This window comes from Nicotiana tabacum, chromosome 23 (assembly GCF_000715075.1).
Source record: "Nicotiana tabacum cultivar K326 chromosome 23, ASM71507v2, whole genome shotgun sequence".
NCBI lineage: Eukaryota > Viridiplantae > Streptophyta > Magnoliopsida > Solanales > Solanaceae > Nicotiana > Nicotiana tabacum.
This window is the reverse complement of record NC_134102.1, coordinates 88,833,261-88,977,439: the sequence shown is the minus strand read 5'-3', so window position 1 is coordinate 88,977,439 and position 144,179 is coordinate 88,833,261. Positions and strand designations below refer to the sequence as shown.

Sequence of the window (144,179 nt, the reverse complement as noted above, 5' to 3'; positions counted from 1 at the left end):
GAGAAAAATGGTTGCTAAAATTGCATCTACTGGAGATCTACCACTGGACTTAGTTATGGAGGGAGCACCTTCAGACCCAGCAACATAGGCAACACCAGCAGTACCAGAGGCATCACATATAGAAGTTGGTCAGTCTGAGGAGCCGGTTGCGACTGCCCACACCGTTGAGGAGATGATCCAGATGCTTAGCAACCCTATTGTCCCTCAGCCAGGTGATGATGATATACAACTAGAAGAGACAGAGGGTGCTGCGGATCCCATGCAGACTGATACCACATAGGGAGTTCTCTTAACTTTCTACCCTTCCCTGTTCTTATTTTTGTTAAGCATGGGGACAATGCTTATTTTTATTCGGGGGGTGGTCTATTTTGATTGATTAACATTGATATGTGGCCTGTAATAACTCTTATACTATTTTTTTCCTTTATCTTTGTTTTCTATTTGGAATATATATATATATATTCTCCCCCTTCGTTTGATGAATATATTCAGTCTCCCTTATGTATATATTCATTTTACTTCGGTTTGTATATTCATTTATCTTGCTTTCCGTAGTTTATTTCGTAGCTTCTTAACTTTGTCTTTCTTAGTAGTATAACTTCTTATTTACTTTAGTAGTTTCTTTTTGATTTGTTAGCTTCTTTTTACGTTTGAGTGATCAATAAGCCTTTGGTTTTCTTAATGCCATGGTTCTTTCCAAAGGTAGATTTTGTGTGAACCGGGTGGCTCTTCCCAACGATGGATGGCGTGACAACCTTCTCAAGAGATTGAGTCCGTTTTCTTTTATGTTTAGGCAAATATAGTTGGAATGAATAAAAGGGTCTCAAGCATGCTTCACTTGGTACCAACATATTTACCTCTGCCCGTATGGTTAAAAACAAAGTTGTTGGCATAAAATAGCTCTAGTTGTGACCTTTTGACTCTTGTGTTGACTAAAACAGTCATCGAGTGGTTCAATCGAGCCATTTGTGATTCTCAATCTTAACTAGGGTTGTTGTGGGCCCTCGACTTCATTCTCTTTAGCAATCCAGCAGCGTGAAAGGAGAAGTATTGAATTGCAAGTCCAAGTTCCCGTACTAATAGTCTAGAACTTGCCCCGAATATTTTTCTAGCAAAACTCTAAGTGTAGCTTGGCTTGAGAAATAATTGTAGGATCTCCTTGATCCGAATTGAAGTTTGAAATCTTCCACAGCCTACCAATGTGATATCCCTTGTCAACCCATTTGAGCCTAAGCCTTTTTTTTTGTTCTTTCAGTAACCACGTTACAAGCCTTTATTCGTTTTGTAATGACCCTCTCTTGGCACCCAATCTTTCCTTAGCATTCTTGAGAAATAATTTGCAAAAATATAAGATTGGGGGAGAAACGAGGAGTTTGAAAGTGATAAAAGGTACAAATAAGAGAAAGAAATGAAGAAAAGGGAAGGCAAAGAAAAGAAAGAAAGAACAAAAAGAAAAATGCCAAAAATAAAGTGAATAAGGTAGAAACTTGAAGGGATTCAAAGAAAACAATGATGAAAGGCATGGAGTAAATAGAAAAGGAGAAAAATGAATGTCATGACCAAAAAGGAGTGACGTTACGTCTCTCTAGTTCCCCCGAGGAAAAAGGAATTGAGTCAAAGAGTCTACACACTATGAGCCAAAAAAAAAAAAAAAAGAGAAAATGGATTGCTTAAGAAAAGATGAAACCATTCTATTCCAACAAGTCCTACCTTAGTCCAAAAGCCTTCATTACATCCGGCAAAGCCTTACATGATTTCAAGTTGAGTGAGCTTACATTAGTGGTGATTTACATAAGGGGTAAGCTTATGGTACTTAAACCGGACCTGTGACATTCTTTTGAGAGTTGAGCGAACTTTTCACAATCCTTGCATCAAGTGTTACATTCTAAAGTGAGATATGCTAATGGAGAGTAGAGGAGGAGGAGTTTGGGATCCACAATGACCTACATGAAAGAGCGAGCTTCCTTGATGAATAAAGTCAACTCTTAATGCTCTAGTGTCATATTAGAACTATTGAACTCAAAAAGTCAAATCATTGCATTGTTGATAATTCATACGTATTGTGGGTAATTGTTGGCCCCAATTGATGTGTGATTGATTCACCTTAGGCTAGCTGAAATATCCATTTTTCTAGTGGAGGTGGGAATTGCCTTAATTGTTTAAGGACAAGCAAAAACTTAAGTTTGGGGGAGTTGATAAGTAAGGATTTTGACCTCTTATTTGCTCTCTTTTACTTGCGTTTTAGCTCAAAAATACTTAAAAGTATTCCCGGGAACTAATTAAATGTGCTTTCGTGTAGGAATATTGGTAGACAAGCCAAAGAAGTCAAAATCAACTCATATAGGAGTCAAAAATGGACAAGGATCAAAATAAGGCAAAAAGGCCCACAATGCGGACCGCACAATACTGTGTGCGACCGCAGAACAATGAAACATCACTGTCACATGTCCTTCAGAGTATGCAGACCGCACATTTATTGTGCGACCGCAGAAGAGGAGATTCAGAGAGTTAGTTTTTGGGCAGGCTGAAGATATGCGGACCACACCATAATTGTGCGGCCGCAAGATGACAAGTGCGTCCGTACTCATAATTGTGCGGCCCGCAGAAGAGAAGAATCAGAGAGCCATGTTCCAGTCCAAGTTCAAGTATGCGGCCGCACTCAAAATTGTGCGGTCCGCACAATCAAATGAAGTGCGGCCGCATCCCACTTTTATGTGACCGCAAAAGGCCCCGTTGACCAATCAAGCTCAGAGTGCGGATCGCACAACCTTCGTAGGGGCATTTTTGTCAGATATTTTCAGCTTAATATAAATAGAACTTTTTGTTAATTTTAGGGTAAGTTAAGTTTTGGAGAGCAACTGAGCCGTTTTTCTTTACTGTTTTGAGTAATATTGTACTAGATTAGCTTCTAAACATCAGATTTTCTTTCCCTAATCAATTATTATGCATTCTATCTTAATTTCTTCTTGTATTTCTTTATTTTTTATGAGTAGCTAAATTTCTAGTTAGGGCTGTGGCCCAACCCTAGTGTGGGTACTTAATGGGTGTTTGATTTAGGGCATGTTTATGATTGGGTTAGTGATATTTAGCCTAGTTCTTGCTTGAATTCAAGGATTAATGGTTGCAAATATTGATTCATGCCTAATTGACTTGGTCTCTACTCGAGAAAGAGAGACTAAGTCTAGGAAAACTTGGATAATAAGAAATTGGGGTGAACTCAAGAAATTGATAGCCCCGATTTAAAGGGTTGAATCTAGAGATAGTAAGACCCGACTTGAGCATTTATCACTTGTTTTGTGCAATACCCATTTGGAATTGAGAAAGCTAAATTGGGCAAAATCACTTAAACTACCGAGAGGTATAGAGTGGGTAATTACGTGTGATTGCTATATTACAACCCCGACCAATCAAACTTTCCCTAGAGTTTACAACCCATTAAGTAACCACCTTGGTGGAAGTCACGACCCTAGATCTTTTATCATTTAGAAAATAACCAAAACCAAATATTGTCTTATAGTTTTATAATTGCAATCAATAGTTTAGAGTATAAGTAGAAACAACAAACAAGAATGTGAAAGTGTAATCTAAGGCATATCGTACAATTACACTGAATATATACCTAATCCCCATTCTAACTCCCTGAGGATTCGACCCCGACTTGCGTTGAGTTTTATTATTTCTTCGACCGGCTCACTACGTATATTTGTGGTGTGAGTTTGGGCGATATCAGAGGTCTAGAGTAGAACACCAACACTCTAACCTGCTAGAATTTGATGATGTCAACGTTGAAGAAATGATACTAGAGTTAGGCAAGGACATTAAGGATACAAATTTAGTTGACTCTAGAATAATTTGTGTCGAGGGGGCTGAAAATCTTGTAGTTAAGGTATTTGAGCATGTCGGACCTCATTCCAAACACTTCTCTACATTATGTTCGGATGGTGAAATGAGAATTGATCCTTATGAGCATAAAAATAAGTCAAAGTAAGAGGTAGATGAGCCTTATATTTTGAAATATTCAAGGCCGTCTAGGAAAGGTGACACTTCTCGGTCGAAAGCCAAAAGATGCATGAGAATTTATTTAATTTTTGTCTCACAAGAATTTGTACCGCCCCAGGAGCATAATCATAAGCATGAATCAAAACTTGGGGTTCAATTCATAAGCTCGAGGTGGAGGCAGAAAATGGTTCACGTCGTGCCGCGGCGTTAAATCAGGTGCTTGTTGGGAGGCAACCCAACTTTACTGCTTTCTTTTATTTTTATTTTTATTTTTATTTTTTTTATTGTGTTGTTTTTGTTGATAATTTTTATTTTTATTTATGTTTTAGGAGCATGGGAAGCAAAGTCATTAGAAGGATGCAACGACAAGCCAGATGGTTAGAACTAAGAACGGGGTGCCTGCACAAAGTAAAATACCCGGGGAAAAGTCTGAGTACCCATAAGCTACTGACATTGGGCCTAACAGGGAGTTTCTTTTACCCTCTTATTATTTATGTTGTGCATTGGGGGCAATGTAAAATTTTAAGTGTGGGGTAAGGAGATTATCTGGTTGACTTTCTATACTATTTTAGTTGTGTTGGTTTAATTTAGACTTTTCCCAATGATGGATCTCCTAAATAGTTTTCTTGAAGGATTTGAGTCTAAACAAAAAAATACAAAATAAATAAATAAATAAATAAATAGAAAATAGAAAAATACAAAAACATGTCTTTTTTTTTATTTTCCTTAGGTAGAAATAATCCCCCGTGATTTTTCTTCATGCCTCGGTTCTTTTCCATGGGATATAACTTGAACCGAGTAGTAGATTTTTTTAGAGTAGTATGTAGAAAATAAAGGAGAAGAAATGATGTGATTCACACCTTTTAACTTGTTTGATTGTTGCATATTTAGGTTCTGGCATGTGCTTCAGCTTCCCTTGATTTTAAATATATGATGATGCCTTGATAAAAATTGAATAGGATGTGGTATGACTCATATGTCTCGGTTGTTTGACTTGTGTTTACTTTGTGGTTCATGCTTAATACATCTCTTGGCTGTGTGAATCCTTTTTTGATTGAGAGTCCGAATGAAATCGTACTTACTGAGTCATGTGCCATGTGTGAAGTGAGTTCTTTGCATAGTCCATGTTATTGCAATTGAGTCTAGAACTTGCCCGGAATATAACTTGAATCAAAATCCTAGGCGTTGCTCGGTTTGAAAAGTGATGTTAGGCTTTCTTTGATCTTTTTGAGTTTTGTTGCCTATCACAGATAAAATCATCCTTAGTTACCCTTTTGAGCCTATAAGCCTTTGGCACCCGCATTACAAGCCTATCCCCTTTTGTTCTTAATTGAATAATTTTGATCCTTATACCTCTTAAAGCACTTGAATTGTAAAGAGAGCGCTAGAAAAAAGTAATGAGGAAACTTGGGGTAGATTTTGAGTGGAACCAATAGAAGGAAGAAACGTGCACTTGTATTTTAATAAAACTCCACTAGCGGCAAGGCAAAAATATAATAACAAAAGGAAAAAAAAGAGGAAAAAAAATTTAAAGGTTTCTTATTTTTGCTAGTGGACGTGATCTGAAGTAGTGCATAAAGAAAAAGAAAAAATATTCTGGGGTGATCTATCTTGTGATGATTGAAGTGGATTGAAGGAATTTTGCGCTTAAAGTTGAATACGTGATGTGTTAAAGTGCTTAGGAGGGTTAGCCACTATATCCTAAATATATCCTACCCGTTCCTTAGCCCACATTACAACCACAATAAAGTCCTAGTTGATTTCGGACTGAGCAGGCCTACATTAGTAGAGGTTTACATAAGGGGCAAGCCTATGGTACCTTTTGCGTGCATATGACTTCTTTGAGAGAGTGAGTGATTTTTCTTCATGTGTGTGAGTCCTTAAAATATATTCGATCATATGATTTGGATGTGTGGACTGCTTACTCTTTGTTTTATTGTGAGGGCACATGGTTTCACAAAGGATAGGTAACATTATTAGACCTCTATGTTAGATTAAGTATTCAAGCCTCGGGTGCATTGTGACATTGAGTTAGTTTTCGAGGGTAGGATTGTTATAATCATGTTATTCCTGGGTTGGATGTTTTGAAATTGGGCATGAGTATGAGAAATGTATTTTGACCGCATATACTAGAGCTTAATTGTTACTATCAATCATGGTCATAGGTATAGTGTGCTCTGAATGTGTGGTTGTTGAGTCATTAAAGAGTAAGTGTTTGGTTGGTTGACTCGAGGGCGAGCAACATTTAAGTGTGGGGTGTTGATATCGTGCTATAATTCCATATATTTTGATATTATTTACCCTACTTGCTTGTTGTTTGGATGCTAATTTGCGCGACAATTGAGCTTATTTCGCATGTAGTAATGCTTGGACATGAATTGAAAAACAGTTGCACGAAATGGTACTTCAGAGCTATAAAATGGATCAATAAAAGAAGACGTGCAAGGTAATGAAAAGTCATGGCCATAGACAGTACAAGGCCTTGTCCAGGGCACTGTCATTGGCGCCCCTGATAGTGCCTCGCGCAAAAATGTTGATGCCTCTGACAGTGCCTCGCGCCAACGATGCTATTCGAGGTAATTTTGTTTCCTTCTTAATTTTGGACATGTAGACTTTAACCCTGCCTTATAAATACCTCCTAAACTTAGTCTTTAGCGGGGAGGACACTATTGGAGAGGCTAAAGGCTACATAACACTCTAGAGCGCAGATCACAAGAGTTTTTCTCTCCGTTCTTCTTTAATCTAGAGTTTTATGCTTTTGAATATTTCTATGATTGTTTATACAATTATGAGTAGCTAAACTCTCTCATCTAGGGTTTGATGGAACCTATTGAACGATGAACTCTTGTTACGTTTTAATATAATTTTGCCTTTGAATATCCTTACTTGTTCAACTACGTATTTATTACTGTTGATTGGATGGTCGTCGATTGATTGTGCCTATTTATTATGTGTTGCTTGAGAAAGGATATATTTAGGTGGTTGTTGAGCAACGTTACTCCTAAGGTATATGAGAGATAAATACGGCAGGTTTAAAAGCAGGATTAGAGATAACGAAGCTTTGACGTGATCATAGCGAGCGGTGAAAAAGTGCGATCTAGCATAATTCGAGAGAATATGACTAGTATATTATTGTAGTTGCTCGAGAGAGAACTGTGATAAGTCGAGTGCTCACAATTAGTAATGTAATGACCCGATCAATCATTTTTAGATCTAGCGCGACGTTCAACAGTTTGAGGTCTTGAGTAGCTTCACTTCAGGTATTATGACTTGTACGTGTGGTCGAATTGAATTTCGGGAAGTTCGACGCTTATTTGGAAAGAAAATTCTTATTTAGAAGCTTTAAATTGGAAGAGTTGGCCAAGGCTTGACTTTTGAGTAAATGGCCTCGAAATCGGTATTTGAAGGTTCCAATAGGTTCGTATGATGATTTTGAACTTGGGCGTATGTTCGAGTTGAGTATTGGGTGGTCCGGGAGCATTTCGGCACTTATTGTAGAAAGTTGGCATTTTTAAAGTTTTAGAATTTCATAAGTTTGATTTGAAGTAGATTTTGATGTTATTGATGTCCGTTTGGGATTTCAAGCCTTGAAATAGTTTCGTATCGTGATTTGTGACTTGCACGCAAAGTTTGGCATCATTCCGGAATGTTTTGATATGGTTCGAACGCGTTCGTTGAAGTTTGGAAGTTTGAAGGTTTAAAAAAGGATTTCGATCGTCGATTCGCAGTTTCGATGTTGTTTGGCGTGATTTGAGGCCTCGGCTAAGGTCGTAATGTACTTTGGGATGCGTTGGTATGTATTTGGGCCGCAAAAGCGGAGGCTGCTGGCTTGAGATGGGTCCGCCCTGCGATAGTTTTTCTGCAGGTGCGGAGCCGCAAAAGCGGCTATTTTACCGCAGATACGAAAGTCGCTAGGCAGTGGGGGTGTTTTAAACCGAGACTTAGCCCATTTCTCTCACATTTTCATTTGGTTGGCCGATTTTTTGAAGTTCTTAGAGGGACGATTTTCATCATCTATGTCAAGGTAAGTGATTCTTGCATACTATGAGTTAAATACAAGATTTATATATGGATTTAAACATGGAAGTTAGTAGAAATTTGAGATTTTGGTAGAAAACCTAAAATTTAGTATTTTTGGATTTTGACCACGAAATTGGACATGAAATTGGGAACACATTATATATTTGAGTTCGTAATGCTACATGTAATGTTTATCTTCGAAAAATTTCGGAATCCGGGCATGTGGGCCTGAGAGTTGACTTTATTGACTTTTCGAGCGGAGTTGGGAATTGTCATAAAATATTTAATTGTAAGCATTGGAATATATTTTGATTATTTTGCACATTATTTGACTAGTTTCGGATCGATGGGCTTTGGTTTGAGGTGTTAGAGAGGCACGGGAGCCAGCTATGGAACTTCGGAGCGAGGTAAGTCTCATGTCTAACCTTGTGAGGGGGAAAACGGTCCCCTAGGTGATATTTATTGTTATGTGCAACTAGTTGTGGGTGCTACGTACGCACGAGGTGACGAGAGTCCGTACATAGCTAAAGCATATTTATGTCCGGGTAGACTTAGGACTTTATCATGTAAGATTTGAATTGTTTGGACTCATTTTACTAGCTTAATTAATTGAAATTTTAACTGAAATTGATTTAGAAACATATAAATATAATAGATCGAGCTTTATCACCTTGAGTTATTGCCAAGATATTTGATAAATATAAAGGAGTATATTTATTATAGTGCCAACGTACTATATTGTAAGCACGTGCCTCGTAATTCGATAACTTCCTTCCTTTCTTGTGGAGCGGATCGAACGCCTCAATAGTATAGTAGATGCATTTATGGTTCGTGCCGCTTGACCCTCGTCAGTGCACACATTATTCTGGATCGGGCCGGACGACCTCGATATAGAAGTGTGTTATATCGCTAGTAGACCTAATATTTACGAGATTGCCCCTCCACTAATGCCCGACAATGTATATGGAATTCCCTTATCCGTTCGATACTGGAACTTGATACATCTAAGCTATTGAGATAGAATACAAGACCGAGAAATCTATGTATTTAAAGGAAACTTTTTGGAAGACTATGTAACTTACAGGTTTACCCCATTATGATTGTATACTTCACATTTGCTTATTGTTAAATTATATTGCTTTGTTGGACCTCAACTAGTAAGTGTCAATATCGACCCCTCATCACTACTTCTCCGGGGTTAGGCTGGATACGTATTGGGTATGCGTTGATTTACGTACTTATGTTGCACTTCTGCACTAAATGTGCAGGATCTGGCAGGTTCATTTGGTGATCATCTTGGCGCGTAGACATACCTGTTGAGGAGACTTTATGTGAGCTGTATTCCAGGCTATGAATCGCAGTCCACCGAGTCTCCATCGTATTATTTATTTTATCCTGTCTTATTTACATTCTGGATAGATGTTGTATTATTATTGTACTCCTTAGAATATACTCATGCGCTTGCGACACCGGATTTTGGGATTATACTAGTTCATACTTACGGTTTCGTATATTATTATTGCCTTTCATTTCTTTTATAAATTACAAATGTTGTATGTTCCCGTGGATTTAGAAGTGCAAATCTCCTTCCTTATTAAAATCTATGATTTTGAATGTAATAAAAAGAGTAATTAAATTGATAAATCACCCTTGACGTGCCTGACGGCAGCGTTAGGCGCCATCACTACTTTAATATTTTTACCGAGGAAGCAAGATACAATAGAATTTAATTAGGGGGTAGCTTAAGGGGGTAAGTAGTGATTATATGTCGCAACTAAACAATGATTCACTTGATTGACAAAAAAATAATAATTTACATGCTTTAACTAGGAGTCTAACCTATTAAACATTAACTTAAAAAAACTATTAAACTCTTATGATGTCGAAAACATACCTTGGCGACATGACAGATTATGTGTTTACTACTCGAACTTGAGCATGCATTGGCCAAAAATGAAATTTTCACTGAAAAATTAATTTTCAACCTACCTTTCTCAAACTCCAACCACTATCATTGTGCAACATTTTTCAGTCAGCTTTCTTTCTTCTTCTCTTCTTCTTCCTAGTCTTCTCCTCTTCCTCCTCCTCCTCTCTACTTTTTTTTGCCAGAATTATTGGTTTGGGTGCCTTAACTAAGAATTCAAGCTATTAAACTCTTTTTTATATATAGAAAATATACATGTATAGGGTAAAATATGATATGACGTGTGGCTGACTAAAAGGAGGACACGTGAAATCCAAGATGGAATGGTTGAAGACCGAACGCAGCCACTGCGCTTGTCACCGGAAGGAATATCGTTCATAAAAGTATATTAAATACTCTGCGCTGGGTAGGATTTACTAAGGAATATTCTACAGCATAAAGAGCGATAATCCGTTACAGAGAATTTGACATTTATATTCACCATTACATCTTCATCAATGACCCTCATAATTGGCATTAAATGAGGGCACGATCCTAGGACCTCTTTCCCTAGGCATAGCTATAAATAGTGAACTGAATTACCATTGTAAAGGACACAAATTTTCTCGCGGGAACATATACTATATTTTATACAAAGCTTTATACAACTTCACTTTCTTGCTTTTTGATCTCATCATTGCTGTGTTCGGAAACCATGTTCGCGCAATCACCATCTTTCCTATTTCATCTACATTCTAAGGCTAAGTATTGCGTATTTCTTGGATTATTATATTATTTCAAGATCAAATTAGTTCACTTGTCTAGAAACCACGTATAAATTCAACTGTACTATTTTACGGGTAAACAATTTGGCGCTCACTGTGGGGCCTAGACAGTCGTGCAATTAAATTGATCCTTGCCATTTTTCCTTGCCTTTTAAAAAAATGTGTTTTGACTATTTTGCCTTAGAAAAAATTGCAAAAAATGACAGATAACACTGTTAACGAGGCACACAACCCTGAAATTCGAGAGGATCAGTCTCATTTCGAGGACTCAATCAGTGACATCCATATTGTGGGAAATAACACCACGTTAGTGCATGACAGACGGTACCCTCGACAGGTTTGGGAGATAACTCCTGATGATACTGATGAGGAGAAAGTAACGGATGCTGTGAGGATTCTACAATAGCAACAAGCAATCATTCTAGGCCATCTCACGCAGCAGGATCAGGTTATGATGGAACTGAAGCAGGCGCTATCAGGTGCTTCGAATAATGCAAACAGGCGCGATTTGGTTCCTCTAGTTTTTCCTGCAGACCAAACAACGCAGAGAGTCGACAACAGCACTCCCAGGGGTGAAGTTGGCTCTGATAGGGCTAGAGGGAGCATATCAGGTCTTAATAACGAGAACGATTTATTCAAAGATGAGCTTTTACGGTTCATGAGGGAAGTAAATGCCTGCATGGATCAAATTTCGGGCGCACTACAAGTATTGAAAGGCCCGAACTCGAAGAAGTGTGTTCAATTACCATACAAGCCAACTACGACACCAAAACTGATCCCGAAACATTTCAAAATGCCTGAAGTTCCAAAGTATAATGGAACTTCAGACCCATAGGAACATATTACCACCTACACAATGGCGGTGAAAGGAAATGATCTAGATCCTCACGAAATTGAATATGTGTTGCTAAAAAACTTTGGCGGAACTCTCACTAGGGGAGCCCTAACGTGGTATTCATTGCTTCTCGAGCATTCCATATATTCCTTTAAGATGCTCGTGGATTCTTTCATTAAAGCTAACACCGGGACAAGAAAGGTGCAAGCCCGAAAGGCCGACATATTCAGAATCGCACAAGGAGAATCGAAATTATTACGAGAGTTTGTTACCTGATTCCAGAAAGAAAGAATGTTGCTCCCGGCCGTCCCTGATGAATAGGCAGCTGAAGCATTCACCAAAGGATTGAATCCGAGAAGTTCAGACACTTCCCAGAAGCTGAAAGAGAGCCTGCTTGAATTTCAAGCAATAACATGGGCAGATGATCACAATCAGTACGAGTCAAAGATAAGGATCGAAGATGACCAGCTTGGTTCTACATCATCGGCCAAAGGACGGGAGAAGAACAGATAAAAATCAAAAGATGACTACGACGTGGATAAGCGAATTTAGAGGGGTCGGTTTTTACAATACGAGCATACCGAAGGCCATGGCAGAAATTTCCTAGCAGCAAACAAGTTCACCATTGCTGGAGGTACTAATCGTGGTCGAAACAATAGACCACTTCAAGATAAACAAACGTCGGGGCCTCGATATATTTCTTACCCCAGGTTGTCAGAATATAACTTCAATGTCAGTATAGTGGAACTGGTGTCACCCATGAGAAAAATTAAAGAAGCACGATTCCCAAGACCTATGAGGTCCGATTCCATCCAGAGGGATCCCAATTTATGGTGCGAATACCACGGGACGAACGGTCACCGGACATGGGACTTCCAACATCTTCAGGAGGAGGTGACAATGCTATTAAAGAATGTTCATCTCCGAGAATTCTTAAGTGATCGAGCTAAGAACAATTATGGTCGCAACAAAGACAACACGAAATCCTCGAAAGCATGAGAAGAAACCGCACGCCAAATGATCAACATGATCTTTGGGGGGAACGAGATTAACATGGTCACTTTTCGGCGACAAAGAAGACTAAAGTATCGATAGCTCACAACAAAAGATTCCGGGAGGACGATATCACTTTCACGGAGGAAGACGCAGATGGATTGCTGTTACCACACAATGACGCACTGGTAATCTCTTTAAATATGTTAGATTTTAAAATTAAGCGCGTTCTAGTGGATCCAGAAAGTTCGGCTAATATCATACAATGGAGAGTATTGCAACAAGCTAAACTTACCGGAAGCATTATCCCGGCAACAAAACTCCTTGTTGGATCCAACCTTGCGAGCATGACGACCCGGGGAGAGATCCTGTTGCTTGCGAACGCTGAAGGAGTAATGAAAACAACTCTCTTCGAAGTTGTAGATGGTGATATGGGATACAACATCATCTTGGGAAGGCCATGGCTACACGAGATGAAAGTTGTACCTTCGACGTATCACCAATTGCTGAAGTTTCCAACGCCCGAAGGATATGCAGATAAGAGGTGACCAACCGACATCAAGGGAGATGAATGCAATCTCAGTTTCCAGTAGCAAAGGGAAGGAGCGCACGACATAGCAATTACAGGAACCGACGCCTACTCCCGAGTTAGAAGAGGTTATTCCAGGGGCAGAGTCGTCAGAACAGTATCAGGTGCCGAGATATTTCCATGTTCCAGAAGAGACATACACAACATAATCCACAACGTAGGATCTAGAGCAAGTGGCATTGTTCGAAGAATTCTTAGAAAGAAAATTTCACTTGGGGATAGGACTGCACCTCGAGCTCAGGTCTGGTTTTATTTAATTTCTTAAAATTAACGTTGATTGTTTTGCATGGTCGCATGAGGATATGACATGTATCTCGACAAAAATAGCCATGCACAAGCTGGGTTTGGATCCCAACGTGCCACCGGTACGACAGAAGAAGCGCCCTATTGCCGAGGCTAGGAATAAATTCTTCAAAGAAGAGGTAACCCGCTTGCTTAAAATCGGTTCGGTCAGGGAGGTAAGATATCCATAATGGCTATCCAATATAGTAATAGTTCCTAATAAGAACAATAAATTTCGTATGTGTATAGACTATAAAGATCTTAATAAGGCGTGCCCGAAAGATTCATTTCCACTGCCAAATATCGATCAAATGATCGATACCACGACTGGGTACGAGTTAATGAGTTTCCTTGATGCTTATTCCGGGTACAACCAAATTAAGATCAACCCGGAAGATGAGGAAAAAACTTTGTTTATAACAAATTTCGGTACATATTGTTACAATGTAATGCCCTTCGGGTTGAAAAACGCCGGAACCACTTATCAATGGCTCGTAAATAAGATGTTTGAAAAGAAAATAGGAAAGATCATGGAGGTTTATATAGACGATATGCTCGTTAAGTCATTGAATGCAGGTGACCACCTTAAGCATTTGCAAGAAACATTCGATATCATGAGGAAGCATAACATGAAACTTAACCCCGAAAAGTGCACGTTCAGGGTCAGGTCCAAAACGTTCTCGGGGTTTCTAGTATCACAAAGGAGAATTGAGGTAAAACTCGACAAAATCAAGTCCATAAACGAGATCCCGAACCAATTATCAAACGTAAAGGAAGTCCAAAGACTCACAGGAAGGTTAGCAGCTTTGAGCAGGTTTATTTCCCGATCGTCGAAAAAGTGTCATCGCTTCTTTACATTTCTCAAAAAGAAGAACAATTTTGAATGGACGCTAGAGTACCAGTAGGCTTTGAGGGACCTGAATAAGTACTTATGAAGCCCTTCATTGCTCTCGAAACCAAAAGAAGGCGAAATACTGCTAGTATACCTTGCGGTTTCAGAAGTTGTGGGAAGTGCGATTTTAGTCTGGGAGGACGAAGGTACGCAGTTTCCCAATTATTACGTTAGCAAAATTTTAATGCGAGCAGAAACTCACTACCCACATTTGAAAAAACTAGCCTTAGCTCTCGTAGTCGTTGCTCGGAAGCTGAGGCCCTATTTTCAATGGCACCAAATAGTTGTGGTGAGTACTTTCCCTTTGAGGAACATCCTTCATAAACCCGAGCTCTCGGGAGATTGGCCAAATGGGCCGTCGAAATGAGTGAATTCAACATAGAATATAAACAGAGGACTGCAATTAAGTTGCAAGTCTTGGCTAACTTCGTGGCCAATTTTAGTCTGGGATTGCTGCCTCTGGCAACCAAGGAGGCAGTAATGGTGTCGGAATCGACATCAGGAGTTTGGACCTTATTTACGGACGGAGCCTCGAACGTAAAAGGGTCTGGGATTGGAATAGTCTTAACCACGCCTTCGGGGGAAACCTTAATGCAAGCCATCAATACGATCCCTTTAACTAATAATGAAGCAGAGCATGAAGCTTTGATTGCAGGGCTCGAATTGGCCCGGGGACTTGATTCTGAGGTTATCAAAATCAAATGTGACTCACAACTGGTGGTAAATCAGGTTTACGGGATCTTTGATACCAAAGAAGAACGTATGTAACAATACATGGTAAAGGTCCAGGCTCTTTTGGCACGGTTCTGTGAGTGGTCAATAACTCATATCCCGAGAGAGGATAATGAAAAAGCGGATGTATAGAAAACTTAGGTTCATCGGCGTAAATAAAGGGATCGGAGTTCGGAACGTTGGTACAACTGATGAGTTCAGTCCTTGATACGGATGGTTACTATGAGGTGAATTCGACTAGTCTGGTCTGGGACTGGAGGAACGAAATAATCAACTACCTCGAGCACGGAAAGTTGCCCGACGATCCCAAAGCATCACAGGCGTTATGCACAAAAGCTGCACGTTATAGCTTCCGAAAAGGTTAATTGTATAGAAAGTCTTTCCAAGGTCCGCTGGCTCGGTTTTTAGGAGAGTCAGAAGCTGACTATGTCATAAGAGAAATCCACGAAGGGATATGCGGCGATCACTCAGCCGCATAGTCTTTGGTGCTGAAATTGGTACGGGCAGGATATTATTGGCCTCACATGGAACTAGACGCCAAAGATTTTGTACGAAAATATGATAAGTGTCAACACTACGTATCATTAGTACATCAACCAGCAGAATCCTTACATTCGGTTCTGTCCCCATCGCCGTTCATGAAATAGGGATGGACATCGTCGGACCGCTGCCACCGGCACCCGAAAAGGTAAGATTTCTTTTAATTTTGACTGATTTTTTTTTCTAAATAGGTGGAAGCAGGTTCTTATCAGAAGATCAGAGAACGCGAAGTGGTCGATTTCTTGTGGGAAAATATAATTTGCAGGTTCGGAATACCCAAAGAGATAGCATGCGACAATGGGCCAGAGTTTATCGGTGTAAAAGTTATAAAGTTCCTTGAAGACTTGAAAATAAAGAGAATCGCATCCTCGCCTTATCATCCGAGCGCAAACGGTCAAGCGGAGTCAATAAATAAAGTGATCATTTAAAACCTCAAGAAAAGGTTGGAAGCAGCAAAAGGCAAATGGCCCGAAGAGTTTCCCGGAGTTCTATGGGTCTACCGAACAACAGCCAAATCAAGTAAAGGAGAAAATATTTTTTCTCTCGTGTACGGTGCTGAAGCCCTAATTCCGGTTGAAGTGGGCGAACCCACTTTGAGATATTCTCATACAAATGAAGAATCGAATGACGAAGCAATGCTAATCAACTTGGAACTGTTCGAGGGATGCAGGGACTTGGCGCATGTAAGAATGGAAGCTCAAAAGCAGAGGTTGGAGCAATATTACAATCGAAGAGCCAATTTCCATTTTTTCAAAGTAGGAGACTTGGTTCTAAGTAACACAAAATACCAGGAGCTCAACGCGGGAAAGCTAGGTCCAATGTGGGAAGGTCCCTACCGGATTTCAACTATTACTGGGAAAGGTTCATACGAGTTGGAGAACCAGAATGGGGAAAAATTGCCCAGCAACTGGAACGTGGCACACCTCAAAAGATATTGTTGTTGATGAACGACTCTTAAACAGAAAGTATGTGTTGCACTCTTTTTCCCTTCGTTCAGTTTTTGTCCCAATTGGGTTTTTCTGTCAAGGTTTTTAATGAGGCAGCGACAGAAAGCATATTACGGAGACAACAATAATAATACCTTTGATAGCAAGGCAGACGAACAAGCTTCCACTCGGGGACGATTAGGTAATCTTTGGTCCGATAGCAAATTCCCACTGGGAAGTTAAGTTTGCTACCGAATAGAGGTTACCTGACCGTTCACGGGCACAAACTGCCAGAGGGTTGTTAGGTATTCTTTCGCTCGATAGCATGGATTCCTAAGAGGAAACAAAGATATGTTACAGAGTGAAGGATTACCTAGCAATTCATTGGTGGGACCTTCGAAGATACAAGACTTCTAGTGTTTCAATTCGCATTCTTCGCATTCTAACACTAGGGGGGATGATATGAGGATGCAACAACAATGACTGCCACGTAAACCGAGAACAAAAATCCGCAAACAAAATACATCATCGGGACCGGGAACTATGCAGCCAGCCCCGTAGAAACAAGTTGTGCAAGACAGCCACAAGTAATGGCAATTCCTTTTCTGCATAGCAACATGCTTATGTAATTTCTGAAAATAGAAGGAATAAAATGAAATCTTTTTGCTTTTATCTTGTTTCTTGTCTGAACGATAAGCTGATTTTGTCATTTGAAAGTTAAATAAGTACTTTAAATGTTAGTGCCGTAATGAACATGAGACGTCCTCTTCAAGAGCACCGTAAACATAAGAGGACTCTCTCTTATAAAACCCTCAAATTAAAGGGTTGGTTCCAGAAGAATCAATGTCCGGAATCCAAAATTCCATCGGGGAAAAATACACCCGAAGCCACATATGAAAAGGACGCAAAAAGCAAACTTGGGCAAATATTCATAGAAACCCTCATGTAAAAGGGAAACTTGTGCAAATATTCATATAAACCCTCATGTAAAAGGGAAACTCGTGCAAATATTCATAAAAACACTCAAGTAAAAGGGATAATACTCGGAACCAAAATGCTTCGAAGAAAAGGCATCTGAGACTACACATAGTAAAGCGCGAATTGAACAACATGTGCAGAATGCTCAAGCAAATGCAAAAGCTAAAGGTTTGCATGGATATTCAAACGAAAGTAAGACTCAAACAACACTTGAACAAAAAATTATGTCTTTATTTACAAGAACGGGCCAAAACGTTACAAGCACAAAATGGGAAAAGAAAGAAAAGGCTAAATTGCAGCGCCTCCGGAATCAGGAGGAAGAGAAGTATCTGCATTGACGGGAAGAGTAGGTGGTTCCACCGATGGATCAATGCTTTCCCAAAACTGGTCTTCGGCCTCATCGTCTTCCGATATTTTTTCAGTTTCTGAAAACTCGAAACCGGAATCAGAAGAACATGGAGCATCAGACTGCGTTGGGAGCCCATTTTTTGCAGCCAACTCAAGCTCTCGGGCCTTAGTAATTTCGGCATCAACATCAATGATACCAACTTTGGACTCTTCCAAGGTTTTTCTCCTCATGCAATACATGGAATAAGTTTTTACAACAATGAGGGAAGCCACACGACGCTTATATTCTTCATTGAACTGGGTAACCTTAGCGGAAAGGTTTTTTCGGGTGGATCTAACAGATTGGAGGCTAACGTTGAGCTCGCGGACAGTTGAACTAAAGAGTCTATTATGCTCGATAGTTTTCCTGTACTTCTCTTCTAGCTCGGCATGTTTCGCCTCCACAGCAACAAGCTCTTCACTTTTGAAATTCAAGGTTGCTTCTAAGTTAATCACCCTTTTGGCGGAGGCAGCCTCGCGGTCGGTTGCAGCAAGAACGAAGTTCTGGATTTCTGCCAATTTGGCCTTGGCCTCATCAAATTTAACCCTCAGCGACCCAATTTCTTGGCTAAGGGTTACCAATTCTTGATCGCTTTGCTGCAAACGAGCCTCCAAACAACGACCTCGGTAGCTCTGGTTTCTAGTTCCGATAGGCAAAGAACAGTCTAGTCCCGTTCCGCCAAAAGTTGATCTCGTTCAGAAATAAGTTCCTCTTTCTCATGAATCAACCTTTGAAGACCCTCAGAAGCGAGAAAGTTGGCCTATAAAATAAGAAGAGGTAAAATTTAGAATACATTCTTGCGAAAGTATACGAAATAACAGAGGAAGGAAGGAACGTACTATCGCGGCATTATGCATAGCATTGTTCAACAAACACTCTCCCGAGAGTGTCTAAATCATTTCCCAATCTTTATCTAAAGCCAACGACTTCAGGTAATTAGCAAGTTTCATCGGCCGTGATAGCAGGTTGCAACCGGTAGAGACCGAAAGAGTGATGTTCCTCCTCCTTTGTGGATCTTCAGAAGGAGCAGCATAATTTTCCCCCAAATTCCCATAAACTGGGGACTGTGAAAGAGGAATACCTTCTTTATGGTCAGGTGCGGCCAATGGAGATAGTGTGGCAACCGCTGGTGGACGAGTAGATAAATATGAAAATGATGTAGCAGTTGTTGGTGTTGGTGAAGGTGGAGATAAAGTTGATGGAGTTGAAGAATGATAAGCAACTGCATCAAATGTAGTGTCAATTGTTGAATGCTCGCCAACCAAAGACGGTAAGGACCTGATACTCAACCCCGTGACACCAGTTACAACAATTGGGCCTGAAAACGGGAGTTGACATATTCTACTAAATTAGATTCTCCCCAAAGTGCTGTGACGTCGCCTTCAGTTGGTGCAATTATCTCAACAAGTCGAGCATCATGTTGAGATAATGAGGACCGTCACCTTATATGTAAAGAAGCTCCCTCATCACCAGCTTCATCATCATCATCGATCATCACAATGTCTATGACCGGCCCGGAAGGAAGAACAGTCATCATCGCCACCGGAGATGACTCGGGGGAAGCAATCTTTGCCCTTTTATTCTTTTCCCCGGCCGCGAAGGAATGTCTTCTCTTTGTTTGTTTATCCTCCGGCCGGGGACTCCGTAAAGAAATATTTGCACCCGAAACAGGCCCGGAGATACCCGTTTGAGTAAGTGCTTCCTGAAGCAGCCTCGCTACATCAGCAGAATAAACCAGAACGTCCTCCTCGGGGACAGCAACAGAGCCCACAGGTAGACCTAATTCCATGAACAAAATCAGAAGGGTTCAACCAAGTTCTTCATATACAAAAATGGAAGCAAGGTAAATTAGAGTTACCATGATTTTTGGCCTTCCACCCGTACTTAAGGGCCATTTCTTTCCACGAACGAGTTTCGGACGTTGTGATTTTTAAAATCTTCTAAACCAACTGGTTCAAACCTTCCACTACCGGTGGGAGCCATTGAGTTTCTAAAACATGCGGAGGGTGAAGAGATGATACGGCCATAGAAGAATATCTAGTAAGAGGAATATTATACAAAGAACTTACGAGTGCGGTTCCAAGCAACGAAAGGATGAAGCCGTTGTCGGAATGATGTCATTGGTGGCAACTGCAACGAACCGTTCCATCCACCCACAGTCATTGTCATCATCCATGCTAAATAACAAAGCATGGTGGCCATACTTGCAAAGGCTTATCACTCACCCGCGGAAGATTTTGGGGGAAATAGAGATTCATCACAAGAGCTAAGGTTAGCTCCTCTCCAGTTTCTTGGCACAAGCGTCGGAGGCAGGCGATCGTCCTCCACACTGAAGGACTAACCTGTGCCAAACATACCTGGTAGCGAAGGCAAAACTCCGCAATAACAGAATCAAGCTTTCCGTTCAAAGAAAACGCACCCAAAGTAAAGGATACGTGAAAAAGTATGTAAAACCTTCCTTGGGAAGGGTCACTCGTTGCGATAGATCAGGAGCGATAATTTCCAACTCATTGCAGCGACAGTCTTCCTTCACAACATGAATACTAGAAGGACGAATGGAAGAAGGGTACCTACTAACAACCCATATGCGAGGGTTAGCAGTAGAAAATTTCTCTTCAAAATCCTTCGAAGTACTAAGCCTTCTTGGGATGATGGAATCCACTGTTGGAGAAACGAAATCCTCGGGTTTGTTCTTATTCTTTGTAGAACCACCACGTTTGGAGGAAGAAGCAATTGGAAAAGAAGAAGGTAAAGAGTTTGTGTTTGAAGAAAATTAGAAAAAGGATGGAAAACAAGAATGCAAATCAGAAGCTCAAACAATTGTGAAACGTAAAGGAAAAGAAAGTTGCGAATAAGTAAAATTTTGGCGGCTAAATTCAGGGCCATGATTTCTTCGATAATCGGCAAAAGCTGTGCTGAATCATGGGATGACGCATGGTGTTCGGGGCATTAAATGTGGAGAGACGTGCGTCTAATCAACTGTCAGAGACCTTGAGAGAGAATTATAGTAATTCCCGCCAAAAATGTGTTTCTACCAACTTCCCGATAACACAAAGTTATGTCACCAGAAAGCATGAGGGCTATATGAATATGGTAAAATATGATATGACACGTGTCTGACTAAAAGGAGGACACGTGGAATCCAAGATGGAATGGCTGAAGACCGAACGCAGCCACTACGCTTGTCACCGGAACGAATAACGTTCATAAAAGTGTATTAAATGCTCTGCGCCCGGTAGCATTTACTAAGGAATATTCTACAACATTAAGAGCGACGGTCTGTTATAGAGAATTTGGCATTTATATTCACCGTTACATCTTCATCAATGACCCTCATAATTGACATTAAAGGAGGGCACGATCCTAGGACCTCTTTCCCTAGGCATAACTATAAATAGTAAGCTCAGTTACTGTGGTAAAGGACACGAATTTTCTGGCAAGAACATATACTATATTCTATACAAAGCTTTATACAACTTCACTTTCTTTCTTATTGATCTCATCGTTGCTGTGTTCGGAAATCGTTTTTGCGGAATCACCATCTTTGCTATTTCATCTACATTCTAAGGCTAAGTATTGCGTATTTTTTCGATTATTATATTATTATTTCAAGATCAAATTAGTTCACTTGTCTAGAAATTATGTATAAATTCAACTGTACCGTTTTACGGGTAAACAGTACATATTAAACATGCCTTGATGATGTGGCAGATTGCATGTCTACCACTCGATCTTGAGACTTGAGCGCGTACGCAAAAATTAAAAAATGAAGTTCTCGCCAAGAAAATTAATTCCAGGCTAATCTTTTCTCATATTCCTGCCATCATTTATTTTTTCTATTTTCTAGTTATCTCTTTTAACAACTCGTCTCAATTGCGGGCAAGCAATTCAATCTTGATTCATTCAACATCTCTAACATCTCACTCACATATGCATGAGTTTCTAGCTGCAGACACACCAAAAGTAGCTAGCGGAGCATTTCAACCGGGGACTTGTATACTTCATGTGTCCTATATATTTTTCTGTATGCATAAAATTCGCTACTTTTGGATCAAAGTCTAAATAATTTCTCAAGTCAAAAGGGTTCAGTTTAATTAAGTTTGGTCGGATAATTTATTCGTAACATTTTCTTATGCAAACCTTACTCGTCTACCTTCTAAATTATATACCTCATGTCCACAATAAGTGATCTTTTGGCTTTTGGCACACCCCTTAAGAAATATTAACTCCTTAAAAAAAGTATTTTGACTAAATTACCCTTAATTAAAATTTGTATATTGTTAACTTGACACATTGTGATATGTAAATAAGGACAAATTTGAAAAACTAAAGTTAATTCATTCTTGATTATTAAAAAGAATATTTATTTTAAATCAAAATAAAAAGGCTAAAAGGTTCCTTATTACATAATTGTGTGAGCATTACTGTCAAAACTGTCTTTTTTCTCCTATTTCTTTCAAGGTTGACTTGTAGTTACAAATCGCGATGTAAAATTAATTTTGGACCAGTTATTGTGTAGAAGTTGAATAATAATAAGGGGCAATATATAAAAATCAACGTTAGCTTGTAATTTGCCTCCTTAAACAAAATTTTACCTGATTATTAAATGTTATATATGTACTTTAAATGTGATTATATTATAAAATATGATTGATTATTTGAAAATAAAAAAGAATCAATAATTGAAGGAAAATGTCAACTAATTAAGGCAAATTAAATATATCTCATTCAATTTGTTTTTCTTCGTTCTAATCTCTTCACTCTTCAAAACGAACAAATTCGTTAAACCAACGTGACAACATCATGACTTAAAAATCGTAATTGAAAAGTAAATCGAAAACTTTTGCAACTCGACATGCAATGATCAATAATTTATTTCAAGCTGATCGGACGGTTTGACATGCCTCTATATACTTCTTTCTTCTCTTCCTTCTTGCTTCATAAGAGGATAATCAAACATGTATTAAATGGAAAAGAGCAAAACGTACTTGCTGAAATTCTGAGTAATGTCACCTAAGTAGAAGGTCTAACTAGGTTATTCAATGATTAAAACTCATTCTAGGAAATCAAATTTAAATTTGCACTTCCAACTTGCATTGAGATATATGTATCATTTAGCTTACACGTCATAATCACAACAACAAAAAGGCCATATTGCATCAAAGAAAAAGCGCAATCTAACCTAACTTTGATCGCTCTCCTTTTCATCCCACACCCAAAAAAAAGGGGAACAAAAACAAAAAAACTATTCTACTTACCCCTTTATTTATGTGTTTATTTTGTAATTAATTGCTTATATTTTTATGTGTTTAATGCTCTTGAATTTAAGTTACATATATTGGAGGTGTAAGTAATTATTTACCATCAGTATAATAAGCACGTTAACATTTAATTAGTACTTGATATAAAATTATGACTATCGTAGATCAACATAATCTAAAAACGTAATTTTACATTGTCAGTCAGAGACCGGCAACTCATTTTCATCATAGGGTATATATAGAGTTGGTTGTTTATCTTACTCTTTGTGCTTCTTTGTTTGATTAAAATTTGAGAGGATTTGCATATATATATATATATAGAGAGAGGCGTAGCCAGGATTTAAAGTTTATGGGTTTTGAATTTACAACCGAACCCATAGCTAGTTAGTTACTGGGTTCGCAATTAAGTATTTATACATATTTAATTTTCTAGTATAAAAATACAGGGTCTAAGCAAAAAGTTACTGGGAACCCGTGGATAACACCCTCCCTCCGCCATATATATATATATATATATATATATATATATATATATATATGCACGCTAGAGAGAAGAGAGAAGCAAGGGTGGCACAGCTCATTTTCGGCGGAGATATGAGGATTTCGTTGCTTTGCACTCTCAAAGTTTTGCTGATCAAACATAATGGACATCAACATATCAGGGGCGGATCTAGGATTTGAAATTTATAGGTTCCTACCGTAATTTCAAATTAATATGTAATAATATCTGGGTTCACAGTTAGATATTTACAAATATTTAGCGAATTTCTTAATATAAATACAGGGTCTACACAAAAGTTACTGGATTCCCGAGAACCCGTAGCCAATGCTCTAGGTCCACCCCTGCAACATATAACCAAAGAATTTTTCGATGGACACATTGGTTTGTTTTAAGATAGGAAAATTCAACAACTTTTATCCTGCTTCTGGTGTTGGAACTCCTCTTACAGTGGCCAAAGCTACAAAATATCAATCTAGACCTATGTAAATGAGAACTTTAATAAAACATTACATTACATTAACGTACATCGAATGTTTCTTAAAACATTATCTAAGTCCTCGTAAATGATAGAGATGTGTGAAGAATGGATCAAAATCGTAGAGATGGATCGGAGGAATTGATTTGCATGTAGCACCCTACATGTTCTTCTAGCTAGCTCTTGATAGTACACATTAATCGAAATTGAGTCGATCATCATGTAAAGACATGAGTGATCCCGCTAACTCATTAACATGCAATTATAATACAAGGGTAATTAATGGTTAATATATGCAAATGATTGTTGAAGACAATTGGAAATTAGTATTTTTGGTATTGTAACAACAAAAAAATCATTTACTGGCACTTAAGAGCAACAGTGATGATGTTGTGATCACCTTGAATGGAAAATAAGGACGATATTTTTTATTTCCCAGAATTAATATTATCAAGAAAATCTTTTATGATCTTTTACGAGCAAGAATAAATGTTGTTAAATGCAAGAAATATACGAAGATACCTTTAGTCGCCACTACAAGACGTCCCTTTTACTAGCTAGCTGGAAGTTAGTGGACTTTAATGACAATAATAAAGCCGCTAAATATATAATTTAAGACATTTATGCGATGACTTTAGTCGCAAATTTAATTGCCGGTAAATGAATATGCTAAAGCTTAATTTTTTACTTGCAATAATTGAGATTCTTATTGTTATTGTGTATTCATTGATAATACCTTTATTGACACTAAGGGTGTGTTTGGTAAGAAGGAAAATATTTTCCTGAAAAATGAATAGTTTTATCACTTATTTTTCTTCGTTTGGTTGGTGAGTGAAAAACTTTTTCTGGAAAATATTTTCTAGTATTTTGTTAGAGAGTATAAAATATTTTTAGAAAATTAATTTTTTATGTTACTCTCCTCAACCCACCTTTTCCAAAATTCATTTTTACATTTTTAGTTTCTAGTTTTAAATTAGTAATTTTCTTTCATTAATTTTAAAGTTAATTAATTGTTCAAATGTTAGAAATAGTCAATTGAGTTTATTTCACAAATTAGATTTTTGATTTAGGAGCTAATCTAGGTTTTTAATTAATTAGGTTAGGATTTAAATTAAAAGAAAAGAAGGAAGAAACAAAGAAAGGGAAATAAGGAAATATTTAGTCTTGTTCAAAATTGGGCAAAAAACTCCAATGGCCCAATTTCCTCAACACCTGCCCTGCCCAGACCCAAAATCCGGTCCATCCCCCACTTAAACCCAAACGACGTCGTTTTTGTCACACCCCAATCTCAGTCGTTGATCTCCACAGATCCAACGGCTCGCAACTGACCACCCTGCCCCTTTTTAACTGTCCTAACCAGCCCCTAACTCCCCTCCCCCCAAGACCCTCTCATTCTCTGTCTCTCTCAACTCACAGAAGCCCTAGCCGCTCAACGTCGCCCACCGCTGCCGAAAATCGCCCACGGCGGTGGTGCCATACCAAACCACCCCAAAATTACACCACACACTCCCCATCTTCCCCTCAACCCTAATCCATCATCATCTTCCCCAAAATCCCCACCAAGTTCGGTCAATTTCAAATCTAAGAAAATCATAAACCTAAATATGATTTTTTTTCTGAAAATTTCAAGCATGTTTTGGCTCAAACTTACATGAGTCGATTGCACTTAACCCGAGCAATTGATTCATGTCAGTTTGGTTCATTTCGAAATTCGCTGGATTCCGGCCAAGTCACCACTGACCGGTCAAGCTTCATCGCCATCATTGTTCGTCGATTCGCCTCAATCGTCGACTCATTTATGGCCCAAAATCAGTATACTCATTTTCTCTTATTTCTTTATTTCTTTTTCTATTTTGAATCATCAGTTAGGTCTTAATTTTGATTATTTTGTTTATTTAAATTCGATTGTTTAGTTAATGACATGTTCACTAGTTTAATCGCATGTTGTTTTAGGCTAATTGAATCAAGTTTATTTAGTTCAGTAATTTAGTTAGGTTTAATTAGTAGTTTGTTTCTGTTTTGTTTGATCTTTGATTTGGTCTTAATTATTTGATTGCTGATGTTTGATTGTTAATTGTAATTAAAGGGGTGAAAGGGTAATGATAGAAACTTTAAGGGAGTAATTAAAAACTAAAATCAGAAAATCTAGGGTAGTGATACAGGAAACTGCTAAATGAGGGATTAAAGTGCAATAACTTGATTAAGTTAAATTAGATTTTGGAAAAAGGTGAATTTTCAGAAGTTTAAAAGACTGAAAATGAAAAGAAACTTCTAGAAAGGGACATCTGTCCCAATAAGATGGTGAATCTAGATACAACTGTCCATTTTCTGGTACAAAGATGTCATTTCCCTGAATTTAAGGAAAAGCTGGCAGATTCATTTATACCCGATCTCATTCCTTCATAAGGCTCTCATATATCCTACATAAGAGAGGCATTCTCTGCAGAATTGGACAGACTGGACACATGAAATACACTCTGAAAATTCACTCATTTTCTTCATTTTGGAGACTGTTTTACACAGAAATTGACTACATTTTCAGGAATTACATTCCATTCGTCTTCATCTCTGAGTAGAAAAACTTCCTGGGGTCTTTGAAGTTGGGTTTTCTTTAGCTTCATCTGCTGCTGTTTCTTTATTCTTGTTGTTTTTTCTGCTGCTGCTTTCTTCCCATTTTTTCAAAGACTTATTTTCTTCTTTTCTTTCTTTGTTGCTGTTAAGGTATATGCTGACAACTTCAAATAATGTAGTAGTTATTTGAATATCATATTGCTTTGAAACTTCTTTTGTTTTGTTAGTTCACATGTATGCTGGATATTTCTCTGTGTTTGACTGTGAATTTGAGTTTAGATTGAAAGAAAAATGGTTTGATAAATCTTCGTACATGTTGGTAATCTGAATGATAAAATAGCTATCGGTTCTGTATTTTGGTTCATGATTGTTGAGATTTGGTTTGCTGTTGTTGGATTCATACATGGGAAGTTCTCGAGATTTCTTATTAGATTTGTGGCCTAAGTGAGGAGTCAAAGTGTGAAGATGAACTTGGAAATCTGGCCAGTGCTTGGCCTTATTTACGTTTTATCGAATTGAAAGTGGTCATCTATTGTAATTATTGAATTCTAGTTTGGTATGGTTATTAATATGTTTTTTGATACAAAAATTGTAATAATTCATGTTCATTATCAGTGAATGTAGTTATGGATTCAGTGGAGTGATAGTTAGTGTTCAAGAAATAGAGATTATGGCTTCACTGTTCGTCAGTATGGATGTAAATGTTAATTTAGTGATGTTATTGTATAAGTAGTCAAAACTGATCCAGTGTTTAAATTTGTTTTAAATACTCTAGTATGTTGTGATTAATTATGGGCATAGCCGATTTTTCCTTAAAGTAAATTTGTTGTTTTCATTAAAAAATAAAATTCTTGCTTATGCTTTAGAATCCACAGTAATAGACGTTTTCATTTGGGTTCAATCCCAGCAGCCTGCAACGTTGGCCCCTTTCAAAAGTTGGGATATTTGGGCTTTTCTATTTAAGAGCCCGTTTGTACCTTTTTATATATGAAATAACTCATCAAAATCATAGTACATAGTTTCTGCCGTTTGTTTATATAAATACCAACCGAGTGAAAGAGAGATTCATTTAAGCGGTTTAAAATAAAGCTAAAGCGACCCTAAGCTACAAACCAACACTGGATTAGGATGGCCATTTCATGGTCACTTGATCTCGCACTACCTAGGAAGCCAAACAATTTGATCTTTTGAACATTCGTAGAAATGCTTTAGGCGCGCACTTAATTTATTATCGTGATTATGTACACGTTCGCGTGACACGATTACGATTTCTAAAATTAATGTACGCTAGAATGCTTTAGGCGCGTTTTAATTCACTATCGTGATTGAGTACACGTTCGCGTGACATCATTACGATTCCCAAAAATAAATCAAAGTATGCGTTCGCGCAACTTTGGCCAAACAATCTTAATATTAATAAAGCGTGATTAATTGCGTACACGTACGCGTGACGTGATTTTAGCGCCCCAAATAAAGCGCATTTACACACATGTAATCTGTTTCAAAGATAAATCCATAAAACGCCATAATTAAAAGCGATAAAAGGTAAAACACAAATAGGTTCTAAAAATACAGAATTAAACAAATTGATTAAGCCAGGTATGATTAAAGAGACCGTGCTAAAATCACGGAATCCGAAAATGCCTAACACCCTCTCCCGGGTTAACAGAATTCCTTACCCGGTCTTCTGGTTTTTGCAGACTTTAAAACAGAGTCAAATTTCCTCGATTTGAGATTTTAAAATAAACCGGTGACTTGGGACACTATAACAATTATTCCAAGTGGAGACTCTAAAATTAAACTAAAATAATCCCATTTCGAATAATGTCACTTAAATTGGAAAAACTCCCCTATCCCCTCGGAAAAAAGGAGGTGTGACAGCTCTGGTGACTCTGCTAGGGATCGAACCCAGAATCTCTGGTTCAGGGTTCAGAATTCGAGCTTGTAATGAAATTCGTACTTGGCTTTATTATTCGTTGATATTACTGTGTTTGTGGGCCTAATGTACTAATTGCCGCTCATTTACAACTTTGATATTATTTGAATTGTGTTAAACTGTTTTCTTACGCCTCCCTTCTGAGTCTTCTAAAAATATGGTGCACACGTACGCGTGACCAACTTTTCTGTTAGAAGTCATACCAAATAGTACGAGTCTAGGTCAACAACTAGGCGGGGTAGACTTTCGTGCTCCCGGTACATTACCCCCACCTTGGCTCGAGTTGTCCGCTTGGGTAAGCCATGTCTAGAACACAACCCCAGGTTTTAAACCAAGAATAACATAGCCGCATCCCGGATTCCTAGTAGGAACGTTTGTTTGCATCACACGTATTTGACTTTGGGGACTCAACACAGGGGTTGGGTCCGTCTAGGACAGGTGTATCCAAAATAAAAGACCATCCTGATGCATCTTACGTGTTATTTGTATATTTATTTGCTTCGTCTTGCATGTTGAACGGATAGGAAAAGAAAATCAAGAGAAAAACCAAGAGTGAGGTAGTAGAGAAATTAAGCCCGGTTCTGAAAACTCCGATATTTGAAAATGTCCCGAAACTCTACCGAAAAGTTTCAAAAAAAAAAAAGAAGAAAAAAAGAATGATGAAAGTTGAAAAACCTCAATGAGTCATTTCAAAATGAGTCAATATCATGTTTTCCTAGTTATGTCAAAATTGACTGAACTACGCAAGTCTAATTCTCACCAGATGTGAGATACGTAGGCAATCTACATAGGGTTCAGCCTCATTTTTGCAAAAAAATAACCAAAAATAAAATAAATATGTCCATTGCTTTGGTCAAAAAAATAAGCTGACCCAGCTTCGTTTGCGTCTTGATCCGTTTTTGCCGGAATAGCCTTAGAACATCTTCACATTGTCAAAAGGCTATTCTCGCAAAGAACGGACGTATCTGTCAATGGAACATCACTTTTTCCATAAAGTCCCGTTCTCTGGCCTCAAACTTTATTTGAAAGTGTGAAGGGGCCATTGTTGCAAAAATAGCCACTTGTTGCTAATATTGCATAAGCAACCACCCTCCTTTGCTTTTTCTTCAGAAAATGGAAAACTTGCTTTGCAAAAAGAGTCCACTAGAGTCAACCCTAACCCTAACCATTCATAGGTATAAAATGAACATTGTCCAGAATTTGCCATTAACGGTCGTAGAACAGGCTCCACTGCAGCTTCAGATGTGGTGGCACGACTTAGACAAAGATGGTCAGGATTGGGTAACAGAGCATTTGGGCGCTCTCACAAATATTATGAATGTTATAACGCGGGATGATCTGATTAAGGCCTTGGTAACTTTTTGGGATCCCGCCCACAACGTCTTCCGCTTCTCAGATTTTGAGCTTACTCCCACATTGGAAGAAATAACTGGATATGCTGGTTTTGGCAAGGACTTAAGAAATTAACAACTTATATTCCCAAGGCCTCCCTCTGTGCACCGATTCTTTGATCTCTTGAAGATCAGTAAGCAAATGAGGAAGACTAATATAAACAAAGGATGTTGTTCCTTTTACTTCCTGTACTCCAGGTTTGGGCACTCAACTGGGTTTGAAACACATGAAAAGGGGTTAAACAACAAGCAAAATAAGAGTACCTAGCAAATTCATCGTAGCTTTGCTTTCATAGTGGCGTTTTTGGGAATTATAGTCTTCCCAAATGCAGAAGGGACAATAGATATCTGCATGGCCAGAATTGCGCAAGTCCTCACTGCCAAAGAAGATCACACGACTGCTCCACTGATATTGGCAGACATCTATCAAGAATTAACATTGTGTAAGGCCGGGGCTAAGCTTTTTGAAGGTTGCAATATTCTTCTGCAAATGTGGTTGATCGAGCATCTCCGCCATCACCCCAAATTCATGAGTTATGACCTGAGCAAGAACAACTTCGTCGGGAGGTATGAGGAGAGGGTTAGAGATTACAATTAGCCAGAAGGGGTTGAAGCCTGGATCTTCCACCTAAGAACTCTTAAGGTAAGCCAGATTGAATGGACTTTGGGATGGCTTCCCGTAAGGGAAATCATACACATGACGGCTTCAAAAAGCTATTTGACGTTTATGGGTTTAAGAAGTGTCCAACCATACGCACCGCAGAGAGTTTTAAGACAGTTAGGAAAATATCAAGTGGTGCTCGAAGATGAAAATTTGAGTACCCAAATCATTCAACTACACCCAGAAGCTCCACTACCCGAGGCTTTAGTCCAACAAGATTTGAATGGTTGCCGATATCTGAAAGATGACACCTAGGTACCAGATCCTGCGAGAGGAGTAGTGGACCCAGGTTATGCCATATGGTTTGAGAGAAGGTCTTGTCCTAATTATGAGCCAAAGCCCAAGCCCGACAGGCCCGCCAAGAGACCTCATATTCAGGCTTTTGATGATAAAATCCGAGAAAGTTAGGCCTGGGGAGAAAAGGAGAAGAAATATCCAGCCACTATTCATGCCTTAGAAGACAAGTTGAGAAATCTCGCATTTGATAATGACTTACAGTCGCAAGAAGCTGAAGGTGAAAGGAGAAGGTTGACCCAGGAGAACGAGGCGCTCCGAGCCCAACTCCGGGACATGAGAGTAGCGGTTGAAACGCCTGTGAGGAGCGAGAAGGATGAGAAATTTATTAGTAGCTTAAGGTTGAAGGTGCATGATTATGCGGCCGACTTGACAAAGGCCGAGAAAGACTTGTTAAGGACTCGAGCACAGTTGGCGAAAAGTGCGAAAGAACGGACAAGGTTAGCTCAGCAATTAAAGCAAAAGTATGACAGAGTAGTCACGATCTTAAAGAAAAAGTTGACTACTCTTGAAAATGAAATGGTCCAGCAAACAAAGAATTTCAAAGCGGAAAAGGAGCATTGCTAAACATTGATTTCCCGATTGGAAGAAGACATGCAGCAATTGCAAGACCAAATCCACATGGCCACGCATGTGTTGGAGGTCCGGTCTCAGAAATTGGACGCCTGCTCCAAGAGAAGGGTGTCATTAGAATGAGCATTAAGGGAATCATTGATTATGTCGCAATGAAGTGCCATGAATGTGAAGATATGACCAGGTCCATGTTCTTCACTTCTGTAATGACGTTTGTCCATCAGGTGATGGCTGATTTAGAGTACCTTTAACAGGAGATTGCACGCATGCCCGCGTCGAGACCAATTGATGTCCCGCTGGACCCCCGGAGTAGCATTGGAGGCTCTTATATATTCCTGACTTCTTTGTTTTGGTTTTGAGTCTGTATTTTACCTTTTTGAGTCTGTTTATCTTTTCCAAGTCTGTTTGTTTTTCTGTTTTGAGTCTGTACGTCAGAATTTCTGAGTCTTTGTAATAGAAAACCCCAAAAAAGATTTTTATTTAATGAGATATTGAAAAACCCCATTTTTTTTATTTTTTTTCACATTTATTCCCTGAACTACGTAATGATCTGATTCATGCGACGTAGTGATACGTAGGCAATCCCTATCGGATTCAATCATAGCCATAGACAATATGAGTGAATGAATAAACGAGAAACAAATAAGAAAGGAGTGAAAAAAAGAGAGCGAAAAACAACAAAAGAGAAAGGAAAAGAAATCAGGATTTGAAATCTGAGAAAAGAGATAGCAAAGCCGGGATGAAACACACAACCGTTGCAAAAACATTTAGAAACGTTTAACTGTTCAGGTACATTGCACTCCCAATATGCGATTCCCTATCTGTTAAATGCCTCAAACTAACCAGGTTGTTGTTGTGTGCAAAAGACAGGTCCTGTTTCATGTGGTTGGTTTTGTGGTAATTTGGCTTCCCATCCTTACTTCACAAGATCTAAAGGCAGTGTACCTATGGCCTCCGAAAGTCATCTACCAATTATTGAGCCTGAGGATAGCCCGGTATCAGTCATCCCGCTGTCAGAATCAGCAGTTGCTGAAGAAAATAGAAGGTTGCATTGCCGGATGTTAGAAATGTGGGACGCTTGGTCTAATGGCAAAGAACCGGCCAGTATAATTCCCGGATTTCCTGGACTGCTTCCCAGGACAAGTGGAACCTCCAACGTTCCCATTCCCGTTACAAACACATTCATCCCGTTTGGGTACCCCACTATATCAGCTAATTTCACCGGTATGCCTTCTGAGGTTCGCCCCCAGGCACCGTTTTCGGGAGTATCTTCTACCGTATTCACCGCACCACCAGTCTCTACTACGGCACAACCAACAGTGCCCAGGCCATGCTTTGAGCCGCCAGCTGTCACTTTTCAAGTCCTACAATTTCAGCTAGACATTGCTCATGTTACCCCAAACTCTTACCCTCAACACCCGCTGTATGAGTCTCCCTTGGAACAGGAAAGAACCGTGAGAAACCCCGAGCAAGAAGAGATGGCTCGGAAGCCTCGAACAAAGTCTTAAGAATATGCAAGGCATGAGTGGCCAAAAGAGTGTTTCGTATTCCGATCTGTGCATGTTTCCTCATGTTCATTTGCCCGTTGGCTTTAAAACGCTAAAATTCGAAAAGTACGACGAGCACGGAGACCCGATCGCTCATTTTAAAAGATATTGCAATCAACTAAGAGGGGTGGGTGGAAAAGAAGAACTTTTGATGGCCTATTTCGGGGAGAGCTTGACCAGAATTGCGTTAGAATGGTACATGGACCATGACATCTCCCATTGGCATATATGGGACGACTTGGCCCGAGATTCCGTCCGGCAATTTCAATAAAATGTTGATATAGCTCCAGATAGGAATTCCCTGACCAATTTTAAGAAGAAAACTGAGGAAAGTTTCTGTGAATACGCTATCAAGTGGCGTGAGCAAGCAGCCGGAGTAAAACCACCAATGGATGAGACAGAAATGGTCAATGTCTTCTTGCAGGCCCAAGAGGCCGATTACTTCTAGAATATGATGTCTTTCATGGGCAAACTATTCGCGGAGGCCATAAAAATCGGAGAAATGGTAGAAAATATCCTGAAAACTGGCCGGATCATAAGTCAATCTGCTTTAAGATCCACTTCCCAAGCCATACAGAACGGCTTGGGAGGTTTAGCAAATCGAAGGAAGAGGGAAGAAGGAGCCATGATGGCTTCAAGTTCGAGAGGCCCCCGTCGATCCCGTGATCATTCTTACCTGCCTTCCAGAACCCTATAACACTACTACCCCATCAATATGCAGCATATGCCATAGCACTGCCTCCATATACGGTGATGAATTCCCAACCCTATACACGGCCACAACAACACTACAACCAAATTCGAGCTCCATCTCCCAAAATAACCATCCTTACCAAGCTCCATATAACCCCCGTCCACCACAAAACAACTACCAACATAATACACGCCCCCGTGAGCCTCCCATGAGAAACGACTTCACCCCTATTGGTGAGTCCTAATCTAGCCTGTTTCCAAAATTAATCCAGATGGGTCTATTGCAACCTGTGCCTCCAAACCGGCAAAATCCAGAATCTCCATCATACCGGCCCGGTACCACGTGTGCCTATCATTTGGGGGCAGAGGGTCATGATATGGAGGATTGTTGGACTCTCAAGAGGGTAGTTGAGAATTTGATAGAACAAAAACGAGTGGTACTGAAGGACGAGGAAGTCCCCAATGTGACTAACAATCCATTACCGGCTCATAACAATGGGCCGGTCATTGGAATGATTTGTGATGATAAAGAGTTTGATCCAGCCTTGAAAGCCATCATCGCCATTTCCGATTCAGAGGCAAGACCTAAAGCGGCGGCGAAACAAGCCAGAAATGAGAAGAAAATCACTTCAATCCCTCAAGTTGCAGAAAATGCTGTGGAAACAAAAACTGGGGCAACACCTTCTAAGGACGCAATTCTCAATGTTCCTAGGGCCCCAAAGAAAGAACAGCTCATGTTGAACACTCCTAAAAGATTTGAGCAAAGGAAAGCCACGCTGAATGTGCCAAAGTTATATGTACCAAAAGGGAATTATATGGCGCGGGGGCCGATAATTCCACCAAGGCTGACTGAGCCCGTGGTTATCAGTCGCGCACCACAGATCCCTATCAGAAACCCAACCGTTGTCCCCTAGAATTATAGCAAAACAATGGTTACTTATAAGGGGAAAGAAATTATGGGAGAGGTGAACGAAATGAACCAATCTGGGAAGTACCACAACCCAGAAGAGCTAAAGAAGTTAAAACTCAACAAGGATAAACGGTTTCCGCCCAAGAAGCATGTGAGCGCTGAAGAAGTAGAAGAGTTTTTCCGAAAAATGAAAACTTCGGAATATGCCATAGTTGACCAATTCCGGAAGTCTCCTTCCCAGGTCTCACTTTTATCTCTGTTGTTGAGCTCGAATGAACATCAGAAGGTACTCCTGAAAACATTGAACGAGGCATATGTCCCGGTTGAAACTTCAGTCGAACAATTGGAGAAAATGGCTGAACGATTCTTCGAAGTCAACAGGATTTCTTTCAGCCACAATGATTTTCCCCCAGAGGGAGCCGCCCACAACAAAGACCTTCACTTTACGGTCAAATGTTAAGGTTATTATGTAAAGAGAGTCATGCTAGATGGTGGGTTCGGGGTCAACATTTGCCCTCTCTCTACGCTCCAGAGGATGGAAATTAGAACAGAAATAATTCGACCAAACAATGTCTGTGTGCGCGCTTTTGATGGTGTCAAGCGAGACACAATAGGGAAAATTGATTTAATTTTGACCATTGGCCCCGTGGATTTCGAAGTGACTTTCCAGGTTCTAGACATGGATACTCCATATAATTTTCTCCTGGGAAAACCATGGATTCACACTGCAGGAGCTGTGCCCTCCACTCTCCATCAAATGGTCAAATTTGAGTATGAAAACTAAGAAATTGTTGTACATGGGGAGGATGAGCAGCCCATTTACATGGACCCTTCAGTCCCGTGTCTCGAAGCTAGAGAAGGAAGTGAGCACATTGTCTATCAAGCCTTCGAAATTGTGGTTGCCGACCAATGCGAAGAAGGCGCCCCGCTCCCTCAACCTTGCTTATCTAATGCATCGGTCATGGTCGCCAGTGAAATGATTAAACACGGGTACAAGCCCTGAAAGGGGCACGGGGTATCTCTACAAGGCATCACAGAGCCCATCACTTCGACCGCCAATGAGAATTTCTTCGGCGTAGATTTCCAAGCTACAAATGCCGATATAAGATGGACTGATGAGCGCAAGAAAAATGAATGGGTCCTGCCCTAGCCCGTTCCGCATCTCGCCAAGTCATTTGTTAAGCCCAAGTATGTAGAAGAAGAAGAAGAAGAAGAGGCCTTCATGGCCGAAGAGATTGAGGATATTTGTGAAGCCATGAAACAAATGTTGAACAAGTCCCACATGGCCCAGCCGGGGGAAGGCACGAGCATTGCTGAGGTGTTGTACATGAGACCAAATGCCAAGCTTCAGAATTGGAAGGCTATCCCATTCCTTGTCAAGCAGGAATCCCGGTAGTCCAGTCTTGCCATCTTTTCTACATTACGAGTTATTTCAGGGTGTAACTCGAATGTTTTTATTTTATTGTCTTTTGATTTCGATGTAAACCCTCTTATCTTCAATTTAATTCAATGAAATCAATATTTCATCATCAATGGATGTCTCCTTTTTCTTTATTCTGATTTTGCTATTTTTTTTATCTTTTTCTTTTCAGTTCTAATAATGCGGACTTAAATAATATGACATGCTTGCGGACTTCATGCCCAGATCCTAAAACGTTGTCTAATAGTGAAATAATGAATCAAGAACTGGAATATGCTGAAGACGAGGCTTTTAGGGAGATAAATCGAGAACTGGAACAATTTGAGAATAATCCTAAGCCAAACTTAAATGAAACTGAGCCAGTTAATTTGGGTAGTCCTGAAGAGGTTCGGGAAACCATGATAAGCATTCACACCGATGAAAGAACTTAGAGGTGCATTGATCCAACTTTTGTTTGAATTCAAAAACGTGTTTGCATGGTCCTATGATGATATGCCAGGGCTAAGTGTCGATTTGGTGGTGCATAAATTGCCAACTTATCCCGGTTATCCACCCGTCCAACAAAAGCAGAGAAAGTTTAAAATAGACAATAGTGATAAGATCAAAGAAGAAGTCTCCAAACAATTGAAAGTTGGTGTGATCCGAGTGGTCCGATACACCATCTGGTTGGCTAATGTGGTCCCAGTGCCAAAGAAAGACGGAAAAACCCATGTGTGTTGATTATTGGTATTTAAACAAAGAAAGCCCCAAGGACAATTTCCCATTGCCAAACATCCATATTCTTGTTGACAATTATGCCAAACATGAGATACAGTCTTTCGTGGATTGTTATGCTGGGTATCACCAGGTTTTGATGGATGAAGAAGACGCAGAAAAGACAACTTTCACCACACCTTGGGGCATTTACTGTTACAAAGTCATGCCATTTGGTTTGAAAAATGTCGGGGCAACCTACATGAGAGCCATGACTGCCATCTTCCACGACGTGATGCACCAGGAAATTGAGGTGTATGTGGATGATGTGATCATTAAATCCAGAACGAAAGAAGGCCATGTGCGAGATCTGAGAAAGTTCTTTGAGTGTCTGCGCAGGTATGATTTGAAATTGAATCCAGCTAAATGTGTATTCGGAGTTCCATCTGGGAAACTTCTGGGATTTATAGTTAGCCGGAGAGGTATCGAGTTAGATCCAACAAAGATAAAGTCTATTCGGGATTTTCCACCTTTGAGAACCAAGAAATAGGTCATGAGTCTGCTAGGAAGATTGAATTACATCAGCAGGTTCATTGCTCAGCTCACTACCACTTATGAGCCCATATTCAAACTATTAAAGAAAGACGCGGCAATCAAATGGACAGATGAGTGTCAAGAGGCTTTTGATAAAATCAAAGAATATATGTCAAATCCGCCAGTGTTGGTTCCACCCGAACCTGGGAGACCTTTGTTCTTGTACCTCACAGTCATGGAAAATTCTTTCGGTTGTGTCCTAGGGCAACATGATGTGACCGGGAAGAGATAGCAAGCCATATACTATCTGAGCAAGAAGTTCACTAGTTATGAAGCCAAGTATACTTTGTTGGAAAGAATTTGATGTACCCTGACTTGGGTCGCCCAGAAGCTCAGACATTATCTGTTAGCCTACACCACATATCTCATAACCAGAATGGATCACCTAAAGTACATATTCCAAAAACCAATGCCCACGGGAAGGTTAGCAAAATGGCAAATCCTGCTAACTGAGTTCGACATTGTCTATGTCACCCGCACGACGATGAAAGCTCAAGCCTTGGCAGATCATCTAGCTGAGAACCCGGTTGATGATGAATACCAACCCCTAAGTACATACTTTTCGGACGAGGAAGTAAACTCAGTTGAAATAATTCCAGAGGACACAAATGCTTGAAAAATATTCTTTGATGGAGCTGTAAATGCAAAAGGTGTTGGGATTGGGGCAATTTATATTTCGCCCACTGGTCAGCACTATCCGGCCACACCCCTACTTCGGTTCTTCTATACGAACAACACTGCCGAGTATGAAGCTTGCATCATGGGCATGAACATGGCAGTTGATCTATATATTGAGGAGTTGTTAATCATGGGAGATTCTGACTTGATTATCCGGCAAGCTCAGGGTGAATGGGAAACTCGAGACATCAAGCTTATCCCATACGGGAAACATGTGGAAGATCTTAGCAAACGGTTCAAGTCCGTCGAATTCAGGTATATTTCTCGATTCCACAATGAGTTAGCTGATGCATTAGTTACTTTGGCCTCAATGTTGTCGTATCCGGGCAACGTCCATATTGACCTGTTGGAAATCCAAATTCGAGAAAGGCATGGTTATTGTAATGCAATCGAAATAGAACCAGATGTCCAGCCATGGTATCATGATATCAAAAGGTTTTTGAAAAAAAAATAGTATCTCGAACAAGCCAGTGGAGATCAAAAGAGAACTATCAGAAGGCTTGCCAGCAATTTCTTCTTGAGCGGAGAAGTCTTGTACAAAAGAACTCCAGATTTAAATCTTTTGAGGTGCGTATATGCCTAGGAAGCTGAAAAGATCATGAACGAAGTGCATTCAGGAGTATGTGGGCCTCACATGAACGGATATGTCCTTGCAAAGAAAATCCTTCGGGCAGGTTATTACTGGATGACCATGGAAAAGGATTGCTTCAGTTTTGTCCGGAAGTGCCATCAGTGTTAGATACACGGTGACTTGATTCATGCACCGCCTTCAGAGTTGCATCCTATGTCAACATCTTGGCCGTTCGTTGCCTGGGGTATGGATATCATTGGGCCAATCGAGCCGAAAGCTTCAAATAGGCACAAATGTATCCTGGTTGCCATTGATTATTTCACAAAGCGGGTTGAAGCGGTCACTTTCAAAGTCGTCATCAAGAAAGTGGTGGTGGACTTCGTGCATTCCAACATTATTTGTCATTTTGGTATTCCTAAAACTATCATTACAGACAATACTGCAAATCTGAACAACCACTTGATGAGGGAGGTATGCGAACAATTTAAGATTACACATCAGAATTCTACCCCTTATCGGCCCAAAGCTAATGGCGTTGTTGAAGCTGCAAACAAGAATATCAAGAAAATCCTCAGGAAAATGATTCAAAGTTCTAGATAGTGGCATGTAAAGCTGCCTATTGCATTATTAGGATATCGCACAACCGTGCGCACATCAGTTGGGGCCACGCCTTACTTATTGGTTTATGGCACTGAAGCCGTAATACCTGCAGAAGTTGAAATCCCCTCTCTTCGAATCATTGTTGAAGCCGATATTGAGGATGATGAATGGGTCAAGACCCGGTTGGAACAATTAACTATGATTGATGAAAAGAGGATGGCCGCAGTTTGCCACAGGCAGTTGTACCAACAAAGAATGGCCCGTGCCTACAACAAGAAAGTGCGGCCTAGGAAATTTGAAGTGGGGCAACTCGTTCTGAGACGTATTCTCCCGCATCATGAAGAAGCAAAAGGAAAAATTGCTCCAAATTGGAAAGGTCCTTATATTGTAAGAAGAGTGTTGCCGAAGGGAGCATTGTATTTGGGGGATATCGAAGGAAATGACCACGAAGCAGTTGTCAATGCAGATGCAGTCAAAAGGTATTATGCTTAACCCCTTTACGCAACTTTAATACTTTCCGGCTGGGATGACAAAGGCTTTCATTCTCACTACCCAAACACTACCAACCCTTGTAAACCCTTTGAGTCGGTTCCCTTTCTTTGATTACCCTCTTTGGAACCTGTAAGTTATCATGAAAAAAAAAAGATGAAAAAAAATGAAAATGAAAAGAAAGAAAACAAAAGACATCAAAAACAAAAGTTCCTTGAACTACGTTCGACTTGATTCCGAAAGGATACGTAGGTAGCCTCTTTTTGAGGTTCAGTCACACCAAAACAAAAATCCAAATTCCTCCAAAACAAAAGTGAAACTGGGGTAGATGTTATAATGATTCGGCGATAGTTTCACCTGAAATGTTCCAAAGTTGTAATTCAATCCAAATTTCTTTAATCCAAAACCAGTTTAAGTCCTTCCGATTGATCGGCAAAGAATGTTAAAAAATTGGAGGATACTGTTACTTGGATCTGATGCAATCAAAATGAGAGAAATAAAATGAGAGAGTCTTATTGGTGAAAACCCTCACGGGCACCGTAAGGCGATGGTAAGTAGAGAAATTCGAAAATGAGAGAGTCTTGTTAGTGAAAACTCGCAAAGAGCACTATAAAGCGATGGTGAGAAGAGAATTGAGAGAGGTCAGCTGGTGAAAACCTGCAAAGGATGCCACGGATCGAAAAGAGGATCCTCACATCCATCAGCAACGATAGAGTCCTGGAAAGGTTTCTCGATTTTGAGGCATAAGTTGTGATGAATTTTTGAGAGTTGGACGGTTTACACAGATCAGACATCCAGTCCAAAAGGCATGTCATGTTTCATTGAAGTTCGCATGCACACAAGATAAGTCCTTCTTTCCTTTCCCCGAAAGGGATACCTCTTGTTCAAATTCATTTGTCCATTCCATTATTTATTTTTCTTTGAATCCCTTCCGGTTTAACTCTGTTCCGAAACTAAGACAAAGAAAGGATGGCAAAACTGATTTACAGGATTATCGCTTGATACAAGCTAACATGCAAAAAGGCACCGAGTCTCGGCAGGGGCAAGTTGACCCCGACTGGCCATGGTGACCAAAGCTTCAAAATCAAAACTCTTGGAAGAAAAAAATCAAATTGAAATGCCTATAAGGGCAAATGAAGTTGAAAAGGTTAAGTCTCGCGTGGCTAACCACCTCGGCAAGGTTTGAAAAGCTAAGGTACTCCAAACGCTCTGAAATTAAAATTGGAAGAAAGAAGCCAAAAGTGAAAGGCTACGAAGGCGAAATAAAGCCGAAAAGGTTGAGTCCCACGCGACCAACCTTTATGGCAAAGTCTGGAAAAGCCAGAAAATCTCCAGGGTCATAAATGCAATCGGTATTCAAAAAACAACCAGTTGCAGTTGAAAGGGCTGACATCAAGTGATTGAAACAATCAAGGCCACAAAACCAACCACCGTTTCAAACTGATAAATTGTTCTTTGTTTGAAAACAGAAAATATGTGCAATCCAAAAGTAACCTTGCAAGAAGCAGGTGCAACCAAAAGAAACTGCGCAAGGGCAAGAAACAGTTTTGTAGCAACCACTCCAAAAGGGAAGTCTCCTCCAAAAAATTCTTTTCCGCATTTACTCATTCTCTAAAATAATTAAAAAAATGATGATTTAAATGATAAAAAAACAAAACAAAAACAAAAAAAAGAAAAATAAAAAGAAGTTCAAAATCATGGTAGTGTAGGGTCTCCAATCCCTAGCTGCGTTTTTCCAACATAGGGTCTCCACTCCCTAGTTGATTTTATTTTTAGACATAGGGTCACCACTCCCTAGTCGCTTTTCCAACATAGGGACTCCACTCCCTAGTTGATGATTTTTAGACATAGGATCTCCACTCCCTAGTCGCTTTTCCAAAATAGGGTCTCCACTCCTTAATTGATTTTATTTTAGACATAGGGTCTCCACTCCCTAGTCTCTTTTCAAATATAGAGTCTCCACTCCCTAGTTGATGATTTTCCAACATAGGGTCTCCACTCCCTAGTCGCTTTTCCAACATAGGGTCTTCACTCCCTAGTTGAAGTTTTTTTTAGACATAGGGTCTCCACTCCCTAGTCTCCTTTTCCAACATAGGGTCCCCACTCCCTAGTTGATGATTTTTAGACATAGGGTCTCCACTCCCTAGTCGTTTTTCCAACATAGTGTCTCCACTCCCTAGTTGATTTTATTTTTAGACATAGGGTCACCACTCCCTAGTCGCTTTTCCAACATAGGGACTCCACTTCCTAGTTGATGATTTTTCAAATATAGAGTCTCCACTCCCTAGTTGATGATTTTCCAACATAGGGTCTCCACTCCCTAGTCGCTTTTCCAACATAGGGTCTTCACTCCCTAGTTGAAGTTTTTTTTAGACATAGGGTCTCCACTCCCTAGTCTCCTTTTCCAACATAGGGTCCCCACTCCCTAGTTGATGATTTTTAGACATAGGGTCTCCACTCCCTAGTCGTTTTTCCAACATAGTGTCTCCACTCCCTAGTTGATTTTATTTTTAGACATAGGGTCACCACTCCCTAGTCGCTTTTCCAACATAGGGACTCCACTTCCTAGTTGATGATTTTTAGACATAGGATCTCTACTCCCTAGTCGCTTTTCCAAAATAGGGTCTCCACTCCCTAATTGCTTTCATTTTAGACATAGGGTCTCCATTCCCCAGTCTCTGTTTTCCTCAAGGGTATACAATCCCGACCTTTTATTTGCTTTCAATAATGAAGTAGTATAGAGTTTTGTTTCAAATAACTCACGAAATTTTCCTAGTGAAAACTGGGGCAGAAAAAATTCGTTCATTCGTCTTATTTTTGTGTCTGAGCAGGTTTTACCTCGGAGCACGAGTTCGAGATGACCAAAAGAAGATGTCTCAATCCAAAATAAAGAAAAGAAAAGAAGTGAATCCAAAGTGCAGAAGCGGAGAAAAAACATAGCTCAAGACATGGCTGAAGTCACAAGTTTTGCATGTCCCACCTTGATCCGAAAAGTTGAAGAAGAATGAACTAGCACCTGTAGCTAACTAGCATCAAGATTCTAATCAGAGTCTGCGTGGGGAACCAACCAAGGCTTATAGATAGGAATCTTGTAACTCATAGCCGATAGGCTTAGTTAGTTTAGTTTTTCATTTTGATTTTGGTGTAATAAGGAGTTCAGCAAGTAGTAAACAACAGCAACAACAACAACAACAGTGAAATCCCAGCTTTTCCGGTAGTCCCAGCTATCAAAACTTTCAGAACTACACTAACCTGATTCCTTTATAGCCAAGGATATGTAGGCAACTTCCGAAGCAAGGTTCAGTCAAACTTTTTCAAAAGGCTTCCTATGGAGTATCCAAACGGGCAAACAATCGCTCGTAATTGCTCACTTTATCTTTGCCCGAAAACTCTTCATGTTTTCGAGCAAAGAGGGGCAGTTGTGAGCACGTGATTTTTGCCCTACGGAAAATACTCCTACAAATTCACAAAAAATAGATTTGTTTTAATTATTTTAATTTTTATAAAAGTTTTAGGAATTTCTTGTTAATTGTTGTTTGCATTTAGTTGCATATTTAATATTTTAAAATTACAAGAAAATACCACAAAAACGTCAAAATATTTCATGCATCGCATTTTAGGTTTTTTTATTTCCATTTTTAGGATTAAGTTGTTAATTAATTGCATTATTAAACAAAAATCATAAAACTATTGTTCATTTTTACATTTTTAGTTTCTAGTTTTAAATTAGTAATTTCCTTTCATTAGTTTTAAAGTTAATTAATTGTTCAAATATTGGAAATAGTCAATTAAGTTTATTTCACAAATTAGATTTTTGATTTAAGACCTAATCTAGGTTTTTAATTAATTAGGCTAGGATTTAAATTAAAAGAAAAGAAGGAAGAAACAAAGAAATGGAAATAAGGAAATATTTGGTCTTGTTCAAAATTGGGCCAAAAACTCCAATGGCCCAATTTCCTCAACGTCTGCCCCAGCTCAGACCCAAAATCCGGTCCTTTCCCCACTTAAACCCAAATGACGTCGTTCTTGTCACACCCCAATCTCAGTCGTTGATCTCCATAGATCCAACGGCTCGCAACTGACCACCCTACCCCCTTTCAACTATCCTAACCAGCCCCTAACCCCCCCCCCCCCCAAGACCCTCTCATTCTCTGTCTCTCTCAACTCACATAAGCCCTAGCCTCCCACCGCCGCCGAAAATCGCCCACGGAGGCGGTGCCACTCCAAACCACCCCAAAATTACACCACACACTCCCCATCTTCCCCTCAACCCTAATCTATCATCATCTTCCCCCAAATCCCCACCAAATTCGGCCAATTTCAATCTAAGAAAATCATAAACCTAAATATGATTTTTTCTGGAAATTTCAAGCATGTTTTGGCTCAAACTTACATGAGTCGATTGCTCTTGACGCGAGATAAAATTTATGTTAGTTTGGTTCATTTCGAAACTTGCCGGATTCCGGCCAAGTCACCACTTACCGGCCAAGTTTCATCACCATCATTGTTCGTCGATTCGCCTCAATCGTCGACTCATTTCTGGCCCAAAATCAGTATACTCCTCTTCTATTATTTCTTTGTTTCTTTCTCTGTTTTGAATCATCAGTTAGGTCTTAATTTTGATTGTTTTGTTTAATTAAATTTGATTGTTTAGTTAATGGCATATTTAGTAGTTTAATCGCATGTTGTTTTAGCCTAATTGAATCAAGTTTATTTAGTTCAGTAATTTAGTTAGGTTTAATTAGTAGTTTATTTCTGTTTTGTTTGATCTTTGATTTGGTCTTAATTGTTTGATTGCTGATGATTGATTGTTAATTGGAATTAAAAGGGTGAAGGGGTAATGATAGAAACTTTAAGGGAATAATTGAAAACTAAAATCAGGAAATCTAGGGTAGTGATACAGGAAACTGCTAAATGAGGGATTAAAGTGCAATAACTTGATTAAGTTAAATCAGATTTTGGAAAAAGGGAAATTTTCAGAAGTTTAAAAGACTGAAAATGAAAAGAAACTTCTAGAAAGGGACAACTGTCCCAATATCTGTTAGAAAAAGATGCTGAATCTAGATACAACTGTCCATTTGGTGGTACAAAGATGCCATTTCCCTGAATTTAAGGAAAAGCTGGCAGATTCATTTATACCCGATCTCATTCCTTCATAAGGCTCTCATATATCCTACATAAGAGAGGCATTCTCTGCAGAATTGGATAGACTGGACACATGAAATACACTCTGAAAATTCACACTCCTTTTCTTCATTTTGGAGAGTGTTTTACACAGAAATTGACTATATTTTCAGGAATTAAATTCCATTCATCTTCATCTCTGAGTAGAAAAACTTCCTGGGGTCCTTGTAGTTGGGTTTTCTTTAGCTTCATCTGCTGTTGTTTCTTTATTCTTGTTGTTTTTTCAGCTACTGCTTTCTTCCTAGTTTTTCAAAGACTTATTTTCTTCTTTTCTTTCTTTGTTGATGTTAAGGTATATGCTGACAACTTTAAATAATGTAGTAGTTATTTGAATATCATATTGCTTTGAAACTTCTTTTGTTTTGTTAGTTCACATGTATGCTGGATATTTCTTTGTGTTTGACTGTGAATTTGAGTTTAGATTGAAAGAAAAATGGTTTGATAAATCTTCGTACATGTTGGTAATCTGAATGATAAAATAGTTATCGGTTCTGTATTTTGGTTCATGATTGTTGAGATTTGGTTTGCTGTTGTTGGATTCATACATGTGAAGTTCTCGAGATTTCTTATTAGATTTGTGGCCTAAGAAGTGAGGAGTCAAAGTGTGAAGATGAACTTGGAAATCTGGCCAGTGCTTGGCCTTATTTTAAGTTTTATCGAATTGAAAGTGGTCATCTATTGTAATTATTGAATTCTAGTTTGGTATGGTTATTAATATGTTTTTTGATACAAAAATTGTAATAATTCATGTTCATTATCAGTGAATGTAGTTATGGATTCAGTGGAGTGATAGTTAGTGTTCAAGAAATATAGATTATGGCTTCACTATTCGTCAGTATGGATGTAAATGTTAATTTAGTGATGTTATTGTATAAGTAGTCAAAACTGATCCAGTGTTTAAATTTGTTTGAAATACTCTAGTATGTTGTGATTAATTATGGGCATAGCCGATTTTTCCTTAAAGTAAATTTGTTGTTTTCATTAAAAAAATAAAATTCTTGCATATGCTTTAGAATCCACAGTAATAGACGTTTTCATTTGGGTTCAATCCCAGCAGCCTACAACGTTGGCCCCTTTCAAAAGTTGGGATATTTGGGCTTTTCTATTTAAGAGCCCGTTTGTACCTCTTTATATATGAAATAACTCATCAAAATCATAGTGCATAGTTTCTGCCGTTTGTTCATATAAATACTAACCAAGTGAAAGAGATTCATTTAAGCAGTTTAAAATAAAGCTAAAGCGACCCTAAGCTATAAACCAACACTGGATTAGGATGGCCATTTCATGGTCACTTGATCTCGCACTACCTAGGAAGCCGAACAATTTGATCTTTTGAACATTCGTAGAAATACTTTAGGCGTGCACTTAATTTATTATCGTGATTATGTACACGTTCGCGTGACACGATTACGATTTCTAAAATTAATGTACGCTAGAATGCTTTAGGCGCGTTTTAATTCACTATCGTGATTGTGTACACGTTCGCGTGACATGATTACGATTCCCAAAAATAAATCAAAGTACGCGTTCGCGCAACTTTGGCCAAACAATCTTAATATTAATAAAGCGTGATTAATTGCGTACACGTACGCGTGACGTGATTTTAGCGCCCCAAATAAAGCGGATTTACACGCATGTAATCTGTTTCAAAGATAAATCCATAAAACGCCATAATTAAAAGCGGTAAAAGGTAAAACGCAAATAGGTTCTAAAAATACGGAATTAAACAAATTGATTAAGCCAGGTATGATTAAAGAGACCGTGCTAAAACCACGAAATCCGGGAATGCCTAACACCCTCTCCCAGGTTAACAGAATTCCTTACCCGGTCTTCTGGTTTTTGCAGACTTTAAAACAGAGTCAAATTTCCTCGATTTGAGATTTTAAAATAACCCGATGACTTGGGACACTATAACAATTATTCCAAGTGGCGACTCTAAAATTAAACTAAAATAATCTCATTTCGAATAATGTCACTTAAATTGGAAAAAACTCCCTTATCCCCTCGGGAAAAAAGAGGTGTGACATTGGAAAGAAAGTATCTTTTCTCCAACATAAAAAGAAATTACTCATATTGTTGAATGAAAAAAATATATTTTTTCTACATCATTAAATAAAAATACTCGGTTTATTAAAATGAAAGAAAATACCTTTTCTACATCATGAAAAGAAAGTACTCAATTTGTTAAGATGAAAGAAAATATTTTTTCTACGTCAGGAAAAGAAAATACTTAGTTTGTTGAAATGAAAGAAAATACTTTTTCTAAATCATGAAAAGAAAATACTTATTTTGTTGAAAAAAAAAATACTTTTTTACATCATGAAAAAAAGTACTCGTTTTGTTGAAATGAAAGAACATACCGTTTCTACATCATGAAAAGAAAGTATTCATTTTGCTGGAAAAAAATACTTTTTCTATTTCAGGAAAAGAAAATACTTTTTCTACATCATGAAAAGAAAGTACTCATTTTGTTGAAATAAAAGAAAATACTTTTTCTATTTCAGGAAAAAAAAATTCTTAGTTTGTTGAAATGAAAGAAAATATTTTTTCTACATCATGAAAAGAAAGTACTCGTTTTGTTAAAATAAAATAATTCTTAGTTTGTTGAAATAAAAAAAAGTATTCTATCTACAATATGAAAAGAAAGTACGCTTAATAATAGTTCTATTTATGATGGATGGTGGGTGAGATTGGGGTGGGGTGGGTGGGGTGTTTGGGGGGAGTAAGGGGTAGGGGTGGGGTGGGTGGGTTGGTGGAGATGTTGAATATGGTGTAGAAGGTTGAAAAAGAGTTTTGGAAAATATTTTCCCTTCATTAGACATGGAAAACTTTGAAGGAAAATGAGTAAATGAGGAAAATATTTAAGCCAACCAAACATGAGAAAATTAGAAAATATTTTTCGAATTTTTTTTTTCTTCGTACCAAACACACCTTAAAAATATAACAAGATGTTAAATAACTAACTACTGGCAAAGAGTATTGCGAAAATTTTGTTTACCCTCAAAATCGGATAATAATTGAATTTGTTGGTGGTTATAAGGACATGTGGATTAACTTGATAAAAACGATAAATTAGATTGCAATTAAAATAAATAGCGATAAAAAATTTGCAAACCACAGGAATTGGATGATTCCAATTCTAAGAATGTCAGCCACCCTTGAGTTGAATACACTTTTATTGACAGAAAAAATTATCAAAGAGTAGGAGCTTGGAAAATATATTGCTTATGAGCGTATGTTACCATCTGTTTAATGGATTGTCAAGTCCCCTTTCTATATTGAGGGAGACCTACCATTTAGGATTTATTTAATTGTACTATAAAAACGTAAGTCCTTGATTTTGGAAGACCGTTGGTTCCATTTTCCGTGATTTCTGCCATACTAACTAGTTAATGGCGAGAATTACGGACCCATGTCGAATGAGTTGGCAAAGCTTTCTTCGAGACTGTTAGAAATAGGACCGGTTACGCCTTCGGCAAACTCAAAGGCAAACCTGATGGTTTCGATGGCTAATTTTGATAGTGCTTTGGGTTCGATCATAATCATCATGTGTCAATCTCGGTTAGTGGTGTTAGTCGTCAGATCGATCTTTGAACACGACTTCACCCGATCACAGATATTTTGACTCTGGCCTATTCAAGGAGTTCGGAAGCTCGATCGAATATCGAGCTCGGTTTTACCTGTATACAGATAGTCCCCTCATTTTTCGGAGAGTAGATGACGAGAAACGATATGAGCCTCAGATTCTCACTTCGATTTATCATGACGCAAGTGACAAAAACATGACGTCAAAATCTCCTTATTTTTCAGAGAACAAATGATGGGAAACGATTCGAGCTTTCACTTCTTAAAAACGTGACGACGAATTCATAACGTAAGTGATAAGAATAGTGGAAACATCTTGTCGGTCATGTCTTCGAGGTATTAAATGTGTGTCAGTCAATGGTCGGCCATCTTGGGATACGAACCGCCGTGATGTGAACCGCCGTTTGGGAACACTATAAATACCCTTCAACCCATTCATTAGAACCTTTTCCATTTCAACTCTTGCTCTTGCGTTTTAAGAGAATTTCATCATCCTCACCTTCTGGTTTTAAGCTTAAGAAATTCCTTCCTTGTGAGTTATTTTGAAATTTCTTCATAAGGTACCTGCTAGTTACAACTCCTCATTTACTAACATCTTCTTCTCTCCTCCATTTAGAAGAAATGGCAAAGACTTCAAAATCTGTTCCTCATAAAGAAAACCTTTCTTCCTCGAAGCCATCGGAAAATATTTCATCTGCTGCTACTGAGGAATCAACACCGGAACCCCTTCTAAAGTCGTTTTTCCCTTCGGAGTGCCCAACCGGGGCCAACTTCAAGATCGACCAAACCCCCTTAGTACCGGGTCAGTGCGAGCCGGTCTCGAGGTATATATGTACTATTACAGTTGATATCCTCGATAAGGTAAAAAAGGACTGCAATTGGGAAGATAAACTCATAGTGGTCCCTACTCCCGAGGAATCGATCACCACCTACGTGGAGGGCTTTTTAAGTGTTTACACTTACCCTTTCACGCTGGGTCCTTTAGACCCAGTTATCGTAGCATTTTGCAAAAGGTATGAGGTGACGCTTGGGCAGATCCATCCTTCATTTTGGATGATTGTTATTCTACTTCATTTCTTTGTGAGCAAGCTCGAGGGGTGTCCATTTACCCTCGACCACCTTATGCGCATGTATAGCCCTCGACTTTATCGTGGAGGATTAATCAAGCTCGCACGTCGAGCCACTAAGACCTTATTCTCAAGCATCGACGAGGATCGGGACCGGGGCTGGTTGGGCCGGTTTGTTCGAGTGAGGACCTCGGACTTAATCCCGGCTGCGAATATGCCAATTCCTGAAAAATGGAATATGAAATGTAAGTGTAATTTCGCCTTCAAGATTTCTTTTATTGCTTTTCTTTTCCCTCCCTTCTTATTGATGTTATGTGATGATGCAGTTGTTGCCCAGATGCCGGATGTCGTTCCTCGACTTAAGGAGTGGGTCGAGGGCATTGTGACACAAAGACCTTATTCCGAGCGCTTATGACGTGAGCTATCTAAGGGCCGATGGGAGGCTCGTAACCATGGTGAGAATTTCTCCTCTAAGTTATATTTGATCTTACTTTCACATCATCGATCTCGTTTTTGCAGGTTTACCAAAAGATGTCGAAATGAGGCCCCCATCAGCCGATGACGATATATACGCCAATCCCCCTGCTCCGAAGCAGGATAAAGAAAAGGAAAGGAAAAAGGCTCTGAGTTCCCCGGGCCCTGAGAAGAAAAGGCCAAATAAAGGATTGGCTCGTAAACCCAAGGGAAGCACCAGTGGTCGAGCATTGTCCCTGGATTCACCCCATCGACCGAAGGATGAATCCGAGGGGGAAGGTGAAGCTTTTGATCTCGTGGAAAGTATGTCGTCTCACCTCGAAGGGCAAGGGGCCTACGAACCAGGGGGAGGCGAGGCTGAATTTCATCACGTCGGGGAGACCGAGGTGGAGGCAGGAGTTGAGGCTTCCCAAGATTCAGGCAAAGCCCCACATGAAGCACTCGGCCCGAGAGAGATTATCGACTCGCCCTCGTTCACAGAGTCGATGTTTAACGAGGCCCAGGTTGCAAAAGAACGCCCCCTCAAGGGGGTCCATAGATCGAACGATCCCTTCAGTGGTTTTTTCGATGGTGTGGATTCGACGGCTACAGAGGACACCGTTGGTTTTGGAGATCTAGGGATACCGAGGAAGAACTCTCCCTCAGAAGCAAGCAGGCCTTCCTTCATCCCGAAATTGGTTGATCGATTCTCTGCTCCGAGTGCATATCCTGATCGGAAGCGCACCATTGTTTTTTCACTTCCGGAGGATGCCCGGGTTCTCTCCGCCCCAGTAGGGGTGGCTAGCTATCTTTGGTGCTTGGTGACCGAGGATGATCAAGAGGTACCGGGATAACCTGAAGCAACTCGAAGAGAGAGATGCCTTTAAACTTCTTAGTGAGCAGCTCAAAGGGGAGACTAAGAACCTCTGTGCCGAGCTGGAAGTGGCCCGGAAGGATCACGCTGACTTGGTCGAGCAGGTAAAAGTTTTCGAAGTAAGTGATGATGAATTTGATTCGGTGACTGATGCCTTTAAACTTCTTAGTGAGCAGCTCAAAGGGGAGACTAAGAACCTCTGTGCCGAGCTGGAAGTGGCCTGGAAGGATCACGCTGACTTGGTCGAGCAGGTAAAAGTTTTCGAAGTGATGATGAATTTGATTCGGTGACTGATGGCTAAAATCCGCAGGTCTAGCAAAAATTCGATCGGATTGCTCAGCTCCGAGCTGAAATGGACATAATCAAAGCAGAGACCGATGAATGGAGAGGACAAGGAAAGGGCCGAGGTTCAAACAAAAAGGGTTGAGGAGCTTCAATCTCTGTGATGACCCGATAGGTCATCATTAAATTTAATAAATTATTTTTGTGTTCTGAGACCTCAAATAGCACTATTCATTATTCCTCAACTTACATGCGCAGTCCATATAATTTTCCGGAAAGTTTTTATGTGAAAAATTGATTAAAATGTGAAATAGAGCTTTAAAACTCAATTAGGTTGACTTTGGTCAACATTTTGAGCAAACGGACCCGGATAAGTGTTTTGACAGTTCCAGTAGGTCTGCATCGTGATTTGGGACTTGGGCATATGTCTGAAATTGAATTCGGAGGTCCCTAGCCTAAATTATCGCCATTTAACAAAAAATTAGAAATATAAAAGCTAAAGATTTCCAAAGTTTGACCGCAGAGTTGAATTTATTGATATTGGACTCGAGTTGAGATTCTGAAAATTGGAATAGCTTTGTTATGTCATTTATGACTTGTGTGCCAAATTTAAAGTCATTCTGGATTCATTTAACAGGTTTCGGCACAAGTTTTGTAAATTGAAAAGATTAAAACTCCTAAGTCTGAATCGAGGTGTGAATTGTAATTTCGATGTTGTTTGACATGATTTGAAACCTCAAGTAAGTCTGTATTATGTTCCGGGACTTGTTGGAATATTCTGACGGGGTCCCGAGGGGCTCAGGTGAGTTACAGGGTAGTTTCGGACCATTTCTAGGCCATTTTTAGCTGGTGATTTTTGGCTACAGCAGTGTGCTATGCAATAGCGAGTAATTGCCCGCGATCGCGATGAGTAAAATGGGAGAAATTGACCGGTGCTTCGCGATCGCGGATGACCTTTTGTGATCGCGTAGAGGAAACTTCTGTTGCACTGACCCGACTTTGGAAGCTTATATCTCGCAATCTATAAGGAATTTGGAGATGATCCAAAAATAAAAATTGTAACTCTGTGTGTCTAATTTTCAGAAAATTAAACTATTTGGCACTTGGAGTTGTGTACAAAAAGTAATGATTGGTACACTACAGCTGTCCGGGAAGATGTTTGGAAATCGTAAAGAAGAAATTTGTGTTGCATAGGGCTGACTTTGGAAGCTTATATCACGAAATCTATAAGGAATTTGGAGATGACCAAAACATTAAAGTTGTATATCTTGGTATCTAGTTTTCAGAAAGTAAAATTATTTGTTATTTGGAGTTTTGTACAAAACGTTATGACTATTATACTAGCAGCTGTCCGGAAGAGTTGGAGAAGGCTGTTGAAAAAATTTTGTTCTTCGCGATCGCGAGAGAATGGTCGCGATCGCATAGAGTAAAAAAATGCTAGAAAAAATTTGTGCTTCGCGATCGCGGGAGTGTGGCCGCGATCGCATAGGGTAAATGACTAAGCAACAAAACTTAAATTCTGGAAATGGAATTTCACCCCATTTTTCACTTCTCTTGATTTTGAGCTCGGGTAAGACGATTTTTGGGCAATTTTCACCAGAAAACATTGGGGCTAAGTGTTCATTATCCTATATTGATTATATTTCATGATTTAATACTCATTTACATCATGAATATGTGAATTTATGGAAGAAAAATTTAGATTTTTATAAAATCTTCCAAAAATGTAAAATTGAGATTTGAAGGTCAATCCGATGTCGGAATTCGATAATTTTTATATGGTTGAACTCGTATCAGCACGGGTGTTCGGATTTTGTGTGTTTTTCTGGGATTCGAGACGTGGTTCCCACAGTCAATTTTTAAAATAAATTTTGGATTTTAATCCGAAAAATTTATAAAATTCATATGGAATTAATTCGTATGATTCATGTTGAGACAATTGAATAGTTTGTGACTAGATTTGAAGCTTTCAGACACTAATTCGCGAGACAAGGGTGTATTGGAATCTTGAGTTGGTTGCAAATCGAGGTAAATGTCGTGGTTAACCTTGACTTGAGGGAATAGAACCCTTGAATGATTTGTTATATGAAATTCATGTGAACGACGTATAGGTGAGGTGACGAGTGACTATATGTCGTCAAATTAATTGTTTGCATAATTATTTAAAATCATAAATTATTTTAAGACATGAATTAATTATTATATTAATTGTTTCTCTCATATTTCTTGCTCAATATTATGCCTTTAATCCATGCTATAATTGTTACATGTTTATTTGACTTATGTGACTTAATTGCTACTTGACATTTAGTATATTAGAAATTAAATTGCTTATTTTCTCTCTGATTTCCACAATTAATTGCTACTTGTCATTACTTGTTCCTAAATAATTTATAAATATTGTGTGCATTGTTGCCTAATAATTTCTTACTGAATGTGGTATTTATTGGAGTATTTTTATTATATTTAAGAGTTGTTCAAATTATATGGTTGGAGCGGGTTGCACGCCGCAACAGAAATGAAAAGCAATATATTGGGGGATCGGGTTGCACGCCACAATGGATTATATTTTAAGTTTATATTGTTGGAGCGGGTTGCACGCCGCAACGGAAATTTATTGAAGAATTATATTGTTGGAGCGGGTTACACGAAGCCACGAAAATTGATTGAAATAATAATTGGTTATGATCGTCGAGTTGGCTTCAACTGTTGAAATGAGTTACTTGTTTTATTTCTATTATTGTTGTTATTACTATTATTGCGTACAAGTTAATGTAAGTGACCGGTCTTAGCCTCGTCACTACTTCGCCGAGGTTAGGCTCGACACTTACAGAGTACATGGGGTCGGTTGTACTCATACTACACTCTGCACTTCTTGTGCAGATTTCGGAGTTGGTCCCAGCGGCGTACTGTAGATTTTCTCGGATTCAGCTACCAGTGGAGACTTGAGGTATAGTTGCACGGCGTTCGCAGCTCTGAAGTTCCCTTCTACTTTATTTTAGCTGTGTACTTTCTTTCAGAAAGCTTTATTTTATTCAGACCCTTATTTGTATTATTCTAGAAGCTCGTGCACTTGTGACACCAATTCTGGGATGGTATTCAGACATCACTAGTATTATGGATTATTCATTTTATTTCAGACTTTATTTCTGCATTTATTCCTTTATTATTAATTAATTTTAAAAATTATTCTAAAATGGCTAATATTATTCTAACGTTGGCTTGCCTAGCAAGTGTTAGACGTCATCACGGTCCCGAAGGTGAGAATTTCGGATCGTGACAATCTCGGCTCGGTTCGGCCGTCTCAGATCGAGATAATTTGGTCAAGGAGCTCAAAACGGCCAAGTCGGAGATCGTCGTGGCCAAGTCTGAAGCCGCTGAAATGGTGGCCCAGTACAAGGCTGATGCCGAAGCTGCTCAAGACCAATCGAAAAATATAGCCGAGCACACGAAGTGGCAATCTCGAAGGCAGGCCCTCGAGAAAATTCACGCTCGAGGTTTTGACTTATCGTCCGAGATCAATGATGCCAAAGTGCTAGAAGCCGAGGCCAAGGAGCTAGCTTATCCCGAGGAGGAGGATTCTGAGGAATCAAGCGGACCCGAGGATGGAGAAGACCCCAGGAATCCAGATGACGAGGCATGCTCCGCCAAGATCAGGCGGCCTCTATTGATTTTGTTTCTTTTTGTACTTAGTATTTTGTGTCGAGATTGCTCGGCCTTTGTAAAGACAACACTTTATAAATATAAATTCTTTATTTTTGATAATTTCTCGAGTTCTTCCTTTGCTTTTCACTTTATGTTTTTGCAAAGATTGAAATGCCTTAGCATTAAATAGTCAAGTTCGAACAGGCTTTGCCTTTGATTTTATTATCTCTAGAGCATCGTAAGATCTGGTATGTCTGTAACTCTTCCCGAATACTCATATTTTTTAGGATGTGACTCGCCGAGAGTGAATTTTGTTCAGGTTTTCGTAAGCTTTTGCAACCTCGGGTTTTGTTAACTCGTAACGACCTTAACCTTTAAATTCGGGCATCGCCAAATAAGCTTCATGCCCTCGAGTGTTTTTAACTCGGAACGACCTTAGCCTTTAAATTCGGGCATTGCCAATTAAGCTATATGCCCTCGAATTTTATTAACTCGGAATGACCTTAGCCTTTAAATTCGGGCATTGCCAAATAAGATTTGTGCCCTCGGGTTTTGCTGGCCCAGAATGGCCGTAGCCTTTTAATTAGGGCATTGCCAAATAAGCTTTGTGCCCTCGAGTTTTATTAACTCGGAATGGCCTTAGCCTTTTAATTCGGGCATTGCCAAAAAGCTTTGTGCCCTCGGGTTTTGCTGGCCCATTCGAGAAATGCCAAATAAGCTCCATGCCCTCGAGTTTTATTAACTCGAAACGGCCTTAGCCTTTTAATTTAGGCAATGCCTACAGTCCCCGAGTGAAGTGAATGTTCGAACTCGAATTAAGGTGGCCCTTGGGCTAGATGTCTTTAGGGGATCAGGTGTAGGAAATTCCTTGAGAAATGCAAGAAACATTTTTGAGGACAAGATGTTTATGTGGAAAGAAGAGTCTTCTTTTTTCTTTTTGTGCATAATAGTTGTATATGTATACATGTTTTATGCCAGGGCTCGAGTGATTTGAGCGGGCATGGCTCATTTGACCGTTTGGACCTTACAATAAATCTTATTGGTCGAGACACTTCAATCACGAAGTTTTTTCCCTTGTTAAATTTGATATCTGAGGATATTGCCCCCCAGTGTTCGGGGATGACCGAAGAAAGGCCTCGAATGCTGTTGTGATCATTTGTTATCGGTTCATAGCCGGCCTTTGATTCTAGATTAGCACGATTTACTTGTTGCCTCGTTAAAAACTTTGCCGGAAAACCCATTTGGGACAAAACCGATTTAAGGGAGAAAAAAGTGCAAAGCGTGCTTTCAGACCTAGGATCTCGTATCATCCCTTGTTGGTCACCTGCAAGTGTTAGTTTGAAATGTAAAATAAAAGAAATAAGCGGTGTTTTACCTTAGCAATAATATCTCTTTAAGTGAGTTATATTCCAGTTGTTCGACAATTGTTTGCCATTCATTGTTTCGAGCTTGTAAGAACCTTTTCCGGTGATCTCGATAATTTGGTACTGTCCTTCCTAGTTTGGCCCCAATTTTCCTTCGTTCGGGTTTCGTGTGTTCAGTGTAACTTTTCTTAATACTAAGTCCCCGGTATTGAAATATCGAAGGTTGGCCCTTCGATTATAATATCTCTTGATCCGCTATTTATGGGCGACCAACCAGACAAGGGTGGCTTCGCGCCTTTCATCTAATAGTTCCAAGCTCGTACTCATAGCCTCGTCATTCGATTCCTTTGTTGAATGTCGGAATCTGATGCTTGGTTCTAAGACCTCGACCGGTATTAAAGCTTTAGTACGATGCCAAGTCCGGACCCTTTTGCGTTTGAGGCGCCGTCCGTGAAGAGGGTCCAGATTCTCAAAGAAGTCCCCGAGTTAATCAATAACTCTCTTTCGACCTCGGGTATTAAGGTCGGCGTAAAGTCGGCCACGAAATCTACCAAAATTTGTGACTTAATGGTGGTCTGGGGCCGGTACTCAATATCGTAAACACTTACTTCCACGGCCCATTTGGCCAATCGGCCTGAGAGTTCGGGCTTATGCATAACGTTCCTTAACGGGTAAGTTGTTACGACACATATAGGGTGACATTGGAAGTATGGTTTTAGTTTCGTGGAGGCGCTTAGCAAGGCGAGAGCCAATTTTTCTAGGTGAGGGTACCTAGTTTTTGCCTCACTTAAGGTCCTACTAACATAATAGATCGGAAATTGCGTACCTCGTTCTTCCCGAACTAGGACTCCACTTACCGCTATCTCTGAGACCGCCAAGTACAAGTATAGTTATTCATTTGTCTTTGGTGTGTGAAGCAACGGTGTGATAGATAAGTATCTTTTGAGATTCTCCAGAGCTCGTTGACATTCAGGAGTCCGTGAGAAGTTATTCTTCTTTTTCAACAGTGCGAAGAATTTGTGGCTCTTGTTGGACGACCTCGAGATAAATCGCCCCAGAGCGACTATGTTCCCGGTTAGCCTTTGCACGACCTTTACGTTGTCTACGACCGTGATATCTTCTATGGTTTCGATCTTGTGGGGGTTGATCTCGATTCCTTGGTTGGATACCATGAACCCGAGGAATTTACCTGATCCAACGACGAACGCACATTTTTCTGGGTTCAGCTTCATATTGTATTTCTTCAATATGCTGAAGGTTTCCTGCAAATGTTTTAAATGGTCATCTGCTCGCAGGGACTTAACCAACATATCGTCAATGTAAACTTCCATCGATTTTCCTATTTGTTCTTCGAACATCCGATTTACTAAACGTTGGTATATGGCACCAGTATTTTTTAATCCAAACGACATTACATTATAACAATATGTGCCATATTTAGTGATGAAGTAGGGTTTTTCCTGATCACCTGGGTCCATCCGTATTTGGTTGTACCCGGAATGGGCATCGAAAAAACTGAGGATCTCGTGGCCGGCCGTGGTATCGATCATACAGTCGATGTTGGGCAAAGGAAAAGAGTCTTTGGGCATGCTTTATTCAAATCTTTGTAATCTACACACATTCTTAGTTTATTCCTTTTTTTAGGGACTACCACTACGTTTGCTAACCAATCCGGGTATTTAACCTCCCAAATAGACCCTATTTTAAGGAGTTTAGATACCTCGTTCTTGATGAAAATATGTATGACCTCGGACTGAGGCCTCCTCTTCTGCTTGACCGGATTGATTTTCGGGTCCAGGCTTAGTTTGTGAGTGGTTATCTCTGGTGGGATCCCTGTCATATCAAGATGGGACCAAGCAAAACAATCTATATTAGTTACAAGGAATTGAATAAGTTTTTTCCTGAGCTCGGGAGTTAACCCCGTGCCTAGGTATACCTTCTGATCGGGCAGATGCTCGACCAATATAACATGTTCCAGCTCTTCGACCGTTGATTTGGTTGCGTCTGAGTTATCGGGGATTATAAAAGATTGGGGGACCTCGTAATCATTGTCTTCATAAGTCCCCTGCTTATCCGATTGGGTCGTGGCCGGTGTCGGTGACTGCTATTTGGCCTCTTGGTTTGCGCCCGAATTTGGTTCCTTCGATGTTGTGAGTACTGATATTAGAATCACTTCTTCGACTGCAAACATCTCTTTTGCGGCCGGTTGTTCCCCGTAGACAGTCTTAATCCCTTCTGGAGTTGGGAATTTTAACACTTGGTGAAGAGTTTAGGGCAATGTCTTCATGTTGTGGATCCACGACCTTCCGAGAAGGGCGTTATACCGCACGTCTCCTTCGATCACATAAAACTTGGCCTCTCATATGGTTCCGGTGATATTGACCGATAACGTTATCTCCCCCTTAATGGTTTTACATGCCATGTTGAACCCGTTAAGAATTCGGACTGCAGGCACGACTTTGTCTCGTAGACCGAGCTGTTCCTCGACCCTCGACTGAATAATGTTGGCCGAGCTACCTGGATCAATCAACACACGTTTAATTCGAGTTTTATTTACGAGTACAGATATTACCAGTGCATCATTGTGAGGTTGTACGATCCCTTCCGCATCCTCATCGCTGAAAGATAAAATTCCTTCTGGTACGTAGTCTCGAGTTCATTTCTCCCTCGTGATGGATATTTTGGTGCGTTTCAACATCGGCCCTTGTGGGATATCGACTCCACCGATGATCATATTTATGATGTGTTGAGGTACGGTATCTTCTTGTCCTGTTTGTTTGTTAGAATCCCTGTTTTTAAAGTGGTTCTTGGCTTAGTCGCTCAAAAATTCTCGAAGGTGCCCATTGTTGAATAAACATGCCACTTCTTCTCTCAGCTGTCGACAATCTTCCGTTCTATGACCGTGAGTGCCATGATATTTGCACATATGGTTAGGGTCCCTTTGAGCCGGATCATATTGCAGAGGTCGAGGCCATTTGGTATCACTGATGCGCCCGATAGCAGATACGATGGCGGCAACATCGACATTAAAGTTGTATTCTGATAACCTCGCCGCTTCTTTAGGCCCGATGGACCTGTCGAAGCTGTTTTTGGTCATGAGCCCCCAGTTGCTTCGACCATGATCATTTCTCCTGTCGTTTCTTACAGGGTTCGGCCCTGACCTGCTGCTCTTTCGATCTCTATTATATGGTAGATATTGATACATGTTTGATCTTGGCTCACGGTCGATGTCTCTCTTGACTCTTTCGAGGGTTCTAACGAGATAAACAGATTCTGAGGGGGGGCCGAGTTGGTCATCTTCAACTCTGATTTTTGATTGATGCCGGTTATGTACATCTGCCCAGGTAACAGCAGGGTATTCTATCAGATTCTGCTTCAATTTGTTTGAAGCCACCGAGCTCCGAATATTGAGTCCCTGAGTGAAAGCTTGAACATACCAATCATCAGCGACTAGCGACAGGTCCATTCGTTCCATTTGCAAACGGGACACGAATTCTCTGAGTATCTCGTTATCCTTCTGTTTAACTTTGAAAAGGTCTGATTTCCCGGTCTCGGCCTTGATGGCACCAGCATGTGCTTTCACAAAGGAGTCTGCAAGTATAGCAAATGAATCAATAGAATTAAGAGGTAAGTTGTGATACCATGTCATAGCTCCTTTTGACAGGGTTTTCCCAAAAAATTTTAGCAGAACAGACTCGATCTCGTCGTCTTCCAAGTTGTTCCCTTTGATGGCGCATATGTAAGAAGTTACATGCTCGTTTGGATCGGTCGTTCCGTTATACTTAGGTATTTCAGGCATACGGAATTTTTTGGGGATTGGCTTTGGAGCCGCGCTTAAAGGAAAAGGTTTTTGCACGAACTTCCTGGAATCCAGTCCTTTCAATATCGAAGGTGCTCCTGGGATTTGATCCACCCTGGAATTGTAGGTTTACACCTTTTTGTTGTTCGCCTCGATTTTCTTTTCTCCCGATTCTACCTGCTTTGTCATCTCCTCGAGCATCTTTATAATCTCGGGATTAGTACCTGATTCTTGTTCATTTGACCTTACTATGACCGGTTCATTTCTGCGGGTGACTTCACGGGGCGGATCGGGTTCAACCCTGCTCGACGTTTGGTTTTGGCTCTGCAACTGAGCTATTGCCACCTGTTGAGCTTGCAGCATTTCGAAGATCATCCGTAGGCAGATCCTGTCTTCTTTATTATTGTGTGTGTTTCGAGTCGCCGATCGGGCCCTACCACGGATGTTATTTCTAGGGTCGGTAGGCAAGTTGGCGCCGATCGCCACATGTGAATTAACATCAATCGGGTCTGCGATCGTAATTCCTACGGGACCAGCGGGTGGCCCTACGTTACCGCGCACTATGTTGTTATTCTCACCATGATGACCGGACTCGTTGTCGATAGGTAGGGGTGCTAGTTGAGAGTTTGTCATTTTTAGCCTGAAATCAAAGACACTTCAAAGAGCAAGTGTAAAGTAGTGTGTGTTATGGATATTTGTATCAAATAACCACTATTATCCTTGGCCCACGTTGGACGTCAAACTGTTTACCCTCAAAATCGGATAACAATTGAATTTGTTAGTGGTTATAAGGACATGTGAATTAACTTGATACAAAGCGCAAAATTAAATTGCAATTAAAATAAATAGCGATAAAATAACTGCAAACCACAGGAATTGGATGATTTCAATTCTAAGAATGTTAGCCACCCTTGAGTTTGAATACACTTTTATTGACAGAAAAAATATCAAAGAGTGGGAGCTTGAAAAATGTATTGCTTATGAGCGTATGTTACCATCTGTTTAATGGATTGTCAAGTCCCCTTTATATATTGAGGGAGACCTACCCCTTAGGGTATTATTTAATTGTACTATAAAAACATAAGTCCTTAATTTTGGAAGATCGTTGGTTCCCTTTTACACGATTTCTGCCATAATGACTGGTTAATGGCGAGAATTACGGACCCTTATCGGATGAGTTGGCAAAGCTTTCTTCGAGACCGTTAGAAACAGGATCGGTTACGCCTTAGGCAAACTCGAAGGCAAACCTAATGGTTTCGATGGCTAATTTTGATAGTGCTTTGGGTTCGATCATAACAATCATGTGCCGATCTCGGTTAGTGGTGTTAATCGTTAGATCGATCTTTGAGCTCGACTTCACCCGATCACAAATATTTTGACCCTGGCCTAATAAAAGAGTTCGGAAACTCGATCAAATATCGAGCTCGATTTTACCCGTATACAAATTTAACTACTGTTAGAGGACATATTTATTATTGCTAAAATTCTTTTTCTGTTTTGGTGCTGTTTTTTCGCGTAGCATGTACATGTACAGTACATACTTGAATGTTACTTAGTACTGCCTTTTACATTGTTACACAGCAAAAAATGCAGTTACAAATAAACTTGTCAATCTAGTAACACAAGATTTTGTTTTCCCGAACTAATGAAAGATGGTTCGAATCTCAAAATTCATACTGTTATAGCGTACATAATTAGAAAATCCAAGGTATATTACACCAACAAAAGTGCTCTTCCCCTAATAATTTTTAGATTTTCTTATGATTCATACTAATGCAAAGAGGAGGGTTCCCAGCTTCTTTTACCTTACTTTTACTCATTAGGATTCCCAGCTCATTAGGATTCCCAGCCTACTTGATAGAGTACATATATTGAAATACATCAGTTGCAGTTGACTAAGGCTATTTACAAATGATAAATCTCTTTAGTTCAGACAAACTAATTTGAATGCATAATACGTAAATAATTTAGTCCATATCTTTCATTGGTATGGTTGTACATGTCCTGTAATAAAGATGACTTTTTCACTTTAAGTAAGAGCTAACACAATTCACTTATTTCAAAGCTGGAAAACTACCCCACAATGGAACCAAAAATATAACATTATCAGATATAGTGGTGGTCGGAAGAAATGACTTTTAAGAGTGAACAATAACTTATGGAATATGTACAAACTTCTAGGGCTTCCATTGTTGTCAACACCCATATGAAATTACTCCAATGTATTAGTCTTCGGTGTATAAAATCACTCACCATCAACCCAAAAGAAAAAACCATCCCAAGAAATTCAATTTCAACTATAACTAAAATGGGGAAAAACATATCATTAGATTAAGGGCATAACCTGGTCCAAATGAGACCAATATCATCAAAAACAATTAAAAAAAGAACCAAAAAGAGACCAACTTATCAACTTTATTTGAGATTGCAATGGAAAGGTATAACAAAATGAAAGGAAAAAGATTTCTAAGACACTCAATGTACCGGTCCTTATGCCTATGCAAGGGCATTCCTCAGGGCACTTGACATCTTCGGTTTTATTTGCTGAATCAAGTTCTAATAATAATGAAATGAGAAACTACATAGCGAAAATGCTAACACAAACTACTAAACCAAGTGATATACATGCTTTTTCATTGCGCAGGCTAGGAAAGAGAGACCCATTAAATCTCAAACTACAAGACCTCATATAAGTGTTGCGCCGTGTTTTAAGTTATAAATGTAATAAAAGTATATACCTTGAGTCCTGAAAATAAGTTTCTTATCACGCAAGCTGGTAAAAGAAACCCTTAAAATTTCAAACTACAAGGCCCAATGTAAGTATGCACCGTCTTTTTAGTTTTAAATGTCACAAAAGTACATACCTGAGCTCCTGAATTTGAGCTGAACGCCAGTAGCCAAACAAAATACAATATAATTTCCTGCAACCATGAGATTAAAGGTACCTGTGTTGAAATCCTTCTAATTTGTTGATTCAGAATGATACTGAGCAAGTACATATCTTCATGGACTTTCCTGTCCAACAGGGATTATTTCACAAGTTAATAAAGGACGCGAGTAACTAAATCAAATGAAATGTAATTTTCATCTATCGTGAAAGCAGCACATAATCATGAGTAGAGAAACCTAACATAAACTGAAGTCCAGATTCACCTCTTGCAAACATATCATCAAACACCTCGGATGCATAGTCCACTTCAAATAAGTTGTTGGTAACAAAATTCATCAAAATGATATAATGCATGTAAAAATCAGGAACAAATACTAACATGCATGTAAAAAATCTAACAATTATTAAAAAAAAAAGAATAGGGAACTAACATTCATATACACACGGTACAAATAAAGAAATTGCAATAACAAAGAAAAGATTACACAAAATAACTCCGAAAACAGAGAACTCACACCAACAAAATAGACAAACTCTGAGAAAGAGAAGACTAAGAAACACATGAACTATACTACAATGACAAGCCAAGCACATATACATCAGCATTTCCGTTCAAAACAAAAAAAATGAGCAAAAGAAAAGAGGGAAAAGAATTAATACAACTGGTAAAAGAGGGAGGAACAGAAAAATTAAAAGAAACCAAACGATTAAAACACTAAAAGTAAACAAAAAGGAAATAGAGAAGAAGAAGAACCCACCATAAAAAGAGAAAAGAGCAAACAGAGAAAAGCTGAAGAAGAAGCACAACAAGAGAGAGAGAGAGAGAGAGAGAGAGAGAGAGAGTGAATAATGAAAATAGAAATAAAATGCTTAAGAAATTCACAAAAGCCAATTTGTGACGTGGGTCTGTCCACATAATAGTGGAACCATCAATTGACACCATAAATTTAACAATATGAAATGAGCAACGACGTGTATAACGTAGTTAGGCTTGTTTTTTACACACGCTGCAATTACCGGAATAACCTTCGTCGTACCAAGGACTTCCTCTTATTATATGTAGAAAAAGATGTTCAATTTATTAATAAAAACTTTACTCACTTGGAGCTCCAAGAATTTCTTTAATAATAATAATAGAAATCAAAAGAAAAGGATTTTTTTTTTCTGAAAAAAAAAAAGAAACTAGAGAAGTTGTATTGAAATTCGTACCTTCATGCACCCCCGAGTCTTAGAGCCTATTTGGCCAACCTTCTAGAAAGTCAGAAGTATTTTTTTAAGTGAAAAAAAGTATTTCTTGAAAATTTTATGGTGTTTGGCCAAAATAAAAAAAATACTTTTGAGTAGCAGCAAAAAACAGTTTTTCTGCTTTTGGAGGAGAAGCTACAGATTCTAGCTTCTTCCAAGAAGCAGAAACAGAAGTTAATTTATTCAAGACAAAAATGACCTTACAATAAATTTATATTTTTTAAATTATCTCTCATTAATTTAATATTTTTCTTTTCTTTTTCCTTTTTCTTTTTTATTTCTACTACATATTTTTTCTCTTTTTTATTTCAATCATATTTTTATTCTCTTTCTCTTATTCCTAAGAGTATATTTTAAATTTATAATTAATAGTGTATTTTGCTATATTTAAATTATCATATAAACAATAAGCAATACCAAACACTCAATGTTATTGTTTTGAATAACTGTATTTTATATTTATTTTCTAAATAATACTAATTGCAAATTGAACTTTTAATGTTCTTTTTCGTAATTTGATACTTAAAAATACCTTTTTAAAATATTGGCCAAACACAATGAGCTTGCAAAAAGCACTACTCAAACGAATTGGCCAAAAACAAAATGATATTTTGCAAAAGTACTTTTTCAAAAAGTATATTTGAACAAAAATACTTTTTAAAATAAGCAGTTTTTGGCAGCTTGGCCAAACGGGCTCTTAACCTAATGGTAAATGAAACGAGTTGAGAACCATGAAATCTCGTATTTAAATCTTATTTTTTTCCATTTAAAATTATGGACAAAGTTACCATATAACTTTGAAATTAATTGAGATACATATAAGTTGGTCCGTACCTACAATTATAAAAAAAAAAAATCATTCCTTCTTGCCATTTTTTGGTTTTTACATTTTCTGCGACACTTGGTACTATTATGGTTCAAAATCTAACTAAATCCCTACTAATACTCTCGTTAACATGTACAAGAAATTGTGTCCAAATTTCTGCACAAAACCATCCTTTCAATTCCAACTACCAATGCAAGATTCCCCACATTTGTCTCCTTCCATAATTAATACTATCCCGGTTCAGTTCTGTTATTTTCCTCCTCACTGAACCGGTCCATGTTACTAGGCTCAACCAAATGTAATTGCATTTTTGGTTCCCATTCCATGTATTTTTTTCTCTGAAAATTCAGAGCTAGTTTTTTCCCCATGAGATCTATTCAGAAAGTGGTTTGAAGGGGGAAATTAGTTAAGAGAAACAACTTATTTATAATAATAACATTAATAATAATAAGAAAAAATGGCAGGAGGAGCCGATCCTGGTGCAAGGGAGTTGGATCAAACACCCACATGGGCTGTGGCTTTGGTCTGTGCAGTTATTGTTCTTATTTCCATTTTATTGGAAAAGGTTCTTCATGCTGTTGGAGAGGTGATTTATATATAAAATCCTTTTTTCCCTTACATGTACAATTTTATATTCCAAATTTATTATGTAATTCTTTCTTGAATTTCCCTTCCATGTTATGGTCATAGAATTCTCAAAAAGATAAGTTTTAAAGAAATACATTGAGAGAAGTATAAAATGTTGTCCTTTAGCAGAAAATAATGAGGTCATACATCGAGCTAATAGTTTTGAATACATTCATATCACATAGAAGTTGATTCTCTAGCAATTGATATATGATATGTTACATTGTTTGTTATTTTGAAATGCAGACATTTGAGAGAAGACGAAAGAGCGCGTTGGTGGAAGCGCTGGAGAAGATTAAGGGTGGTAAGGGTTTTTGTAATAATTAACTTACCAAATTTTTACAATCAAGAAATTAGGAGGGGTTTAACTAATTAATGATTCCCTCATTATTAATGGTTTTTAATCTTGTTGTAGAGCTTATGGTTCTGGGTTTTATATCGTTGCTTCTGACGTTCGGACAAAACTACATTTCCAAAATATGCATACCTGTAAGGGTTGCAAACACTATGTTGCCTTGTCCTGCTCAGCACGGACACGGACATGGACATGGACATGGTCATACCGATACAGGAGAACATCATCGAAGGCTTCTATGGGACCATTTTAGGATATTAGCAGCTGATAGTCCTGCCAGAGCCTGTAAGCCTGTGAGTACCTTTTCTTGGATTAAAACTTATAGTATATAGAGCGATATAGATACTCAAGATTTATATAGTCGAATACAACTTCTTGGCATTCGGGTGCAATTGTTGTGTATTCACTAATAGTGTAAGTAATTATACCATCAATGTAATTTAGTTTGTTGTAACAAGCAGTGGCGAAGCTACATGGTTATAAGGGTGGTCAGTTGATCACCCTTCGTCGAAAACCTGCACTGTGTATATAGGTAAAATATTACGTTTTAGAGGTATATAACACATATTGAACACTCTTTGTTGGGTTTGTTTTTTTACTTCTTTCAAATTTGAATACCATTTGGTAAATTTCTAACTTCGCCACCGGTAACAGGTAAGTTACCTTATTTTCTAGGTTACAAATCCCATACATACGATTACCTGTAATTATTTTTTAGGTAGCCTGATTGTGAAATCTTTTTTACACTTAAGTTAATTCTTCTTTTTGTGCACCTCGATTATCGAGTGATATTTGCCCAAATACCGGGTGATTCTACCCGCAAATGCCTAGGCAAATGAAAAAAAATCACCTACCTTTTTTGGTCTATGTTGGAATTTAAACTCCGACAATTCATTAACCGGCACACCTAGTGACGTACCTTTTGCATGATTTAACTAACTTGACTACTAAATTTCATCTGCTTAGTAGTAACATGCTAACATCCTTCTCATTTTCTTCTACTCCGTTATCTGCTTCTATAAATCATCAGTAAGTTGTTACCAAATTTATTTTGATACTGAAGTATACTGGGTTATCATTGATTAAACCAAGAAGGTTATGGACTTATAATTAACTCATTTTCCTTTTTGCTTAGATTGCTTAAATAAATGTTCCTCAGAAAATATACAGGCTAACAGTAATCACATTGACAGGGTCACGTTCCACTAATATCCCTCAATGGTTTGCATCAGCTACACATCTTCATATTCTTTTTGGCCGTGTTCCACGTTATTTACAGTGCCATTACTATGCTTCTTGGAAGATTAAAGGTGAGAGTTTTCCCGCACTTTCAGTGTAACGAGCACAAAGTTTTACCGTTTTAGGTCTATCAAAAATATCGTTGCTTCCTGTGGTTGAAACTTTGTTTGAGAATCAAGACTGGTTTCCCAACCCTGAGACACCTTCACAATGTTAATTTCACTTCCGCTCATGTACTAAATGCTTGAGCATTATTCAGAGACTAAACTTTATCATTGTGGTATGCAGATTCGAGAGTGGAAAGAATGGGAAAAGGAAGTTGAGCATGATTATGAAGCATCCAATGGTATGGCGTGAAATTATCATGATCTAAATTCTTTTTGTTTCTTCTATGCCCTAGTTTTATGCAGGCACTAGATAGTTGATGAGGTAGCTTATTGTTAGGAAAAACTAATCTTGAAATTCTAGAACTACTAGGTGTCGTGTTCTATGATATTCGTGTAATTTTTAGGATATCTATGTGGGTGCATGATTCTTATGTTATTTAAGTGTGGATTTTGTGTTTTTAATGTGATCAAGTTCATAATTTGTGTATATATGTGAAAATGGTTTGTAAGAAGTAAGCTGAGAAGAGACGCCTATAAACCTATGAATACCCCTTTGTCCTTGTCATTTGGCAATCAAGTGAGTTGCAAAGAGTTCTCTCACTAACAAAGTATTCTCCTCTAGCAGTTCTCTTCCTGTAACAAAGTAGTGTAGAGCCAAAAGTCCTCGGAATAGAAACAAGAGTGCTGAACAAAATAGAGAGATGGACCACTTGGTTTCTAATTCCGCGGAGTCACAAAGAGAATTATGAAAATTTGGTGTCTTTGCATGAAAGCAATACTTGGCTGTGCAGAAAATAGTTGAACTGGGGCTTGAGAAGCCCGATAATGAGGACATTTGGCCTCAATATGAGAAGGATATTTTGGAAAAGACAAGAAAAAAGAATCAACAAGTCTCACTCTCAAGTCTCATCCATCAATATTTGGGTGATACTATGTTTGAGAAGGCGGCCAATACAACCACCTCAGAGGAAACTTGGGAGGTTTTGCAAAATTATCTTTAATGAGTGGACAAGGTGAAGAAGGTAAGGCTTCAATCTTTAAGGGGTATTTTGAAGCTTTAAGAATTCAATTCAATTTTGGATTATTGTTCAAGGATGACGGCCTTTTGAAATAAATTGAAAAGATATGGATCAGATAAAGTAGAAAACATTCATGAACATCCTTCGTTCTTTGACGAGCAACTTTGAAGGATGATCGAGGTGAAAAAGATCAATAGAGGATATGGATAAACGTACTATTGTTGTCGAAGAGGAAGATATAATGGTAACAAATCCAACAATGAGGAGAAAACCTAATAATCATTTAGAGGTCGTGGTCATGAACGGGAAGAGGAAGAGGTCGTGGTTACTAGCAAGAAGCAGAGGGAAACAGAGGTATGACAAATCTCAGATTGAATGCTTTAGTTGTCATAAATTTGGTTATCACTCCTAAGACTGTCGTAGTAATATTGAAGAGACCCAATCTTGTTGATCACAAGAATAAAGAGACAACTTTGTTGCTAGCACCCAAGAAGGACGATAAGGATACTTTTAGTCTGTGGTATTCTGAGAGTAGCATCAAGCAAGAAGTCAGTCATTGGTATGGCACATGCTGCCTAAAGTCACGGGGCATTATCGTTGAATGCGGCCTAGCATCATAAGCCAATGCCTTTCCCCCTCGACATGTCATTAGGCCTTGGCCTTGCATGTGACACCCCGAAAAACATCTAGTTACGACATTGTCGTTGTATGCGGCCTAGCGTCATATGCCAATGTCCTGCCCTCATCATGTCACTAGGCCTTGTCCTCATCCCACGCAACACCTCGAAAAACCTCTAGTTGCGACATTGTTGTTGCATGCGGCCTAGTGTCATAGGCCAATGCCTTGCCCTCGACATGTCACTATACCTTGTCCTTGCATGCGACATCCCAAAAAAAGAAAATACAACTTTGAAGTTGTCGATTTGAAGGTTACTTAGAAAGCTGCAACACAAGAAAAGGAGGATTTGTACTTGGAGTGTCAAGGTAAGATTGATTGTGTAGAGATACAAAGCTCACTTCTAAAGCTCGGGCTTGATTCCATATCCGAGACATGTGAGTGGGATTTGGGCACTCATGCTGCTGAAGTGGCTAACAAGCAACACCCTGAGAGTATATATCAAGATGTTGGCTAAGCTTGAAGTAGAATGCTCTAAGCTCAAGGCATTTATTCTACCAGTTAAAGCACAAGCCGAGTAAATTTTATGGGTGGTCATTTATCTTTGTGTTCATTACCCAAAAGTCACTTTTCTTTCTTTTGTTACTAAAAGTCATTCAACTTTGTGTTCATTACCCAAAAGTCATTTTTCTTTCTTTTGTTACACCAAAATGATTTTACTATGCTCCAGTTATCACAATAATCACTTTGGCCAGATTTTACAAATATTTTACCTGAAAAGTCTATTATGCCCTTGACATTATAAATCCTTCCATTTATGTAGTACCTTCTATATTATATGCCATATAATATACTTTTACCCAGATATTTTACTTATAATTAAAATAACTTAATATTATTTCATTTATTATTTTTATACTATATTTGTAAATTTAATTTTTTTCTTTAATATTAATTTTGAAGATATATAAGTAGCATTATTAAATTTGTCAGTAACATTACCGTGAACAAATCTCAAGTCCACGTTCTTAATCATGCTTAATGAAATATGTTTAATGAAAATTAAAAAAACAAAGCTCATTGATTTATCAGCCAAGTCATACCCATTAATTTAATAAATAAAATACCCACATTTAGCAAAATTACACATCAGATTAATACTTTCAAATAAATAATATTAACAGATAAAGCTTTAAAAAACTTAATATTAAACACAAATATTTTTGAAACTTCTTTTAAAAATTTTATTGACTATAAAAAAACTATCATTTGTTAAACAAATCTGTTTTTATTATTTTAAATAAATATTAAAAAATAAATAGTTTTTTATTATTTTTATATTTAAAACATGTTCATGTTTGAATATGATTAAACAAATTGAGTGCCATGGAAAAATTAAATGTATAGATATATTATAAAAATAATAAATAAATTAAAGTTATTTTAATTATAAATAAAATACCTAGGTAAAAATATATTATGTAGTATATAATATAAAAGGTATTATACATAAATGAGAGAATTTATAGTGTCAAGGACATAATAGACTTTTCAAGTAAAAGTATTATATAAAATATGGCCAAGATGACTTTTATGATAAATAGAGAAAGGTAAAATAATTTTTGTGTAACAAAAGAAAGAAAAGTGACTTTTAGGTAACGAACACAAAGTTGAATGATTTTTACCTAACAAAAAGAAGAAGAAATGACTTGTGTAATGAACACAAAGTTGAATGGCACCCGTGAAATTTACTCACAAGTCTAATGATACTTCCTTGGTTTACGTTGAATCTTTCACTGATAGTTTGTTAGATATTTAAGAACGGTTATTTGCAATAGCGATTAGTAGCCGCGACATGAGTAGTTTGGGGACAAACAATCATGACCGGTACAACTTTTACTGCTTGTCTGGATGAATAAACATAAACGTGAAAAACCTCATATGAGAGACTTAGAAGCATCTATGGAGATAAATCTGATGGATGATTTTCTTGGAATGGAATGCTTGCAGCACTTAGTGATGAACTCACAATAGTGCCCATTTAAAATCTGAACTTGGAGCCAAGATGTGAACTAAAGGAACTATTTATTGGCAAAAATGGAGGCTGAGATGCTAAAGCTAGATCTAGAAGTAACTGAGTGCAAGGGTGAGTTTAAGATATCTAAAGAACAATTAGAAGAAATAAAGGATTACCCTGTCTACTGAAAAAAAAAAAAAAAAACAGTTTCCACACCAAGGAGTACAAATCATTAGAACCTATCCTATTGAAATATATACATATCCCTGTTCTGGTATCTTTAATGTTTCCAAGGGAGGTGAAGTAGACCCAACCAAATTACAGATATTTTGTAAAATCAGTTAAGTTTGAAGATTTTTAAGGGGGTGTTAGGAAATTTTAATCTTGAAATTCTAGAACTACTAGGTGCCTGTTTGGCGTAATCCATGTGACTCTTAGGATATCTATGTTATTAGTTGCATGACTCTTATGTTACGTAGGTGCATGAATCCTGTGTTTCCGATACGGTAAAGTTCAGTGTGTGTGTAATTGTGAAAATCAGTTGCAGAAGTGAGCTTACAACATTCTATTGGCACCTATATGTACCCCCTTATACTTGTCACTTGACAATCTATTGAGTTACAAGGAATTCTCTCTAATAAAGTGTTCTTCTTTCCATCACTCTTCTTCTCTCGTCTAGCATTTCTCTTCCTTATTACATTTATTTCCCCTTGGGCTCAGTGTGGCATGACATAAGATATTCTCCAACAATGCATTTTCTTGGTGAATCATTTACCGATATAAAACTATTGAAAACGTCTTGCTTAAGAATATATATTGCATTAGATGAGGTGAATGACTTATAACCTTTTAAAAGTATAAACAATTTCCGATTCAATCTTGCTATTCCTGTTACATACATTTGCTCCAATCATGCAATGATTAGCTTAAATTTTTGCTGTTCACTATTGTCATTGAATGCCATTCCCCCATGCCCCTTGCTATCCTATACAATTGTTGGATTATGTTAAGTCTAACCATCCAGGCGAAAGTGATCTAAGAACTCTTCCTTTGTAGGATATTTTACATTTCACATTAAAACCAATAGGGATTTAATCGTTAATTCTTCACCTGTATTTCTTTTCTTTCTTATATGTCCTTTCAATGCAGATTCCTCAAGATTCAGGCTTACCAAAGAGACATCATTTGTTAGGGATAATACCAGTTTTGGGACTACCCCTATCCTTTTCTACAGTGTAAGAAAAACTAAACCACCCGCCTTTTTCTTTTTTGCATATTTATCAATATGTTATAAATGGGGGCATTCGATAGGTTTGTCTGTGATAGTAAAAGCCTATTGTTTTTCAGTTTAAAGCTTTAGTGAGTTAGTTCTATAATGAACTTGATATTCCTAGTGTGATTTTCTTAAAAGAATGGTTGTGCATATATCACTTTTAGGCATCTTGTTGTAGGCATGGAAATCATATTTGTGTGTTCCAGTCCACTAGGTTAGTTTATTAAATTAAAGTTTCTGTGCAATTACTTATACGGTGGAATTAGTTGGTGATACAGTAATCTAACATAATGTAACGAGTGAAATGTTGTAATATGACCATTGAACGAACTATTATTTCATCTTCTCTAACTAGTTTCCCAATATTTTCAGGTGTGCTTTTTTCGGCAATTTTTTAGGTCAGTTCGGAAAGCTGACTACTTGACCATGCGCCATGGTTTCATCTCGGTGAGGTTCACAAATACAAGGCTTCTTACAATCAAATTATAGTTCTTTTGCTTATTGATTTCCTCTTGTTGCAGGTCCATTTAGCACCAGGAAGTAAGTTTAATTTTCAAAAGTACATTAAAAGATCTCTAGAAGATGACTTCAAGATTGTTGTGGGTATCAAGTACGTTCCTTTCGACGTGAACTGAAACAACATTCATCTTCTTCTTTTCAGTGTTACTTTTTTTTTTTTCATTGTATACATAACTTAAAGTCTTTCTCTGGTTTTGATGTGCTGCTAATGATTTATCTTTGTTATACTTCCAGTTCATTGCTATGGTTTTCTGCAGTTGTTTATCTTCTGATGAATGTTCATGGTAATTCTAGTGACCTCAATTGTTTCTATTAAGACATATTGTCTCTTGAAAGTAATTCCAATCAGAAGAATTATATTAGTTTTAATTTCCAATACAAATATATTCTGTTTCAGGATGGCAAGCTATGTTTTGGCTGTCCATATTGCCTCTAGTTGTAAGAAACCCTTATCATTATTTGATTACTTGTTGCATTCTACTTTGTTTTAAAATGAAGAGAGAACTAACCACTGGATTGGTTAAAGATAATATTAGCAGTTGGGACAAAGCTTCAAGCAATTATAGCTCAGATGGCTCTTGAAATTCAAGAAAGACATGCTGTAGTCCAAGGCATACCTCTTGTCCAAGTTTCAGACAGACATTTTTGGTTTGGCAAACCAAAGCTTATTCTTCATCTTGTCCATCTCACCCTCTTTCAGGTACTCCGCCCCACCTCCTATATCTAACGTCTGCTGTCTGTGCATCTTTGAAAAATAACATTAATGAGTTGTATATAACTCCAAGTAAAACAAGTGAGAGAGAGAGATTAAGAGGCTAAAAATATGAGAGCATGAATGTAGTCTGGACTGTTGGAGGAAGTTGGGAGACTGCAGAGCAGTTTTAGACTTCAACATTATTGCGAGACCAAGTTGGGTTTTCCAATGAATTTAGGTTCTAAAAGTAGTAGAGATATAGTACAGAGCTTAATCTTTTCTGTTAAAACATTTTCATGATGTTTTTCGTAAATAATATACAGAAAAGAATATAGTTTTCTATATCTGGAAGCTTAATCTTGGTGATCTTCCATGTGGGCAATGCTTTTGTCCGAGATCTTGCTTTCAAAAGATGACCATTGGAAGCAAATAAAAGGGCAGCCAGCTCCAGCTATGCGCGGGGTCCGGGGAAGAGCCGGACCACAAGGGTCTATTGTACGCAGTTTTACCTTGCATTTATGCAAGACGCTGTTTTCACGGCTCGAACCCTTGACCTTCTGCCCACATGGCAGCAACTTTACCAATTACGCTAAGGCTCACCTTCCACCTTTCAAAAGATGACTCTTGGAAGCAAATATCAAGCTAAATTTTTTTTCCTTAATGTTTTGCAGAATGCTTTCGAGATCACTTATTTCCTTTGGATATCGGTAAGGACACTTTCCTCGGGAAAAAAATTCAGTTCCATTTTTTTTTTCTTGTCATTTGTGGTGTAACATGATGATATTCCATTTTCTGCAGTATGAATTCGGGCTTCATTCCTGCTTTCATGATAATTTTTATCTCGCCTTATTGCGAGTTGCTATAGGGTAATGAACAAGTACTTATCTTCATTGTGTTAAGTTCCAAAAGCAACCAATTAGTTGAAGTTCCTTTACCATACACTCTTACTCTAGCTGATAAAAGAGTTGCTTGTCAGGTTAGGTGTTCAAATTTTGTGCAGTTACATTACACTTCCGCTGTATGCGCTAGTTACCCAGGTAACTAAAAGTTACTTATTTCATTACAAAATAAACTCAAAAACATGTTAAATGCTTCATTTTCTTTCTTTTTTTGGAATTTTCAGATGGGATCAACTATGAAAAGATCTATATTTGATGATCAAACTTCCAAGGCACTGATGAATTGGCATAAGAATGCAAAAAAGAAGAAACCTACAAAGCCTGGACCAGTCGAAACGAGAAAATTAGGGAGTCCAGGGGACTCACCTGAAACTTCCCCGAGCACGAAAGGTGGTCACCAATCAAGAATAGAAATGTCTAATGTAGAGCCATCGTCCTCTAGTCAAACAGCCAACATTGTTGCTAGTGTGGACATTCCAGAAGAAATGCCTCACAACGATGGCAGGTCGCGGTCCACGAATCCTGACCTACTTACAGGTCCTTGATTGAGACAATGAGCAGAGATAACTCATGTCACATAGAAAGGAAAGAAAGAAGGGGAACGTATATTAATCTTGAAATGCTGTAACTTGGGCCGGAGATTGGCCGTTACCCTGTTTTTCTGGGCAACGTTGCAGAGAAACTAGCTTTTTTGCCCCAAATTCCAGTTTGATGCTCAATTTTGTAAACTTCATTTGTATTATTATTAAAAGAAAAGTGACGTATACTTGTGAGGGCTTAAATCTCATGTCCTTACTATCTTACCAGCATTAAGGAAGGTCTCCTCATAGTGTACTTACATACTACCTTTACTCCACTGGCGGCAAATGGATCAAATTGATTACAGCTCTCTCCATTGTAAACTTAGATATGATACGTCTCGTGGGATTGAAGGCTGCCTACCCATAATAGGATTTTTTGGATAAATTAATCCGATTGATTCCAATTGGGAGTCTAAATAGACACTTCAAAAAAGAATTAGAGGTGGTAAACGGTGTAGTAGCAGGGCAAACCTACATAAACTCGCAAAGATTTCAACCCGCTAACTTCGTACAACCAGTTAAACTATACTGCAGTCATGCCTTCATTATCATTTTTTTCCAGAAAAGGGGAAATCTAGCAAGTAAGGTCTGAAACGGCGTTCTTTCATCTCAAAAAATATGCGCCATTGTCATTATAAAAGCTCAAGGGTTCTTTCCAACTTTAAGTTTTTCATAACCCTGGTTCATTAAGGCTATAAAAGAAAAACAGAACCTCCACAAGGTGTTAGAATTTCCCAATCTGGAAATTTCTGAGATTGCTTGATTGTCGCACAAAAAAAAAAAAAAAATCCAACACAGAATGACAATGAGAAGATGATGGCCGTTTCAAATTGATTGTAAACGAGCAAAGGGCATTCCAAATGTAGAAGAGAACCATTTAACACTTCTTAAATATTTTACATAATAATAGATTATCCAACCAGGAAAACATATAAGAAAGAAAACAAACAAGGATAGCATTCTAGAAAGCACATGTTGCAACAAAAACCAGGGTAAGGTACAAGTCTACAAAATCTTCCATTTGCGCTCCACAGCATTTGTGATCATGGATATGCAGTATGCAGCACTCAATGGATAATCAGAAACTGCAAGATAAATTAGAGATGAGGTTCAGCTGCAGAAAAAATGCAATAATTTGCGATGATGATCATTTTCCCATAGAAGAAACAGTATGGACCGAGTTTAGCATTTACATAGAATATGCACACATACGTCGCTTCCAGAGGGTAGGTAGAAATGAAGGAGCCTAGACTATAACTCGTCACTTATATGTATAATAACAACAACAACAACAATAACAACATACCCAGTGTAGTCCCACAAATGGGGTCTGGAGAGAGTAGAGTGTACACAAACCTTGCCCCTGCCTTTAAAAGGGCAGAGAGACTATTTCCGGAAGACCCTTGGCTCAAGAAAGGGAGAGGGGAGGGGCAATAACAAGCAAACCGATCCGACAACCAAAGCAAAAATACGAAACTAGCAAAAGGTAATGCAATCAGAAAATCAAAACACAAGACAACAAAAAGTAGTAACATAAGACTAGGGATACGGAAAAAAACACGGAAGGCACCAAGTGGTGTATCAAAGCTACTGTTACAAACAAGGACAACACTCGACCACCTAACCCTTTACCTTAATTCTCAACCTCCACACCTTCCTATCCATGGTCATGTACTTAGTGAGCTGGAGCAACGTCATATCTTGCCCAATCACCTCTCCCCAATACTTCTTCGGCCTGCCTCTACCTCTCTGTTGGCCCTCCCATGCCAGCCTCTCATACCTCCTCACTGGAGCATCAATGCCTCTCCTCTTCACAAGCCCGAACCATCTAAGTCTCGCCTCCTGCATCTTGTCCTCCACAGGGGTCACACCCACCTTGTCCCGAATAACTTCATTTCTAATTTTATCTAACCCGGTATGCCCGTACATCCACCTCAACATCCTCATCTCCGCCACATTCATCTTCTAGACATGGGATGTCTTGACCGGCCAACACTCCGCCTCTCATATTCTGAGGATGGTCAAGTAGGTTAAGATGCAGTTTAGAACCTGTATTGCTTCAGAGTTGACACGTGACACTGAACCAAACAACTCATAGGGAGAGAACAATCTCTCACTTTACAATACATTTTGTATGGAATACACTAGAATAACATCACAAAATCAAAGATTATGTGACATTCCAACCATATCTACATTCTACAGCAGCCGCAGCCAATTTAATTTTCATTTGCCAAAGTAATAAGTGGCTCTCAAGAAGTACTTCTACTCTCAAGGAAGATCAATAGTACCCTAGTGTCAGAACTTGAGCACACAGACACAAGTAACGGATGTTCGCATTCCTACACGTTAAACACTAGCCATGCAAATCAAGACAAAGGCAGAAAAAACACAAAATAGCACTCTAATTGTTATTGGACAAAATATTACAAGAAAAGAGGAAGATTAGCTTACTCGATAGATAATCTTCGACATAATCTTTATCAATTTTCCCGTGGGCCATTGCCCCAACCTGCATATGTCAAATATCCAGAAAACTATAACTTCACACAAAAGGAAGTTGTCTATAGAAAATTACACTAGAACATACCACAAAAACAAGGTTCATGTCCTTGTTGATGCCATTAACATATTCCTGAATATCCACCAGCTTCTCAGAACTATGAGAGAAGCCTGATGCATAAGAGAAGTGGGGTATTAGTCAATTGTCAAGAACATTCCATTAGAAAAGGAAGGAACTAAAATAGATAAATTATTCACCTATCTTCCGACAGTCAATGGGTAGGTACTTTGAAACAGGGTTTTTTATAACACGTAACAGTTTCTCTCGCTTACCAACAGCAGTTATGCTCAGCTTTTGTAGCAGCTGCACTGAATATGAAGCAACATCAGAAAACAGCAAAATTAGACAAATCAGAGATGGTAATAAGCATGAATCGACAAGAGTGGGTTGCTCTAGTAGTGAACACCCTCCACTTCCAACCAAGAGGTTGTGAGTTCGAGTCACCACAAGAGCAAGGTGGGGAGTTCTTGGAGAGCCGAGGGTCTATCGGAAACAGCCTCTACCCCAGAGTAGGGTAAGGTCTGCGTACACACTACCCTCCCCAGACCCCACTAGTGGGATTATACTGGGTGGTTGTTGTTTTTGTTGTTGTAATAAGCATGAAAAGAGATGGGTGAAAAAAATTTGCTCAAGGTAATTTGACTTACACATAATGCCAGCAAATCGTTTAAACGTCCTAGGGATACGAACATGAGGTTTTACTTCAAATAGGACACCTTTCTCGGTCTTCACATACAAAGCTTTTAATCTCCCAGCTTTATTCACTCGGCTATCTAAAATTGAAAGCATTGCCTGTGAAAGGAAAGAAGAACTTATATAAATATTTTCGGAAAAAGACGAACTAGGATTTTTAACTAATTGCATTGCCTCATAAAATAAACATGAACTTTTTGCGATAATTAATTGCAAATGAAGTTTGTGAACACCAATTCCTTTCTTTCATTAGCTTTGGAACTAGAACTTATTTTGCTTACGTACTACAGACTGGAAACAGATGGAAGCAGTAATTACTGTCCCAAATGGAGGGAGGATACGGCAAGAAAGCACTTTCACAAAGGATGCTTGGGCATCAATTAAAATGTTTAGATCCTACAAGTCCCGAGGTGGGATCAAGCAAATATAGCTACATCTGATCTTCTTCCTGCTTTCTCCCTTCCGCTAGAAGGATCTAACAGAAAGTGGATCAGTAGAAGGTTAAAGAGGAAGCAACAGCTCTCCACTGCAATTTCATCTATGCTCCCAGTTACAATAAACAGTCAGAATCTGAACCAGAAAGAAGTAGAATAGAGGCAAGATCAACTGACGAACTCACCCTAAAGAACTAACACCGAGCAAAAATGGAAGGGAAATTCACAGCCAAACCAATCCATAACTGCATCTTTTCATGTAAGGTAACGGAGAGGCTTTAGAAAGAAATAAAGCTTACAGACAAGACAACATCCGACAGTTGATATTTTCAAATGTATAAATCAAACAATCAGTATAAAGAGAAAGAGCCTGAGTTGCACAGAACCGGGGGGTGGTGGGTTGAGAAGGCATCCGAGTTCATATTTTTTCCCCCTCCTTTTTAACACTTAACAGTGGCTGAAATTTAATTGTTAAGTGTTGGTTGGGCACATAAGCGAAAAACACGTTTACCCACTTATCCATAGTCCCAACTCCGTTATGTTCTCTAAACTCTTCAGTAGAATTTTCTTTTTGATCTCTTGGACACAAAATACCAATTGTAGATGGACGGCATATATAAGATGCTGCCCTAATTGCAAAGTAGATTATAGAATTGAATAAGTGGACTCTAGAGTGAATAAGCAAGATCTTGCCTTTTCAGCAAGTTAGACTTCGGAAAGGCATATGCATGACGCTTGGGAATATGGCATTTGTCAGAGGATGGAGAACTGGAAAAGGTTTTGCGTAACTATGTAAAGATTCCATTCTGATAAACAAAAATTGCCAGAGGAAGAAACTGGAGAGTTTTGGAAGGAAAAGAGAGATCCATAGTGCAAATGAAAATGATTTTGTTGTTTATCATTTACTTTTGGAGCACACATGATGTCCCCACTTGTATAAATGACTGGGTGAATAAAAGAACTCATCTTTGTAGAGTTTGAAAGAAATCATCTTTGTAAAATTTGTTTTTCTAATAAGGTAGGAAAATGTCATTAAAAGGCATCAAGAAGATGCAAATATTATAAAAGAGGGAAAAATGTCAGCTACAAACACAAAAACTATCATAAGGGTAACGAGCTGACAAATTACAGGGCAAAGATTCACCCAACTAAAAAGGTTAACCAAACATTTAGCTTTTAGGGAGCTCCTAGAAGTTGAATACCATCATAACATTTGTGGTTTCTTTCAATCCAAATACACCAAAAAATATAAGCAGGCGCCATAAGCTAGATATGCTTGATGTCTTAATCAACTCTCCTGAGACCCCGTGCTTCATAGACCTCTCTGACTCTATTAGGCATAAACAAATTCAGTCCAAATATGAAAAAACAATCTTTGTAGAATTGTTTGTACACATCTCATATCCGGAAATTCTGTAACTACCAGATATCTCTTTCCTTATCATTATTCTTTTTTAGTAACTAGGGCACTGAATAATCACAGGTTACTCAGACTCAACTTGAACTTGGATCAGAAAACATCATTTATATGATTCTTTAATTGAATATTCCTTCCAACTTGTTTGAAACTCTTCCACTTTTGTATGTCCCAAAAATATTGGCAACTTCCCATATTCAGAAACCATCTAATGATACATTTACCAATTTTATGCTAAATGTTTTACATTCTTTTTTCGCAACTGACATGACTGGTACGGAGGTCCCACTAGACACAAACAAATAGTTTTATGATAAGTATACGTTTGGAACCCTCAGGGGTTGGCCTGGTGGCAATTGACTTGAGCCTTGGGGTTTGCTCCCTTTCAAGGTCTCAAGTTCGAAACCCACTGGGTGCAAACAATTTCTGAGGGCCATCGGACTGGGTAAAACCTGAATTAACCGTGGTGCACTTGCGGGAAACTCCTTGCCGAGGGCCTGTGCACCCCCGGGATTAGTCGGGGCTCAAAGAGACTTGGACACCCGGTGCAAATCAAAAAAAAAAAAGTATACGTTTGGCATCTTACACATATTTAGCTTATGTGTCATTTTATTTTTACATCTGCCTAATAAAATACCGTCAAACAAATTGGAACAAAAGGAGCATGTTTTGATGTCAACTAATTGAGCTCCTGAGCAAATTCACACAGAACTGAGTACAAAGTTCATGGTATCTCAGCTTGCTTGTTTTAGCTTTGGCTGGACAAATTGACCAACTTAGTTCACTCATTCTAACATATCAAGTCTCTACTCATGACATACATTCACTTGCAGGACTCAATACCAGCCAAAAGTTGACAAACGTTTTGACACATCAACTTCTTGCACATGCAAATTGTCTCAAATGACACACTTAAATCTGAAGTCTACAGGAACATCATAGTGTTCATACTATAGGGAGTATTGAGCAACAAGATACGCCTGGAGTTCAAAAGTCAACTAACCTGATGAGCAATATCAGGTCGATAATCAGAAGGGTTTCGATTGTTCTTCTTCAGAAAGTTGGAATGCTCATCTGAGTTCAGAAGTTGGTAAGTCTGCATCAACAAGAGGAAGATATCATTACACAATATGGGTAACTTCTACTTCCTTTATACACAGACAAAGACAAAGCAAAGGATGACATATGCGATGCTAAAGATAATTAATAAGATGAACTGTAAGAGCATATAAAGCTGAATAAGCTACAAGCGACATTCAAAGCCTGTGTAATCAAATCCAAAATTGAACAAACAAAAGACAGACCTTTCCAATTTTAGCAATTTCCAGGGAAGCTCTTTCGATGATGAAAATAATACCAGGTTTGGTGCTTCGATCAGTTGAAACAACCGGAATACCAGCCAGTAAATCTACAACTCGTTCAGCTGCCTCAGTGTCTGCTTCGGTGTGTTCTGTTCTCGCTCTTTTTGCTGACTCCTCTTCCAAAGCTTCCTCTATTTCTTCCTTATCATAATTCTCTCCTTTCTTTTTCCTCTTTTCCCCTTTAACTTTGTACGCTCGCACCATTTCTTGTCAAACCTAAAACTTGTGAAGTAACGGCAGAGAGATACTTGGATTTTGGAGGGTTGGGATTTATATGCCTTAATCTTCAATTTTTGGGCCGAGGCGTATCATTATTTGGGCTTGGAACAAAATTGGTAATTAGCATTTTCTGTGCCAGTTTTAATGGAAAGATAGTCAGAGTTTGTAAAGTCATTGAAAAATAGTCATTATTTTGCTGTAACTTGAAAAGTTCCAGCATAATATACTGGATATTGATGCACCTTTGTATGAACTTTCAGTATATTATGCTGGAACTCCAGCACACGAAAAGTTCCAGCATTATATGCTGGAGATTGGAGCACGTGTGTATGAACTTCCAGCATATTATGCTGGAACTCCAGTATATTATACTGGAAGCCCAGTACATTATGCTGGAAGTTCACATGTAAAAAATTCGCAACTCCAGTATATTATGCTGGAATATTTTTTGGATTTTAAACAGTGTTTTCGTTTAGATTTATCTTTACATGAAAAGTGGCTAAATTTCGATTACTTTTGAAACTATAGCTATTTTTCAATTACGAGTTGTAAATTTGTCTATTTTTTAATTTTACCCCTATTTTCTTCCCCTACTATTAGCGTTTAGCCACAATTTAAAAAGCTATTAGACTTTAGGGTTTGTTTGGAAAGCTATATGGTAATTGGAATTCGTGTAATTGCTAGGGTATTAATTACACAACCTAGTAATTATACAATATAGTAATTAAGACGACATATTTGTTTGTCATAACGTAATTACAGTATAATTACAAGCATATTGTTTGGTTGCACAAGTGTAATTACAAAGTTAGATTAAATTTTAAATGAAGTAATTATCAAAACTTAAAAGTTAATCTATCTATATCTATATATATATACTATATTAAAAGCATGAAGGCCCTTAGCGAAATGTCGTTCGCCTTTTTTGCCCTTTAAAAATAAAGTTCTCACTATATAAAATAGTCATTTAATTATTTTTCTAATATTTTGAACTTAGAAATTCCTTAAAATTTGGTTATTAAATCTTTTCTTATTTAAATTAGATATTTATTACTTTAGATCGATTAAAATTCTTTCCTTAAATAAACATTTAAAAATTCAGCCGTTTGGAGACAAAAGTTATAGACATTCTTTTGAAGTAGTTTTGGCAATCAAGTGATATCCTAATGGTACTCCAATTGTTTCACGATGAACAAAATATTTTTTTAACATTAATGGATAATTTCTTCTTCTTTTTTTGAAGTATAATTTTACTTTTCTTAGTATTTGCAATAAACTACATTAATTTATTTTAATTATGTGATAAATAATGTGAGACTAAAATTAAAAAACTACTAAATTTATAGGAAAATAATGTTTCACTTTTCTTTTAGTTTTTTTTCTTCTTCAATCAATTTAGACTATTATAAAAGCATAAAATTTCAATGCAAAATTGATCGACCTTTTTATCATTAAAAGTAAATTTCAGATTGGACAAAATCATTATTTCATTAGCATTTTCTAATATTTAGAACGTTAAAATTAACTAAAATTTTGACTATTAAATCTTTTTTATTTGAACTATATAGGAACTCATAATATTTAGGAATATTAACACAGTAAGATTACTTCTATAAATAGAGTAAGTTAATTTTCTCAAGAATTTATAATTTTAGAAATTATTATTTCACCCGAAACAACAATAATCTGTGTGACATTAGAAGTCTTCCGCTTTAAAATACCGAGATAAGAAAACTTAAAGTAAACGTATTCGGTTATTGGGGAAAAACCAATATACTTCTAATGTCTAATTAGATCAACTAGCACATAAATAAAGCATTGGTTCGAACACTTTTAGATTGCTAAAATTATTTAAAAAAATTAAGGTTGGTAATGTTAAAAATGTTAGTTATTTTATGCTATTCGTTTTTAAGAATGTAAATAAAATATTTTCAAAAGTGTTGTCATAGAGTTTGATAGTTTCTCATGGAGTCGATAGATCTATCTAGCGGATAGATATCGCATATAATCGCAAATAAATATTAAATTGGAAATATGTGGCAAACTAATATTACCCATTATTATCGAGCTAAGGAGAATAACAATATTTATTAGCATGTATAGTCTCTTTATCATGATAATGATCAAATATACCTAGAAAGGATGATGTGAGAACCTAAATCTATCCCTAACGAAAGTCAAAATAAAAAGGTATTTGTAGAGCAAAGACATTCATTTATTGAGTTAGATAAATGTGATTAACGTTCAAGATTTTTCTCAGGAATTTGGATTTTTAATTTTTTTTTTTATCATTCAGAACTTTTGTGAATAATATCAATGTAACTTTTCTAAAATTTTAATGTATTGATATGAAATACACGCGCAATGCGCGTACTCTAAGACTAGTATAACAAATATTTTAATGACCCGATGGAACGTTTTGAGAATTAGCATCCCGTTCAGCGACTTAAGGCCTCGGAAAGCTTCGTATAATGTATTATGACTTGCGTGTGCGGTCGAGTTTGGTTTTCGGGTGATTTGGGATCAATTTTGAAGAAACATTATTGTTTTAAAGTGAAAAGAGTTGACATGAGTTTGACTTTTGTGTAGAAGACTCTGAAATGGTGTTCTGGTGATTCCAATAGTGTTGTATGGTAATTTTGGTCTTAGGAGCGTATCCGGATGTTGATTTGGAGGTACGTTAGTCGTTTCAGCATGTATTGGCGAAAGCTCGAAAAAATGGAAGATTTTAAAAAGTTTAGCCGAGAGTTGACTTTATTGATGTCATATCGGATCCTGGTTCCGAAAGTTAGAATAGATCCGTACTATCATTTATGACTTGTGTACAAAATTTGAGATCATTCCCAAGTGTTTAGGCTTGTTCGCCGTTAGTTTTGAATTTTGAAAGTTCATTAGTTCATTAAGCTTGACTTGAGGTGTGATTCGTAGTTTTGATATTGTTATGTGGGATTTAAGGCCTCGAGCAGGTCCGTATTATGTTTTGAGACTTATTGGTATGTTCGTACGGGATCCCGAGGGGCTTGGGTGAGTTTCGGATAGGTTTAGGTTGTGTTGTGCTTGTTTTTTATGTTTCGACGTCGTTTCTTCAAGCATAAATGGTACCACATTAAGCAAATGAGGTCCAAATTTAGTTTGGATTAAAGCATTATATATGTATTGTAATTAGGGAGCCATATCCAAAAGAATCGTCGAATTCGAACATCATATGAGAGAGTTATGCCTATTTCCGTATCAGGAAAGATTGCTGGTTTCTGGCGAGGTACTGTTCAGTTCGCAATTGCGAACAATTCATCGTAATTGCGAAATTTTTTGCACTGTTCATCTTCGCAATTGCGAAGAAATCTTGGCATTTGCGAACCCTGGATCGCAAATGCGACATCTGCAGCTTGTTTTCAGCTATGTAATTCGGGTTTTTGCTTTATTTTTTGATATTTTTTAACCCTGGGTTCGAGAGTGGGCGATTTTGAGAGAGGAATTTCATCTACAATCGTTGGAACATGATGGACCGTGGGTCATCATTATAATATCGAGATGTGATTCGAAGTCGGGTTATCGAGCCCAAGTTTTATGAACCGATCAATACCGAGCTTAAGTTAATATCGAGCTCGAGTCGATATCGAGCTATGATGAGAAGTGGTGTTATCGAGCTCAAGATCCATAGATCGATCGATACCGAGCTCGAGTCAATATCGAGCTCGAGATCCAGAGACCGATCAATAACAATACCGACCAAGATTGAGCCAAGAGACAAAGAGCCGTTGTAGCCGCACTAGCGGAGAAATTCTCGGTAGAAATCAAGAAAAAGCTAATTAAATATTCTATCATGGGACCCCCACTATGCATTTTTAATTATATCCAAAGTAGGATTCCTCCACTATATTAAGGGTGACTATCATTTGTGTAACACACATTGAACATTTAGACATCAATACACTCTCACATTTCAAAAATTATTGAGATTTACACACATATAGTAAAGATTATTCTTTTTTGGGCTTTGGACATTGATTCATCTTGTTCGTTTATAAATCATTCTCTACTCAATTTGAGTTTGTATTTCATTCCTTTTTTACAGTCAATATTCAATATATTTCTACTTATTTTTTCAATTTGTACCAAGTTATATCACGTATCCTTAGAACTACGTATAAATTCAACTCTATCCGTTTTTCGGGTAAACAGAATGGTTGTGCATATATCACTTTTAGGCATCTTGTTGTAGGCTTGGAAATCATATTTGTGTGTTCCAGTCCACTAGGTTAGTTTATTAAATTAAAGTTTTTGCGCAATTACTTATACGGTGGAATTAGTTGGTGATAATGTAATCTAACATAATGTAACGACCATGAAATGTTGTAATACGACCATTGCACGAACTATTATTTCATCTTCTCTAACTAGTTTCCCAATATTTTCAGGTGTGCTTTTTTCGGCAATTTTTTAGGTCAGTTCGGAAAGCTGACTACTTGACCATGCGCCATGGTTTCATCTCGGTGAGGTTCACAAATTCAAGGCTTCTTACAATCAAATTATAGTTCTTTTGCTTATTGATTTCCTCTTGTTGCAGGTCCATTTAGCACCAGGAAGTAAGTTTAATTTTCAAAAGTACATTAAAAGATCTCTAGAAGATGACTTCAAGATTGTTGTGGGTGGGTATCAAGTACGTTCCTTTCGACGTGAACTGAAACAGCATTCATCTTCTTCTTTTCAATGTTTCTTTTTTCTTTTTATCATTTTTCAAATAACTATAAGTCTTTCTCAGGTTTGGTGTACTGCTAATGATTTTTGTTATACTTGCAGTTCATTGCTATGGTTTTCTGCAGTTGTTTATCTTCTGATGAATGTTCATGCACTAGTTACCCAGGTAACTAAAAGTTACTTATTTCCTTACAAAATAAACTCAAAAACATGTTAAATGCTTCATTTTCTTCCTTTGTTTTTTGGAATTTTCAAATGGGATAAACTATGAAAAGATATATATTTGATGATCAAACTTCCAAGGCACTGATGAATTGGCATAAAAGGCAAAAAAGAAAAAACCTACAAAGCCTGGACCAGTAGAAACACGAAAATTAGGAAGTCCATGGGACTCACCTGAAACTTCCCCGAGCACGAAAGGTGGTCATCAATCCAGAATAGAAATGTCTAACGTAGAGCCATCGTCGTCTAGTCAAACAGCCAACATTGTTGCTAGTGTGGACATTCCAGAGGAAATGCCTCACAATAATGGTAGATCGCGGTCCACGAATCCTGACCTACTTACAGGTCCTTGATTGAGACAATGAGCAGAGATAACTCATGTCACATAGGGAGGAAAAGAAAGGGGAACGTAGATTGATGTTGAAATGCTATAACTTGGGCTGGAGATTGGTTGTTCCTCTATTTCTCTGCACAGCATTGCAGAAAATACTAGCTTTCTGTTCCAATTCCAGGTTGATGCTCAATTTTGTAAACTTCAATTGTATTATTATTAAAAGAAAAGTGATGTATACTTGTGAAGGCTATAAAACCTCGTTACACTTAAAAGTTCCGAGTTAGACACATTTTGAGTATTAAAATGTGTCCTTACTATTTTACCAGCATTAAGGTCTCATAGTGTACTTACATGCTACCTTTATTCCACTGGCCGCAAATGGATCAAATTGATTTACAGCTCTCTCCACTGTAAAATTAGATATGTCCATTGGATTGAAGGGGTGACAACAACAACAACAACAAAACCAGTGATTTTTCAAAAGTGGGGTTTGGGGAGGATAAGATGGACACAACCTTACCCCTACCCTAGAAGGGCAAAGAGGTTGTTTCCGATCTACCATCGGCCGGAAAAAAAGATGAAAAAAAGTAATGGCATAGGCTGCCTAGTGCATACCATAATATGGATTTTTTGGATAAATTAATCCGATTGATATATGGTTCGACTTATTGATCCCCAATTGCGAGTCTAAATCAGAATCAAACTTAGGGATAGCAAGTTATGCAGTAACAGAGCAAACCTGCGTAAAATTGATTTCTACCCGTCCTGCACCCGCAAATGCTGTAACCCACTCAGCCCCATTGCCATCCCTAAATTCAGACTCACTTAAACTTACTGCCTAGGTTAACTAAACATTGAATGATAACCTCGAAAATATGGCAAATGACTTACTACCACCAGTTAAACTATACTGCTAGATTAAAAAAGATATTGGAAGGTATTAGAATTTCTCAATTTGCAAATTTCTGAGATTCCTTGATTGTCACCCCAAAAACAAAAACAAAAACTTATACAAAAAAATTCCAATACCAGAATGACAATGAGAAGAAGATGGTCACTTCAAATTGATTGTAAACGAGCAAAGGCATTCCAAATGTAGAAGAGAACCATTTAACACTTCTTAAATATTTTACATAATAATAGATTAACCAACCAGAAAAACCTATAGGAAAGAAAACAAACTAAACATTCTAGAAAGTACATGTTGCAACAAAGACCGGAGTAAGGTACAAGTCTACAAAATCTTCCATTTGCGCTCCACAGCATTTGTGATCATGGATATGCAGTATGCAGCACTCAATGGATAATCAGAAACTGCAAGATAAATTAGAGATGAGGTTCAGCTGCAGAAAAAATGCAATAATTTGCGATGATGATCATTTTCCCATAGAAGAAACAGTATGGACCTAGTTTAGCATTTACATAGAATATGCACACATACGTCGCTTCCAGAGGGTAGGTAGGAATGAAGGAGCCTAGACTATAACTCGTCTCTTATATGTATAATGAGCTCTCATATTCTGAGGATGGTCAAGTAAGTTAAGATGCAGTTTAGAGCCTGTATTGCTTCAGAGTTGACAAGTGACACTGAACCAAACAACTCATAGTGAGAGAACAATCTCTCACTTAACAATATATTTTGTATGGAATATACTAGAATAACATCACAAAATCAAAGATTATGTGATATTCCAACCATATCTACATTCTACAGCAGCCGCAGCCATTTTAATTTTCATTTGTCAAAGTAATAAGTGGCTCTCAAGAAGTACTTCTACTCTCACGGAAGATCAATAGTATCCTAATGTCATCAATTGAGCATACAGACACAAGTAACAGATGTTCGCATTCCCACACGTTAAAAACTAGATATGCAAATCAAGACAACGGCAGAAAATTCACACAATAGCACTCTAATTGTTATTGGACAAAAAATTACAAGAAAAGAGGAAGATTAGCTTACTCGATAGATAATCTTCGACATAATCTTTATCAATTTTCCCGTGGGCCATTGCCCCAACCTGCATATGTCAAATATCCAGAAAACTATAACTTCACACAAAAGGAAGTTGTCTATAGAAAATTACAAAAGAACATACCACAAAAACAAGGTTCATGTCCTTGTTGATGCCATTAACATATTCCTGAATATCCACCAGCTTCTCAGAACTATGAGAGAAGCCTGATGCATAAGAAAAGTGGGGTATTAGTCAATTGTCAAGAACATTCCATTAGAAAAGGAAGGAACTAAAATAGATAAATTATTCACCTATCTTCCGACAGTCAATGGGTAGGTACTTTGAAACAGGGTTTTCTATAACACGTAACAGTTTCTCTCGCTTACCAAGAGCAGTTATGCTCCACTTTTGTAGCAGCTGCACTGAATTTGAAGCAACATCAGAAAACAGCAAAATTAGACAAATCAGATATGGTAATAAGCATGAGGTGAAGAAATTTTGCTCAAGGTAATTTAACTTACACATAATGCCAGCAAATCGTTTAAACGACCTAGGGATACGAACATGAGGTTTTACTTCAAATAGGACACCTTTCTCAGTCTTCACATACAAAGCTTTTAATCTCCCAGCTTTATTCACTCGGCTATCTAAAATTGAAAGCATTGCCTGTGAAAGGAAAGAAGAACTTATATAAACATTTTCGAAAAAAGATGAACTAAGATTTTTAACTAATTGCATTGCCACATAAACAATCATGAACTTTTTGCGATAATTAATTGCAAATGAAGTTTGTGAACACCAATTCCTTTCTTTCATTAGCTTTGGAACTAGAACTTATTTTGCTTACGTACTACGGACTGGAAACAGATGGAAGCAGTAATTACTGTCCCAAATGGAGGGAGGATAGGGCAAGAAAGCACTTTCACAAAGGATGCTTGGGATGTTAGAGATATATTAGATATGCCCTAGATCCAATCTCATATTTGATGATTTGAACATATTTTTGTGAATGTTATTTGATATAAAAATATATGGCATTTGATATTAGTTTATCATAGTTATTATTAATTACTTGATTAATTTAATAAGGTCCTTGATTAAATTTTGAGACTTGTCATCATGATGGAGATCATGATAATGAGAGTAAAGTCTCATACAATTTAATCTAAATTTTGTTCTTGATCGTAGGATTATTAATTTGGACATTAGTAATCCGGTTAGATCAATATTTATGTGAGCGTCTTTATGGGATAAAGATTAGTTGATCCAGTTAACTAAATAACATAAATAGATGATGCATATAGAGATATGATCATTGAATCGATTCATTGGATAATTCCAAATGGTTAGAATTACCATAAACTGTCAATAGGATATTCTCTTGAAGAATTTGATGTAAGAGTTTCCTTTGACCTGATATCATCATAGTAATTGACAAGTTATTTATTGTGCTTTGATACTAGATACATATGGCCCTAGGGCGATAGTTGAAAGGATATTGGGTACGATTAAATACTTGTAGAATTAGTGATTGATCAAGATGGAATCTCTCAACTCTTGGTAATGAGTTTAAGCTCTATGTTGCCATAAATTATAACCGACCAAATTAAGACCTTGGCCAGGGCGATTGAATGAAAGAAGAAAAGAGTTTCTTAGGTCATTCAATGGTCTATTATTTTTGACATGAACACATAGTCGGTCGCCTATTAGGATTTGACAGTTGAACCATATCCTAGGGTGACCCAGAGCTATAAAGACAGAAGGAATTAATACATTATTCTTCTACAGGTTCTTGAGAGTAAATTATATACTTCATGCTATCCAGTCGTTAAGGAGTGTTGCTAGACGCCACCCTTGATTAGTATATTGATGTGATCAATTTACTACCGGTTTAGTATTGAACCTATGGGGTCGCACACTAACGAGTGTCCTGATCTTTGCTAAAGGATTAATTACTTTATTATTTGATAATTAAATTAAAGAATTTAATTAGTCAAATAAATTTAGTTTATTAGTCCAAATGAAATATTATTATATTCTTTGCTAGCACAGATGATATAATTAATATTGTGAACAAATTGAAGTTTTCTATTTGCAGTGGAAAATTAAATTATCTCTTGGTTGAAATATATATGTGATATATATAATTATATGCACTTGGTAATTATAATTAATATTTGTAGAATTCAATTTAGAATTGAATTCCATAAATGAGTTACATGTTTTTATTTTAAAATGTTGACTAATTTGTAGAATTCAATTTAGAATTGAATTCCATAAATGAGTTACATGTTTTTATTTTAAAAGTATGACTAAGTGTAGAATTCAATTTAGAATTGAATTCCATAAATGAGTTACATGTTTTTTATTTTAAAATGTTGACTAATTTGTAGAATTCAATTTAGAATTGAATTCCATAAATGAGTTACATGTGTTTTATTTTAAAATGTTGACTAAGTTGTAGAATTCAATTTAGAATTGAATTACATAAATGAGTTACATGTTTTTATTTTAAAAGTATGACTAAGTTGTAGAATTCAATTTAGAATTGAATTCCATAAATTAGTTACATGTTTTTTAAATATTTACCATAAAGCATGTGATTTGTATTTTCCAATGAAAATTATGTGTATATATATGTGGGAGTCCTAATTAAGAATTAGGGTGATATAGATCTTACACATTGTAAAGTCATGTAAAAATCAAGACATATTGTAAAAATCAAGACAGTTATTCTTGAGAAGAAAATTGCTTTGAGAAAGTAATAGTGTAATACAAAGCCAAGATAGAAAATACTAGTACAAGAAAATTATTTCTTGTTCTTCTACCTTTGAGTTGAGATTTTTGAGAAAAGTTTCAACACAATATTTTCATTCAATTTGTTCGCGGGATTTCATTGATCAAAGAGTTGATAGCAAGGATCAGTTTCGGTGTGGATACGCATAGAGTCTTCGCACTACCGAAGAAATTTAAAACGAAACTCTCTTCACTAGGTACGTCTTAGATCCGATCTTTGACATGCAAAATAAATTTTAAGCACGAAAAGATCTGCCTAGGATTGTTATTGTCTTCCGTTGCGTGTTATGAACACCTCTATCCAATCCTTCATGGGCATCAATTAAAATGTTTAGATCCTACAAGTCCGGAGGTGGGATCAAGCAAATATAGCTACATCTGATCTTGTTCCTGCTTTCTCCCTTCCGCTAGAAGGATCTAACAGAAAACGGATCAGTAGAAGGTTAAAGAGGAAGCAACAGCTCTCCACTGCAATTCCATTTATGCTCCCAGTTCCAATAAACACTCAGAATCTGAACCAGAAAGAAGTAGAATGGAAGCAAGATCAACTGACGAACTCACCCTAAAGAACTAACATCGAGCAAAAATGGAAGGGAAATTCACAGCCAAATCAATCCATAAATGCATCTTTTCATGTAAGGTAACGGAGAGGCTTTAGAAAGAAATAAAGCTTACAGACAAGACAACATCCGACAGTTGATATTTTCAAATGTATAAATCAAACAATCAGTATAAAGAGAAAGAGCCTGAGTTGCACAGAACCGGGTGGTGGTGGGTTGAGAAGGCATCCGAGTTCATATTTTTTTCCCCTCCTTTTTATCACTTAACAGTGGCTGAAATTTAATTGTTAAGTGTTGGTTGGGCACCTAAGCAAAAAACACGTTTACTATCCATAGTCCCAACTCCGTTATGTTCTCTAAACTCTTCAGTAGAATTTTTTTTTTAATCTCTTGGACACAAAATACCAATTGCAGATGGACGGCATATATAAGATGCTGCCCCAATTGCAAAGTAGATTATAGAGCTGAATAAGTGGACTCTAGAGTGAATAAGCAAGATCTTGCCTTTTCAGCAAGTTAGCCTTCGGAAAGGCATATGCATGACGCTTGGGAATATGGCATTTGTCAGAAGATGGAGAACAGGAAAAGGTTTTGCGTAACTATGTAGAGATTCCATTCTGATAACAAAAATTGCAAGAGGAAGAAACTGGAGAGTTTTGGAAGGAAAAGAGAGATCCATATTGCAAATGGAAATGATTTTGTTGTTTATCATTTACTTTTGGAGCACATATGATCTCCTCACTTGTATAAATGACTGGGTGAATCAAAGAACTCATCATTGTAGAGTTTGAAAGAAATCATCTTTGTAAAATTTGTTTTTTTAATAAGGTAAGTAAATGTCATTAAAAGGCATCAAGAAGATGCAAATATTATAAAAGAGGGAAAAATGTCAGCTACAAACACAAAAACTATCATAAGGGTAACGAGCTGACAAATTACCGGGCAAAGATTCACCCAACTAAAAAGGTTCTTTATTTTGGCTTTCAAACTGAAAGCCCTGAAGGAAAAACTCAGAGAATGGAGCAGAACTTTACAAGGAAATCTCGAATTGCAGAAGATAGGTGTACTTAACCAGCTTGCAGAATTGGAGGGGATTCATGACCAGAGGCCTTTGAATGAAGAGGAAATATATGCCAAAACTGCCCTAGCAATGGAATTTGAGGAAATTGCAAAACATGAGGAGGTGGCATGGAGACAAAGATCCAGAGCCTTGTGGCTGAAGGAATGGGATAAAAATACTAAGTTTTTTCACAGAACTACAAATGCATACAGGAGATACAATCACATTGAGGAACTGGTAGTAGAAGGGATATTGGTGCAGAATCCTGAAGTTATCAAGAAAGAAATTGTCACTTTCTATCAAAATCTATATTATGAAGAAAAGGAATGGAGACCACATGGTAATTTTAGAAATTGTCCTAGGATTACTACTGAGGACAATCAAATGCTTCAAAGTCCTTTTAGTGTTCAGGAGATATGGGATAGTGTGAAGGCTGTGTCGGGAATAAAGCACCTGGCCCTGATGGGTATTCAATGGCCTTCTTCATACATTGCTGGGAAGTAGTGAATAAGGAAGTAGTAGTTGCTGTTCAGAACTTCTATTACCAGGGTATCTTCGAGAAAAGTTTTAATGCCACTTTTGTGGCTTTAATTCCTAAGAAGGTTGGAGTCAAGGAACTGAAAGACTTCAAACCTATTAGCTTGGTCGGCAACATCTACAAAATCGTCTCCAAGTTGTTGACGGAGAGACTCAAGAAGGTGGTGAATAAGTTGGTGGATGTTCAGCAGATGGCCTTCATTAAAGGCAGACAGATAATGGATGCCATATTAACTGCTAATGAATGTGTGGATGCAAGGATACTAAGCAAGGAGCCTGGTATTTTATGCAAGCTGGATATTGAGAAGGCCTATGATCATTTAAATTGGAACATTTTGCTAGAGACTTTAAGAAAGATGGGGTTTGGTGGAAGATGGGTCAATTGGATCAAATTCTGCATTAGTACAGTGAGATTCTCAATTTTGGTTAATGGTTCACCAGTTGGTTTCTTCTCTTCTCAGAGGGGCTTGAGACAAGGTGATCCCCTATCTCCCTTTTTATTCATCATTGCTATGGAAGGTTTGAATGACATGTTAAAGACAACTCAGATAAACAATTGGATAAGAGGCTTCAGGGTAAGTTCTAGAGCAGGTAGTCAACTAGAGATCTCCCATCTACAATATGCGGATGACACTCTTGTATTTTGTGAAGCTGATAGAGGTCACCTTCAGATGTTGAGGGTCATTTTTATCTTGTTTGAAGCCATTTCTGGCTTACACATTAATTGGGATAAAAGTTTTGTTTATCTAGTTAATGAGGTGATGGAGCTCCAAAATTTAGCTGGAATTCTTGGTGGTAAAATAGGCAACATGCCTACTGTGTATTTGGGAATGCCTTTGGGGGCCAAAAGCAAGTCAAAAGGGATATGGAATGGGGTCTTAGAGAAATGCGAGATGAAGCTAGCTAATTGGAAGAGCCAATACTTGTCCATGGGAGGAAGATTGATCCTGATAAACTCAGTTCTTGATGCTATGCCCACATATATGATGTCTTTATTTCCAATACCAACGAGTGTAGTGAATAGAATAGATGCTTTGAGAAAAATTTCTTATGGGAAGGCAACAATGATAAGAAGAAAATTCACTTGGTTAGATGGACCTCACTCACAGTTAACAAGAAGGAAGGGGGATTGGGAATCAAGAACTTGAAGATCCAGAATCAAAGTTTGTTGATGAAGTGGTTATGGAGATTTGATTCAAAAGAACAATCTTTATGGAAGGAGGTAGTCAAAGAAAAGTACGACATGGAAGGAAAATGGATAAGCAAGCTTGTGAGAAATCCATATGGGATCAGTCTGTGGAAGTCTATTAGAAATATGTGGCCCAAGCTCATTAACAAGTCAAACTTCGGAATTGAAAATGGTTTGAAGGTATCTTTATGGGATGATAATTGGTTAGGTCAAGGATCACTAAAACAATCCTTTCCTGAATATTCATTTACTGAATCAACAACAGGAAGCAATGGTAGTGGAGGTTTGGACAAATCAAGGATGGACTCTGACCTTCAGAAGATTATTAAATGATTGGGAGATTAATAGATTTACAGAATTCTATAAGAATTTGGAACCATTCAAATGGACCTCTACTGCAGAAGACAGTGTCACATGGCAAGGGAATAATAAAGGGAAGTTCTCAGTTAACACAACATATAAGGAGTTCAACACCTCAAACAATTAGATTGGCTGCTGGCCGTGGAAATTGATTTGGAAGGTTAAAATTCCTTATAAAGTAGCATGCTTTACATGATTGTTGGCAAATGAGGCAGTTCTAACTCAGGATAATTTGATCAAGAAAGGATTCCAGCTATGTTCTAGATGTTACTTATGTGGAGAGGAGGCAGAGACAATCAATCATCTCTTTTTGCACTATAGAGTGACTTTATAATTATGGAGGATATTCATCAATTTGAGGGGAATTTTGTGGGTTATGCCAAGAAGAATACCTGAAGTTTTAACATGTTGGAACAGAGAAGGCAACCTATCTAGTAATAAAGAGAGATGGAAGATTGTCCCAGTTTGCATATGGTGGACAATCTGGGAAGAAAAAAATCAAAGATGCTTTGAAGAGAGATACAGTAACATTCAAAAGATGAAAATGAAATGTTTATTTATTTTTTACTTTTGGTGTAAAGGAGAATATTTAGAAGATCGTGAATCTATTTTTGATGTTTTAGAATCTTTATGAGAAGACAAAGGATTAGGAGTGTCTTTTCTTATTAGGCCTCTTTTTTTTTTATTAGGCCTCTCTGTAATTATGGGTGACTTCACAGCTTTTGTGTAGTCTTTTATTTATATATAAATATGTTACCTTTTAAAAAAAAAAGGTTAACCAAACATATAGCTTTTAGGGAGCTCCTAGAAGTTGAATACCATCATAACATATGTGGTTTCTTTCAATCCAAATACACCAAAAAATATAAGCAGGCGCCATAAGCTAGATATGCTTGATATCTTTATCAACTCTCCTGAGACCCCATGCTTCATAGACCTCTCTGACTCTATTAGGCATAAACAAATTCAGTCCAAATATGAAAAAACAATCTTTGTAGAATTTTTTGTACACATCTCATATACGGAAATTCTGTTTTTTTAATATAAAAAGATATACGGAGTATTATTTATGAGATGCGTACTTATGGACTAGAAAAATAAAATCTAGAAAAAAGGTAAGAGTACGTATGGACTGAACAGACGCGGGTGTTCTCATTCCTAATTTCATCTTCTCTTCTCTTTCTCGTTTAACACAAAATCATATTGTACCCTTGAGTGAAATAGAAAGTTCAATCAGAAAAGTGAATGTATAATCACTTATAAGTCTAGATGATTTTTTTAGAATAATCATTAATAATATATATGATCAAAGAGCAATTAAAATGACTACTTGGAGATTTCATGGCCAACTACCAGATATCTCTTTCCTTATCATTATTCTTTTTTAGTAATTAGGGCACTGAATAATCACAGGTTACTCAGACTCAACTTGAACTTGGATCACTTGCAGGACTCAATACCAGCCAAAAGTTGACAAACGTTTTGACACATCAACTTCTTGCACATGCAAAAATTGTCTCAAATGACACACTTAAATCTGAAGTCTACAGGAACATCATAGTGTTCATACTATAGGCAACAAGATAGGCCTGGATTTCAAAAGTTAACTAACCTGATAAGCAATATCAGGTCGATAATCAGAAGGGTTTCGATTATTCTTCTTCAGAAAGTTGGAATGTTCATCTGAGTTGAGAAGTTGGTAAGTCTGCATCAACAAGAGGAAGATATCATTACACACTATGGGTAACTACTTCTACTTACTTTATACACAGACAAAGACAAAGCAAAAGATGCGATGCTAAAGATAATTAATAAGATGAACTGTAAGAGTATATAACGCTGAATAAGCTACAAGCGACATTCAAAGCCTGTGTAATGAAAACCAAAATTGAACAAACAAAAGACAGACCTTTCCAATTTTAGCAATTTCCAGAGAAGCTCTTTCGATGATGAAAATAATACCAGGTTTGGTGCTTTGATCAGTTGAAACAACCGGAATACCAGCCAGTAAATCTACAATTCGTTCAGCTGCCTCACTGTCTGCTTCTGTTCTCGCTCTTTTTGCAGACTCCTCTTCCAAAGGTTCCTCTATTTCTTCCTTATCATAATTCTCTCCTTTCTTTTTCCTCTTTTCCCCTTTTACTTTGTACGCTCGCACCATTTCAATTTCTTGTCACACCTTCAAGGAACTGCAAGAGCGGCGGCACGTGAAGCCCTTGTCCTATTTAAGGACCCAAAATATATTATACTCCATAATTTATATTTTTTATATAATTATACGGAAAAAGCCTAGAAATGTCACTCAACTAACACAACGGTCTATCTATTTCATCCGTTAAAAAATTGATCCATTCATGCCACTAAAATTATATTTTTGGCCCATTTATGCTACTCAACTAACAGAAATGGCCTACCTATGCCATCCGTTAAAAGGTTGGTCCATTCATGCCACTAACGTTATACTTTTGGCTCATTCATGCCACCCAACTAACAGAAATGGCCTATCTATGTCATCCGTTTAAAGGTTGGTCCATTCATGCCACTGACATTATACTTTTGGCCTATTTATGCCAGTGTCTACTAACAGTTCCATTTTATGATTTTTCCGTAATAAGAATTAATTTTTCGACCCTGCCTTTACCACGTGTCTTTATATTACCTGTTCTTCTTTACTTGACCCTACATTTCTTTTAACCCTGATTATGTATAATTAACCATGCCCAACCCGATAAAATCCAACTAGTCGTGATGACACATAACCCAACCCGCTAGGTAAGCCAATTAATAACTATCCAATTTAATGAATTTTTTTAAAGACAAATAAATGAACCTTAATACATTTCCCACGGAGATTTAATAAGTTATTTTATCATCCATTTGTTTTAAAAAAAATCTCATTAAATTGGATAGTTATTAATTGACTTACCTATCGGGTTGAGTTATGTGCCATCACGATTAGTTGGATTTTATCGGGTTGGGCATGGTTAATTATACATAATCAGGGTTAAAAGAAATTGTAGGGTCAAGTAAAGAAGAATCAGTAATATAAAGACATGTGGCAAAGCCGGGATCGAAAAATTAATTCTTATTACGGAAAAACCATAAAATGGAATTGTTAGTAGACACTGGCATAAATCGGCCAAAAGTATAACGACAGTGGCATGAATGGACCAACCTTTAAACGGATGGCATAGATAGGCCATTTCTGTTAGTTGAGTGGCATGAATGGGCCCAAAGTATAACGTTAGTGGCATGAATGGACCAACCTTTTAACGGATGGCATAGGTAGGCCATTTCTGTTAGTTGAGTAGCATAAATGGGCCAAAAGTATATCGTTAGTGGCATGAATGGATCAATTTTTTAACGGATGGCATAGATAGGCCATTTCTGTTAGCTGAGTGGCATTTTTAGGCCTTTTCCGTATAATTAATAATAAAAGATTTCAAAATTTTAAAATTTGGTAAAGTTAAGATTGAGTTAATAGAATAATTTTTTTCTCTCACTAAATTAAATAATGTATTTACCTTCTCATCAATTCTATTTTTCTTCCTTTATGTATAGTCTTTTTTCATGTTTCTCGCGATTTTACTTTCTAATTCAATTCAAACTCTCTAAATTAGCTATTCATTTTTGTCATATTTGATTGATCCACACACCAGAAAATAAGTTCTTTTGTGTCTCATTTTTTTAACTAAGATATCCTTGAGAAAAATATCACATGGCTCAAAACACGATGGATAATGGGCTCACCCTTTGATCATTTTCACTTAAGGTAAGAATTCAATACCATATGACGTGCGCCTAACCCATACATCTTGAGTTGCGCTCTCACCACTAGACCAAAGTCATGTATATTTTTTTGTGTCTCGATATTGATGGAGTTTATACAAGAAGTTTCGGGTCTTTTTATATATTTTGGTTTTAGGTCATCAGTTCTGTTGAGTCGCCCCTCATTGATGATCAACAATTATTTATAAACTAGTGCCTCCCACGAACGTATTGTTCAACCAGTTTCATTCACATTTGGTAACTGAATGACACGCTCACTGCCTTTAATGTTCTTGTCATTCTTGTTTTACCTTAATTGAGACTCTATAAATTTGATTGAGAATATCAGTGATGGACTCGTGGCTCTAGTAGGAGACTCATAAAGCCCTGAATTAGGTCCGCAAAATTTTTAATAATGAATTTTATTTCAGATTAGACAATATTAATATTTGTAAAAAATTAAAAAGTATAAAAGATTTGTAAAAAAAAAGAAAAATGTCTACTCTTTACTAGTAAAAATATATTTAAAACTTTAAATTAAACTACTTAAAACTTCATATTAGTAAATATATTTTTTACAACAATATCAAAGATAACATATCACACCATTTTTGTCACACCTAGAAGTTGCTCACTGCTTCAAGAAAGCAAAAACATTATCAACTATACATCTGCCACAACATCTTCTAATATGTTATTGCATTAAGCACGTCTTGCAATTATGAAAAAGGCATAGTCAAAAGCAATTACAGTTCCAACCTAGTTTTTTTTCCTTTTGGAGAAAAAGAGAATTGCAAATGCCCCGAAAAATGAAACTTAGAGCTTTTTTGTCACGACCCAAAATTCAACTAGTCGTGATGGCACCTAACCCAACTCGCTAGGTAAGCCAACTTTCAACTATCCAATTCCAATAACAATTATTAAAGAAATTTAAGTAAATAATTATCTTAACCTTATACATTCCCCAAAAACTGATAGTACAAATTATGAGCTTCTAAGAATAGAATATACAAAGCGGAAATAAAATAATACATAGTCTGTTTGAATAATACATAAACAGAGCTTTTATAAATCTAAGGCTACCCTGAACAAAAGGCAGCTACAACAGGAACGCACGTACATCTTCAAGTCCCGCAACCATTGAGCACAGCAACAACAGCAGCCAACATATACACGCAATGTACAAAAGTGTAATATCAGTACAACCGACCACATATATTGAGTAAGTAACAAACATAGCCGTAGGTTGAAAGTAGTGACAAGCTTCCACCAAGGTCGGGTCCAAAACCAATAGTCCACAATAATCCATTACAACATAAAGAATACAATAAAATGAAAAGATTTCAAGGGACTGCGATGACCAAGCAGCTCTACCTTGAATCCTTGCGATCACACTTTAACTCTGTCCGAGTCTGATAGCTCCCATACCTGGCTCTGTACAAAAATGTGCAGAAGTGTAGAATAAGTACACCACAGTCGGTACCCAGTAAGTATTAAGACTAATCTCAGTGGAATAGTGACGAGGTACAGTCGAGACACTCACTAGTTTAATAACCTATGCAATATAGTATACAAAAATAATAGAAAATAAATAACAATAATGACAACAATAATCAACCAGTGATATACACAGCAGGGCGACAAGAACATCATAAATATTGCACAACAAATAATGAATACAAGTACAACCAATTAATCAAGTCCTTCCAATATAAATCTTTAGCCTATATGTTTTTCAAAGAGAAATGTTGAGAATATAATACTTTCAAATAAATCTCTTTCAAATATAATTCCTTCAAATAAATATCTTTTAAATAAAATTCTTTCAAATAAATCTCTTTCGAATAAAAGTAACTCTGTGACACAGCATTTCAAAATCATAAAATACGGGTCTCAACCCACTTTCATATTTCCATGACACTTCATGCCAATTTCTCTATCAAAACCGCACGGACAACTCACATGCCAAATATCATCATCATTTAACCACGGCACCTCGTGCCCACATTTCATATCACAACTGCACGGACAATTCACGTGCCAGTATCATCATTATGTTCCCTGGCACCTCATGCCCACATTTCATATCTGTTGTGACGTGCAACCCGATCCCATATAACATTAATTATACCTGTTGCGGCGTGCAACCCGATCTCATATAATATAATCCGCCTGGCAATAGCCACAGGCTCTCAATTTCAACATAGATCAGACTATTATCAAGTTTACCGAAATAACAAGACAAGTTGCACAAGATATAAAAATAAACACAAGAAAAATCACAACATCACATGAAAATTACCAACGCAATAAACCCATATCATCACATAAAAATTACGAGCGCAAAAATCCCACATCATCACATAAAAATTACCAACACAATAACTCCATATCATCACATATCATCCCTGACAATAGCCACCCTTATATCTCCTATAGCAACACTTATCACTCCTATAATAGCCTCCCTTATCCCTCCGCCCTGACAATATCAATAGCCACCCTTATCGCTCCTATAGCCACCCTTATCGCTCTTATAACCACCCTTATCTCTCCTATAGCCACCCTTATCGCTCCGCCCAGACAATATCCCAACACACGTAATAACAGTGAAATGCCACCCTTATACCCACATAATATCAACAGTGAAATGGCACCCTTATATCCTCAAAATAATAACTCAAATAACACAAAAATTTACATAGAATATTATCACGGCAACATAACAAAATCAATTCATATCACAATTTGCCCAATGACCACAACCAATTCCAAAAATATAAAAAAATTAATTAATTTTACAACAAATAGCCCAAGGCTCCACTGCGGCTTGTAGCCCAATTTAAATATTTCACATCATATAAAAAAATGAGGATCTCGTCCTCAACTTTGAATCACAAGTATTTTGCACATTGTGTCAGTTGAAATTTTTCCATTTCCTTTCTTTCTTCTGTTTAGTCAATTATGTAAATAATTTTCACAACACATAATGAATCCCCATACCAATAGGGCATGTAATTCATAAAATTGAACTAAATTATTCCGAAATCACATCAAAACCCACTATAGTGAGTAATAGAAAGTCACTTTTGGACTCATAGCTTTCAGTAGTGTAAAAAACAAAATGATAGACACGGGCTAACACCATCAAATCTCCCAACAGGGATAAACACATAAATAGGTTTTAGAATTACGAAACTCACCCATAAGTGGAGCATAATAGGAGGACTCGCCCCAATACTCAGAACTGAATCAAACTAAGGAAAATATTCCTTTATAACAAATTAGGATCGTACCTGTAACGACACCATGTAGTGTAGAAGCCTGAGCCATACCATATCAATTATATCAACAGGTCGAGCCTCCCCCTCTAGGGTGCCATCTACCGGCCTATCCTCTACACCTAACTGGCTGTGCACGTGGAGTATTAACTAGAATAAATCCTGTAGCCTGAGTATTCTGATGAAATCTGCCTCTTCCAAGTCTGGGACAATCTCTCATAATGTACCTAGTATCACCACACTGATAACAACCCCTTTGCGGGTTCGGCTGCTCATACTGAGTCTGTGCCGGATAATTGGAATAACCATTATAGGAACCCCGTGCCGATGGTACATTAAAAGAACTTACTGGAACACCCCGAGTATTCTGAAATTATTTCCATGAACCCGCTGATACTGAAATGTAGAATTATTAAGGCCGCGGGAATACCGCAAGTCCCAACATTATCCCATACAAATCTCAACTCTTAATCATATACAAGTTTTGGAGAACCTTTCAATACCACATAAATACATCTTAGGCCAAAATTGATATAACACATGACCCCGCAATCTAATCATTGATAGTTGACTCCCCTCACTTGGCGCGAAGCCATAGGACACATTCTGATGATCCACAATACTAACTTTCATCGCTCGTACGACATTGGTCATAAGGCACCTCAAGCCATTTATTTGGCGCATGTCATCCTCATGACAGTTAAACTCGCTTCCTCCAATGGCTTGGCTGCTAGTATGTACCCTTTACTAAATAGAAATCCCATACGAACCACATAGTCTCTAATACCACCAACTATCTTCAGATCTACATCCACCTCGTGACCCTACCGCGATTGTGACGATTAGGCAATTAATTAAACCTTCTTAAGATCGTACTTATCAACCAGATGTCAGAACCTGCTGCACCCCAACGTGCACAACTGAATGATCTCTCGATACATCCGCATCCTCGATTTGGACGACACGTGGTAACAATGATTGAGCCACCCTGGCTCCCTTATAACCCCTCTGTAATATCACAAACCATTGGCGAATAGTTGATATCGAGTACGCAGTTTCATACACGAGTGGATGCAAAAGAACATAATATATATGCTTCAAGATGAATAAATGTCGCACGATAAGGAATGAAAGAAGTGAAAATTTTCCTACTAGCTCTATAGTCTCTCGAAGATAAATACAGACGTCTCTGTACCGATCCGCAAGACTCTACTAAACTCGTTCGTTACTCGTAGAACCTATGAACCTAGAGCTCTGATATCAACTTGTCACGACCCAAAATCCCGTCACAGGTGTCGTGATGGCACTTAGTCTCTAAGACTAGGTAAGCCGATTTTATAACAATTCAAGCCATTTTTGTTTATATATAAAACAACAGTGGAAATAATTATAAATATAACAACCTCCAAAGACTGGTAATGCTGAGTCACGAAGTATAATTGAATACATGAAATGATCTCAAGGATCGAATAGTCAATACTGTTTAATTAATAATTAACAGTACAATAAAATGAAAAGACTTCAAGGGACTGTGACGACCAAGCAGCTCTACCTTGAATCCTTGCGATTACACTTTAACTCTGTTCGAGTCTGATAGCTCCAATACTTGGCTCTGCACAAAAATGTACAAAAGTGTAGTATGAGTACACCACAGTCGGTACCCAGTAAGTATCAAGACTAACCTCAGTGGAATAGTGACGAGGTACAGTCGAGACACTCACTAGTCTAATAACCTATGCAATATAGTATACAAAAATAATAGGAAACAAATAACAATAATGGCAACAATAATCAACCAGTGATATACACACCAGGGCGACAAGAACATCATAAATATTGCGCAACAAGTAATGAATACAAGTACAACTAATTAATCAAGTCCTTCCAATATAAATCTTTAGCCTATATGTTTTTCAAATAGAAATCTTCAGGATATAATACTTTCAAATAAATCTCTTTCAAATATAATTCCCTCAAATAAATATCTTTTAAATAAATCTCTTTCGAATAAAAGTCACTCTGTGACACAGCATTTCAAAATCATAAAATACGGGTCTCAGCCCACTTTCATATTTTCACGGCACTTCATGCCAATTTCTCTATCAAAACTGCACGGACAACTCACGTGCCAAATATCATCATTATTTAACCACGTCACCTCGTGCCCACATTTCATATCACAACTGCCCGGACAATTCACGTGCCAATATTATCATTATTTTCCCCGGCACCTCGTGCCCACATTTCATATCTGTTGCGGCGTGCAACCCGATCCCATATAATATTAGTCATACCTGTTGTGGTATGCAACCCGATCCCATATAACATAATCCGCTTGCCAATAGCCACAGGCTCTCAATTGCAACATAGATAAGACTATTATCAAGTTTACCGAAATAACAAGACAAGTTGCACAAGATATAAAAATAAACACAAGAAAAATCACAACATCACATGAAAATTACCAACGAAATAACCCCATATCATCACATAAAAATTACCAACGCAAAAATCCCACATCATCACATAAGAATTACCAACACAATAACTCAACATCATCACATATCATCCCTGACAATAGCCACTCTTATATCTCCTATAGCCACACTTATCACTCCTATAATAGCCTCCCTTATCCCTCCGCCCTGACAATATTAATAGCCGCTCTTATCGCTCCTATAGCCACCCTTATCGCTCCTATAGCCACCCTTATCTCTCCTATAGCCACCCTTATTGCTCCGCCCAGACAATATCCCAACACACATAACAACAGTGAAATGCCACCCTTATACCCACATAATATCAACAGTGAAATGGCACCCTTATATCCTCAAAATAATAACTCAAATAACACAACAATTTACATAGAATATTATCACGACAACATAACAAAATCAATTCATATCACAATTTGCCCAATGTCCACAACCAATTTCAAGATATAACAAAATCAATTAATTTCACAACAAATAGCCCAAGACTCCACACATCGTGTATAACACCTCAAAATAACAACAGAGATGGAAAATACTCAGTATAGGGCAACATCTTCATTAATCCAAATTCTTGATAATTATATGACGCATCGGTTTAAACTTATTTCATTAATTATTTGCAGATGGAAATCCATAATTTAATTATTTCCATGAAATATCAAATCACCAAACTCACGGAATTTACATAAATATTCAAGTAACAATAACATCAAATTGTCATATAAAAATAAATTCAACAAACAAGGATTGAGGCATGGCAAATAGATGATTTAATAAATGCCAACAATTATCCAATTTACTACACAATAATGCCTAAGACTTTAATCCAATAAAATTCTCACATATAAGCCCGAGTACGTACTCGTCACCTTGCGTACACGGCTTTTCACATTTCACAAATGACACATAAGACTCGATGCCTAAGAGGTAATTCCCTCACTCAAAGTTAGGCAAGATACTTACTTTTTTTTGAAGTTAGGCCGATATTCCAAAATTGCTTTCTTGCTTGAATTGACCTCCGGACAGCTCAAATCTATCCAAATTAATTCAATTCAGTCAATACTAATTATAGGAATTAATTCAATATGAAAATACTAATTTTCCAACAAAATCCGAAATTTAACTCAAAAATCGTCCGTGGGTCCAATGTCTCGGAATCAGATAAAACTCACAAAATCCGATACCTCATTCAATTGCGAGTCCACCCATGACAATTTTATCAAATTCCGATAACAACTCGTCCTCCAAATCTAAAATTTCTGTTTTTGAAAGATTTTGCAAAAATCTCAATTTCTTCTATTTAAATCCGAATTAAACCATGAATTTATGAAATATAATCACTTTTGGATATAGGACACTTACCCAAGTTGAAGTCTTGAAGAAATCCTTAAAATCGCATAAGAACCGTGCTCCAAAAATCCAAAACAAAATGAAGGAACTGACCATTTTTAGTCCTTAAAGTTTTTGCCCAAAAAACAATATTCTGATCGCTAAAAGTCCAATCCCGTCGCTAAAAGTGTCAAATCCGGTCGCTAAAGGTGCGCACTAGAACTGTTTACACCAACAGTTTTGTTTTCACTAAAAGGCTCTAACTCTATCATACGAACTCGGAATTCGACGATTCTTATTCCTATGAGTCACAAATAATAATAGGAACCTACTCGTTCAATCGAAACTCAATTCGGAGCTCATTGTCTCAATGCAATACCAATTTTGCTCGTTAAATAATTAACTCATGTTTCGCGCTAAAAACCCAACCGCGACTTGATGGAATTCGACCAAACTTTTCAAATCACTCTTATAATTTATTATCAAAATCCTGAAAGTCTAGAAATCAAATTTCGATCTCTAGAACTAAAATGGACTTTTGGATCATTACATGCTTATGCTGAAAACATCAAACTCTTCCAAAACTCTTCCCCAACAGTCTGTAGTGTATTAACCATAACTTCTTGTACTCAATTCCAACTGCCAAACAGTTTAAATTTCTGCAAACTAGATACAAAGGGTTACAACTTTTATGTTTTGCTCATTGCCGAGCTCCTTATAGATTGCGTGATATAAGCTCCCAAAGTCAAACCTGTGCAGCAAAAATTTCTGGCTATGCACACTACTGTAGCCAAAATTTGCAGTACCAGCTTCAGTCAGTTGATCATAACTTTTTGTATAATGTCCGAATGATGAATGGTTTATTATTATGAAAACTAGAATCAAAGGGATACAACTTTCATGTTTTGATAATTTCCAGATTCCTTATAGATTTCGAGATATAAGCTTCGAAAGTCAGCTATGCGCATCAAAAATTTCGCACATTGTTGTAAAAACAAATCAGCAGTTAAAATTGATCCGAAACCACTCTGAAACTCACCCGAGGCCCTAGGGACCTCAACCCAATACACCAACAAGTTCATACGAACTTAGTTGAAACCTCAAATCACATAAAACAATGCTAAAACCACGAATCAAACCCCAATTCAAGCTTAAGGAACTTAAGAATTTCCAACTTCTACATTCGATGCCGAAACCTATCAATTCAATTCCGATTGATCTCAATTTTTGCATACAAGTCATAAATGATATAACAAATCTATGAAAAGTTTCAGAACTGGATTCCGACTCCGATATCAAAAAGTCAACTCCCCGATCAAACTTCCCAAAAATTTAACTTTCGCCATTTAAAGCAAAATTTCACTATGGACTTCAAAAAAAAATTTCGGACACACTCCTAAGTCCAAAATCACCATACGCAACTATTGGAATCATCAAAACTCCATTTCGGGGTCGTTTACACATAATTCACCCTCCGGTCAATTATTTCAACTTAAGCTTCCAAAACAAGAATTGTTCTTTCAATTAAATCCCGAATTATCCGAAAACCAAACTTGACCACCCTCGCAAGTCATAATACACATTTCAAAGCTGCTCGAGACATTAAGCAACCGAACGGAACATAAATTTTTAAAATGAAAAGTCGGGTCGTTACATCCTCCCCCTCTTAAAACATACGTTCGTCCTCGAACGTGCCAAAAATTATTCTGAGGACATTAAATTTCTGAGTGTATTATTATACACATACTCCCGGGTGATTCTACATCACCACAATTTAGCATGGGTCCGACAATACCATCTCAATTGAGATTATTTCTTTTATCCTCATTTATAAACTTTAAAGCCAACTTCCTACACTCTAATTAATTTCAAAAGGCATTATTATCACATCAACACACGATATTAGTTTCAACCAGCTATAGCAACTCGTGCCTATGCACACATCAACGTATGCCTATAACCACATCTCTGATCATAATAGCTGTTTATAATTAATTCCAGCATTCTCAATTAATCTCATATTAACTAAAATCTAATTTCAAAATTTTGCAACACTGACAGCAACACGCGAGGCATGAAGACCTCATAATAATTTATCCGAATCAACGAGTCACATTTAACACCACTAGGGCACTCACATTATAGGCTAAAATGCAATGTTTACAACACAAATATGTCTAAATATGCACAGAAACATATAAAAGAATTATCAAATAAGCCTAACAAGCATGACTCCCCATTAATACTATAGTTTAAATTTAATTTCAAAAAGGGAGAATTTAAACTCATAAATTTTTCACCACAAGGACCTCGTCCTTATATAACTTCCACTGCGGCTTGTAGCCCAATTTAAATATTTCACATCATATAAAAAAATGAGGATCTCGTCCTCAACTCTGAATCACAAGTATTTTGCACATTGTGTCAGTTGAAATTTTTCCATTTCCTTTCTTTCTTCTTTTTAGTCAATTATGTAAATAATTTTCACAACACATAATGAACCCCCATACCAATAGGGCATGTAATTCATAAAATTAAACTAAATTATTCCGAAATCACATCAAAACCCACTATAGTGAGTAATAAAAAGTCACTTTTGGACTCATAGCCCTCAGTAGTGTACAAAACAAAATGATAGACACGGGTTAACACCATCAAATCTCCCAACAGGGATAAACATATAAATAGGTTTCAGAATTACGAAGCTCACCCATAAGTGAAGCATAATAGGAGGACTCGCCCCAATACTCAGAACTGAATCAAACTAAGGAAAATATTCCTTTATAACAAATTAGGATCGTACCTGTAACGACACCATGTAGTGTAGAAGCCTGAGCCATACCATATCAATTATATCAACAGGTCGAGCCTCCCCCTCTAGGGTGCCATCTACCCGCCTATCCTCTACACCTAACTGGCTGTGCACGTGGAGTATTAACTAGAATAAATCCTGTAGCCTGAGTATTCTGATGAAATCCGCCTCTCCCAAGTCTGGGACAATCTCTCATAATGTACCTAATATCACCACACTGATAACAACCCCTTTGCGGGTTCGGCTGCTCATACTGAGTCTGTGCCGGATAATTGGAATAACCATTATAGGAACCCCGTGCCGATGGTACATTAAAAGAACTTACTGGAACACCCCGAGTATTCTGAAATTATTTCCATGAATTCGCTGATACTGAAATGTAGAATTATTAAGGCCGCGGGAATACCGCAAGTCCCAACATTATCCCATACCAATCTCAACTCTTAATCATATAGAAGTTTCGGAGAACCTTTCAATACCACATAAATACATCTTAGGCCAAAATTGATATAACACATGACCCCGCAATCTAATCGTTGATAGTTGACTCCCCTCACTTGGCGCGAAGCCATAGGACACATTCTGATGATCCACAATACTAACTTTTATCGCTCGTACGACATTGGTCATAAGGCACCTCAAGCCATTTATTTGGCGCATGTCATCTTCATGACAGTTAAACTCGCTTCCTCCAATGGCTTGGCTGCTAGTATGTACCCTTTACTAAATAGAAATCCCATACGAACCACATAGTCTCTAATACCACCAACTATCTTCAGATCTACATCAACCTCGTGACCCTACCGCGATTGTGACGATTAGGCAATTAATTAAACCTTCTTAAGATCGTACTTATCAACCAGATGTTAGAACCTGCTGCACCCCAACGTGCACAACTGAATGATCTCTCAATACATCCGCATCCTCGATTTGGACGACACGTGGTAACAATGGTTGAGCGACCCTGGCTCCCTTATAACCCCTCTGTAGTATCACAAACCGTTAGCGAATAGTTGATATCGAGTACGCAGTTTCATACACGAGTGGATGCAAAAGAACATAATATATATGCTTCAAGATGAATAAATGTCGCACGATAAGGAATGAAAGAAGTGGAAAGTTTCCTACTAGCTCTATAGTCTCTCGAAGATAAATACAGATGTCTCTGTACCGATCCGCAAGACTCTACTAAACTCGTAGAACCTATGAACCTAGAGCTCTGATATCAACTTGTCACGACCCAAAATCCCGTCACAGGTGTCGTGATGGCACTTAGTCTCTAAGACTAGGTAAGCCGATTTTATAACAATTCAAGCCATTTTTGTTTATATATAAAACAACAGTGGAAATAATTACAAATATAACAACCTCCAAAGACTGGTAATGCTGAGTCACGAAGTATAACTGAATACATGAAATGATCTCAAGGATCGAATAGTCAATACTGTTTAATTAATAATTAACAGTACAATAAAATGAAAAGACTTCAAGGGACTGCGACGACCAAGCAGCTCTACCTTGAATCCTTGCGATTATACTTTAACTCTGTTTGAGTCTGATAGCTCCAATACTTGGCTCTGCACAAAAATGTGCAAAAGTGTAGTATGAGTATACCACAGTCGGTACCCAGTAAGTATCAAGACTAACCTCAGTGGAATAGTGACGAGGTACAGTCGAGACACTCACTAGTCTAATAACCTATGCAATATAGTATACAAAAATAATAGGAAATAAATAACAATGATGGAAACAATAATCAACCAGTGATATACACACCAGGGCGACAAGAACATCATAAATATTGCGCAACAAGTAATGAATACAAGTACAACCAATTAATCAAGTCCTTCCAATATAAATCTTTAGCCTATATGTTTTTCAAATAGAAATCTTCAGGATATAATACTTTCAAATAAATCTCTTTCAAATATAATTCCTTCAAATAAATATCTTTTAAATAAATCTCTTTCGAATAAAAGTCACTCTGTGACACAGCATTTCAAAATCATAAAATACGGGTCTCAGCCCACTTTCATATTTCCACTGCACTTCATGCCAATTTCTCTATCAAAACCGCATGGACAACTCACGTGCCAAATATCATCATCATTTAACCACGGCACTTCGTACCCACATTTCATATCACAACTGCACGGACAATTCACGTGCCAATATCATCATTATTTTCCTCGGCACCTCGTGCGCACATTTTATATCTGTTGCGGCGTGCAACCCGATTCCATATAACATTAATCATACCTGTTGCGGCGTGCAACCCGATCCCATATAACATAATCCGCTTGCCAATAGCCACAGGCTCTCAATTTCAACATAGATCAGACTATTATCAAGTTTACCAAAACAACAAGACAAATTGCATAAGATATAAAAATAAACACAAGGAAAATCATAGCATCGCATGAAAATTACCAATGCAATAACCCCACATCATCACATAAAAATTACCAACGCAATAACCTCACATCATCACATAAAAATTACCAACACAATAACTCCACATCATCACATATCATCCCTGACAATAGCCACCCTTATCTCTCCTATAACCACCCTTATCACTCCTATAATAGCCTCCCTTATCCCTCCACCCTAACAATATCAATAGCCACCCTTATCGCTCCGCCCAGATAATATCCCAACACACATAACAACAGTGAAATGCCACCCTTATACCCACATAATATCAACAGTGAAATAACACCCTTATATCCTCAAAATAATAACTCAAATAACACAACAATTTACATAGAATATTATCACGACAACATAACAAATTCAATTCATGTCACAATTTGCCCAATGGCCACAACCAATTCGAAAGATATAACAAAATTAATTAATTTCACAACAAATAGTCCAAGACTCCACACATCGTATATAACACCTCAAAATAACAACCGAGATGGAAAATACTCAGTATAGGGCAACATCTTCATTAATCCAAATTCTTGATAATTATATAACGCCTAAGTTTAAACTTATTTCATTAATTATTTGCAGATGGAAATCCATAATTTAATTATTTCCATGAAATATCAAATCACCAAACTCACGGAATTTACATAAATATTCAAGTAACAATAACATCAAATTGTCATATAAAAATAAATTCAACAAACAAGGATTGAGGCATGGCAAATAGATGATTTAATAAATGCCAACAATTATCCAATTTACTACACAATAATGCCTAAGACTTTAACCCAATAAAATTTGCACATATAAGCCCGAGTACGTACTCGTCACCTCGCGTACACGGCTTTTCACATTTCACAAATGACACATAAGACTCGATGCCTAAGAGGTAATTCCCTCACTCAAAGTTAGGCAAGATACTTACTTTTTTTTGAAGTTAGGCCGATATTCCAAAATTGCTTTCTTGCTTGAATTGACCTCCGGACAGCTCAAATCTATCCAAATTAATTCAATTCAGTCAATACTAATTATAGGAATTAATTCAATATGAAAATACTAATTTTCCAACAAAATCCGAAATTTAACTCAAAAATCGTCCGTGGGTCCAATGTCTCAGAATCCGACGAAACTCACAAAATCCGACAACTCATTCAATTACGAGTCTACCATATCAATTTTATCAATTTCCGATAACAACTCGGCCTCCAAATCTAAAATTTATGTTTTTGAAAGATTTTGCAAAAATCCCAATTTCTTCCATTTAAATCCGAATTAAATGATGAATATAACTATGGATTTATGAAATATAATTACTTTTCGATATAGGACACTTACCCAAGTTGAAGTCTTGAAGAAATCCTCAAAATCATCCAAGAACCGTGCTCCAAAAATCCAAAACGAAATGAAGGAAATGACCATTTTTGGTCCTTAAGTTTTTGCCCAAAAAACACTATTCTCGTTGCTAAAAGTTCAATCCCGTCGCTAATAGTGTCAAATCTGGTCGCTAAAGGTGCGCACCAAAACTGTTTACACCAGCAGTTTTGTTTTCACTAAAAAGGCTCTAACTCTATCATACGAACTTGAAATTCGACGATTCTTGTTCCTATGAGTCACAAATAATAATACGAAACCTACTCATTCAATCGAAACTCAATTCGGAGCTCATTTTCTCAATGCGATACCAATTTTCCTCGTTAAATAATTAACTCATATTTCGCGCTAAAAACCCAATCGCGACTTGATGGAATTAGACCAAACTTTCCAGATCACTCCTATAATTCATTATCAAAATTCCGGAAGTCTCAAAATAAAATTTCGATCTCTAAAACTAAAAATGGACTTTTGGATCATTACGTGCTTATGCTGAAATCATCAAACTCTTCCAAAACTCTTCCCCGACAGTCTGTAGTGTATCAACCATAAATTCTTGTACTCAACAACAATTGCCAAACAATTTAAATTTATGCAAACTAGATACAAAGGGCTACATCTTTCATGTTTTTCTCATCTCCCAACTCCTTATAGATTGCGAGATATAAGCTCCCAAAGTCAGCCATGTGCAGCAGAAATTTCTGGCGATGCACACTGCTGTAGCCAAAATCTGCAGTACTAGCTTCAGTCAATTGATCGTAATTTTTGTATAAATGTTCGTATGATGAATGATTTATTATTATGGAAGCTAGAATCAAATGGCTACAACTTTTATGTTTTGATAATTTCTAGATTCTTTATAGATTTCGAGATATAAGCTTCCAAAGTCAACTCTGCGCATGAGAAATTTTGCACATTGCTGTAAAAAATATCAGCAGTTAAAATTGATCCAAAACCACTCCGAAACTCACTCGAGGACCTCGGGACCTCAACCCAATACACCAACAAGTTCATACGAACTTAGTTGAAACCTTAAATCATATAAAACAATGCTAAAACCACGAATCATACCCCAATTCAAGCTTAAGGAACTTAAGAATTTCCAACTTCTACATTCGATGCCGAAACCTATCAATTCAATTCCGATTGACCTCAAATTTTGCATACAAGTCATAAATGACATAAAATATCTATAAAAATTTTCAGAACTGGATTCTGATTCCGATATCAAAAAGTCAACTCCCCGGTCAAACTTTCCAAAAATTTAACTTTTGCCATTTCAAGCAAAATTTCACTACGGACTTCCAAAATTTTTTTCGGACGTGCTCCTAAGTCCAAAATCACCATATGCAGCTATTGGAATCATCAAAACTCCATTCCGGGGTCGTTTACACATAATTCACCATTCTGTCAATTATTTCAACTTAAGCTTCCAATACAAGAATTGTTCTTTCAATTAAATCCCGAATCATCCGAAAACCAAACTTGACCACCCTCGCAAGTCATAATACACATTTCAAAGCTGCTTGAGACCTTAAGCCACCGAATGGAACATAAATTTTTAAAACGACAAGTCGGGTCATTACATTAATTCAAACGAGGATCAGGCTTGCAGTGTGATTACCAGAGAAGTAGGATTACAGGCTCAAATGGGCTAACTAGGATACACACTAATTAGGTGGGTAAAATCATATATCTTGCTCAACAAAGAAATGACTCTATCACATCCTAGACTGAACAAAATTGCCATTTCACTTTACAAACACACGGGCAAGTTCTAGACATCAACTAACATGCACAGAATAGCAACAACAACCTCACACACACATTGGCACATAACTCACTCAGGATCGGATCTATCCTGACTCTCTAGTCAAAGAAGATGAGCAAAGTCACAATCAACCAATTTAAGGCAGAAATCTATGAGTCAAGAACTGAGCCTAGGTATCACAACTAAGGCACTTACTACTCTCAAGGAACAACCAAGTCAAGAGCAGTTATCTCCATTTTACAGTAGAGCACAAGACTTTCCTATTCCTAACAAAAGAAAAACTAACTATACCCGGTTCAAACAAAACCCTTGGAAAAGAACCGCGACACAATAAAAAACCAAGGGGGCATTGTTACACTACCTAAAAAAATAATTTTTTTTGTCTTAGACTTTGATACCTCAAGAAGACAGTCGAGGAAATCCATCGTCGGGAAAAGTCAATTTTTTTAAATAAAAAAAATGCAAACAAACACACATGTACATATTTACATCCCCCACCCATACTTTAAATTATGGCATGTCACCATGACACACAAATAAAAAGCAAGAGGTAAATGAAACTCCCATGATTCATCTAGTCGGGGTCTGAATCGTAGTCGGGATCTCATTTGCACGCCCGACCCAGTGCACACATCCATGCTAAGAGCTTCTTTTCAGCCTTCTTTGGGTACACCCCACACTTATTTGTTATACTCTCTCCAGTTTTCTCATTTAGGGCCCCCATTGCTCCTTCCATCTTGAAGACCACCCTTTCTTCCCCCACTATAAGCGTGAACTGCCTTTCTTGAATGTCCAAAATTGCTCTGCTCGTAGCCAAGAAGGGTCTTCCTAAAATCGGAGGGACCTCCTTATTCTCCATTTTCACCACAATGAAGTCCAAAGGGAACACAAATTTGTCCACCCGAACTAGCACATCTTCCACTATTCCTTCAGGTATGATTGTGATCTGATTCGCCAGCTGCAAGGACATAAGTGTCGACCTGATTTCTCCAATTTCTCCCTCTAATTTCATGCAAATAGACAAATGCATGAGGTTAATGGAAGTACCTGAATCATACAAAGATTGTTCAAACTTAGTACTTCCTAAAGAGCAAGGTATAGTAAAACTCCATGGATATCCACACTTTTGAGGGAGCTTATTTTGCAAAATGGCATTATAATGCTCTGTGAGCTTGACAACGGATGTTTCTTCCACTTTTCGATTTTTGGACAATATTTCCTTAAAAAATAAAGCATAAGCTGGCATCTGTGAGAGCACCTCTGTGAAAGGTATATTCACATGCACCTGCTTGAGCACTTTTAGAAACCGCCTGAATTGTTTGTACAACTTTTCTCTTCTTTGCTTTTGGGGGAAAGGTAAATCGGGCATGTATTTGCTCTCCTCAGTCTCCTCGTTAATTGAAATTATATCTTACTTCTTCTTCTTCTGAGCTCTAGACTTCCCCGTCTTCTTCAGACCATCATCTACCATCCTAGCACCTTCTTGAATGTTGTCAATTTTTTGCTCCTCCACAATCTCCACCCGTCTTTCAATCATCTCATCCTTTTGGTTTGCTCTTGGATCCTCCAATATGTGCCCACTCCTCAAAGACACTGCATTTATTGTCTCTTTTGAATTTCTTCAGCATCAGCAGGGAGAGTTTTAGGAACCCTCTCAGACACTAGATTAGCGAGTTTCCCCACCTGTCTTTCCAAGTTTCGAATGGTCGTGCCCTGTTCTCTGATAGTTGCGCCATGAGTTGCAAGCCTTTCATCTGTCTTAATAATAAAGGCCTTCATCAGATCTTTCATGCTAGACTGAATAGACTGTGGAGGATGATATTGCTACCTCTACTGATTTTGAAAACCTGGAGCTCCCTATTCCTGGGGTCTAGAGTTATTTTGCTGCCATGCATTTGCACTACCACATGGTGAACTCCAAGAAAAACCTGGGTGACTCTACCCCATAGAGTTAAAATTATTACCACTTTAGTAGTTGCCTCTGTCAAAGATCCCCACAACATTTACTACTTCAATTGAATCTTGACACTCATATGTAGGGTGTCCTATTCCACAAAAGTCATATGCTGCTTGCGGCTCACTCTATACCTTGGCCAATATTAACTTTCTTATTTTTGTGGTCATGGTGTCTAATTGGGCTTGTACTGATGTGTTAGAGTCTACCTGGTGCACCCCAGTTGATTTTCTTCTATGGTTATCATCTGTTGACCATTGATTTGCATCTTCAGATAATTCATTCAGAATTTCAACAATCTCCTCAGGAGTTTTCTTCATAAGAGGACCTCCAACTACATTGTTTAGCGTCCCCCTACCAGAGGGTGGTCAGACCATCTCAAAAATCTTGGTGTTACATCCACTAGTGTACTCCATGATGCTAATATCTTCGCATGATATCCTTAAATATTTCCCATGCTTCAAATACCATTTCTGTCTATTGTGGATGTCTCTTCAAATTTTTCCTTTTTTTGCAGCTGAAAAATATTTTTCATGGAACTTCTTTGTCATGTCTTCCCAAGTTTGAATTTAGCTAGACCGCAAACTCCGCAACCAGTGCTTATCGTCTTCCCTCAGTGAAAAAGGAAACGTCCTTGAGTAGATAGCATCTTTCGATACTTCGATTTGCTGGAATGTATTCGTAATCTCATCAAAATCCATCAAATGAGTATTTGGATCTTCATTGGGTTTTCCACGGAATACACAATTGTTATGAATGGTATGAAGTAGCCCTTGCTTGATCTCAAAATTATTGGTTGCGATCGGAGGGGGTCGCACACTAGATACTCCTTGGTTGTAGACTGGACTGGCATAGTCTCCTAGTGATCGTCCCGGCCTAAGCATATTATTTTCAAATTCGTCTTCACCCATAGGTCGGTTCAAGTTGAATCTTCATCCTTCATTCCCGTCAACCATTTCATCAGCTCTGAAAGCTACTTCAGCAGCTGCCCGTACGACTACTTCCTGTTGGGCTGCTTCTCGTACAACCAAATAAACTATCTCCTCACTGTTCTTAGCCATGTTCTCTTGGGTTGAAGATTGCCCTAAGAATTTCCTGGTGGGTTCTTTCTCTTTTCTCAGTTGTCGTAGGTGTTTTTCCAACTCCTGTTTGTAGGGTATTACTTCTTTTGAAGAAGATCGAGTCATACACCAACATGCTTAACCTGTTGCCTGCACAGGGAAGAGAAAACCGTGAAGAATAAAAAAAGAAAAATTATTTCCTGAATTAGCACAAAAAACTATTTTGAACACTATTGATTTCCAATCCTTGTCAATGACGCCAAAATTTGATGAGTGCAAACACAACATGAAATTTATGCTCGCTAGCCAAAGATAGTATAGTTATGATTATCGTATCCACAGGGATTAGATTTAAATAATGTTCAAGTAATTCCTAGCTTAATGATATTCAGGATGATTAACACTTTGGTTGGAATGATTAATAACTAAATTAACTATGAAACTAAAATAATTAATAGTTGATCATAGAAAGACAAGAGTTAAGCAACACTGAAATATCAATGGGAGAAATAAGGGTCTTGACCGGATGGGTGCAAGATAGCTATTTGGGATCTAACTCTAGTTCATCACTCTAATATTCTAATGATTCTCATGAATTCACTCGAGATGATTAGTTCAAATGTGTAGTTAAGAATCCTCTCTCGGTTAAATCTTAACTCTACGAGGTGAACTAATATAAGTACTGTGAACATATGCAAACATGCGTTAGTGGATTAGTCTTCACGAAAAGGTCTCTCGAATATTCTCCTAACTTGACTTAATCAACAATTCAACAAGCTCTATTGAGTACTTAAAGAATCACTGAATAAAACCAAACAAGATAATGCAAAGATAATCACCAAAATATTCCTCTTTCGATTAAAGAAACCGGTGAATAAAGTTGCAACAATTTAAAACTCCATAAACGAATTCAAGCAAAGAACTAGAGTTAAAATTCATAAATATCAATCAAAGCACCATATCCGTTAAACACTAAGGGAAACTACTCTATAATTATGGAGAAATTCATCACAAATAAAGTTGAATAATAAGAAAACATGAGTTCAATCCAAACTCGGGTGTTGAGTTGAGGAAAGAATGATGAATCCTTGTGCTTTGAGTCTCTAATGATCTTCCAATATTCCGTAGGTCAAAAGTCTTCTAAAATTTGTATTTTTTGATGTATTTATACATGTAGGAACGAGTCCAGACGAAACTATCCTTTTCCAAGGCGAAGTGGGAAAATATGGGCGAGAAAATACACTACCGCGGTGCACCGGGCGGCACACCATGCGCCACATTAGTGGAAAAGTCTAGAGGCCTATTTTTTTCACTTTGCAGGAATTTTGCACTAGTACCCCGCTCCCGCTATGCATGGCGCGGCGTGGTAGTGTATTTTTCTTAGAGTAATTTTTCTTCTCACTTTTTGATATCCAGACTTAGTCCTCGACCCTCGAACGTGATCCCGACTTAGTTTTTTGGACTTTTACTCAGACTTCAAAGGTTCAACTTGTTCAAATTAGCTCCAAATTACCTTAATAGCTTGGAATCATTTCCTGCAAGGCATAAAATATGTAATAAGCGCAAATCACCATTTATTAAGTTCAACCACAAGTAAAATGCAGTGATTAGAGTGCAAACTATGACTAAAACATGGGTTTCTAGCCTACCATCAATCCCTCACATGAATGGGGAATGACCATATGTATAAAAGCATGCATGAAAACTGTGTGATTCACAAGCAAGGATTAATCACATCTAGATAAGTAGGCTTCCCTTTGAACTTTCCGTAGTGAACTTATGCCGGATACTCGGTCAATCGGTATATTTGATATTTTTGAACTATCGAGCTTTGGTGTATACTTATACAACCATAAGTAACACAATCAACCCTTAACTGTCTTTAGTTCTCATTGTTGTGTTCGTTTCTACGGTTTCATAAGTGCATAGAGAATTGGCCTTACAGAATTTCCTTGAAGCGGCTGGTCACGTCCAATTCACTTCCAATTAAGGAGTATGAAACGGCCGTTGCAATTATAAAACCCAATGCAAGTCGGGGTCATATCCACAAGGAGTTTAAATTGGCGTTAAGGTGAATACTCAAGAAAAAGAACTTGAAATAACCAAGTTTATCTTTCAAGCAAAGGTGGGTAACTGTTATCTAAATTAACTGCTAAGAGATTCAACTAACTAGTAAGCAAATAATGATTGAAATATTTTTGATATTTTTGTCTAATAGGGAAAATCCTAGGATTGTAACCTTCAACCAGGTATAAAACTAATGAGTATAGTAAATCTATGCTTGTTTGGTAGATCGAGGTGTGTTATGACTCTCAATGCTCAAACAACCACTCAATACCTCCTAGTTAAAGAGTGATTATGCCCAAATTGGCTTTCTCAAGACCAAATGGTTAGCAATTAAATCAACTGATTATGAGTCTAAGTGGGATTATCCCTATCTTTAGTTCAAATCCTTTAATCAAACAAATCAAAATTTTAACTAGTTCAATTTTATTGTTAGTCAAGTATTCCTAGACTAAGTTCCTCTTTTTCAAGTAAGAACTAAGTCAAATAGGCATGAATCAATGTTTGTAACCATTAATTCTAGATATACAACATAAATAAGGCTAAATAACATACACCCAATTAATAACAAGCATTAATATTAAACCCCCATAAGTTTTACATACTAGGGTTGGATCACAACCCTAGATAAAATCTAGCTACTCATATTAATTGACATGAATAAATGAAAAGAAGTAATTGAAGACATAAAACTAGAATTAAAGAGTAAAATTAATGGGTCTTCCCTAATTATTGCTCCAAATTTCTCAAAATTGCTAAAGATAACTGCTAGTAGTTGCTACAGTACAAAATTTACCTTAAAAAGGTGTTTCTCATCTAGTTATAGTGCTCTACAATTTGCTGACAAAAATGCTCTTCGAAAGGTTATGCGACCGCATAATTTCATCTGCGGTCTACGCTTCAGTTTGTAGTTCTTGCTTGTCACTAAGAGGGATTGTGCGGCCGCGCATATGCTTCTGCGGCAGCACTTCAGCTTTTGCGGCCGCACAATTTGGTTGCGGACTACACTTTAAGGAGGCTTCAGACTTGTTCTTTTGCATCTCTTTTGATCTCTCAGCCTTGTCAGTGCGAGCTTCAAGTGCAATCGTATTTTTTGGTGTGCGGACCGCGTTGCTGCTAAAATCTTTTTAAGTTTCAGAGCTCATTCTACAACCGCATGATGTGTGGCTATAATTCATGGTTTAGCACACTATTCGCCTTGCATTTTATATGCTTTAATGATAAATTACACTTTATTTGCTCGTAATAAAGGCCATTTAATGTGTAGGTGAATTGGAGATGAAAGTAGAGAAAAAAAGATACTTAAAAGTCAAAAGCGTGCTCGGGAGCAGTTGAAAAGGAGAAGCTTGCGAAGCCAGGCCTACACCGGGCATTATACTTGATGAAGCTAGGCCTAGAGCAGGCCTTATACCTGGCAATGCCAGGTATGTAGCGGGCGATAGACCTGGCGAGGCGAGGCAGAAGCGATTTTGACCAGGCTTTATACCTGGTGACGTTAGGCCAGGGGCGAGGTCCACCAGGCGTTAGGCCTCGCGAGGCCAGGTCTAGGCACACACAGTCCGACTTTTGAAGACTTATTTCATCTTCGGGTTTGACTAGGACTTTGCCTACACGTTTAGGTCTTTTCCTACACATGTAAATAGACCTAAAAACCCCACTTTGGAGTACTTTTGCAACCAGAGGAAAGAATAGCTTGTGGAGTCACCCGTTGGGAGTTAGAATCATCGATTTCTACATCCTTTCATCTTTACTCTGTACTTTAATTATCCAAAATATTTGGGATATTGTTACTATGAGTATGAGTAGCTAAATGCCTAATCTAGGGTTTTGATGGAACCTATTGAAGAATGATTTTCTTGTTACGTTAGTATAAATTTGCTGTAGTATTTTCTCTATTTGTTCAACTATATTATTCATGTGGTTGATTGAAGGGCCCTCAATTAGCTGTGCCTATTTAGTATGTATTACTTGGGAGAGAGTGAATATTTAGGTAGTTGTTGAACATTACTCCTAACGTATACGAGGGATCAATACGAAGTGTTTAAAGGTGGGATTAGGGATAACAAAACTTTGGTGCGATCTGAGTGAGCCGTACTTAATGCCAGCTAGCATAATTCTAGAGAATATGTCTAGTAACTTGTGGTAATTACTCTAGAGAGAGTTACGACAACCTTAATGCTCATGATCGATAGAGAAGACTTAGGCTAATTTATAGAAAACATAGCAGAAAAGATTCCGACAATAGGAGAAATCACAACCTTAGATCTTTCCAATTCTTGTTTACAAATCGTTCGTAGTTAGTCATTTATTATTGCATTTTCATTACATAATATTTAGTTAATAAATATCCAAATTATTATTCAAATATTTTGGAAGATTGATTGCGTGAATTTGTGCGGGTCTAGCAACTGTGGTTTATACGTTAATTCCCTGTGGGATTCGACTCCGGACTTATTGGCCGAAATATATTTGCGACAACCGCTTGTCCTTTTTATAAGGTATAGTTGGGTGTGATCAAATTTTGGCGTCGTTGCCGGGGAACTAACAGTGTTATTGATTGCAGCTAAAAGAAGTGCTAGAATTCTTAGTGTAGTCAATTTTGTTCATTCTAAATCAAATACATTGAAATTCTAACGTTTGTAGTCTTGGGTGTTACAGGTGCATGCCTAGGAACTCCTCAAGAACTGGTGAACTGCTCGAAGCGTTATTAGATCCTTAGAAAGTTTTCAAGGCACTACATCGTGCAAACAAGAAAAGCAAACATCAACAGAACTTGACAGAACAAATCGAACTAGACATGGATGACGGAATAGAAAATCCAATCAACAACAGAAACAATACGGATGAACTAAACAATCAGGGTGTGGTGCCTCTTGTACCAGAAGCAGTATTATATGATTGGGCACAACCCATCGCCGACAATCTGGTAACCGCAATTGCAGTCTCTTAAATACAAGCAGAATCATTTCAAATCACAAACAACATGCTACATTTGTTGCAGAACAAGGGACTGTTCTCAGGGTCACACATTGAAGATCCTCAGCAGCATCTGAAGAATTTCATGTCGATATGTGTCATGCAAAGGCAACCTAACGTGACACCGGACACCATAAAGCTGTTATCGTTTCCATTCTCGGTTACAGGAGAAGCTCAGACTTGGCTTAATTCATTCCCTATAAACTCAATCAATACGTGGGAGGAATTAGTCAAGCAATTTTTGAAAAAATTCTATCCACCTAGTAAAACTGCCCAACAGATTGATGATATATTGAGCTACAAGCAGAGACCAACAGAATCACTACAAGAAACGTGAGATAGGTTCAAGGGTATGCTGGTTAAGTGTCCACATCATGACATTCCAGATCAGATGTTGGGGCAGAGATTCTACATAGGACTGGCTGACGGCTTAAAGGCCAATGTTGATGCTTCAGCAGGTGGAGCATTTTTGAGTAAAATATTCAGAGAATGCAAGATCCTACTTGATAAGATGGCCCAAAACTCAGGATGGATGACAAGAGCCTCTATGATCACTCTGGTACTTCACTCAGTGGCGTTGGACCCAAACAAGTCCATAGCTGAGAATATGGCCAGTCTAATGATACAAATGAGTATCTTCACTAAGAAGATTGATGAATCAGGCCAGAAGCAGTAGGTTCACATAGTTGACGCAACTAATGGGGGCTTATGTACACCATGCATTAATCAACCATATGTTTGCTCGTGGAGTGCGGAAGGTGACAACCAGCACTATCAAGAAGATATGAATTATGTAGCCAACTATGGGGGACATCGGCAAGGTAGTTAGAATTGGGGTCAACAGAATCAACAATATAGACCAGCGCAACAGTAGTCCTGAACTTAATCAGTGACCATTGGGTCAAGTTGTGCCTTACCAAAGGCAACATGGTTACAACCAGCAAAACCAGTAGCTGACTTATCAACAACCTCAACAACAATAGATTATGAGACAAGTTGATAGTTTTACTAAACTTAAGGGAATGCTGCAACAACTGATTGGGTCCACGGGAAAAATACAATAAAGAGTAGACTCACATGAATCAGCGATAAAGGGTATTGAGATTCAATTAGGACAGATTTCTATGGCTCTAAACAATCATCCCCAAGGGACGTTACCTGCAGACACACAAGTCAATCCAAAAGAACAGGGCCCGAAATAGCTTATGGCAGTGAGTCTACAAAATGGTAGAGACCTAGACCTGGAGCAAGAGATGGCTCGCGAAAGCCGACCTACTGAAACACTTGTGCCAGTACCCATTGAGATAGATGATTCAACAGGGTTGACAGAGGTGACGGTACAACATGCACAAGAGAGCACAAGTAAAGAAAAAGAGGTTGCGAAGGAGACTGAGGTAGCACAAGAAACGTCAGTAGAAGCAGTGCCTGAGCAGGTTCAAAATCAAATCACAGGAAAGACCTCTATCACCTTTCCCTCAGAGACTGGCCAAATATCAAAAAGATGAGCAGTATAAGAAATTCTTGGAGATGTTGAAACGAATTCAGGTTAACATTCCATTGATTGACACCTTAAAGGAAATGCCTGGTTATGCAAAAATGATGAAGGACTTGATGTCTCGTAAGTTTGACTTTCAAGACTTGGCCACAGTTACACTGACTCGGACATGTAGTGCTGTTGTGACGAGACCCATAGCTGAGAAGTTATCTGATCCAGGGAGTTTCACAATCCCATGCACAATTGGCAACTATGCGTTTGCTAAGACACTTTGTGATTTGATGCCCTTGGCTATCTATAAAAGGTTAGGCATTGGAAGAGCTAGACCCACGTCCATGTTACTATAGCTAGCCGACAGGACAGTGAAGAGGCCCTCTGGTATCCTTGTTGATGTATTAGTACATGTTCAGAAGTTTGTGTTCCCAGCAGATTTTGTCATTCTAGACTGTCGAGTTGACGAGAAGATTTCCATAATTTTGGGAAGACCATTCTTGGCCACTGGGAGAGCTTTAATCGACTGCGAGACTGGAGAGCTCAAAATGAGACTAAATGATGAAGAAATAACATTCCACATGCAGAAATCTATGCGGCTACCAAGTGAATTTGCTAACTGCTCTCTAATAGAAGCCGTGATGTAATTTTAGAGGAGGAAGATAAAACCTTGAACGCTAAAGACCCTCTAGCAGCTTTTATCATGAACTTAGATAAAGTAAATGGATAGGATTTGGCGGAATGGGTACTGGCTCTTGAAGGCCAAGAGTTTTGGAAAAGAGAGCTCGAATTTGAGCCTTTGCACTTAGAAAAAAGAAAAATTCCTCCAGCTAAGCCATCGATAGAAGAGCCTCCAAATTTGGAGCTAAAGATGCTACCACCTCACCTCAGGTATGATTTCTTGGGACCTAGCTCAACTTTACCTGTTATTATCTCATCTGGTTTGTTAGATGTGCAGAAAGAACAACTTTTGCAGGCATTGAGTGAGTGCAAAACTGCTATTGGTTGCACCATCACAGACATTAAGGGAATCAGCCCGGCCTTCTATATGTATAAGATTCTACTGGAAGATGGTCACAAACCTTCCAGAGAACATCAAAGAAGGCTGAACCCTAACATGAATGAAATTGTGAAAAAAAAGGTGATAAAGTGGTTAGATGCAGGAATCATTTTCCCCATCTCCGACAGCAACTGGATCAACCCAGTCTAATGTGTGCCTAAGAAAGGTGAGATGACTATAGTGCAAAACAAGAACAATGAGTTGATATCAACAAGAACAGTCATGGGATGGCTAATTTGTATGGACTACAGAAGATTGAACAAAGCCACCCGAAAAGACCATTTTCCCTTGCCGTTCATTGATCAAATGCTAGATAGATTGGTAGGGAAGTCCCACTTTTGCTTTCTAGATGGATACTCGGGGTATAATCAAATCTCTATTGCCCCGGAGGACATAGAGAAAACGCCATTCACCTGTCCATATGGCGTTTACGCCTTTTGGAGGATGTCGTTCGGTCTATGCAATGCACCCGCCACATTTCAAAGGTGCATGATGGACATCGTCACTGATATGGTTGAGGACATCATGGAAGTATTTATGGATGATTTCTTGATGGTGGGAGACTCATTCGATGATTGCCTAAGGAATTTGAAAAGAGTGCTGAAAAGATGTGTCGAGACGAATCTGATACTCAATTGGGAAAAGTGCTATTTCATGACACAAGAAGGTATAGTCTTGCAGCACCTAGTGTCGAGTAAGGGCATTGAGTTAGATCGTGCCAAAGTTGTTGTGATCAAAAAGCATCCACCACCCACGTCCGTCAAAGCAATAAGAAGTTTCCTGGGCCACACCGACTTCTATAGAAGATTTATAAAAGATTTTTTCAAAATTGCTAACCCCTTGTGTAAATTGCTTGAAAAAGATCACCATTTTGTATTTTCTGATGATTGCAGGGTAGCTTTTGAGAAATTGAAGAAGAGGCTGGTGACAACACCTATCATAGTTGCACCTGACTGGGAGCAACCGTTTGAGCTGATGTGTGACGTAAACAACTATGTTGTGGGAGCAGTGCTTGGACAACGCAAAGACAAAATCATGCATCCAATATATTACACTAGTAGAACTCTAAGTAGTGCCCAACTAAATTACACGTGACCGAGAAGGAGATGCTAGCAGTGGTGTTCGCATTTGAAAAATTCAGGTCATACCTGATAGGCTCTAAGGTAATTGTTTATACTGACCATGCTGCTCTCAGGTACTTAATTGATAAGAAGGATTCAAAGCAGCGCCTGATTCGATGGGTGCTACTACTACAAGAATTTGACTTGGAAATCCGTGACCGAAAGGGAACGGAGAACCAAGTAGCTGATCACTTGTCCAGGCTGGAAGGAGCCGAGAAAAAGGTTGAAGTGGAAGAGATTGTGGAGACCATCCTAGATGAACAACTACTAGACTCAAGTCTTGAGGTAGCACCATGGTATGCAGACATTGCAAACTACCTAGCAAGCGGTATTGTCCCCTATGACCTTTCTTCTGTTCAAAAGAAAACGTTCTTTCATGACTGTCACATCTATTATTGGGATGAGCCTTATCTGTTCAGGATTTGTGTTGATAACATGATCCGGAGGTGTATCCCCAAGATAGACCAATCTTCTATTTTGCAGGCGCGTCACTCTTCACCATATGGTGGCTATTTCGGGGGAGTAAGGATAGCTGCGAAAGTCTTGGAGTCGGGCTTCTACTAGCCGACATTGTTCAAAAATGCATACTTATGGGTGAAAGGTTGTAATGAATGCCAATGAACCGGAAATATTTCCCGCCGATATGAGATGCCTATGAAACCAATTCAGGAGGTAGACATGTTTGATGTATGAGGAATCGATTTCATGGGGCCTTTTGTTAGCTCATATAGAAACAAGTACATACTCGTAGCTGTGGACTACGTGTCCAAATGGGTGGAAGCTACAGCGCTCCCTACAAATGATGCAAAGGGGGTAATTGGTTTTTTGAGAAAGAATATATTCACCCGATTTGGCACTCTAAGGGCAATAATCAGTGACGGAGGCACTCACTTCTGTAATCGAGCCTTTGCAAAGTTGTTAGAAAAGTATGATGTACGCCACAAGGTCGCCACCCCATACCATCCATAAAGGAGTGAGCAAGTGGAAGTTTCAAACAGAGAGATAAAGAGCGTTTTAACAAAGACTGTGAATGCTACAAGAACGGATTGGGCGAGAAAGCTAGATGATGCACTCTGGGCCTACCGTACCGCTTTCAAAACTCCAATTGGCATGTCGCCATATAAATTGGTGTTTGGGAAGGCGTGTCATTTACCAGTGGAGTTGGAGCATAGAGCTTTGTGGGCATTGAGGCAGCTTAATCTTGATATAGAAGCTGCGGGTACAAGTAGAGTCACGGAGTTACACAAGCTTGATGAGTTTCGTTACCACGCTTTTGAGAGCATAATATTATACAAGGAGAGAATGAAAATGATGCATGATAAAAATATTCTTGGGCGGAGTTTTAAACCCGGAGATATGGTATTGCTATACAATTCAAGATTGAGGTTATTTCCGGGTAAATTAAAGTCAAGATGGTCAGGACCATTTAGTGTGGTAGAGATTCACCCGACCGTAGCCATAGAGATTGCTGCAGCAAATGACTGTCGCACGTTTAGGGTCAATGGGCACAGGTTAAAACATTATTTGGGCATGGAAGATGTGAAAGTAGTGTCGGTGACTCATTTGCTCGAGCCATGAAGGTTAAGCGAGCCTTAAGTGCAATTATCTGCGTCATGCCGCGACGTTAAATCAAGCGCTTCATGGGAGATAATCCATTGTAATGTTGTAATGTTGTATTCGTTGTGCCGCGACATTAACTGAGGTGCTCGTTGGGAGGCAACCCAATTTGTAGCTGAATTTTAGTATAGTTAGAATTTTTCTTTTCATTTTTAGGTACTACCAAGTTTGCAGGTGATTTTGGGCGAGACGAGCAGAGCTTTAAGTGTCACATGAAGGAAACCAGGTGCCATATCTCGCGTCGCTAGGGGTAAAGCCAGGCACACCTGGCGACGCCTGGACTAAGGCCAGGTGCACCAAGCGCTAAGCTTGGCGCCGCATGGTGTAAGGCCAGGTATGTATTTTTCTTCAGCTTATTTTAATTTTTGTCCCTTATTTCTTTTAACCCCTCCCTTCTTGGACTCTAACTTAAACGCCCAAACTAACATAGAATAAAATCTTAACCTAAATCACTCCACTCCTCACAAAACACTCACACACGTACACTGCCATCCGTCCCCATTCCAACCCCATTGAAGTCAAGCAAGTTTTTTTTCCTCCTCCAATTACTCGAAACAGCAGTTCAAAGGCAAAGCCCACATCTTACAACATCTAAGGTATGATTTTTCATTCTAGTTTGATGAAGGTATGAGATTATCCATAAAAAATTGGGGTTGTTCTTCATTGTAATATTGTATTTCTGTGTCCCAACCCCAGGAACCCCATAGGAATGGTGTTGTTATTGTGTAAATAAGTGGTAGTAAGAAAATTCCAAGCCGATTTGGGAGGGTGAGGCCATCCCTCACCCCTATAAGCACTCCCAAGGCACTAGTTGCATGCTAAGTGTTTGCTATAATGCCTCAATGGCATTCCTTGTCCCCATTTGAGCCCGAGTCTTCGGGATTAATAGACTAGTGTTGTGTAGTCGTGCACCACGTTAAAATCTTAAGTGTGGGGTGGCTCACGGGTAGCTCATCTGTTGTTGTTTGATTCTAATGTTAAGAAAATATGAGATGAAGTCTGAGTAACCTGCGAATGTTGGGCAACACTATGTGTGTAATGTGTAATACAGTTTTAACTGATTAATGATTACTTGTGTAGGAACAAAGATGCCTCCGAGAAAAGACACATGCAAAGGAAAGGCTACTTCCACTGCGCTGGCTAAAGAAAAGGCGACCTCTACACCTCCCCCAAAGAAGAGAAAAGGGGGAGAAGCTACCTCCAATCTAAGTGGAGTACAAGCTGTGACACCTATAGCAGCCATGCGTTAACAACCACAAGGCCAACGGGAGTTTGGCATCAATAACATACCACCGCATACTAAGGATTGGTACAGGCGCTGTAGGCCTAAACATGTATACCACCGCATACTAAGGATTGGTACAGGCGCTGTAGGCCTAAACATGTACACCCGGAAGCGGCTATCCACGATCGCAGCTTGAAAGCAAAGTATCAAGTAATTTGGAGGGGCATTCAGGATATGGGGTTGAGATATGTATTCAAGAACACATGGGACATTAATCTCAACTCAGCCAGAGAATTCTATGCAGGGTTTGATCCGCAGAATATTGAACAGTTGGTTTCGATTCGTGGGCGATTGATAGATTTTTCAGCCACGACCATATGTAAATTTTTAGGTTCTCCGAATGTTCCAGTCGAGCCATTAGACCACTTTATTCGCCGGCCTACATATAGAGAGCTGAGACACACGCTTTGTGGTGTCGATTCGACGGCAGCATGGGTCGGGGATAAGAAAACTAATCGGCACAAGACGTTCCCCAAGAAGAAGATGAGGGCGGAGGCTCAAGTGTGGCTTAAACTGATAAATGCATGGCTCCTACCGTGCAATCATGACACGCTCATTAGCCGTGAGAGGACCTATGCGCTCTACTTCCTCATGGCAGGTCAAAGGGTAAATGTGGGTCATCTGATCCGCTACCAGATGTCTTTAGTCAGAACGAGTAAAAAGGTCGATCGAATGCCATTTCCCAATTTTCTAACTCATTACTTAAGACACGAGGAGGTTGAGGAGGAGCCAGAGTTTGACCACACCATCGATCAGCCTCTACGACAAACAGACATCACTAGTCTCCGGCTAAAAGAAGAGACTGCCATGGCATCTTTGACAGGTACCGAGCGCAATGCTCGGGATGATAGTTTTATGGCCCATCTCTATGGGATGATGGATTTACAGCTGAGGATAGGGGGTCGTGTAGCCACATCTGAGGAGAGGACCTTATTGGAGCAGCGGTACCCGCTAAATGCTCATGCCCAGCAGCTGGTTGGGATAGGTGATGGCTACAGACTCCCTGACAATGAAGATATCAACACTCCTGAGCAGTCTGAGGCCGAGCCAGAGCAGTCAGATGAGGAGGACGATGATGATGATGAGGAGGAAGCACATGATGAAGAGTGGAGAGCCTCAGAGGAGGAGGACGCAATTTGATCAAGGAGTTTCCTTGCACCCTACTCATTTTTCTTATTTTGTCAATTTGTGCATGCATTGAGGACAATGCATGATCTAAGTGTAGGGTGGGGACTTGTATAAATTACTTGTAGTTGTTTGTTTTTGTTATTTTAGTAAGTGTCATTTTCGTTAGATAATTATTTTAGTTATTTCTTTTAAGAATTTATTGTTTTCGTTAGATAATTATTTTAGTTATTTGTTTTAAGAATTTGTTTTTGTTATTTGTTTTAGTTATAAAAATAATAAAAATAAAAAATAAAAAAAATAACTGGACTCTTCCCGACGACAGATCTTCTAGACAGTTTTCTTGAGGGAAGTAAGTCTAGAGAAAAATACCAAAAATATTTCTTTAGGTAGTGTAGTATTTCCCCATTGGTTTTTCTTTGGGCCGTGGTTCTTTTCTAAGGGTTTTTAGTTGAACCGGGTGTAGTTAATTTTAATTTTTAGGAGTAGGAACCACGAAGCTATGCATTTAAGTGTAGCAATATCTCTTAGCTTTGGTATACCTTGAGAATAGTTAGTACTATGTTTGTGACGCTTAGGCTCGATTTTGGATTCTAGCATAAGTGCCTTAAATCGTAGATTCCTAATTTTGCTTAACTGCTTTGACTGGAGTGTCACGATGAAACCAATCCTGAGTGAGTTTTGTGCCATGTGTGTGAGAGTTTTGTATGTATTCTATGCATTGCATTTGATGTCTAGAACTTGCCCTGTGTGTGTGCAAAGCAAAATAGCAGTCTTGTTCAGTCTGAGAAGTGATATAGTGTTTCTTTGTTAAGCAGATATATATAGTTTACCCACCTAAAAGTTATGTAACGTAGTTAACCCTTTTGAGCCTGTAATCCTGTTTCTTTGGCAACCACACTACAAGCCTTACCCAATTGTTTGAATTAACCATCTATTTGAACCCTTTCACCTCTCATGAGCACTTGAATTGTTATGAATTTTGTAAAAGTTAAAGTGTGGGGGTGGTTGGTTTGGCTTTTGAGTGGAACTAATGAAATAAGGAGAAAGGTGCACTGTTTTGAAAAAGTAAGAGCCACTTGAATTGAAAAAGAAAAAAAAAAGAAAAACAAATAGTTGTATTGCTGTGAAAAAGAATATTCCTTGATAAGTGGTGACTCTTGATGTAATTGTGCTTAAAGAAGTATGGGGTAATATACATTGATGTGAAGGTGGAGTTTTGGTTTGACATAAGTATGGGATTGAATGTTAAAGTATACGTATTAAAGTGCTTAGGGAGGTGTAGTCACTCATATATTTAAATATATCCTACCCGACCATCAGCCTACATTACAACCAATCAAAGTCCTATTTGATCTTAGACTGAATAAGCTCGATTAATAGAGTATTACAGTACGGACAAGCCTATGGTGCATCATTTGTGGCATATGAATGTTATTTCTGAGAGCGAGTGAATTTTTCCTATCTTGAGTTCCTACGTTCTTAAAATTCATCGTGTGTGGAACTGAGCTCTTTGTTGGGTGAGGGCATGTGATTCATAAAGGAAAGGTAATGTCATTGACCTCCATGTTAGAGTAAGTAAGTGATTTGTGAATAAGTCATGGTATGCGAGTCAAATCTTGAGGAGAGGATGTTACACCGTGGTGCTTAGACTATTTTAAATATTCTTGGTGCAATGAGTTAAGGGAATTGCTTAGTGAGGTTGTGTCTGTAAGTGTGGTCTGATTGCTCGAGGACGAGCAATGTTTAAGTGAGGGGTATTGATGTGTGGCTATAATTTATGGTTTAGCAAACTATTCGCCTTGCATTTTATACGCTTTAATGGTAAATTACACTTTATTTGCTCGTAATGAAGGCCATTTTATATGTAGGTAAATTGGAGATGAAAGTAGAGAAAAAGGGATACTTAAAAGTCAAAAGCGTGCTCGGGAGCAGTTGAAAAGGAGAAGCTGGCGAAGCCAGGCCTACACCAGGCTTTATCACTATCGAAGCCAGGCCTAGAGCAGGCCTTATACCTGGCGATGCCAGGCATGTAGCGGGCGATAGACCTGGCGAGGAAGAAGCGAGATTGACCAGGCTTTATACCTGGCGACGCCAGGCCTGGGGCGAGGTAGACCAGGCATTAGGCCTCGCGAGGCCAGGTCTGGGCGCGCACAGTCCAAGTTTTGAACACTTATTTCATCTCCGGGTTTGACTAGGACTTTGTCTACACGTTTAGGTCTTTTTCTACACATATAAATAGACCTACAAATGCTACTTTGGAGTACTTTTGCAACCGGAGGCAAGAATAGCTTGTGGAATCACCCTTTGGGAGTTAGAATCATGGATTTCTACATCCTTTCATCTTTACTCTATACTTTAATTATACAAAATATTTGGGATATTGTTACTATAAGTATGAGTAGCTAAATTCCTAATCTAGGGTTTTGATGGAACCTATTGAAGGATGGTTTTCTTGTTACGCTAATATAAATTTGCCGTAGTATTTTCTCTATTTGTTCAACTATATTATTCATGTGGTTGATTAAAGGGGCCTCAATTAGCTGTGCCTATTTAGCATGTATTACTCGGGAGAGAGTGCATATTTAGGTAGTTGTTGAACAATATCACTCCTAACGTATATGAGGGATCAATACGAAGGATTTAAAGGTGGGATTGGGGATAACGAAACCTTGGTGCAATCTGAGTGAGCCGTACTTAATGCCAACTAGCGTAATTTGGGAGAATATGTCTAGTAACTTGTGGTAATTACTTGGGAGAGAGTTACGACAGTCTTAGTACTCATGATCGATAGAGAAGACTTAGGCGAATTTATAAAAAATATAGCGGAAAAGATTCCGACAATAGGGAAAATCACAACCTTAGATCTTTCCAATTCTTCTTTACAAACCGTTCGTAGTTAGTCATTTGTTATTGCATTTTCATTACATAATATTTAGTTAATAATCATCCAAATTATTATTCAAATATTTCTGAAGATTGATTGCGTGAATTTGTGCGGGTCTAGCAGCTGTGGTTGATAGGTTAATTCCCTGTGGGATTCGACTCCGGACTTATTAGCCGGAATATATTTGCGACGACCGCTTGCCCTTTTTATAAGACATAGTTGGGCGTGATCACCACATATCATTTTTTTTGGACCGCATATGCTTTTACGACCGTAGAAGAATTCTGAGGATCGCACTATTCTTTGCACTTCTCCTCTTGACTGTTTGAGCTGGAGCATCCCCTCTTTGAGTTAGATTTCTTCGTTGCACTCACATTATCTAACACACTTGCAATTCTCACATTTTTGTTAGATTCGAAAATAAAAATCACTACTTTCAGACTAAAAACTAAAGCAAGAAGGCATTAATAAGTGGTTTAAATCCTCACTTATCAGCGGATAATACTTCATACTTACATAGGTGATTCCTAAATGTGTTATCTCGTAGATACACTATTTGATATACTTTGTATCAAACTTAGATACCATTAAAAAATCTTAACACTTTATCCTTAGTACTGAACATTGTCTCGTAACGTGAATGGACCAAAGTTTTATTTCACAATGACTAATGACTTTGTTTGATCTCTTTGAACCTAGATCTTGCGATCTCCAGTCTTCTAAGTAGAGTTACCGCCACAGTGACTTGTTTTCACGACTCAAAATCCCAACCTATTGTGATGGCACCTAACACACTTGCTAGGCAAGCCGACAAACATATAACAACTAAACAATTGAATGGAACATGTTAATAACTCAACATCAAAAAAATCTCATAAATATACGATAGAAATAACTGAAACTCTACTACAACCACCCCAAAATTTGGTGTCAATGAGTACATGAGCTACTAGGTATCAACATAGTCTGAAACTTTAATACAACTGTCTGAGTAATAGAACATTACTAAATAAAATAAAAAGAAGGAGAGTCAAGGTCTGCGGGCATCATAGCAGTTACCTCAAGGTCTCCAAGTAAGTACTAGCACCAATTCTAGCAATCATCGCGTCCAGATGTACTTGGATCTGCACACGAAATGCAAAGTGTATTATGAGTACAATCGGCCCGGTGTACTCAATAAGTAACAGAACTAACCTTGGGCTGAGAATAGTGACGAGCTCAGAAGGATACAGCCAGATCCAATATTTTTACAATACTGATATAGTAATAAAAATGACAGTTTTAACACAAAGAAACTTCCATATTCAGTTCGTTCATGGTACATAAATTTAGACATGCTTTCAAGTTCACATTTAGAGACCATCACTGATAAGAACATATCAAGTATAACTAGCATGAGGAATGGTACATCTCTATGCCTACATGTCAAATATGCATGTCGAGATTACAGTATCACAGTGATATTACCAGGTACTCACACTCTCATAGTGCTCAATCAGCCTATCTCAAACTCCCACTCATCACACACAATCACTCACTACTGTATGGGTGCCTGACATCAATGCCCCTCACCAAATCACGTATATATAAATCATTGTGCCTGCGCTCACTGCTGGTATGTCAGACTCTGGAGTGACGGATCCTGCCCAAGCACTTATATTAAGCTTATAAGGCTCGCTACGGTGTGCAGTCCAATCCATAATAATAAATAAGCCCATAGGTCCTGCTGTGGCATGAAACCCGATCCAAAATAACACTCACAATCCGGCTCTCAGGCCCACCTCAGTCATTAATCTCTCAAGTCTCAAGGGCTCACGTACCACTCAGCTCAAACAATAATAACTTGTTAAGTAACAATGAATGATAACATAGACTGACATATGATATGCAAATGAAGAATCATGACTGAGTACATAATTACAGTTAAGGAAGATAATTCAAAACAGTATAATTATCCTCATTAGATCTTAACCAAATAAGCACATAGCCAAAACATGATTTCTAACAAGAATCATAGTCCAATTACTCTAACAGATAAAGGTTTCACGAATAGAGCAAGTCTAGGTAAATACACAGTACAACAAAATTAACCAAATCTCAATTACAACAGTGCACGCCCACACGCCCACAACTAGCATGTGCATCGCTCCAACACAATCATATAACACGGTTTTCAAGGATTTATACCCTCAATTCCAAGTTTAGAAGTGTTACTTACCTTAAAGTATACAATTCAATGCTCCAATAAACTATTGCCTTGCAAATCGGCCTTTGAATGACTCGAATCTAGTCACAAATAACTCAATATAATCAATACAAGCTATAAGAATCGATTCCATACATTAAAGCTAAGTTCTTTAACCAAATTCAAAAAGCCAACCTAAAAAGTCAACCCCGGGACCATGCCTCAGATCCCGACAAAATTTACAAAATCCGAACACCCATTCAACTACTAATCCAACCATACCAAAATCATCAAATTCCGACCATAAAATCGAACCTCGAATCCCTAAATCTTACTCTCCAATACCTAAACGACAAATTCCCCAAATTTCAGCTCAAACACACATAATCTAGTTGTAAAAATCAATGAGTATTCAATATTAATGGATAAAAATGATCAAAAGTTGCTTACCTCTTGAGTTATAGTGAAATCCCTCTCAAACATCTCCCTACCCGTGCTCTACAAGTCCAAAAATTAAGAAAAGACTCAAACCCTCGATTATATCAGTCTGCCCAGTGATTATCGCTTCTGCAGGCTCACCGGCCGCACCTGCGACTCCGCTTCTACGGAAGAAAACACGCTTCTGCGCAATTTTATTAAACTCCTGACCAGCCGCTTCTACGGCCAAATACCGCTTCTATGGGTCTTCTTCTGTGGTCCAAGGTCCGCTCTTGTGAGACTGCACCTGCGGAGTCTTCTCCGCTTGCGTTAACAAACTCCCAGACCAACATCCGCTTTTGCGACCTGCTATCCGCACCTGCTAGATCGCAGGTGCCGAATTTTCCTCACACCTGCACAACTACCCAGCTTAACTCAGGACCGCTTCTGTGACCTCATGGATACTTCTGTGACTCGACACCTTCGGCCAATTCCTAGCAAGTGCAGTTACACCAGAATTGAACACAACATGTTTTGCATAAGTCCAAAATTCAATTCGAGTTCAATCCGAATCACACCCGAGGCCCCCGGAGCCCCATCCAAACATACCAACACATCCTAAAACATTATACAAACTTAGTCGAAGCCTTAAATCTCATCAAACAACATCAAAAATATGAATCGCACCCCAATTCAAGCCTATTGAAACTATTGGACTTCCATCTTCTAAATTCGATGCGGAAACCTATCAAACCAACTCTGATTGACCTCAAATTTTGCACACAAGTTATAAACAACACAACAGACCACTCCAACTCCTGAATAAAAAATTCGAGCCTAGTATCAACAAAGTCAACTCTCAGTCAAACTTCTCAATCTTCCAAACCTTCAACTTTCTAAATTTCACCAATTCAAGCCAAAACGATCTACAGACCTCCAAATCAATATTTGTACATACTCCTAAGTCCAAAATTACCATAAAAATTTATCAAAACCATCAAAACTACATTCCAGAGTCACTTACACATAAGCCAACATCCCATCAACTCTTTTCGAAACATCTACGGAACTAAACCAACCACCTCGGCAAGTCATATAACCACAAATAAATATAGAAGAAGCGATAAATGAGGGAACATGGCTACAATACTCAAAACAACCGGCCGGGTCATTACACTTGTCCTCGGCCATAGTCCCATTTTCTTTGATGACTTCTCAACCGCCTCTCTAGTTAGGTCTTTTTGAAGATGATCCGACATATTATCTTTTGACTTTACATAGTCAGTTATGATAATTCCACAAGAGAGTAGTTTTCTGACTGTATTATGTCTTCGTCGTATGTGAAGAAATTTTCCATTATACATAACGATCCCAACCCTTCATATTGTTGCAGCGCAATGTATGCATATAGGTACCAATGATTTAGGCCAAAATGGAATATCTTCAAGAGCCTTGTCTAAGGTTATAAACTCAACCTCCATTCTGCTTCTTCACCAGCCTTGTCTAAGGTTATAAACTCAACCTCCATTGTAGAGCGGGCAATGCACATTTATTTGGATAATTTCTAAGATATCGCTCCTCTTCTGACTGTGAAAATATATACACTTGTGGATTTTAAAATAGAAGAATTGGTGATCTAGTTTGCATCACTATACCTTTTCATTACTGTGGGATATTTATTGTAGTGCAAAGCATAATGTTGAGTATATTTCAAATATCTCAAGACTCGTCTCATTGTTATAACATTTCAATACAAACTTTCTTATGCCGTAGACTAATACATCTCGACTTTGTATTGCATATCAAATTATTGACTATACTTAATATAGAAATATTATATTATAACAACTAAAATATTTGGCATTTTAATGTTTAACACATTTCGCAACCATTCCATATTTTCGAGCATTTGTATTCTATTTATTCTTATTCCGTCATAGAATACAAGTCTATATGATATGCAAATTGTAGTAAATTTATTCATAAAGCAAATCCATTTTGATATGAATATTTGTCATTTTCATCGGTTGATCCACCATATTATAGACCAATGTATTAATACATTCGTTCATGAACGGCCATGTCTATAAAACATACAGACACATCTTTTAATGCAAATTCATAACCGTCCAAGTGACACCTTTTTATAAAAGAACTAAACATTATAAATGTTCAAGAAAGAACACCACCTTTCTATAAAGGCACGTAAATAACTTTCAAATTGGTAGTTTCATTACTAGTAATCACTAAGACTGTCACGACCCATTTTCTGAACAAGTCGTGACTGGCACTCGGTCACTAAATTTAATCGAGCGAACCATCTGCACTTATTTAAACTATTATAATCTCCAACTTTATATGCAACAAGGCAATACTTTAACCAAATACTTTTAATTAATTTGAATAACTAAAATAACTAACTCTCAAACTTTGTTCGCAGTAACTACTGAAATATTGCTAAGTTATTATGAAACAACATCTGAATCTTAACCTACCGACTGTGTCTATGAAGCCTCCACTGATAAACCGACGCACTGCTAAGGACATGAGATTGCCTGACTAGTTCTCCAAGTAAACAAAGAAATAATTAAATAAGGATTACTCCAAGGAATACTCCACGACAAAAGCGGAGCTCACCAATAAGACTGGAAGAGGGGGAAGTCCTAACTGTAGCCTGCTCGCCTGCAAAACTGGTTCCTACATTATACCGCAGACCACCGTACTTTCCCAAAAGAGAACATCAGTAGCATCCATTATACTCAGTAAGTCTCAACGACAGGGGATGGAATATTAATAAAATATATACTACAAGAAAAGATTCTAAAGGCATGAAAAACATAAAGCTTCTAAGAACAGTTTTAAAATAAATGCACAACAACAGTTTATCAGTGAATTATTTTCTTTTTCTTTTGTATCTAAAAAATATACTTCACTTTATGCTTCGGGAGTTCCAACTATCCTGACTTATTTCTGTCTTAATCACCGTGTGATCGGCACAGGTTCAATCCCAACCTGATCGAATAGGCCCAATCTACAAGGTGGCACTCGCTTCATGGTTCTCAACGCTCTTGAATAATACAGTTAGGAAAACTCTCAGCAATGAGACCCTCAACTCGTGTGCTCCCTACTTTGACACAAGTAGTTTCAGAAAGTTAACGACTTGATCAAGGCCCTTGGCCTGGACGATGACCCTTCTAAGAATAGAGGATACTCCTCAAAAAAATACTTTAATAATAAATTGTTCTATGTGACCTCGCTAGGATCTAAATAAAATTCTCAACTTTTTTGACCATTCAAGTCTAAATCTTTTCCGGAACATCCTATACGTACTTATACTGGTATTTTTAAATGTAAAGCGTGGAATAAGCATGAAATAAACATTCAAAAGTATTCATAAAGATTCTTGCTCCTTCATAAATTTTCAACATGAAAATGGCATATAATAATAACACAAAAATCTTAAAATTTATGCACATATATCAGAATAAATCATCTAAACTTTAGCTAGAATAATTCTAAGTTAGTAGGTACTCACTCGCTCTAATTAAGTACGTATTAACTCTTTTAAGTAATTCCTCAAACACCTTGTATGCATGCTTTTGTGAGTTAAACCACTTTAGTAAAGGGTTATATCAACTCACCTCAAAACTCTTCGAGCCAATACGTAGGCTGCAGTCTAATTTATACCCGTCAAACAATCGATTCTACAACAACCAGTACATTTTAATTAATTTCAAAGTTTCACATCTAAACAATGAACTTACTGTTGATATAGAGAAAGAGGAGAATTAACTATCCAATTCTTATAGTGTAGGATAATTGAGAATAGGACATTTTATATACCTGCATTCAAGAACTAGTTATTTGTAAAGACGCCTAGAATTTTCCGTTGCCTGCGTGAGTACCTCGCTAGGACGTTTCTTGTCCGTAGAAGTACTTTTCTCTAGTTGCTTTGAATTCTTTGAAAATTTCCCTAACCCCTCTTTCGCTCAAGGCTTAAGGCTTAAGGCCGTAAGCCCTTTTCTTTTCCTTACAATAGGGCAGACCACTCAATAGGCTTTAAGCCCAATTCTTAAGTCTTTTTTTTAAGACTTAACAAGGATTTAATGGTACCCACTTTTAATAATTAGTAATATTAAAATTATTAATATTCTCCTAATTGTATATCCAAATATTTATAAATAGAGAAGTAACTAAAAAGTCAAACACAAGGCAAGAAAAAAAAATTAAATTTTATATTGAGCGTGTGTTGAAACATTTATAGATTTGACGAATGTTACAATCTTCCCTCCTTAAAAATATTCGTCCTCGAATATTGCTAGGACTTTATTCTTAAGAGAAAAATCATTCCTTTAGTCTTTGAACTTCTTAAGTTTTTTTTAGCACTACTCACTTTCCCAAAGGACTCAAAAATTTGGCTAACTCCCTAAATTTTCAAAACTTTCGGCAGAGTCTCCTCTGTAAATTGGACTATCCATAAAAATATCCCTGTTACCAATACCACAACTACACCAACAATAACCAAATATACCATAACATGCCATTCATAGGCACCAAATACAGATCATAAACTAATTACTCACACTCCGGCCAAGAGGTACCACAATAACGAATCAAAATCTAAAGCACAATACTTCAGCAAAAAGTAGATCACTTTAATGAATTAAATATACTCTGGCACGATACTAAATTATTTAATAACTAAATATATTGTGACAGAAACTAAATTTCTTCAACAACTAAGTATAATCTAGCAAAGACATAAACACATGCTAACTTGTATTTAATAAATAAAATATAAATGCCAAGCCAAACCTAGATTCACATACCCTTTTACTCAAATAAATAAGGATACTTCTTCCTCATATCTTCCTTGAACTCCCACGTAGCCTTTTTTGAATCATGATTACTCCACAAAACTTTTACCGATGCTATATCTTTTGTTCTCAACTTTCTTACTTGCATATCGAGAATTTCTATAGGTACCTCTTCATAAGTCAAGCCTTCTTTAATTTCTATGGTATCAGCATGTATTATATGCGACTCATCACGAATTTACTTTGTAAGCATAGACACATGAAAGACAGGATGAACAGAGGACAATTCAACGGGAAACACTAGTTTATAACCACTTTTCCTTTCTTTTCTATAATCTTATAAGGTCCGATAAATCTAGGACTAAGTTTCCTTTTTTACCAAACCTCATAACTCCTTTCATTGGCAAAATTTTCAAAAACACATTGTCACCAACCATGAACTCTAGGTCATGATGCCTCTTGTCAGAATAGGACTTTTGATGACTCTGAGCCTCTTTTAGTCTTTCTCTGATTAGCTGAACTTTCTCTAAGGCCTCACAAATAAACTCAGGACTGATTAATGACACCTCTGCTTGTTCAAACCAACCCACTGGAGACCTACATCTTCGCCCATATAACGATGCATAAAGAGCCATACCAATACTTGCTTGATAGCTGTATTGTAAGCAAATTCTATAAGTGGCAAGTGATCATCCCAATTACCTCCAAAATCTATAACGCATGCTCATAACATATCTTCAAGAGTCTGAATGGTCCTTTGTGCCTGACCATTAGTCTATGGATGGAAAGCAGTGCTCAAGTTGACCTTGTTACCTAATTTTTTCCGAAATGCCTACCAAAACTGTGCTGCGAACTGAGGGCCTCTGTCAGATATGATTGAAAATGGGGTACCATACAATATGACTATTTCTTTGATGTACAACTGTGCATACTGCTCTGCGGAATCTGGCATCTTTACTGGTAAGAAATGAGTGGACTTTGTGAGTCAATCTACGATAACCTAGATTGAATCATGCTTACGTTATGTACGAGGCAGACCTACTACGAAATCCATATTAATCATCTCCCATTTCCACTGTGGTATCTTTATATCCTGAGCTAGGCCACCATGCCTCTGATGCTTGGCTTTGACTTGTTGGCAATTCAAACATTTGGCCACATGATCTGCTACTTGCTTCTTCATGCCTTTCCACCAATACAACTCTTTTAAGTCCAGATACATTTTGGTAGCACGTGGATGGATAAATACCTCGAGCTATGAGCTTCTTCCATTATGGCATTCCTAAGACCATCTACATTAGGCATACATAACCGATCATTCAACTTTAAAACTCCATCACTTCCTAGAATGAAAGCAGTGATTTCTTTGTTTCTGACTCCTTTTTTTAACTTCACTAAGTATGGATCTACATCTTGCTTAGCTTTAATATGCGCAACAAGAGAGGATTGCATTAAGGCATAAGCAGTTATACCTCCGTATTCGGTCTCATCTAATTTGATTCCATCATTTGCTAGTTTTTGAATTCCTCAACCCAAAGATCGCCTTTGTACTGCAAGATGGGCCAAGACACCCATTGACTTTCAACTAAGTGCATTTGCTACCACATTAGCTTTGCCCGGGTGATAAGGGATATTGATGTCATAATACTTCAATAGCTCGAGCCACCTTCTTTGTCTCAAATTTAATTCTTTCAGCTTGAAAATGTATTGGAGGCTTTTGTGATCTGCAAACACTTAAGAATGCTTGCCATAAAGGTAGTGTCGCCATATCTTTAATACAAATACCACTGCTGCAAGCTCCAAGTCATGTGTGGGGTAGTTCTTCTCATGATTTTGTAACTGCCTGAAAGCATAAGCAATAACTTTTCCATCTTGCATAAGAACACAACCAAGACCAACACTGCAGATATCACAATACACTGTGAACCCACTTGAACCTGTCGGCAAGGTTAACACAGGTGCAGTGGTCAACCTCTTCTTTAACTCTTGAAAACTCTGCTCACATCCGTCTGACCACTGAAACTTAACTTCTTTCTGAGTCAACTTAGTTAATGGAGCTGCAAGTGAGGAAACTCCCTCTAAAAACCTTCTATAGTAGCCAAGTAACCCTAGTCCAGTTCTTGACTGCTTCTGTCTTCTGAGGGTCTACTTTTATTCCTTCACTAGATACCACGTGGCCTAAGAATTCCAGTGACTGCAACCATAACTCACATTTTGAAAACATGGCATAAAGCTCATTCTCCTTCAAAGTCTGCAAGTCTATTTTGAGGTGTTCTGCATGCTCTTCCTCGCCTTTAGAGTATACCAGAATATCATCTATAAATACAATGATAAAGGTATCAAGTAATGGCTTGAAAACTCTATTCATGAGGTCCATGAATGGAGCTGGAGCATTTGTTAACCCGAAGGACATCATTAGAAATTCATAGTGCCCGTAGCGAGTCCTAAAGGCTATTTTAGATATATCTTCTTCTCTGATTCTCAATTGGTGATACCCCGACCTCAATTCTATCTTTGAAAAGTATTTTGTACCCTGAAGTTGATCAAATAAATCATCAATTCTTGGAAGCGGATACTTGTTCTGAATGGTAACTTTATTCAACTGCCGATAGACGACGCACATTCTGAGAGACCCATCTTTCTTCTTGACAAACAGGACGGGGGCACCCCATGGTGAAATACTTGGCATGATGAAGCCCTTGTCAAGAAGGTTTTTCAACTATTCTCTCAACTCATTAAGTTCTGCTGGAGCCATCCTATAAGGAGGTATAGATATGGACTGAGTGCCTGGTGTGAGATCGACGCCAAAGTCTATGATTCTTTCAGGAGGAAGTCCGGGAAGGTCATCTGGGAAAACTTCTAGAAATTCTCTAACAACTGGAACAGACTGAAGAGCTGGTGTTTCTGATTCTGGATTAATGATGTGAGCCAAATAAGCGATACACCCATTACTGATAATTCGTTGTGCCTTAAGGTAAGAAATAAACTTACCTACAAACAATGTTGAACTACCTTCCACTCTAAGACTTATTCATTTGAAAATTGGAACCTGACTATCTTGGCATGGCAATCTAACATGGCATAACAGGAAGACAACCAATCCATACCCATGATAAAATAAAAATCCACCATTTCTAACTCTATGAGATTGGCCTCGGTACTGTGACCTTGGACTGAAACTATGCGACCTCTATAGACTCTTGTTGCTTCCACTGACTCACCAACTGGAGTAGATACTAGGAATGGCTAACTAAGCTATTCAGGTTCTAGTCCGAGGTTAATTGCAAAGTATGGAGTCATGTATGAAAACGTTGAACCTGGATCAATTATGCCATAAGCAGTATGTGAGTAGACTAGAAGTATTCTTGTAATAACTTTTGCAGATGCCTCTGTCTCTGACGATCAACTGTAGCAAACAAACGAGGTTGTCCCCCTCCCTGAGTAACTCGATCTGCACCTCTGCCTGCTCCATTCCCAGCCTGATTATGAGAATCACGAGCCTGAGGTGGTGCTACTGTAGTAGCTGAGGAACTAAAAGGACAATTTGATCCCCCACTTGAATTTCATCGCAACTTTGGG

The 144,179-nt window shown here is 38.0% G+C and overlaps 4 protein-coding genes and 1 long non-coding RNA gene across 5 annotated transcripts; 1 reads left to right on the top strand and 4 right to left on the bottom strand.

Annotated features, from left to right (window-relative positions):
* Positions 1-62,371: 62,371 nt before the first annotated feature.
* Positions 62,372-63,899, bottom strand: LOC107808453 (uncharacterized). The gene is made up of 2 exons (XR_001653138.2): positions 63,623-63,899; positions 62,372-62,989 (listed from the first exon to the last, which is right to left on the bottom strand). It is a non-coding gene; the product is annotated as an uncharacterized LOC107808453 (long non-coding RNA).
* A 921-nt stretch (positions 63,900-64,820) lies between these two features.
* LOC107808456 (MLO-like protein 9) lies at positions 64,821-75,125 on the top strand. Its single transcript, XM_016632982.2, has 15 exons — positions 64,821-65,521; positions 65,809-65,866; positions 65,978-66,210; positions 67,111-67,227; positions 67,445-67,502; positions 72,065-72,150; positions 72,561-72,635; positions 72,710-72,798; positions 72,942-72,991; positions 73,105-73,145; positions 73,234-73,407; positions 74,073-74,108; positions 74,200-74,267; positions 74,378-74,438; positions 74,525-75,125. The coding sequence occupies exons 1-15, from the start codon at positions 65,393-65,395 to the stop codon at positions 74,843-74,845; spliced, it is 1,596 nt and encodes a 531-aa protein (XP_016488468.2). The 5' UTR covers positions 64,821-65,392; the 3' UTR covers positions 74,846-75,125.
* A 556-nt stretch (positions 75,126-75,681) lies between these two features.
* On the bottom strand, positions 75,682-81,611 carry LOC107808458 (uncharacterized). Its single transcript, XM_016632984.2, has 7 exons — positions 81,293-81,611; positions 80,992-81,084; positions 78,092-78,236; positions 77,642-77,752; positions 77,472-77,554; positions 77,336-77,393; positions 75,682-75,966 (listed from the first exon to the last, which is right to left on the bottom strand). The coding sequence occupies exons 1-7, from the start codon at positions 81,551-81,553 to the stop codon at positions 75,887-75,889; spliced, it is 831 nt and encodes a 276-aa protein (XP_016488470.2). The 5' UTR covers positions 81,554-81,611; the 3' UTR covers positions 75,682-75,886.
* A 6,251-nt stretch (positions 81,612-87,862) lies between these two features.
* On the bottom strand, positions 87,863-97,494 carry LOC107808457 (uncharacterized). The gene is made up of 7 exons (XM_016632983.2): positions 97,192-97,494; positions 96,895-96,987; positions 89,302-89,446; positions 89,092-89,202; positions 88,922-89,004; positions 88,786-88,843; positions 87,863-88,136 (listed from the first exon to the last, which is right to left on the bottom strand). Exons 1-7 carry the CDS (start codon positions 97,441-97,443, stop codon positions 88,057-88,059), a joined length of 822 nt encoding a protein of 273 aa, XP_016488469.1. The 5' UTR covers positions 97,444-97,494; the 3' UTR covers positions 87,863-88,056.
* A 17,655-nt stretch (positions 97,495-115,149) lies between these two features.
* Positions 115,150-115,914, bottom strand: LOC107768836 (uncharacterized). Its single transcript, XM_016587987.1, has one exon. It carries the CDS (start codon positions 115,912-115,914, stop codon positions 115,150-115,152), a length of 765 nt encoding a protein of 254 aa, XP_016443473.1.
* Positions 115,915-144,179: the final 28,265 nt, after the last annotated feature.

Coding starts and splice junctions, on each gene's coding strand:
- LOC107808456 (XM_016632982.2), top strand. CDS start 65,393: ATGGCAGGAGGAGCCGATCCTGGTGCAAGGGAGTTGGATCAAACACCC. Junction 65,867..65,977: donor GCTGGAGAAGATTAAGGGTG/GTAAGGGTTTTT, acceptor ATCTTGTTGTAG/AGCTTATGGTTCTGGGTTTT. Junction 74,109..74,199: donor CTTATTTCCTTTGGATATCG/GTAAGGACACTT, acceptor CATTTTCTGCAG/TATGAATTCGGGCTTCATTC.
- LOC107808458 (XM_016632984.2), bottom strand. CDS start 81,553: ATGGTGCGAGCGTACAAAGTTAAAGGGGAAAAGAGGAAAAAGAAAGGA. Junction 77,753..78,091: donor ACGATTTGCTGGCATTATGT/GTAAGTCAAATT, acceptor CTTCATATTCAG/TGCAGCTGCTACAAAAGCTG. Junction 77,555..77,641: donor CATTGACTGTCGGAAGATAG/GTGAATAATTTA, acceptor CTTATGCATCAG/GCTTCTCTCATAGTTCTGAG.
- LOC107808457 (XM_016632983.2), bottom strand. CDS start 97,443: ATGGTGCGAGCGTACAAAGTAAAAGGGGAAAAGAGGAAAAAGAAAGGA. Junction 89,203..89,301: donor ACGATTTGCTGGCATTATGT/GTAAGTTAAATT, acceptor CTTCAAATTCAG/TGCAGCTGCTACAAAAGTGG. Junction 89,005..89,091: donor CATTGACTGTCGGAAGATAG/GTGAATAATTTA, acceptor CTTATGCATCAG/GCTTCTCTCATAGTTCTGAG.
- LOC107768836 (XM_016587987.1), bottom strand. CDS start 115,914: ATGCCCGATTTACCTTTCCCCCAAAAGCAAAGAAGAGAAAAGTTGTAC.